We start from the raw sequence: 144179 nt of genomic DNA on the forward strand, positions 1-144179 counted from the left end.
AGCCACCTGGGAAGCTCCATGGTTTCATTACAATCTACATAAATCATGTATTTGACTCTTTATATTTTTGTCTTTTATTTTATCTTAGGCATTCCCTTCTTGGGGTGTGTGAGATGTGTGTGTGTGTGTCTGTGTGTGTTCTACCAGAGTAACACTCCCTCCCAAGCAGGAGTATGTTGTTTGACTCATGAGAGAATCCAAGTTGTGGGGAATGCACTGACTTCACCCTCCTTCCTGTGCAAGACAGTAAGCCCCAGCTCATGCACAGGACCCACCCCTGCCAGGCTGCATGACTCCAGGGACCGCTGGCATTGTATCCTGGATCTGGGCTCCACAGAGGAATCAGCACGGATGACACAGGCTTATCGGCCTGCTCTCTGCCAAATAGGTACCCAAGGGGAAGCCCAGAAGTTGTCCGGCTGTGCCAGAGGCAGGGTGGGCCAGTCTAATCAGGGATGACATAGTAGCAGGTTCATTACAGCCACACATGGAAGACGCTCTGTCCAAGCCTGACCTGTTCAAGTCCATCTGTCTGACTGTTCCATTTCTCAGTGAATATCCTGTGCATCTTTTTGTTGTCCTTGATTAAGATTACCTTGCTTCTAGGTATCCTTAGTTACCAAGCTTTGCATGCAGCGTGCTGAGTTGCTTCAGTCTGACTCTTTGCAACCCTGTGGACTGTAGACTGCCAGGCTCCTCTGTCCATGGGATTCTCCAGGCAAGAATACTGGAGTGGATTATCATGCCCTCCTCCAGGGGATCTTCCCAACCCAGAGATCCAACCCACACCTCTTATGTTTCATGCCCTGGCAGGCAGGTTCTTTACCACTAGCGCCATCTGGGAAAGTTACCAACCTACTAGTTATTAATATATTTTACACCCCACTTAAATCTTGAACATAGTGATGTCATAATTATGAAAGTAACCAGATTTGCGTCAAATGTTGTCTAATCTTAACAAAATAACAGCTGTGAAAACAGATGAAATAATTAGAGGAAGAAACTGTTTGGAAGTTTTGGGATATTTTAAAAGTAATTAGTACTAATAAGCAATAAAGTTCTGTTCTCGGAAATTACACTTAAACGGGAAACATGGTGACTGCAGCCATAAAATTAAAAGACGCTTGCTCCTTGGAAGAAAAGCTATGATCAACCTAGACAGCATATTAAAAAGCAGAGACATTACTTTGCCAACAAAGGTCCATCTAGTCAAAGCTATGGTTTTTCCAGTAGTCATGTATGGATGTGAGAGTTGGACCATAAAGAAGGCTGAGCACTGAAGAATCAATGCTTTTGAGCTGTGGTATTAGAGAAGACTCTTGAGAGTCTCTTGGATTGCAAGGAGATCAAACCAGTCAGTCCTAAAGGGAATCAATCCTGAATATTCATTGGAAAGACTGATGCTGAAATTGAAGCTCCAATACTTTTTGGCCATCCGATGCAAAGAGTGAACTCATTGGAAAAGATCTTGATGCTGGGAAAGATTGAAGGCAGGAGGAGAAGGGGATGACAGAGGATGAGATGGTAGGATGGCATCATCAACTCGATGGACATGAGTTTGAGCAAGTTCCATGAGTTGGTGATGGAAAGGGAAGCCTGGCTTGCTGCAGGCCATGGGGTCACACAGTTGGACACGACTGAACGACTGAACTGAGCTGAACTGATGGAATACATAGGAAAAAAAACCTGCCACTAGAGAATGAGCCACCAGTCTTCCTAAACATTAGTTTCATTTTTAACAAAATGTGAGCTTGTTGGGACTTCCCTGGTAATCTAATGGTTAAGACTTCACTTTCAAATACAGGGAGTGCCGGTTCGATCCCTGGTCCAGGAGTTAAGATCCCACATGCCATGAGGCCAAAACAACAACAAGAAAAAAAAACAACGGAAAAAGCATGTAGAGTCCAGCCATGACTTCAAGTGAGTCCAAATTTGGACAACAGAAAAGTAACAAGAAAGGTTCTCAGAGTCAGAGCTGGCACTGATGCTGCACAATTTCCTAGGATTGACTTTCCCAGAACTGGACTCTTGTCTTCCTGAGAAAAAGACCCCAAGTGCTGCTTCTTCCTTTGGCCATGTGATCACCTCTCAGAATAAGACACATCTGTTTGTAGGGGTGGTTTAGATTTGCTCAAAAGTGACATGAGGCTTCTTAACATAATAATAGTTTAGATTTTGCTTTGAGCTGATCTGTTTTCTAGCAGAGTTAAGAGGTTTTCAACTAATATTGAGAATTGCCAGATAGTTAAGACAGCTAAGGGCTTCTCAAGTGGTAAAGAACCTGCCTGCCAGTGCAGGAGACTTGGGTTCAATTGCTTGGTTAGGAAGATCCCTGATGTAAGAAATGGCAACCCACTCCAGTATTCTTGCCTGGAGAATCCCCATGGACAGAGGAGCCTGGCAGGCTACAGTCCATAGGGTCACGAAGAGTTGGACATGACTGAAGCGACCTAGCACACACACAAGACAGCTAAATGAGATGTGGACAGGACTTCTGGTGTGTCTTATAATTCCCTATCCCCGTGTCCAAGCAGAGCAGAGATAAACTCCAGACTGCAGGTTGCTCAGTCACAAGGGTCAACTTCTAAGGGCCCCAAAAGGCAGGTGAGTCAGTTTAGAACAGTCAGTGTGACCTGCTGAAAAGTACCGAGCATCACATTAATAAGTAGTGATCAATAAGTCCAATCAATAAGCATCAATAAGTGGAATCCCTCCAAACTTGGAAAAGGGACCCCAAGACAATCTTGAGATTTCAGTAGCCAGAGACCCAGACTACAGTAGCTGCTATGGTGACTCTCTAATTGTTTTTAGAAGAATCATTTGCTGAATTTTTAGCTCAGCTAATCAATTAGTATATTGTAGTGAAATGCTCACCTATTACACTCTTTATAGGCTAGATGTTATCATTTCATCTAGTTAAAATGTTTGCATATGTTTTTTAAAATGCCAAACAACTATGTAAATAATCTTCAGAATGTTTTTAAAATTAATTTTTATTGGAGTATAGTTGTTTTACAATGTTGTGTTAGTTTCTGCTGTACAGCAAAGAGAATCAGTTACATGTACACATATACCCACTCTTTTTCAGATTCTATTCCCATATAGGTCATCACAGAGTATGGAGTAGAGTTCCCTGTGCGATACAGTAGGTCCTTATTAGTTATCTCAAAACGTTTTATCTAAGCATTTTCTTACTCTTTTTCATATTGTTCCTTACATTTCCAACAAAGAAATTTGTTTGACCTATATACGAAGAGGTGTGTGTGTGTGTGTGCGCGCGTGCACATACACGTGTGCTCAGTCATGTCTGACTCTTTGAAACGTCAAGGACTGTAGCCTGCCAGGCTCCACTGTCCATGGAATTTTCCAGGCAAGAATACTGGAGTGGATAGCCATTTCCTCCTCCAGGGGACTTTCTCAACTCAAGAATGGAACCAGCGTCTCCTGCATTGGCAGGCGGATTCTTTACCACTGAACCACCTGGGAAGCCTGTGTAAGAAGATACATAGAAAAAATTTCAAATTAAAAAATATTTCTAAGGCTTTAACGAGTCTTATCAAACATATCTGTGTATGCTTGTTTTGGCAACACAGATACAAACACTGGAACAATACAGAGGCCCCAGTACAAGGATGACACGCAAATGTATGAAGAATTCCATATTAAAAAAAAAATTGTGTAAAATAAAGTAGCTCAAGGTCACTGTTCCTGATCGTGTAGACAGCCCGCCCTCTAGTGTTTATTTCGAGACCCTACCACATTCTAAACCATACCCTTAATCTCACAATGTTAGGTTAATAGGATTAAGAGCTGTGTCATCAAATTAATAGAACAAGATTAAATCCCTGACACAGACAAACATTAAATCAGAGGAAAGTGAAGGTCCTTACAGAAGCTGGTGGCAACCTCGTTGGTGAGAGCCTGCAGTTAGTGGTAAATATGTTAAAATTTTATTTGGTAAATAGGGTCTTGATCCCCGGGAGAAGGGAATGGCTCTTGACTCCAGTATTCCTGCCTGGAGAATCCCTTGGGCAGAGGAACCTGGCGGGCTACAGTCCACGGGGTCACAAACAGTCGTACACAAATGACCGACCAACACGGAACTGAAAGGGTCTTAACAGAAAGAGAATTAGCTCAAATGATAATTCTAGACGTAAAATGTGATAGCTTTGTAACTACCAGTATTTTAAAAAGACATTCCAAATGTAGATTAAATAATATAGGGTTGGGTTTTTATTCCAAAATAACAAATATATATATAAAAATATAAATATCCTTTTTGGGAGGAGTTAAGATAATCTAGAGATATAACTGTGAAAGCATATGTTTTTACTGGCAATGTTTACAACTAATTGTATAAAAGGAAATTTATTATCTGAGAAGAAAAAAATTTGTGTAGGATTCATTTATCTGATGGCGTTTATAAGATATATGAGAAAAATCTGAGGGGTTCTTGCTTTCATAAAAAAAAAAATAAGTAGTGAACCATCTAGGTTAAAAATTACTTATGGCCTGAGAATTTTGGAGAAAAAACAATCCCCTCTGACATAGCTAATTCTGTGTTTGGGGTTGTTTACTGTTGACAAGGAAATAAAATGAAGTTTGGATTCTGCAGGGCTGGGATCCATACTTTTGGTTGCCTTAAATTTCAAATGCTTCAGATGAAGACCTTATTTAACTGCCATGAAGAATGCAAACAAAAGAGGGACTTGGGTTGTCTTTTCAAAGAATTTATTTAGATTTCAAGTTTCCTTATGTCTCAACTATATCAACATGCATTGTCTAAAGTCATAAAGAAAAATCGACAGAAAAATGCTTTGACTCACCAGGTGTTTTCAACTGATGCCAACAGAAACTAAACGGAAGGCATCTGATACAGGTTTATCCTTCCTTCGCAGTCACGGCGGAAACATGAAGCCGCCACTCTTGGTGTTTATCGTGTATCTGCTGCGGCTGAGAGACTGTCAGTGTGCGCCTACTGGGAAGGACCGAACTTCCATCCTTGAAGACCCGAAGGGTAATGTCTGGTATCTTTATCTGCACCGTGTCCCGTCTGCCTGTTTCCATGTCCTGCTGGCACTTACTGTGATTTACAGTTGAGAGATAACCGCATTCAGAACGCCCTCTAGTTTCACAGGGAGACGTTCTCCAGGCTCTTAAGCCAAGTAGACAAGACGCCAAACATCTGGATTAAAAATAGAAAATTCCAATTGTGTCTCTGAGAACGGTTCACAGTTCCAGATGTTCGCCATCACAGAGATAAAACTTGCCAACGTCTTAGGCTGCACGGCTTGGGTTCATCCAGATGTTCGGTGTCCTCTGAGCACGGTTTTAACGAACAGTGAAATTCTTTGCTAGCATTTGAAACATTTAAACAATTAAAGTCATCCATGCAGTTATTCGTGAGACCGTGAAAGGATGGGTTAGAGCGACATCGAATCTGGTTGGTCTGTGCTCATTAAATTGGAGCCTTTGTTTGCCGAGATAGCTTTGGGTGCCTATCTTAGAAAGATAAATTAGTTTAAATGTTCCTTTTGGGGATCTGTAAATAAATTTGGAGGCCAGGTTAAGCTCCTTTGGCGGCCACGTTGGCTATTGTGAAAAGAGTATGACAAACGATGAATTTCATACTCACTAAAGGCTTTTTAAAGGGGTGTTAGAGACATCCAGGAGGTTATTAAAGAATCTTGCATTATACCAGATACTTTCTAGGTTTGATGCCTCCTGGGAAGGTAATTGAAGCTGAAAGAAAGGGAAATTGTTCTCTCTGTTTGAGGTTCCCAGTTGGGCATTTAATATAAATTGTCTGTGAAGAAAATTCAATGTTTTCTTCTAATATAAACACACTTGAGTTTTAAGGAAAAGAAAGAAAAAATTGGGTAAATGAAAACAGGCTCTGAGGAAAATGATAAGATGGGGTTAAATGAACTCTGACTTGGCTGGAAGCTCAGAAGTGAAGAACAGAAGGTATTTCCTTTGGGGTGGGGGTGGGGGGCGCGGGTAGCCCCCTCCATGTGGTAGCTGATAGCCCAAGCATAGTGATCTGCTTTTGGAGTCTGATGCAATAAAAAAACAATTAAGCCTCTGCTGGGGGTACACAAAAAACTGGTAAACTCATTGTATTCTTTGTATTATTATTATTACAAAACTTTCAACTTTTTATTTTGTATTGGGGTGTAACTGATTAACAATGCTGTGGTAGTTTCAGGTAAACAGCAAACAGACTCAACCATACATATACATGTATCCATTCTCCCCCAAATCCCCCCACCCATCCAGGCTGACACCTAACATTGAGCAGAGTTCCATGTGCTGTACAGTAGGTCCTTGTTGGTGATCCATTTTAAATATAGCAGTGTGTACCTGACCTTCCCAAACTCCCTAACTATCCCTTCTGCTGGCAACCATGAGTTCGTTTTCTAAGTCTGTGAGCCTCTTTCTGTTTTATAAGTTCACTTGTATCATTTCTCTTTGGATTCCACATGTAAGGGATGTCCATATGGTATTTTTCCTCTGTCTGACTTACTTCACTCAATGTGACACTCTCTAGGTCCATCCATGTAGCTGCAAATGGCATTATTTCATTCGTTTTAATGGCTGGAACTCATTGTATTCTGATACACTATAATCTGATCAGATCCTAAAGGAAAAAACTACAACATAATCTTTTAGGTTTTTCCAAGGCTGGGGAGATAGACGTAGATGAAGAGGTGAAGAAGGCTTTGATTGGCATGAAGCAGATGAAAATCCTGATGGAAAGAAGAGAGGAGGAACATAGCAAACTAATGAGAACACTGAAGAAATGCAGAGAAGAAAAGCAGGTACAGTCACTGAAAATCATACCTGTCCTGGGACGTCCGGTGGTAAAGATGCCTCACTCCCAATGCTGGGGCCATGGGTTTGATCCCTGGTCAGGGAACTAAGATCCCGCATGCTGAACGGTGCAGCCTAAACAACAACAACGACGACAACTCTATAACTGTTCAGAAATATGTCTGGACCATAAATAGTGCACATCTGAATGCAGTGGAGAAATAATTTATTTACCCTAAACATAGTTTTTCTGGAAATCCACCCTATTGGAGGAAGACTTTGAAGAAAATTTCAAATTTCTTCAAAGAACATATTTCTTGTAGATTATGCCTTCGAAAGACTCCATACTCAGGTGTTTGGAGGATTCAATGCTAGTTGGGAAATGCTACTTTCTTAAAACTGCTTCATGGTGCCTTTTGAGTTGGAATGTCAAGTCAAAAATGTTTGGAAGTTTTGGACCAGATCAGTGGTCTACAAAATTTTTTTTCTTTCCCATCCTTATGACTGTAATTATTGTTACCATCCACTCCTGAATATATGCATTTTCATTTATTTATAAATTAGATACATGAATTGCTACCAAGTCCATATTTCAAATAATCTTCTACATATTTTGAAAAAATTTTAGCTTATTGCCAAATCTGTTTAGATCATCATTTTTACTGACACAAGGCCAACAAAGAGCTCATAATGAAAAAGTGTTAGCCCTGCCATTATTTCTTATCTACCTGAGCAGGAGTTATTCATATTTTTTAATCTGCTGGTTATTTTTTTTTTCCAAGAATCTTTTAAAGTCTCCTGCCCTTTTAGTGAGGGCTAGTTTAAAGTAGTTAAAAACCGTCATTTACCTGTGCTCAGTCATTCGGTCACATCGCCAGGCTCTTCTGTCCACGGAATTTTCCAGGCAAGAATACTGGAGTGGGTTGCCATTTCCTACTCCAGGGGATCTTCCAGACCCAGGGATCGAACCCACATCTCTTGCAGCATCTCCTGTATTGGCAGGCAGATTCTTTACCTTTAGTGCCGCCTGGGAAGCCCTCACTTACCTGAGTCCTCTTAAATGGCAATTCACTGCAACTGGCTCCAAGTGAACAGAGGCAACCAGTGTCGATGCTTCTGGAATGTACAGAGTTCCTCTTCCCCAGGGTCCTCACGCACAGCTGGCCACAGGCAATGGCCTGGCACGAGCACCAGTGCCTGTGAAATAGTATATCAGCCTCATCAATTTAATTCATGTACCTTTACTTAATAGTTTCTGTCTAAACTATATACCTTATCAATGGAGAATATACATTATATTCAGACATCCATGGGCCATATTAAAAACTGTTCATATGTTACAGTATAAAGTCAATACATTTCTAAATTATAGACATTGCATGGCTCATAGTTTAATGGCAATAACGATTAACATCACACTCAGAATAGTTAAATTTTAAAAAATTTATTTTCAACATGCCCTTAAATCAAAGAGGGTGTCAAAACTATAACAAAAATAATTTGCAAAGTATTTTAAATTTTAAAATTGGGAGTGCGTACTGTGCTTAGACGCTCAGTCGTATCTGACTCTTTGCGACCCCATGGACTGCAGCCTGCCAGGCTCCTCTGTCCATGGGGATTCTCCAGGCAAGATTACTGGAATCAGTTGCCATGCCCTCCTCCAGGAGGGATCCCTCCCAACCCAGGGATTGAACCCAGATCTTCCACATTTTTAAACTTTATTTTCATGAAAAAATGTTTAATTGTGGTAAAATATATATCATAAAATTTGCTGTCTTAACCACTTTTATGAATACAGCTCAATAGTATTAAATACATTTACATTGTTGGGCAACCAAGCTCCAGAATTCTTCCTATTTTGCAAAACCAAAACTCTTTTGTTTGTTAGTCATGAAGTTATGTCGACTCTTTTTGAGACCCCCCTGGACTCTAGCCCGCCAGGCTCCTCTGTTCATGGGATTTCCCAAGCCAGAATATTGGAGTAGGTTGCTGTTTCCTTCTCCAGGGCATATTCCAAACCCAGGGATTGAACCCATGTCTCCTGCAAAACCAAAACTCTGTACCCATTAAACAATTCCCCATAGTTGATTTTTAAATTAAAAAATAAATAGAAGTTCTAATATCTCCTCTCTAGACCTAGATCTATAAAGGTGGGAATCACCAAGCTCCAGGACTTCCCTGGTGGCTCAGATGGTAAAGAATCGACCTTCAATGCAGGAGACCCTGGTTCAATCCCTGGATCGTGAAGATCCCATGGAGAAGGGAATGGCTACCCACTCCAGTATTTTTTGCCTGGAGAGAATTCCATGGACAGAGGAGCCTGGTGGGCTATAGTCCACGGGGTCACAAAGAGTTGGACATGACTGAGCGACTAACACTTTCACACCAGCTCCAGGGAGTTCCTGGCACTCACTGTGACCATTGGGTGTCCCCTGAGCCATTGGAGCAGGGCTATGTCACAGGCTGTGACCTCAGAGCTGGAGTCAGCCTGTCACCAGCTGGTTGATTGTGCAGCCACACAGGGTCCCTGGTGAGGAGACGGCTTGAGCAGCAGCTGCAAGCCCTCCTTCCTTTCAGCAGCCAGCAAAAGACCTTGAAGAAATCAAAACCTGCTCCTTATGAAGAAATGGGGAAGCTCCTCTAAGCCAGATTCATCCCTGGTGGGCTCGTGAGTCTGACCACCAGGAATAACCACACTAGATATCATTTACAGGCCCTTATAAAACACATTATCACATCCTTCCAGCGTCTGGGTAAACCATCATTTTCATTTTACAGCTAAGGAAACTGAGTTTTGAAATGTTAATTAATGTGTTAACCCAACCCTGTCATTACTGACCCAGGAGAAAGTGAGCTGGCGCTGTGCCTTCGGGACCTAGGACTTTCTGTTTTACTCCTTTTCCCTGGCCTCCTGGTGAGCCAAGGAGGCAGCACAAACTATGAAAAGAAAGCTCAGTGTGAGGTCAGCAAGCGTTAGTTCCATTTCAGATGCTGTAGAATCTCAGGAGCTAGTGGAATTTTTATTAAGACTTATTTATTCTATTTTTTAAATCCTTGAATTATAGTCTTAAAGTATGGGCACTCATAAAAATTCATTTTATTTTGTTTTTTCAAATTTATCTCATTATTTGGCCATGCCACACGGCACGTGGGATCTTAGTTCCCCCACCAGGGACGGAACCCACACCCTCTGCACTGGATGCGTGGAATCTTAACCACTGAACTGCCAGGGAAGTCCCAAAATGTCATTTTAAAAAGGAAAAATCTGTTTAACCCGAAGTCTCCCTTCCTAAAATGATTTTAAACCTAAAGTAAAGGATACTTTACATAAATTATGAATTTGCAGATATGGGGTGGACATCCCAGTCTCCCAGAAAAAAAAAAACTCCATCCATCCTCGGGTAACCTGGCATGATCTCAGCCCCCCTCCTCAGCTTCTCCCTGTTTGTGTTTAATACGTGTGTGCTTCAGTTGTGTCTGATTCTGTGTGACCCTATGGACTGTAGCCCACCAGACTCTTCTGACCATGGGATTCTCCAGGCAAAAACACTGGAGTGGGCTGCCATTTCTTTCTTCAGGGGATCTTCCAGATCCAGAGATTGAACCCATGCCTCTTGCATGGGCAGGCGGGTTCTTTATCACTAGTGCCACCTGGGAAGCCCATTTTATATTAGTGGGAGCATCTAAAGCTTTCTGTTATTAAAGTGGGAAACCCTAAAGCAGCCCTTCAAGTGATTCCACACCACGCACCCCTGTCCAGGTTTGGGTGGGACTTTGGTAAACTGACTGCAGAAAGACAACTCTAAATATGAAATCTATCGCTGGGTGGGACATTTGGATGAAGCAGAGAGCTTGGACAGGACATTCCTAAACCAAAGATCTACTTCCTCTGGGGCAACAGTTCACTATCAAATCTTGGGCCATGTGATTTGGCCGTTGGTTTTCATTATGCTCTTGGAGGTAAGCGAAAGCAAATCAGATGATTACAGGCTAGGTGCCTTGCTTGCTTGTCTCAATATGAAAACTTAAGAAGTAGATCCTACGAGTATTCCTGTTCGCTACAAAGGAAATGGGCTCAGAGATGATTAAAAATTTGCCCAAGGGTCCACAGTGAGGGTAGTTTGTAATTGGAAATACTGGGATTTTGGTTTACTGTGACAATGAGCATAATATTTAAAAAAGACTGAGGAAATTTGGGTGGTGTTGTTTCCTCCCCTGGTGGAACAAGCTTTCTTAAGAAGTTGCAGGATTCCATAATTGTTCTGCAAAGCCCCAAAAGATAGGTTAAGCCTGTCTAGATCACGAGGTTTGTTTGGTAGGCTGGGGGCCGGCCCAGTTTCCTATATGGCATGCTGCTAAGGACAGCTGGCTTAACCCCAGGATTCTGCCACTAGAAGAGATGAAAATTCCAAGCTTAGCAGAGATGTGGGAGATAGTCATTGCCCAGTTGTTTCTTGGGGCTAAATATGCCAGGAAGGGGTGCTTATCTTTTTCTTTTCCAGTAGGTAAAATTACGCACTAAATTGGTTTTAGAAACTGTGCTCACTCGTGTTTTTCCACTTAAGGGAGTTGCCATCAGCTCTAAGGCTCTCCTCTTATGGACGCGTCTTTTAGCTTCCCTAACTCCCCTGAGCTACTTCTCAGGCCTTGAGGGAGCCGGTTTGCAGAAGTCCCCTCTTGCAGGCAGGCCTGGGGGGTCTGTGGGATGCTGGCCTGGCAGGGAGCTCTGGGGGCGGGGTTGACATTCTCCGGACCGGTGTCACCTCTGCTGGGTGGGACCTGGTCGAGTACAGCAGGCACCGCCAGGCGGCGTGCTCGGAATATGGACGACAAACACAAAGCTGCTGAGAACACAGCATCTCTGCCATTCGAATGCAACTCACTGCGAAGGCTTGATGTAATGTACCAGAGTTGTGCTTTCTGGCAGTGTTTAAGAGCATATAAAAATTAAAGGCAGCATAAATGAAGGAGATAAATGTGTCAACTTTGTCAGCCTTAAAATTCCATCTTCACATCCTCCAACGATTAGAAGTGAAGACAGATAAGTAAGCAGATCAATTAGGCATTCTGCAGAGCAAGGGCTGTGTCTTTGTGGCTGGTTTACTCATCCCATAGCAAGCTATGGGAATGCCCATCCCATAGCAAGCTCTCAATAAACAGCTGTTGAATGTATAAATAAACAGGTGGATAAGAAGTGTCCAGTTTTCAGTAGGGATCAAGAGGTGCCCTTCTCTTAACTGAAAGATTCCGGGTAAATCTATCAGCTGCTCATTTGTAGCAGAAATGAGGTTTAGTTTAGAATACGCACATTTTGTAAAGTGAGAAATCAATTAAGATATAGCACACAAAGTCATGAAATGGAAAATAGGGTGTGTTTCTACTTTTTAATTAGGAGGCCCTGAAGCTTATGAATGAAGTTCAAGAACATCTAGAAGAGGAAGAAAGGCTATGCCAGGTGTCTCTGATGGATTCCTGGGACGAATGCAAATCTTGCCTGGAAAGTGACTGCATGAGATTTTATACAACCTGCCAAAGCAGTTGGTCCTCTATGAAATCCACGGTAAGGGAAAAGCAGAACTCAAGATTGCTAAGTTCTTAAGGTACCTGCTTCAGCTTACTTTTTAAAAGTAATTTATGTTAATATTTAGAATAGAGATGGCTGATCTGATAGTGACCTTTTGCAACCTGGAATCTAGCCTTCATATTCCTGTATGAATCACCGGTGGGTATGTAATTTATGAGTTAGAACAGCCACCCAGTGTCTGTCCCCCTTCTCATGACACTGTTTGTATCTCTTAGAAATACCCTCTTTCTGCCTTTTATTTGTTATTTGTGAACCTATTCATGCTAGATTGTAAGCTCTATGAGGGCAGGAACCGTATCTTATCTGCCTTCATTTAAGCATTGTAGGTGTTCAATAAATATTTGCCGAATTACATTCTGAGCAATAGTATTGTAGTTTCTGATTTCAACCTGCTTTGATTTTGTTTTCTCTGGAGGCCAAACCTTTGAAGGCATTCTCTGCCTCCTGAATCTTTTCTTCAATGGGCTTGCCTTCTTGTGGCAGCACACACATGCATGTGCACACACACACACACGTGCCCACATTCATGGCCCCTTTATCTCAATCTATGTCCTATAGGACTGGCATGTTTTCTTTTCTTGTTCCCTTGGGCTCTCTTCTGGGCAGAGAGAATCACAGAGGGCGGTGACCTGAATAGGATGAGCTCTGACCCATAAAAGGCTCCTCTGCTTTTGGCCCTCCCCCTCGAAGAAGTGGGCTGAGTATGAAACACAGTGAAATCCTCCTCCCTGTCAGAGCATGCACTAATTAGAGTCTGTTCTTGGCTTGGCAGTGCCATCCCCAATTACAGAGGGAGAAACCCCTAGGATAATTCATATGCCAAGTTCATTTGCCTCCACTGTTAATTGCATCTGCTCTATTTTTGTAGCCAGTCTCAGATACAGCAGAGTATGTTGGATGAGCACTGGGTGGAAGTCAGGAGCTTTGAGGACCATTCCTGTCTGTGATAGTTGTGTAACCTTAGGACAATTACTTGGACTTTTAAATTTTTGTTTCTGTGTCTGGATTGAGGTAAACAGAAGCTGACAAAGAGAGAGGCAGATGATCCACCCAGTTTACTTTTTGAGAAAGGGATGAGTCCTCTAAGGATTCCTGGAGAACTCTTTGAACAGAACTGGGGTAGCGGGGTGGATGGTGGTGTTCCAGCAGTGATGGTCGATGGTTGTTATGTTCCAAAACACACAACATGGTCACATCACTTTCATACAAGGGCAACTCTGGCATGATCTTAAATGTCACAAAGTTGAAGGAGAACATGGTGTGATTCCTGGAAGATCTCCCTCAAAGAGTAAGAAATTCTATAATTAGAGCTTCATTCCTTTGACTGCAGCCAAGGAGGGCTTTGATCACTGGTAATATGTAATATCCTTAAGTAACCTATTTAGATGTATTAAGCGCCAATTGCAAAGAGTCAGACACAGCTTAGCAACTGAACAACCACCACAACAAAAAGGATCCATGCTAAGCTAAGTCGCTTCAGTCGTGTCCGACTCTGTGCGACCCCATAGACGACAGCCCACCAGGCTCCCCCGTCCCTGGGATTCTCCACGCAAGAACACTGGAGTGGGTTGTCATTTCCTTCTCCAATGCATGAAAGTGAAAAGTGAAAGTGAAGTCGCTCAGTCATGTCCGACTCTGTGCGACCCCATGGACTGCCGCCTACCAGGCTCTTCTGTCCATGGGATTTTCCAGGCAAGAGTACTGGAGTGGGGTGCCATTGCCTTCTCCGAAAGGATCCATAGCTCAGTGCAAATGTACTGATCTTCTCTCCATGGACTAATTTAAAAACATGAGCCCAAGGAGAGTAGGAGGACACTAATAACATCCCACTTAGGTGGGGAAGAAACCTGAGACACTAAGGCAGAAATGAAAGACGGGAGCCTTCACAGTTTTCAGGCAATCAACATGGTCTAAAACCATGCATGCCAACCACCACCAGTACATAAGGGCTGTGGCTTGTCAACAGTATTGAAAACTTGGCCTTCTTAGGTCTTTCGGTAGGCAAAGAGAAACCAGGAGGAATTTCAGACCCTATTCCATAATCAAAGTCAAAGCCAGGTGCATACATGTATGCTAATTTTGTGACCCCATGGACTGTAGCCCCCCAGTCTCCCCTGTCCACGGGATTCTTCAGGCAAGAATACTGGAGTGGGTTGTCATGCCCTCCTCCAGGAGATCTTCCTGACCCAGTGATCAAACCCGCATCTCCTGTGGCTCCTGGATTGAGACGGATTCTTTACCACTGAGCCACTGGGGCAGCCCCAAAGCCAGGTACATGAGTAGTGATCTTGAAGTGGATCACCTCTTCCTAGTTTGCCCAGGATTGTTCTTGATTTGGAATGACTTCTGTAAGTTGACTTAAAAGTTTACAATAAAAAATAGTCCTGGAAGAAAATACATTTATTTCATTTCTGTTCCCCACCCCTCCCCATAGATTGAACGGGTGTTCCGGAAGATATATCAGTTTCTCTTTCCTTTCCATGAAGACGATGAAAAAGAGCTCCCTGTTGGTGAGAAGTTTGCTGAGGAAGATGTACAGCTGATGCAGATAGAGAATGTGTTCAGCCAGCTGACCGTGGATGTGGGATTTCTCTATAACATGAGCTTTCACGTCTTCAAACAGATGCAATAAGAATTTGACCTGGCTTTTCAATCATACTTTATGTCAGACACAGACTCCATGGAGCCTTACTTTTTTCCAGCTTTTTCCAAAGAGCCAGCAAAAAGAGCACATCCTATGCAGAGTTGGGACATTCCCAGCTTCTTCCAGCTGTTTTGTAATTTCAGCGTCTCTGTTTATCAAAGTGTCAGCGCAACAGTTACAGAGATGCTGAAGGCCATTGAGGACTTATCCAAACAAGACAAAGGCAAGTATTAAAAGATTATTTTTACTTAGATATCTACACTAAAGTTAAGTTTATTTAGCTTTGGAAATGGTAACTGTTTCTAAGTCGTCATACAATGTTTCCAAGAGAGGTGGTTAATGGATAATCAGTCTCATAGCCCCTTAGAAGAGACTCTGAGGTCTCCCAAACACCAGCCCTCTCCTGTCTTTGTCAAGAGCTTTGTGGGGCTGTTTTTTCTTTCTAAAGCAAATGTTCAAAGCTGACAAAGAAACTCCTGGTAAGGTGAGAACTTTAAAAAGATGGTAGCCTTCTTTATTAAAACTCGGGCAGACAGTCAGCTCTATTCTGCTTGAACATCATGAGGTTTCTTTAAAATCAGTCCAGGCTCCTCAGCTCCCAGTTAAGGAAGATGCTTTACTACTACTACTACTACTACTACTACTAAGTCGCTTCAGTTGTGTCCGACTCTGTGCGACCCCATAGACGGCAGCCCCCCAGGCTTGGCCATCCCTGGGATTCTCCAGGCAAGAACACTGGAGTGGGTTGCCATTTCCTTCTCCAAAGCATGAAGTGAAAAGTGAAAGTGAAGTCGCTCAGTCATGTCCGACTCTTCGAGACCCCATGGACTGCAGCCCACCAGGCTCCTCCATCCATGGGATTTTCCAGGCAAGAGTACTGGAGTGGGGTGCCATTGCCTTCTCCGAAGGAAGATAAAACCAGGTCACATTTAGGGCCCTCCACGGCCTCCTCCGCATCGCTACTGTAGTTCCTTAAATCACAGCATTTGTGCACAAAAGCAGATTCGGTGCTCACAGACAAACCCCAAACTACAGAAATAGCAACTTCTGTAACTTATAAGAATTGCCTTCTACCAGTACCACTCATGCCCCCTGATATTCTATGTTGGAAAAACAATCCTGCTTTATATTTTTTAAATTAATTTGGCAGCACTGGGTCTTAGTTGCAGCATGTGGGATCTAACTTTGACCAGGGATTGAACCCAGGCCCCCTGCATTGGGAGTGCAGAGTCTTAGCCTCTGGACCACCAAGGAAGCCCTTGCTTTATGTTGTAACACAGGAGAAGGTTCCTTCTTTGGGCTTCTGTGGAGTGGGTGGGACCCAGCATCTCAGAAATGAGAGATGTCATGTGGGCCACAAGGAGAATCTGTGTTTCCTTGAACTTATCTTTGTGGACCATTAGGCCAAGGACAGGTATGTTCTTTGATGAAAAATGAAAAAAGCTCCTTCCAGAAATCCTGCTGTTTGTCCATAGGATTTCCCAGGCAAGAATACTGGAATGGGTTGCCATTTCCTTCTCCAGGGGATCTTTCCAACCCAGGGATGGAACCTCGGCCTCCTGCACTGCAGGTGGATTCTTTACCATCTGAGCCACCAGGGAAGTCCCTTTCCAAAGATACTCACATCCTAATCCCCAGCTGCTGCTGCTGCTGTCTAAGTCACTTCAGTCGTGTCCAACTCTGTGCAGCCCCATAGAAGGCAGCCCACCAGGCTCCCCTGTCCCTGGGATTCTCCAGGCAAGAACCCTGGAGTGGGTTGCCATTTCCTTCTTCAATGCATGAAAGTGAAAAGCGAAAGTGAAGTCACTCAGTCGTGTCCGACTCCTCGAGACCCCATGGACTGCAGCCTACCAGGCTCCTCCATCCATAGGATTTTCCAGGCAAGAGTACTGGAGTGGGTTGCCATTGCCTTCTCCACTAATCCCCAGAACCTGTGAAAATGTTAAGTTACATGGCTGAGGGAAAGTAAGGCTGCTGATGGAATTGTGGCTACCAATCAGTCGACCTTAAAATAGGGAGAGTGCAACTTCCCTGGTGCTCCAGTGGCTAAAACTTCTCACTCCCAGTGTAGAGGGCCTGAGTCTGGTCTCTGATCAGGGAACTGGATCCTTCATGCCGGCATGAAGATCCTGCACTCAGCAACGAAGATCCTGTGTACTGCAACTCAGACCTGGTGAAGCCAAATAAATAAATAAAAATTAAACTTAAAAAACAAACAAACAAACACCAGAGAGAGTATTTGGAGTTGTCACTTTCATGCATTGGAGAAGGAAATGGCAACCCACTCCAGTGTTCTTGCTTGGAGAATGGGCTGCCGTCTATGGGGTCGCACAGAGTCAGACACGACTGAAGCGACTTAGCAGCAGCAGCAGCAGCAGCAGGTGGCTCCAGTGAGATCACAAGAGTTCTTAATAGTAGAAGGAGGAGGCAGAAAAGCATTGATAGGGATGGCAGAGTGAGAGGGACTTGGCCCTACTTTGCTGGATATGAAAATAGAGGAAGGGAACTAGGAGCCAAGGAAGGTGGTGACTTCTAGAAACTAGACAGACATGGAGATGGATTCTCCCCCAGAGCCTCCAGAAAAGATCAGCCCTCCCAACACTCTCATTTAGCCCACTGAGTCCCATTTCAGACTTCTGACCTACAGAACTGTAAAATAATCTATGTTGTTTCAAGGCACTAAATGTGTGGAATCGGTTACAACAGCAATAGCAAACTATTACATGTCTCTCATCAATAATATACTCTCTGAGTGAGCTTCCCTAGTGGCTCAGTGGTAAAGAATCTTCCAGACAAGCAGGAGATGTGGGTTTGATCCCTGAGTCCAGAAGATCCCCTGGAGGAGGAAATAGCAACCCACTCCGGTATTCTTGCCTGGAGAATCCCATGGACAGAGGAGCCTTGCAGGCTGCAGTCCATGGGGTCACAGAAGAGTCAGACACGACTAAAAGACTACACAACAAGATTCGATAAAATGGTGTAGTGTAGCAGGTTCACACAGCGCTGGGTGCCAGGTGATCTGGGTTATAATCCTGCCCTGGAGAATGTTACTGTCTTTAATTTTCCCCTAGAGGAAACAGGCAAGCTGGGAGAACAGATGATTACTAGAAGTGCTCGAAGGGAAGTAAATGAATCCACGATGCTTGTAAAAGTGAGATTCTGACCTCTGATCAGAAGGCAATCAAAATCCTGAGAAAATAATAATCACTTACCTGCCCATAGGTAATCCTGACATTTCTGGCATGTTGCATGAAATTGGAAACATTTGGACGAGTTCTGGCCAAGTTCTCCACACAGCCAGAGAGTTCCAGAGATATTAGAAATGTCTGTTTCTTAAACTAGATGTAGGTATTTACTTTATGACTGTTCTTTTTTTGAATTTCACATATATAATGTTATGAACAGTAGTTCAACGATTTAGGAAAACATCTAAAGCAGATCTAAACATCTAAAGAGAACCTTTTTCTGTTCTAGAAGAATTAATCACCCATATAAAAATGATGAAGGGGTTGCCTAGAAGGGGTCCTGAGGCTCTGTGTTGGCATGGCTGAAGGGAGGTGATGGGTCACTGCCATGGGAATAGAATGGGGAATGGCTGTCATAAAGACCTAGAATTTGCCACCCCTGAATATAGCAGGTATTAATCTAGATGCTGCAAAAAAGACAAGGGTAGCTTATGATGCAGATGACACAGCTCCCAACTTTTAGGAGTTCAGTTTAAAGAAAGGAGGGCTTCCCTGCTGACTCAGACGATAAAGACTCCACCTACAATGCGGGAGACCTGGGTTCAATCCCTGGGTTGGGAAGATGCCCTGGAGGAGGGCCTGGCAACCCATTCCAGTATTCTTACCTGGAGAATCCCCATGTACAGAGGAGCATAGTGGGCTTACAGTCCATGGGGTCACAAAAGAACCAGACACGACTGAGCACTAAGCATCAAAGAAAGGAAAACAGATCAGTGGACAGTTACACAACCTTGTTGTAACTGAGATGACAGAAGAAGGTATAGAAGAATGACAAGATTGTGATGATAGGACCGAATCCCTCCTCTCGAGGGACTCAGAAACTAACAGAGAAGACAAAAATGAACCAGCACATTAGGCAGAGATGTTCTACTGTAGAACTCATGGGGGTTCTGTGGGGCCAGAGGAGATGCCACTAAATCTATGGGGAGTGGGGAAGAATGACTGGTATTCTACAAGGGGAGTGCTGCTTTACCCGCCAGAAGATCTAGCAAATGCCTGGTAGGCTTTTAAACAATAAACTTCACAACTTATCTCAAAATGGAATGTTTCATTGTTTAACATCAAGGATTTAATGTAACAGAATATCATCAGGTTACCAATTAATAATAAGTTTTTCCTAGTGTGAAACAGTTGGGAATTATCAATTTTCTGTTGCATGCACTCCTTTTTTATCTTCATTTTTATATGGACGATTAATTCTTCTAGAACAAAAAAAAGGTTCTTTTAGATGTTTAGATCTGCTTTAGATGTTTTCCTAAATCTTTGAACTACTGTTCATAACATTATATATGTGAAATGCAAAAAAAAAAAAAAAAAAGTCATAAATACCTACATCTAGTTTAAGAAACAGACATTTCTAATATCTCTGGAACTCCAGTACACATTTGAATTATAGCTCGAAAAAGTTAAAATTTGTTGTTGTTCAGTTGCTAAGTCATGTCTGACTCTTTGCACCCCATGGATTGCAGCACAACAGGCTTCCCTGTCCTCCACTATCTTCCGGAGTTTGCTCAAGTTCCTATCCATTGAGTCAGTGATGCCATACAACCATCTTATCCTCTGCCAAGGATAATTACTAGAAAAAATTTTAACAGAAGCCCAAAAAGAAAAGTGGCTTATAATTCCCTATTTAGTTAACACCAGTGACATCAGAAATAATAATGATAAAACTAAGACACACTAAATTTAAAAGAATTCAAATATTCAAAGGAACAAAATAAATGAAAGCTGCCTTCTCACACCCCTTTAAGTCTCTCTTCCAAAAGATAGTGACTATTCATAATTCCTCAAGATTCCTGCCTGAAAATAAAATTATTTGCATGAACCTCTGTGTGGGAGGTTGGAATTGGGGCAAGTCGTAATAATAGTAATGATGAGTAATAATATTAATATTATATTTTAATAGTAATGTGATTACTGGATTAAAGGATATGGGCACTTTTAATAGATGTCAAATTGTCTTAGCAACTGGTTACACCAGTATGCCCTCCTGCAATTGAATACAGAACAAAGATTTTGAAAGTGCTGGTTAGAAAGAGAAATGTCATCGCACTCATGCCTTTAAAGTTCAGACTCTGATGACACTGGTGTGAAACTGCTGTGTTCCTTGCAGATTCTGCCCACAGTGGACCGAGTTCCACGACGTGGCCTGTGCGGGGCAGAGGGCTGTGTGGAGAACCTGGCCAGAACTCGTCCGAATGTCTCCAATTTCATGCAAGATGCCAGAAATGTCAGGATTACCTATGGGCAGGTAAGTGATTATTATTTTCTCAGGATTTCAATTGCCTTCTGATCAGAGGTCAGAATCTCACTTTTACAAGCATTGTGGATTCATTTACTTCCCTTCAAGCACTTTTTCTCAAGCTCAGCGACACCTGGGGGTGCTCAGGGTAGGTTTGTAGACTCTTATTATTCAAAAGTAGGTCAACTCACTTTTTTCTCTTTTTGAAACTCCCTTGTTGTTCCCGTGAAAAACATGTATGGCTAAGGACCAAACACTCAAGGGAGCAAAAGAGATCTCTGGGCAAATTAAGGCAATTATTTTCTTTTTAATGCAAAGAGAAAAAAACATCCAGGAAAAACTTTTCACATTGTGTAAGCAACTTTTTGGCCAAGTGAGTTTTTTTTAAATGACATTAACTTCTTCCAGTTGGTGGGTTAATTACTAACTGTATTTAGTGATTCAGTATTGGATTGGCCAAAAATTTCATACATAAGTAACATCTTATGGAAAGACCCAAATGAAATTTTTGGCCAACTTAATTTTTAAATATGGGTAGCTGGCTTAAAACTCAACATCCAAAAAACTAAGATCATGGCATCTGGTCCCATCACTTCATTGCAAATAGATGCGGAAACAATGGAAACAGTGACAGACTTTATTTTCTTGGGCTGCAAAACCACTGCAGATGGTGACTGTAGCCATGAAATTAAAAGATGCTTGTTACTTGGAAGAAAAGCTAGGGCAAACCTAGACAGCATATTAAAAAGACATTACTTTGCCAACAAAGGTCTGTCTATTCAAAGCTATGGTTTTTCCAGTAGTCATGTATGAATGTGAGAGTTGGACCATAAAGAAAGCTGAGCACCAAAGAATTGATGCCTTTGAACTGTGGTGTTAGAGAAGACTCCTGAGAGTCCCTTGGACTGCAAGGAGATCAATCCTAAAGGAAATCAGTCCCAAATATTCATTAGAAGGACTGATGCTGAAGCTGAAGCTCCAATACTTTGGCTCCCTGATGCAAAGAACTGACTCATTAGAAAAGATCATGATGCTGAGAAAGATTGAAGGTGGGAGGAGAAGGGGATGACAGAGGATGAGATGGTTGGATGGCATCACCAATTCCATGGACATGAATTTGAGCAAGCTCCAGGAGTTGGTGATGGACAGGGAAGCCTGGTGTGCTGCAGTCCATGGGGTCACCACAGAGTCCAACACGACTGAGTGACTGAACTGAACCGAGTGGCTTCTCACAAGCCCCAAGCAGCCTGTCACATCCTAGACCTGACTAATAGCCACCTTTCATTCTTTCCTCAGGAGAAAAATGATCTCCACTGGCCCTTCTCACTTTCCTCTGACCCTCAAGTCCCTTCCCCAACTGAAGTCACTTCCCATCTACTAGGGCCTCAACACAAATATCTTACTAAAGCCAAGAAGAACTTTTGATTCCTCTACTGCTGCTTCTTTAAGGGAAGGAAATTCTAAAAAGTGTGGCTAAGAATTGGAGCAAGAGATCAAATATAACTCAAGCTTTTTATTAGAGCAGATGGGGGTCTAATTTCTTCAGAATTGCTCACTGGGTGACTCTCCACACCTCTGTTTCATCATTGGGAAAATGAAATTAATATAGCTACTACACACAGGTATTTCAAGAATTAAGTAAGATGTCTGAAGTATTTATGATTCTCATTATTCAAGTGTTTGTGCTTCAAGCCAGAATTACAAGGTTGCTCACAGACACAGAAATTTTTATAACAGAAAAGTATACACTAATGTGGAAGTGTTAGTTGGTCAGTCGTGTCCGATTCTTTTCGACCCCATGGACTGTAGCCCACCAGGCTCCTCTGTCCATGGAGTTCTTCAGGCAAGAATGCTGGAGTGGGGTGCCCTTCCCTTCTACTGACCTCTTATAAGAATAGTCCAATTCAAACGTCCCGCTGATGTATCACTAACTTCCTTATGTCTAGTGAAACACTTGAAGAATAATCTCTCCCTGATTGTCACAAGATAATAGAGAAGATGGAAGGAGGGTGTTGGGGAGGTGATTAGAGCAAGGTGGTCAAAAGGTACAAAGTTCCAGTTACAAGATAAGTAAGTACTGGGACGTAATGTGCAACATGACGACTGTAGCTAACACTGCTGTGTGATATACAGGAAAATTAAAAGAGTAAATCCTAAGAATTCACATCACAGGAGAATTTTATTTTCTTTTCATTTTACCTATTAACATATGAGATGATGGATTTTAACTAAACCTACAGCAGTCATCAGGTGACAGTATGTGTAAGTACAACCTTCCTGATTTATTACTTTTAATAGTTCCTGTGTGACCCTGAATATTCATTGGAAGGGCTGAAGCTGAAGCTCCAATACTTTGGCAACCTGATGTGAAGAGCTGACTCATTGGAAAAGACCCTGATGCTGGGAAAGACTGAGGGCAAAAGGAGAAGAGGGCAGCAGAGGATGAGATGTTTAGATAGCATCACCAACTCAATGGACTCAATTGGAGCAAACTCCAGGAGATAGTGGAGGGAAGCCTCGTGTGCTGCAGTTCTTGGGGTCACAGAGTTGGACATGACTTAGCAACTGAACAACAACGAAATACATTCCTTAAGATTTTTCTGTTTACAAAATTATGTCATCTGTGAATAGAGATAGTTCTACTTTTTCCTTTATCACATGATTGTGTTTTACAGCAAGTTTCACCTTTATTTTAGGGAAATCTTTTCCCACTCTCTGAAAGAGTCAATAAGAATCCCTTGTAGAATTCTCCTTGCCTAAAATCATGAGGGAAGTCACCACCTTCTTCCCACATAATTTAAAGAAAATTTACGTCACTATTTTAAAAGTTAACAACTCTAAACTTGCAAATGAAGACATTTTAAAAGAATATCTGGATCTCCTTTCAAATGTATACTATATCTTGTTAACTGTGACTCCCTTTGTTTTCAAAATATTTTCTTGAATTACTTATCAAATGCATGTGCATGCGTGCGTGCTAAGTTGTTTCAGTCGAGTCTGATGCTTTGCGACCCCATGGACTGCAGCACGCCAAGCTCCTCGTCCTCCACTATCTCCTGGGGTTTGCTCAGATTCAGATTCATGCCCATTGAATTGGTGATACCATTTATGATTCATCAATTACAGCTTGTGTGAGCTCTGTGTCAGGATGGAGCCTCCACCATACGGAGCAAAACCAGTTCCACTGTCAGGGGAGAGAGCATGATAAACCCTAAACCGTTCTTAAAGGCTTCCTCGGACAGCGAGACACATGACTTTGAAGATGGCACACTCAACGTCCAGGTGGCAGGGGAGTGCACACTCCCATGAGTCCTGACCTGAGTATCAGGGAGCAGTCCTAATGACCTGCAGAGACGCTAAGGAAAGGAAGACAAGGAAAAGGCACATTTGCTAAATCCTCAGTGTGTGTTGGCCCTGTGATCAGGCACTTTGCAGTGTTATTTCATTCATGCCCTTTGAACCTGGTTGAAAACTCACTCATGGTCAAAAAGGCTGAAAACAGAAAGCTTAAGGGCTGGGACTTAAATCCACAATCTTTTTTTTCCTTTTTGCTGCTGAGCATTCATGCATGTGTGCTCAGCCACTTTAGTATGTAGGTCTCTTTGGGATCCCATGGGCTGTAGCCCACTAGGCTTCTCTGTCCATGGGACTCTCCAGGCAAGAATACTGGAGTGGGTTACCACGCCCTCCTCCAGGGGATCTTCCCAAGACAGGGATCAACCCTGTGTCTCCTGTGTCTCCCGCATTGCAGGCGGGTTCTTTAGCGCTGAGCCACCAGTTCACTTCAGTTCAGTCGCTCAGACCTGTCCGACTCTTTGCGACCCCATGAATTACAGCACGCCAGGCCTCCTTGGGAAGGCCCTAAATTTACACTACCCAACTCCAAAGCCCATGGACCTTTTCCTTTACCCTGTTACTTCCTTCTTTGCTAGACTGCCCTGCTGTTCCTGAACTATACACAAAGGCGGATGAGGCCCTTGAGTTGGTCAACATATCCAATCAGCAGTATGCCCAGGTACTCCAGATGACCCAGCATCACTTGGAGGACACCACGTATCTGATGGAGAAGATGAGAGAGCAGTTTGGTTGGGTAACAGAGCTGGCCAGCCAGACCCCAGGAAGCGAGAACATCTTCAGTTTCATAAAGGTAATGGAGAGCCAAGAACAGATATGGAGATTACATGTGCATACTTGATTTTTCTGTTTCTTATTAATTGGCTATGCAGGGGCTTTTGCTGTGTGGGGTTTTCTCTAGCTGTAGTGTACAGGCTTTTCATGGCAGTGGCTTCTCTTCTTCAGGAGCACAGGCTCTAGGGCATGTGGCCTCAGTCACTGTGGCGCATGCACTGAGTTGCCCCGCGGCACATGGGATCTTCTCAAATCAGGGATCGAAACTGTGTCTCCTGCATTGGCAGGCAGATTCTTTACCCCGGAGCCACCAGGGAAGCCCCCAGTGATGGCTAATTCTAATAAGAGCTATATATAGTGTGAATTATAGCTATAATTCACAGAGAGCTATAGTGTGATATAACTGAAACAGGTAACCTTGAAGAAACCTGGCCAATATTGTTTCTAAGAGAGAAGATTTTCAGGTAAAGAAACTTGAGTTCAAAAGCTGGCTCTGAAACTTATCAGCTGAGTGAGTTTGGGAAAATTCCACCTGGAAAATGGGAACAAAAATAGCTACTTTAATATGGGTTCCTGTAAAGTGATGAGTATAGATTCCTTATCTGAAACAAGAGCTCTGTAAATTATAGCTCTCACCAGCTTTTGACACAATAAGCTGCTGACTTACTTTGAGAATTAAACACATTTTTATATTAATATTCACAAATAATCAGATTGCCATCTTAAGTTGCACTTGTACCATATCTCTCCCACTTCTCATCAATAACTCCTGTTGCATAACATAAAACAGTGGTTGAATTTCTTTCCTAATGCTCCCCGACTCCACACACACACATATGACGTTAATACACGATGCACAGGCTAGTGGTTCCCGATGAGGCTGGTGTTGGTGGGCTCCTAAAAAGACCTGGCTACAGGAATCACTGGGCAGAGCTATCGGAGGTGCAGTATTTTGTGCAGCATGTAATGTTAGTGCCCTCCCCAGACCGATGCTAACTGCTCACCCCTGCAACCTTCTCCAAAGGGTTGTCCTTGGAGCCACTTATTTCTCAGGATCAGGCTGAGGCTGGAGCTCACCTGAAGCCACTTCCTGGATTAGCTTCTCCCTCTTCTCTGTCTTGCTTGCCTCATCCCCTTAAAAGCTCTACCTGAAAGCACTCTTCGTAAATCACTGTGTCAGACGCCGAGGCTCTGCTTCTTGGCAATCTGACCTGACATCTTGTATCCTAGTGAGTCACTGTCTTTCAAACTTCGAGGTCAATGGTTGAGAAATAAGTTTAGAGTCACAACCAGCACATTAAAACAAAACAAACAAACAGAAAACGGAATAGGACAGACTAGAAGAAAAAAACATTATAGTGCATTGTATTTAATAAGTCAGACGCGTATGTCATGAAACTTTCATTTCCATATGTCTGTTTATATGTGTGGATACATCATACAGGGCTTCCCAGGGGGCGCTAGTGGTAAAGAACCTGCCTGCCAAGGCAGGAGACACAAGAGACGTGGGTTCGATCCCTGGGTCAGGAAGATTCCCTGGAAGAGGGCATGGCAACCCACTCCAGTATTCTTTTTTTTTTTTTTCCTGGAGAATCCCATGGACAGAGGAGCCTGGTGGGCTACAGTCCATAGGGTCACAAAGAGTCAGACAGGACTGAAGTGACTTAACACACACACACGTACACACACATTATACATAAGACTTTTTTTCTTTTTTCTTTTTATTGGAGTGTAGTTGATTTACAATGTTGCATTAGTTTCAGATGTACAGCAAAGTTATTGTTTTATAAATATATTCTTTTCAGATTGTTTTTCATTATAGGTTATTACAAGGTATTGAACGTAGTTCCCTGTGCTCTAGGAGGTCCTTGTTGTTTATCTATTTTATATATAGATAAATTCCTAATTTATCCCTCCCCCTTTTCCCCTTTGTTATCATAAGTTTGTTTTCTAGACATGTGTTTTTGAGTCATGGTAACAAACTTGTTTGTAACCACAGACCATAGTCAAAAGGTTTTGAAAGCCACTGTCAATTCCTGCTGACTCTCTAATCCTGTTACTTCATTAGCTAGATCATTCCTTAGGGTATAAAATAATTTGACATATTTTGACATATGTGTCACAAATATAGACTTTTAGTTTAAGGATAAAAATTATTGTAAGGAATGGGGAAAAATGAAATTTTAAGAAAAATTTTAGTGGTGTATTCAATCTTTAGAAGAGTAGAGGCAGTATTTAATTCTTTTTATCATCATCAAGATTTCCATTCTATGCTTCAATTTGCTTCCATTCTAGTGTCTCTGAGTAACATTAACTGATTTAACTAAAATTTTTGATATTTTTAAATGTATTTATTTTTTAATTGAAGGTAATTTCTTTGCAGAATTTTGTTGATATTCATAACAAAGGCATTTCCATACAAAAAGCTCCATATAAAGTAAAATCACATCATTTTTGGTGATACATTTTTCTAATAATAATTACCACTAAAAAGCACTTACTATTTGTCAGGCAATATTCTAAGAACTTTCCCCATGTATTATATAATTGAATACCCTCAGTGTTCCTATAAGGTAAGTATAATTGTTTTACAAAATTTTCAGATAAGGTACAGAGAAGCTACACAACGTGTCTGAGATCACACAGTTAGTAAATGGTAGAACTGGGGTTCAAGGTCAAACAATTTTTCTTCAGGATCCTTGGGCTGAACTGCCTGTAAAAGTTATTTTTCTTAAGACAACTCTTAGTTCATCATGTAATCGAAAGTACAAATCTATAAAACAGCAGATACTGAAGAGGAATCTTCTGTAAAAAATACACAAATTTCAGCAGGTGAAAAAAGCTCTGTGCTTTAGGTTGCAGTTACATGGGTATTAGCATTATAATTATTTATTGAGATAGACACAGATGCTTTATGTCTAATTCAATGTGTTTTATTTAATTACCAAAAGGCAAAAAAGGAAAGCTATGGTAGCTTTGTAAACTAGAGTCAAGAAATCACCAATTTTTATTTGACTTCTTAATATTTTGTTTTTTTTTCTTATAAGGAGGTATATTTGAAAATATTTTCAATATAATTCTCTTTAGATTACAAGTTGCATGTCATTACAGTTTCATTTAATTAAGTCAAAGTATATACACTTGAGAACTCATTAAGAGAGTAAATGATGTGCATTTCGGATGACTGTTTCTTACAAAAATTACACATAAAACCATAAAGTGTAAATTTGCTACAGAAACTCAGTATAAAACTTGGTGTATCACATTACCATTTGTGGCACAGCCAGTGTGTGTGCTAAGTCACTTCTGTTGTGTCCAACTCTTTGTGATCCTATGTGCTATAGCCTCCTCTGTCCATGGGATTCTCCAGGCAAGAATATTGGAGTTGGTTGCCATGCCTTCCTCCAGGGAATCTTCATGACCCAGGGATTAGACCCACGTCTCTTGCATCTCCTGCATTGGCAGGCAGATTCCTTACCGCTAGCACCTCCTGGGAAGGAGCACTCACCAAATACTCCATCCACTCACTCAGACTGTTTAGCTTCTCTTGCAGTTAAGTGATACCATTTGTTAAGATCTGGCCAATGAGACGGACAAAAATGAAGAGTTGTTTGTAGACTGAGATAGAGAGGAGCCTGCGTGTGGTTATGCATTCTCTTTCCCTACTGAGGGTACAAAGAAAGCCATATGTTGTTACACGTGCTACCACAGACTGACAGGATCTTCCTCTCTTAACCAGGGTCTTGAGCATCTTGGTGGTTCACAGTCCTTGTGCTGGGACATGTAACATAAGCGAGAGATAAATTATGTTGTATGAAGCCACTGGAATGCTGGACTAATTTGTTACCTCAGGCACAACCTAGCCTATCCTGACTAACATGGTATTAAATTAATCCTGAATGTGTGCTAAAAGTTAATAACCTTTTATTGTATGATCCTGCTTCTTAGGTAGTTCCAGGTGTTCACGAAGGAAATTTCTCCAAACAAGATGAAAAGATGATAGACATAAGCATTCTGCCTTCCTCTAATTTCACACTCACCATCCCTCTTGAAGAAAGTGCTGAGAGTTCCGACTTCATTAGCTACATGCTGGCCAAAGCTGTACAGCATTTTAAGGAACATTTTAAATCTTGGTAAGCAGAGTATTTGATTAGGGACGTTTGCTGATAGGAATAGATGGTTCTTAAAAGGGAAAAATGACAAAACTAGCTTTTGAATACCTTGAAAACGTATTCAACCTCATTAATAATCAAAGGCATGAAAACTAAGACAAGTTAGCAGTTTTTACCTATTGAATTTTCAAAATAAAAAAAAAATCCGGATAGAATGCAATGAAATGAGAATTCTTATATGTGATTGCCAGAAACAAACTGGTTTTGTCTTTTTGAAAAGTTATTCAATTATACATATCAAGAGTCATCAAATTTCTTTTTAATATAATAATTCCACTTCTGGAATCAATCCAAAGGAGTAAATCTAAAATTGAATTGAAGTTCCCACCCCAAGATCAATATTTGCAAATTATTTAAAATAGTAAACTGTTAAAAACTGAATGTCATCTGAATGTCTAAAAACCAGAAATGGTTAAAAGCTGTGGCTAAATATGCTCCAAATATCTTATAAAACCATTAAAAATATTTATAAAATTTAAATCATGACATGACATCTGCTGGAACAAGAGTTTATTCTAAGCCTATCTATAAGGCAAATATTATTATTACTATCTTCCAGAAAAGAAACTTGAGACTCAGGGTCCAAGTGTTAGTTGCTCAGTCATGTCTGACTCTTTGAGACCCCTTGGACTGTAGCCCACCAGGCTCCTCTGTCCATGGGATTCTTCAGACAAGAATACTGGAGCAGGTTGCTATTTCCTTCTCCAGGAAATCTTCCCTATCCAGGGATGGAACCCAGGTCTCCTGCATTGCAGGTAGATGCTTTACTATCTGAGCAACCAAATGAATTACTCAAGTCAGTAGGGGGTAGAGGCAAATTTTAACTTAGTTTTCTCTGAATCATAATTGCCACATTAAACTGGTTCCTGTTGGGACATTTGGTTGAAAAAAATAAAGTGAAAAATGAGTATAAAACTCTATAAATGTAATGATCAAAACGAAAAAAAATCTACAATCTGCATTAAAAATAAAAAGGGTTGGCAGGAATTACGGTTGGAAATGGATGATTTTTTTTAACCTTTTCATCTTTTGATATTTTTACAATTTTCTATAAGGAATAAATAATTTTGAGATTTCAAATTAGAAGATATGTTGCTAAAATAGCTAGGTAAATGTAGATTGAACACTGTATCAATGTGTTCTCATCTTTAAACTTTAGTATAAGTACTTCTATTCCATGGTAATCCTACAGTAAGACGAAATGTAAATCTGTTCGGTCTACAGGAAAAACAACTAAATGACATTTCAGACGTACATTACCATCTCTGTTAGGATAATCTTCTGAATTAATGGCACAATTAGAACTGTACATAGTATTCTCCTTTGGTAAAATGGTCAATCTTAAAGAAGCATTAAATGTTAATTCTAAGTTATTACTCATAAGGGACCTTGTTAGTAGGTCCCTATCAATGTATAATTAAGCTGGGTATTTCTAGATTCGCTGCCTCTCCCTTTATCTCTGAATGTTGGAGAGGTTGTTGTTACATCAATCAGCCAATATCTTTTTAGCATCTTCTAAGTGAAGGCACGGGACTTCCCTAGTGGCTCAGACGGTAAAGAATCTGCCAGCAATGCAAGAGACCCAGTTTCGATCCCTGGGTCAGGAAGATCCCCTGGAGAAGGGAATGGCTACCCACTCCAGTATTCTTGCCTGGAGATTCCCATGGACAGAGGAGCCTGGTGGGCTACAGTCCATAGGGTCACAAGGAATCAGACACAACTGAGCAGCTAACACTTTCACTTTCACTTTAAGTGAAGGCACAAGACCCAGGTACTGTGGAGAAGAAAACAATGAGTTTAGGAGAGAAAAGATGCACAAAATAGTAATTCGAGGTGGCATTTAGTGAGTGCCCTAAGGGGCCCTCTGGGAGTGGAAAGTGTCTTTACTTTCCATGGGGGAGAAACTTCTCAGGTGACGTATTTCCTTGTTTTCTCTTCTTTTCCTGTCTGTCGTCTATCTCCCTCATCCTTTCCTCTTCTTTCCTCTTTCTCTCTCTCCCTCCCCTCCCCCAAATATATGATATATATCATATATATGTTTGATCATATATGTATGATCATGTGATCATAATATAAAGATGAAAGACGTCCTGGTGGTCCAATGGTTGAGACACCACTCTTCCAATGCAAGAGGTGCGAGTTTGATCCCTGGTTGGCTGCGGTGTGGTGCAGCCAAAAAATGAAATAAATAAAAAAAAATTATACAGAAAGGTGAAAATATTCCCCTAGAGATTCCTTAATTAGGGAAAAATGTGAGCAAATGGAGACAGAAAGACTAAAGTGCCTAGATACTGGGGACCCTGAGAAGTCCTATTAAACTGGTGGTCTTCCACGAGGGCTCTTTGCCACCTCCCTCTGTCCAGAAACCTCCCCCTTATGAGTCTGAGTTCTTTCTTCACTTGTAAGCAATCAAGACCAGCTCAATTAAAAGACCGCAAGGATACCAGTGTCTCACAAAATGAGTGGAGAGGCTGGGCAGCCGTGCCTGGAGCTTCAACTCCGTAGGGCACAGGGACACTGCAGGATTTTGAGGAACGAAACAATGGGTTTGTGCTCGAATGGGATTGGCAACTTATTTCTGACTGAATAATAAAAATATTTCCAATAAAATTATTTCCCAGATTTTGGAATGAAGAGGCTACAATGATAATTGGAAATACGTTGAAAAATCGAGATAGTGGACAAATTATTTATTAATAAGGCTCACGGAGTGATCTTTTGCAAAGGCAGTATTATTTTTTTAATAGTTTTTTAACTCTAAAAGTAACAATCACAAATTCCAAATGTTTAGAAGACAAAATATATCCACAATCCCCAGTCTTCATAAAACTGCTTGCTTATTTTTAATTCACATTTACTACTTATCTTCTTAGATAGATTCCAGGAAACAGAATTATTTGCTTAAAGGTTCACATTTGATTGAGACATATTGCCAAATTTGATAGCAGCCATGTCTAAAGTCCTATTAATACTTTCTCATATCCTAACTAGTGTTTTGATGTAAAAACTTCACTAATAAATGAAATTTTTTACTATTACAAATTTATGTTTTTGATTATTTGTGAGAACAGACATCTTTCAAAATTTGCTTACTAGTTGAATTTCTTTTGTGCATCCTAGTCAAGGCAGTGGGTAGGTTTTTGTCAGTGTTCTGATTAGATCAACACATCAAGGTCTCAAACCTGCCATCAGTTGAAAGAGCAACATACTAAGGAAAGTAACCGTAAAGATGGAGGAAAAGAAACACCCTTGTCATTTCCTTTCAAATCTATGAATACTTGTGAGGTCCTTAGTCCAAGAATGTAGCTCATTAAAACATGAATACTGATTTTATAGGTTAGAACATATATTAAAAACCCTCTCCTGGAATTCTCATCTACTCATCTAGTATCCTAAGTGCCTCACTTTATTGATTGGTTTGCGATGTGTTTGCCGTGGCCAGGATCCACAGTAACAGGCTTTAACAGAATGCCTTGCGTGCCCCAAGTATCTAGTAAGCGTTTGGGAACTGGTTCTTACAGTAATTATCAGAATGAAAGGCACTCATAGGAAATGCATTGAATAAAGTAGTGTGCCATAAGCAGTAGAAGTTTACTGAGTAAATACTATGTGCATGCAGAATGCACTCCAGAAGGAGTGCTTTATCTTCCCATCAGAGACAAGGGCCTTTGTAGAGGTTTCATGAGTCAGGGCAACTGAGAAGATCCCTGAGTAGTATTATCAAAAACATCCATACAGATGAGTTTTCTGTTATTTTGCTATGTGTTAACTTTTTCAAAAGCCAAGAGTAAAAAAAAAAAAAAAAGCCAAGAGTATTTATTCTGTGACTCATACTAGACTTTATTTCAAAGGAAAAAAATGCCCTCTGTAAGTAATTTATTAATATTTTGATTATTGATGCTTTTTGTAAAGGTAAAAACTGATACATCCTATACACAGCAAACAGAATTACCTCTTCAGCTGAGACCTGAAAATCTCGAAATACATAAGATAATGAAGTAAACGTAGTTGCAGGAAAATATGTCACTTATGCAGATTCTTTACCATCTGAGCCACCAGGGAAGCCCATACATATTGTACAGTCCTATTAATTTTCTTATATTGAATGGCAGCTTAATAGCTATTCAAACTGAATTAAAAGTGAACATTCCTTTTTTAGAAAATGAAATGTAAATATCACTGTATTTTATGATATATTCACAGTTTGTATATTAAATATTAAATCACCAGGGTGTCTGTGTTCTATCACTTCTACTACAAATATGTCACTTTCTAATTAACAGAGAATTTTTCTTTCAATTTGCTTTTAAGTTTACAATATATAATATTTGACTTATTGAAAAAAAATCTGTAATTTATTCCTTTGTTTAGTAAAGATCTATAGCTTCTCTATAGTTTTTTATGGTAAAATATGCATAACAAAATTTACTATTTGAATCATTTTTAAGTGCACAGTTCAATGGCATTAAGGAAATTCATATTGTTGTGCAGCCATCACCATCATCCATTTCCTGGACTTTTTTCATCTTCCCAAACTGAAATTCTGTCCCCATTAAACACTAACTCCCATTTCCCAGACCCTGACAACCACCATTCTGTCTCTATGAATCTGACTACTTTAGGTATGATTCCATGAAGTAGAATATTTGTCCCTTTGCAACTAGCTGATTTCACTTAGCGTTAATGTCTCCAGGGTTCAACCTATGTGGTAGCATGCGCTGGAATTTCTTTCCTCTTTAAGGCTGAATACTACTCTGTTGTACACATGTATCACATTTTGTTTATCCATTCATCCGGAGATGGACTCTCGGGTGGCTTCCATCTCTTGGCCATTGTGAAGAGTGCTGCCATGCATATGGGCGTACTGTTTAGATTCTTTTAAAAATTAACAGAACAGTGCTGACTTTTAACAAGGCCATACATACTGTATGTAAAACACAAGATATTTTTGGCTGACACTTACTTAACCTCAGAATCTGGACCTTGGTGCAATATGAGAAGAGATTCATTTGTCAGTATGTGTCACCAAGGATTACACTGGGGATATATAAAGTCAGTCACTCTGTACATAGACTCTGTATAGTCAGTCTTTCAAATTATAGACAGCAATATATTTAAAGAGAGGACTCAAAACCTTTGAAACATTTTTTTTCACCCAGTCTTGAGCTATTTGGTAGGAAGGCTAGTCAGGTAGACTTAAAGTTCAAAGGCAGTCCATTTAACATAGTCAATTTCAAATGAAGGTACAGCTCTTATATCTGAAGGCTATAGAAAAAAAGTATACTATTGATAGAATTCTGGATAACTTAATGTACAGTAAATCTCAAATAGTCTATTCCACCATATATTTGACATATTTGTCAAAAAAGTTGCCAAAAAAGCAAGTTACAAAAGGAATCTATTTTATAGCCAATGTTTATCAACAATTTGTAGAGTGAAGAAAGGAAAGGGAAATACTGGACTCACTGCAGCTGTCAGAGAAAGCCTTTGCATGCAGGCTGACCTGGATTTTAATCCTGGCTGCCAGATTTTCTAGGGGTTTGATTAGGCAAGACCCTTAATCTCTCTAAACCTCAGTGGTTTTATCTATAAAATGATAACCGTAAAGTTTTTGCTTTTTGGGTAGTCCTGAGACACAAAAATCTAGGTATCATATATTCATTCTGGATTGGGTTATATGTACATATAATTTATCATGTACATAATTGATCAAAATAAACATTACACATTTCTACAACTATTAAACACAGTGAAAATTTTAACAGAAATAGATCTCTTAATGAGAAGAAAGAGCTTTTTTTCCTCCCAATAAGTTAATGGATCTATTAATAATGATTATTTCTTCCAATTCATGGGGTCGAAGAGTTGGACACGACTGAGCAACTGAACTGATAACTGATTTCTTCCAAGAATGAGATAGGATTCAGCATCCCTATCATCTTTGCTTTGTGTTTCTATAGATGCAAGCGCTGAGTAAAGCTGAGGGTATAATGCATTCAAAGTTGGACTCTTCTCTCCCCAGATCTTCCCCTGCTGGTTTCATTTCACTTTTCAGGTCTCAGCTCAAATGTGACCCTCCTCAAGGAGACCTCTCCTAATGGTGGGATCAAAAGTAATCCTTCTGAACCCGGTTATACAATCATCATCGCACCTGTCACTCTCTGCAGGTGTCTTGTTCAGGGACTTCCACTGCTCCTCTGGGCTAGAGTGTCAGTTCTTGTGCCAGGAACCTTGTCTGTCTTGGTGATGCCTGGGAGGCACTGTGCTATAAATGCTGTTGGATGAATGAATGATGCACTTATATGAAAGGATCACTCATTTATGGAGCAGCCACCAGTAAAGAAACCAGGCTCTCTATCCTCAAACCAAGATCCTCCAAGCAACACAATGGAAGAGGAGCCTCGTTGTGGGTCCGGGAGTCTAAGCTTGTATCCTGAGATTCACCCTGTGGTATAAATGATATTCCAGTCTAGCAACTAAAGTGTTAGTCCCTCAGTCGTGTTTAACTCTTTGCGACCCCATACCAGGCTCCTCTGTCCATGGATTCTTCAGGCAAGAATACTGGAGTGGGTTGCCATTCCCTTCTCCAGGGAGCAACTAAGCAGCTCAGTATAACAAAAGAGAAGTAAACACATAAGAGTAACTGCAACCAGACAATCTGGGAGATTTCCTGTCTGGGATCCTACACATGGTTGGAAATGTGTGGAGACATTTTGGGTCAGTGTCGGGTGGAGAGAATGCCTATATTTAGTTGGCCCCTGGCCAGTATCAACAGTCCTGTAGTAACTGACTGGAAAACTGCTTGCTGCATCCCTTGCTGGAAAACTGCGCCTTTGTACCTCATCTTAGCTTCTAACACCCAGGGGTGCTTTCAAGCTAAGGCAGACAACGTGAGTCCCCATCCCTGTCTGAAGCCTGTTTTCTAAGATCAAGTTTTCAACAGAGCCTTCTCTTCCCAAATGACCATCAGAAAGAAAGCCCACTGCATCTGGAGACAGCACAACCACATCCACCCCATCCAAACAGCACAGCCCAGGACCATCAGCCCCAAAGCAGTTACAGGTGACTTTAATACTATGGTTACTATGACTTTAATACTATGGTATGGGTGTGGCAGGGTGGGATGAGGAAGGTGCTGGGGGGAGGGGAAGAGTGACTCTGGTTGATGGAGGAAAAGCCAGCCTAGCAGGTGATGGATTAAATAGAGTTAATAGATTAAATTATTTAAAACAGCTGCTCCCTGTGCATTACAGTTTACCCTTTTTAAGCAAACATACAACCAAACAAGAACATTCCAACTCTGAGGCTCCCGCAATGTTCCCTGAAACACTCCCTTAGTCTAGTCTTAGTGCTTGTTTTTCCCTCTGATTAACCCAAATGGTCAGCTATTTTGTAAACTGTCTTCAGGATTAGATTTATTTTATAAAGGTTTTGTGCCCTGTAAAGACACAAATGCTGGAAGTTCCCTAGTGGCCTAGTGGTTAGGATTCCAGGCTTTTACTGCTATGGCAGCTTCCTACCCTGGTTGAGGAACTGAGATCTCAAGCCAGAGGCACAGATCAAAGGAAAAAAAAAAAAAAAAAAAGTGCACCATTGTTTTTGCTGAGCAGATTAGGCAGACCTGAGGGTGAAAATATACAGCGTATTGTCACCCTGCTTATTTAACTTATATGCAGAGTACATCATGAGAAATGCTGGAATGGAAGAAACACAAGCTGGAATCAAGATTGCCAGGAGAAATATCAATAACCTCAGTAATGCAGATGATACCACCCTTATGGCAGAAAGTGAAGAGGAACTCAAAAGCCTCTTGATGAAAGTGAAAGAGGAGAGTGAAAAAGTTGGCTTAAAACTCAACATTCAGAAAATGAAGATCATGGCATCTGGTCCCATCACTTCATGGGAAATAGATGGGGAAACAGTAGAAACAGTGTCAGACTTTATTTTTTTGGGCTCCAAAATCACTGCAGACGGTGACTGCAGCCATGAAATTAAAAGACGCTTACTCCTTGGAAGGAAAGTTATGACCAACCTAGACAGCGTATTCAAAAGCAGAGACATTACTTTGCCAACAAAGGTCCGTCTAGTCAAGGCTATGGTTTTTCCAGTGGTCATGTATGGATGTGAGAGTTGGACTGTGAAGAAGGCTGAGCGCCGAAGAATTGATGCTTTTGAACTGTGGTGTTGGAGAAGACTCTTGAGAGTCCCTTGGACTGCAAGGAGATCAGCCCTGGAAATTTCTTTGGAAGGACTGATGCTGAAGCTGAAACTCCAGTACTTTGGCCACCTCATGCGAAGAGTTGACTCATTGAAAAAGACTCTGATGCTGGGAGGGATTAGGGGCAGGAGGAGAAGGGGACAGAGGATGAGATGGCTGGATGGCATCACTGACTCGATGGACGTGAGTCTGAGTGAAAGCCAGGAGTTGGTGATGGACAGGGAGGTCTGGCGTGCTGCGATTCATGGGGTTGCAAAGAGTCGGACACGACTGAGCGACTGAACTGAACTGAATTGAACCGAGGGTGAAAAATAATAGTCTTCCCAGAATGTTTTCCTGTTACAATTTAACCTTGAGTTTGAGAAGTGCCCTTTAGCAGAAAGATTCAATAATCCTGCTTGTCTATCTTTACTGTCTATTAATAAAATTGAGATGAGAGGAGAAAGAAAAAAGAAAAACCATCGACTTTACTGAACGGAAAGAAATAGTGTTTAGTATGTTTCATACAGAGCCCACATGTCATTCTTCCTAACCCCAGATGCAGCAAGAAATTTATTGAGCATCTACTATACCCTCAAGACACAGTTGACTCAAGACTGCTGTTGCATGTACATGTATTAGTACCTTTTAAACGCATTATCAAATATTTTACACCCAGTGTTTATATTATAAACATTTCACTAATATTGAAAAATTTGGTATGCAAAACTGAAAAGGGCTGGTTGTCATTAACTTAAAAAGCTGCCTTAATTCATTTACTCCAGCTGCTGGCCTTGAGTGAGGATGCGGGAAAATAGAAATGCAAATCACTTGCGGGAGTCCCCCTCAGTTGTAGGAAACATCTAAAATAGGGTTTTGTTTTTCGATTTCACGAACACGTGGAAATTGTTTCAGGCTTCCTTTTATCACGGAAAGGCGCGGTCGACCCCAAGTCTTTCCAACAAGAGTGGCTTTTCTCAGGCAACACACCAAGATATAGCTTTAGAATTTCTTTCTAGGCCAAGGGTTCTTCACTTTTAAAATGGAATACAAGCCATCGAGAAAGGCGAGAGCGTCCACAGCCCAAGGCCCCGCGACCTCTCGGGACGCGACAGGCCGTTTCTCGCGGGATCGGGTGGGGCCTACGTCACTGAAGCGTCACAGGAAGGGGCGGAGTCTCGCGCTGTGGCGGGAAAAGAGACTCCTGGGAAGCGCTGGGAGGCCGTTCCCGCCTCCGTACGGCCCTCGCCGCCGCGCCCGCAACCAGCACTATGCCAGCGGCCGGCTCCGAGTCGTCGCGCCCGCCGTCGCCGCCCGGCGTGCAGGAGCAGAGCGCCGAGCCGCGGCCGCCGCCGCCGCCGCACGGGGAGCTGCAGTACCTGGGGCAGATAGAACACATCCTCCGCTGCGGCTTCCGGAGGGATGACCGCACCGGCACTGGCACCCTGTCGGTGTTCGGGATGCAGGCGCGGTACAACTTGAGAGGTGAGGCGGCCGCGTCATGGGGGCGGGCGGGCCCGGTGCGCGCGGAGCTGCGGTGGGGAGAGCGCTGCGGACAGGCCGGGCCCAGCGACGGGCGTTTAGCCCTAACCTCTGCTGCGTGAGTAAGGGGAATGGCTTTGGCCCCACTTTACAGACGCCGAAACTGGCTCGGACTCGAGACGTGAACTTGCATAAGGTCACACGGACTGGACGGACGGAGCAGGGAGGTAAAAGCAGGCCCTCTGGCTCTTAATCACCCTGCTGTGCTTTCTCTGTCCTAAGCGGGCTTGGCTCTGCAGCGCTAGCCCCAGACTTGAGTGCGGGAGAGGATCTGCCCAGGCTTGACCGAGGCCTTGATTGCAGGCCCCTTTTTCGCCACTCGTCTTCTCTCCGCGTTGACTGTTGCGCTTTGTTTTTAAAAATTGGAGCTCAGGTGGCGTGGGCGGGGCCTCGGCGTGAGGAGACCGTTGGCAAGCAGGGGCGGAAACTTGGGGCTCGTGACAGTTATCCCATCTGGTCCAGCGAGCCAGCTTTCCTCCCTAATCTTGAAACAGAAACGCGAGAATCGGAGAAGTTCTTATTAATTTTTTTTTGGGGGGGTGAGGGGGGGACCGTGCCACAAGGCTTGCGAGTTCTTAGAACCTGGGCCACAGCAGCGAAAGTGGGGAGTCCTAACCAGTGGACCTCCAGGGAATTCCCTTTTTTGCTTCGCTGGTGGCTCAGCTGGTGAAGAATCCGCCTGCAATGCGGGAGCCCTGGGTTCGATCCCTGGGTTGGAAAGATCCCCTGGAGAAAGGAACGGTTACCCAGTCCTGTTTTCTGGCCTGGAGAATTCCATGGACCGTATATATAGTCCGTGGGGTCGCAAAGAGTCGGACACGAATGAGCGACTTTCACTTTCCTGGGGAGAAATGTGTCTTGGAAGTTGTTAGTGCCAGGCTCTCAGGGGACAAACAGGTGGGATGGGGGTCGGCCTCAGACAAACGTCCGTGAAATAGGTGTGGAGGGTGATTGTGAGTGGGGAGACCAGCTGTTGAAGGAGGTGCACCTAGGTCAGGGCAGAAACCCTCTGCCACACACCCATTGCAGAGACTGGAAAATCCGGAGCTGCTGTGACCTGATTGGCTTGGACAGCTTGGGGAGTTTTGTCTTGAGTAGAGGGATTCACCTTCCTGCAGCTCCTGCATGGTAGCCTCCCGTGAGCCACAGGCGTCATTTTAACTCCAGCGTCTCTGCTTAGACTTGGGCGCTGTTGGTTATCTTCGCCTATCTTCAGCTTCCTCATGTGCTCAAACTGGAGGAAATGATCCCCAAATGGAGGGAGTGTAGGTGCTTGAAGACTCTGCCCTTGTTACATGAGTATCACCTGTACAGTCGGCTGAATAGGTACTGAATTTAGAGATAAGCTTTTACATTTTTCGCAGCTGTTTGATGCAGACTTACCACCTCCTGGTGCCTGTAAAATGGAGATCATAATGGAGCCTCAAGTAGGATTGTATTGAGGATCAGATAGGATTGTGCATATCAGGTGTTTAAACATATAACTATTTTTAGTTCAGTTAAAAATTAAAGGTTGAGGGCTTCCCTGGGCCTCCCTGGTTAAGACACCATACAGTACAGGGGGCATGGGGTTCAAGCTGTTATAGGGGGAACTAGGATCCCACATACAAAATGGATAACCAACAAGGATCTGTTAACACAGAACTATAACACATGGAACTGTGCTCAATGTTAGGGAGCAGCCTGGATGGGAGGGGAGGTGGGGGAGAATGGATACCTTTATGCCTGAATCTCTTTGCTGTTTGTCTGAAACTATCATAACATTGTTCATCGGCTATACCCCAGTACGAAATAAAAAGTTCAAAAAGAAAAAAGGAAACAAATATTTAAAAAATATATAAATAAAGGTTAATTTTCTTTGCAAATATTTAAGAACTAAGAGAGTCCCTTGGACTGCAAGGAGATCCAACCAGTCCATCCTGAAGGAGATCAGTTCTGGGTGTTCATTGGAAGGACTGATGTTGAAGCTGCAACTCCAATACTTTGGCCACCTGTTGTGAAGAGCTGACTCATTTGAAAAGACCCTGATGCTGGGAAAGATTGAGGGCAGGAGGAGAAGGGGACGACAGAGGATGAGATGGCTGGATGGCATCACCAACTCCATGGACATACATGGGTTTGGGTGGACTCCAGGAGTTGGTGATGGACGGGGAGGCCTGGCATGCTGCGGTTCATGGGGTCGCAAAGAGTCGGACATGACTGAGCGACTGAACTGAACTGACTCACTTTTAGCCAGGGCAATATCTGCTGTTACCTGGTGGTGAGCCCGTTCTTCCTGGCAGGGTAATCGTGCAGTAGGAGCCTTCAGGCTGTGTCCTAGGGCACATTCTGTGTGTTCTCTTCAAACCTCTGGGAAGGGTTTGCACTAACTGGGTAGTGGCTGCTGGCTCTTTCCCTGTCTACATGGGCCTCCCCGCCCCATCTCTCTGTGTGAAATTCCTGTGTCTGGTGGTCAAGGGGTGCAGGAGGGTGATCTCACCTGAAGTGTGTCGCTGACTTGGGGCTGCAGCCTTGGGAACCCCACTCTGATCAGGGGGTGCCCACGTGGCAGAAGTCACGGGTTTCCAGCTCCTCTGCAGTCAGTTCCCAGGCCTTCTCTCCTGGGGCGTGTCCTCTCTTTTTACAGAAAAAGTTGGATGGCATGTTCTGTCTTCTCATCTTGAAATTACATGGCAAACTGTTTTCCAGATGAATTTCCTCTGCTGACAACCAAACGTGTTTTCTGGAAAGGTGTTTTGGAGGAGTTGCTGTGGTTTATCAAGGTAAAGAAGTTGCTGCTATTGGAAGTCAACAATCTGTTGTCAGTACAGCACCAGCAAAATCCTTTTAAAAGTGCATCATGTCACTCCTTGGCCTAAAGTCTTTAGTGGCTCCTGTTTTATTCAAGGTCCTTACAGTCCTGTCTCTGCTCTGGCCTCAGCCAGAGTCATGCTCGCTTTGCTCCTCTCACCCTGGCCTCCTTGCTGATCTTTGAGCACACCAGGATGTCCCCATTTGGGGCTGGTACTCACTGCTCCTGCTCCTTGGAATCCCTACCCCTATGTAGCACCCTCACCTTCAACTCTCTATTCAGTTTTCCCTGCCTCCGATCTAAAACCATGATTACCCCCACTCCTCCTTTGTTTTTTCTCTAGAGAAGCCTCATCTTATATATATATATATATATATATATATATATAATGTCTTCTCCCTTTACCCTCTTCAAGGGAGAAGGCAGACAAATGAATAAAATACTATCATTTAAAAAATTTTTATTTAAAAATTTTTTGACGTTTAGAAAAGTACTATAAGCTCCACGAGGGCAGAGAATTTCTCTTGTCTGCTGTTGCGTCCCCTGGAACACAGCCTGCCGCACAGTAGGCACTCACAGGGATTGCTGACTGAATATAGATCCCAGCCGTGCTCTCCTGGGGGGTAAGTTAGAAGAGGCTCTTGAGTATTAAGCTGAGCACGGTGATGGTGGGCAGCGGCCACACCTGTCTCCCCCCTGCATCTCTTCATCTCCCCTTCATCTCCCCTTCATCTCCCCTTCATCTCACTGGTCTGAGACTCTGGCCAACACTGCTCACAGGGTGCCTAAAGAGATGGGCTCTCTTCTGGGCTGGGCTCAAGCTTGGGCTTTCTTCTGTGGCTTGTATCGTCTTGGGCCAAAGCAGGCCCAAGACCGCAATGCATTTTAGCAAAGGTTGAGGTTTGGATACAGATCTCAGAAGAGGATGTTTGCAGACAAGCTAGAGCCCAGGCTGAATGGATGGGGAGGGAGACTTTTGAAGCAACATGAGTGAACAAGAAATGAGTCACTGAAAGTGAAAATAATTAGTACAAACTCAATGACAGAAAGGGAAGAACTGAGATGCTCAGAAATAGAGATCATGCACTTGTTTGATCATAAAGCTGGAGTGCAGGATTCCAGTGAGTCCTCACCAGGAAGACAGCAGACCCGCCTCTGATAGTCACTCCATGGGTGACTCAAGATAGAGGAGTTGGCGTACCTACACTTCAGCTGGTGTCTTTGGGCAAGATGGGGAGATGCAGTCTGTGCCTTGGTTCGTATCTGTTGAGGGCCAAGCATTTGCTTGTATTATCTACTCATCCCAGTAATGTGGGTGGTGATTGCTACTTCTGTGCTCTTTCTTGGGTGCAGATACTGAGGCTAGAGGGGTCAGGGAGCTGGTCAGAGGAGAAGTGAGGAGACAGCAGGCCCAGCACCCAGGTGTGTGGCCTCACTGTCTGCTTGTAACCATTACAGCACATCCTACCCAGAGGCCAAATGGGGTCTTGACCTGGATGCACCATCAGGATACATGGACCACCTCTAATGAGATGAAATACATAAGAGGAACATAAAGCTTATACTTGGCACCAAAAAAACAAAACAAAAAAACCCACAAAAACCCGCCAACCTGTACTGTGCAAGTACAGGTTGATGAACATAACTTGACAGTGGATCTTGTAAAGGTATGTGGCTGACATATTTGACAAAAGCTAATACTGATCAGGCCTGTCCGTGGAAACATCCTATATACCAGGTCTAAGACGCACCAAACACATTGCGAGTGTGGAGTAGATTCCTTCTGGGGTGTTACACTTAGTCACAAGACACATTTAGTTAAGAAACAGAACTGTTAGATGGGAGCACTGAAAGGACTTGGAGATGTTTAGAAGTCCTGGTTGAGAATAGGAAAAAGGATTTGAGAGAGTAGTTGCAAAGAAGGATCAGACTGTCTCGGGGGTCTTTGGAAAGTCTGGGCTGGGACCAGCCTGCCTAGTGATGGGGCTCGTCAGGTACTGCCCCTATCTGTCAGCACAGGCCCACTTGTGGGCTTGGAATTCACTGGATGCCGCATCTTTTACAGGGATCCACCAACGCTAAGGAACTCTCTTCCAAGGGAGTGAAAATTTGGGATGCCAATGGGTCCCGAGACTTCTTGGATGGCCTGGGCTTCTCCGACAGAGCTGAAGGGGATTTAGGCCCAGTTTATGGCTTCCAGTGGAGGCATTTTGGGGCTGAATACAAAGATATGGATTCAGGTGAGGAGCTGGAGGGGGGCCTTGGATTTCCTGAGTGCCTTTCACAGCCTGGGTTTGTCTTGTGGCTGCAAGTGAAGCCTGGGGGATAGGAAGCTGATGATGGGGAAATGGATATATAACTTGGACCTTGTGAGAGGCTGCTTCGCATCCAGGGGGAGGGTCGGGTCACATACCAGGTGGTCAGCACTTGTGGGTCTGGGCACCTTCCATACCTTGTTCATCAGCAGACAGTGACCTGGTGGGTCGGTCGGTCGCTGTGTTGGAGGCAGGTTGGAAGTTCATCTGGGGATGAGTCCCAGGGACTGACTGCCCTGTGGTCACCTTGATCTTCCTTTTGAAGACTGAACCACCCAGCACGCTGCCGGTGGCGCTGATGTGACAGCACCCGTCTTGATCGCCCTCTCCTCCCCACCCTGGTGGGGTGGAGATGAAACATCTCACTCCTGGACGCCCACCCTCCTCTGTCACTTGGTGGCACCACCTCTCACACAAATTAGCGTTGGTAAAACCCACAGCACTTAACAGATTTCTCCAGCTTTGCAAATTTGTGTGCAGTTTCAGCCCATGGAGATTTATGTAGCCATCAGCACAATCAAGACACAAAACTGTTCCATTACAGGTCATCTTTTTAAAAATCTTTTTCTGGAACTGTGATAGTGACAGGGCTTTCTTTCCCCAAATTAAGAACTCCTGGACTCAAGCATAGTCTGACTCCAGCAAATAGACATTTAACCATAGAGATGGAAGGCTTTGCACATCTCAGCTTCCAGTTCAGAGGCGGCAAGTTCAGAGACCAGACATGAGAGAAAAGTACAGGGTGGTATATAATAGACAGGTTTCCTGATGTTTACAGGTCAGTAGCAGTTTAGCTGTTACATTGTAATTTTTGGTAGGAATGTTGGAAGGCTAGTATCTAGATGACAAAAAGGAATCCTCATCGTGGGTTGTTGGACCATGTAGGGTAGGAAACATTCTACTGCAGATGCAGCCCTGCCTGGCAGTGACGTGGGACAGGAATCGCCGATGGTACGGACACGATGTCCCCTGGGGACCGCTAGAAGAAACTGATTGTTGAGGATGAAGGAGGTTTAGCGATAGGAGAAGGGGAAGGAGGGACACCTTGGCCAAGTATTTAAAAGTCTCTTAAGTAGTGGGAAAATAGACTTACGGCTCCAGAGGACAGACCTAGGAGCCCAGACTCAACATAACCCAGCAAAGTATGAGACATCAGTACTGTTCACTGGATATTGTGTGACTGGGCCGGCGGGGCCTCGGGGGGAGGACAGCGTGCTCGGTGACCTGGGGCCCTCTCCTGGGGTGCCGTGGTTCACATGTGCGGTGGTCTCTTGTTTTTGCCAATTCTGCAGAGTATTCAGGTCAAGGAGTAGATCAACTGCAAAAAGTGATCGACACAATCAAAACCAACCCTAACGACAGAAGAATCATCCTGTGTGCTTGGAATCCAAAAGGTTGATGGTGCCCCAGTCATCCTCCCGTGTCCTAACTGAGCCTTGAGCAGAGGCACCGGGTCGGAGGTGGTCCTAGGAACTGTCCCCAGCTGCACAGCTGCTCGTGTGACCCTGGCCATCTCCCAAGTGGCCCCGTTTTTACCTTCAGAGAGCGACCTTGGGCCCAGATGGAATTAATTTGTGTTTATGGGCTTTAATTATAAAAATACCCATGAAAATTTAACATTTTAAATTGGGACAGTTGGAATTTCAGATCGCCTCCATCTCACTATTATGAGCCTTTTTAAACAGTTGTAAAATTAAGTTCTCCTGAGGTGTAGTAAATAGCCTGAGTGGAATTTTTGCATTAAGGATAGCAATTTGAATACAGGAGGGTGAGCCTGAGTCAGCAGTCTCTCATGGTCCCTGCAAATGAATTAATTCCCCCTGTACTTGTGGCTTGGTGCCACGGAGGTGGCCCAAGTAATTTATTTCAGCTCGGATGAGAGCGGGTGGCCTCAGCAGTCCTTGTACATCCACAGAGGTCTCACAGTGATGGGCAGGTCTCTGTCGGCGTTATGCCAATCTGGGGTGGGAATGGTTCGTGGGGGTCACTGGCCCAGTGGCTCTTCTCACCATCTCCACTGTAAGAGCTGGCTTCTGCTGCTTTTTGCTTTGCTTAGAGTTATGTTCCTTAAAAACCACCTCCTCTCCTGACTTGGACGTGTTGGCCCCTCAGATCTGCCTCTCATGGCCCTCCCCCCATGCCACGCCCTCTGCCAGTTCTACGTGGTGAATGGGGAGTTGTCCTGCCAGTTGTACCAGCGGTCGGGGGACATGGGCCTGGGTGTGCCCTTCAACATTGCCAGCTACGCCCTGCTCACCTACATGATCGCACACATCACGGACCTGAAGGTGGGCTGCTCTGGGTGAGGTGGAGTGGGGGACTAGCCTAGAACACTGGGCTGTGAGGTCCTGTCACGTGGGAGAACTGATGGCTGAGAATTCCAGCTCTTTGTAGTCTTTAGATGCGCTCTGTGTAAATGAATGAACTGCTTGCTCACTGACTTGCCTGGAGCAGTTAATATGACTTTGGATCAACTTTTCTCAAAAGCAATACTGGTTAAATTTTCTTGTGAAGAGCTTTGGAATGTCTGCATGCCCACGTGTTTTTACATGCTGTGTTATAAAGGAACTCAAACTAAAGCCTTGACAGTTTCGCTTTCTTCTGTGGGGTTTAGCCAGGTGACTTCGTGCACACTCTGGGAGATGCACACATTTACCTGAATCACATCGAGCCACTGAAAACTCAGGTAAGAAATGTACCTGTCACACTTTGGGGTCTGGTACCTTCTCTTGAGACCTTGTCCATATGGGAGGTGTCCCTCTTGTAATAGATGTTCTCCTCCAGGCTCTGATGGAGCTAAGAGGACAGTCTTCCAGGTCTGTGGATGGTGATGGACAGGCAGGGACCAGGCAGATGGGCCCCAGTGGCCACAGACACTGAACGTGACAGGTGCTGTGAGGTACTGCACGAGTATATATTCTTTCCCATTATGGTTTGTCCTAGGACATTGAATGTAGTTCCTGTGCTATACAGTAGGTTCTGTTTACCCATTTTATGTATATCAGTTTGTACTTGCTAATCGTAGCCCTCCACTCCCTTCCCCCTTGGAAACCACCAGGCTCTTCTCTGTCCATGATACTGTTTCTGCTTCAGGGATAGGTTCATTTGTATCATGTTAGATCCCACACTTCAGTGATGTCATGTGGTATTTGTCCTTCTGACTTTGCTTAGTATGATTTCCGGGTCCATCCATGTAGCTGCTAATGGCATTTCATTCTTTTTATGGCTGAGTAGTATTCCATTCTGTGTGTACATGTGTGTGTATGTATCTGTATATATACATGTGTGCAGATATATACATATGCACAAACCTGATGGTTGTGTCCTTCTCTTGGCTATTGTGAATAATGCTGCTATGAATACAGGGGTGCATGTATCCTTGAATTATAGTTTTATCTAGATATATGTCCAGGAGTGGAATTGCTGGGTCATCTGGTAATTGTATTTTTGGTTTCCTGAGGAACTTTTCATACTGTTTTCACCAGTGGCTGCATCTGTTTACATTCCCACCACTAGTATAGAAAGATTCCCTTTCTCCACACCCTCTCCAGCATTTTATACTTTTTAATGATGGCCATTTTGACTGGTGTGAGGTGGAACCTAATTCTGGCTTTGATTTGCATTTCTCTAATTAGTGATGTTGAATATTGTTCCATGTATCTTCTTTGGAGAACTGTCTCTTTAGGTCATCTGCCCATTTTGAAATTGGGTTTTTCTTGTTGAGTGTATTACAGAGCTGTTTGTGTATTTTGGAAATTAAGCCGTTGTCAGTTGCATTGTTTACAAATATTTTCTGTAGATTTTTTAGTTTTATGGTTTCCTTTTGCACATCTTACAAGCTGTGCAAAAGCTTGTAAGTTAGATTAGGTCCCCTTTGTTTATTTTTATTTCTATTGCTTTGGGAGACTGACCTAAGAAAACATTGATATGATTTATATCAGGATATTTTACCCATGTTCTCTTCTAGGAGTTTTATGGTGTTGTCTTATTAAGCCTTTAAGCCAGTTTATTTTCAACAAAGGATGATTTAAGTGGCAATTTAAAAAAAGGAGTGTCTTAATGAACTCTGAAGGAAAGGAAAAAAACTTGAACCAGAAACCTTTAGCCCCTTCTGGTTAGATCTGGGAGAGGGTGACCCCAGGGTTCATCTGGATACTCTGGTCATGCTGACAGAGGAGGAGGGCATGCCCTGTGTCCTCGTCCTCCTTGCTGCTGGTCCAGCCCAGGAGTCCTGGCTTCATCCCTGTGAGTTGTCAACATGTGTCCTCTTTCCTTGTCCTTTCTGCCAGGGACAGTTGGGCTAGGCATCATGGGACTCAAGTAAACATCCTGTAACTACTTCTTAAAGTAAAAAACCGTGCCTTGTTTTTAACAAATTTAAGAACTTAAAGCCAGTGAACCACCAAGGCTCCTGACACCATGTGATCCACTGATCACCCTTCACTCTCCACGGGGTGAGAGAATGGGTCAGCAGCATTTAGTAACGAGGAGCGAGGTATCTTCAGTATTCCACCCCTACAAAATAATACTTGCCTGGCAAAATACTGTGATTTGTTTCATGAAGGGACATGGGGAGCAAAAATTAAAGCAGGGCGTATGGATCTGGGAAGATAATGGTCTTATGTTGTTTTTAGCTGCAGCGAGAACCAAGGCCTTTCCCCAAGCTCAAAATCCTTCGAAAAGTTGAGACAATCGATGACTTCCAGGCCGAAGACTTTCAGATTGAAGGCTACAATCCTCATCCGACTATTAAAATGGAAATGGCTGTCTAGAGTGCTTTTAAAGGCATTGTTTGAAGGATATTTACACCCAGGTAAAAGTTCACTGGGCTCTAAAGGCGAAGGATCTAGGTCAAAACGTGTTAGTGATCTATTGGTTGTTATCCATTAACTTTTAAGAATGTTGCCACTGGCAAATAAGAGCTGTGCTGTTCTCTTAGTAATAAAAGGCCTTGGGTTTGGGTGACTCACTGAGGGTGTCTGTACATACAGTGATTTTGAATAAAGACAGGAAAGAGAATTTATATATATTAATTCAAATTTCATAGTGTTTTTAGGAAAATGGTCAGTGCATTTCAAGAATTATATACACTATTTCCCTAAATCTGAGCAAGCTGGGTAACACCCATCCGTCATGTTAATGCCTAGTGTGGTTATGAACGTTTAAAGTTTTATATCTTGCTACAATAAATGTTCTGCGTTCATGTTTATTATTTATTTGTGTAGTTCCTGCCTAAAGTAGATTAACTGAACCCTCCTAAATAAACACACATGTGCTGTGTTCTGGTTTGGATGTGGCTTAGAGAGGGAATATTTTAGAAATGCTGAGTAAGCTAGTTCACCCTGTTTTTCTGTGTTTCATCTAATTCTGGCTTTCTTTATCATTAAAAAACAATGATTATCTAGAATAAAGGCTTTAAGGGTTATAAAAATAGTTGATACCATTTTACCCTCATTAGCTTCAGCACAGTGTGAATTCTCTAATAGGCTTACACTGAGCAAGAGAGAGAGGCTGAGCCACCTCAGGGCCGTCAGTGATTTTTTAAACTTTTGTTGCAGAGCAGATACTGCACAGTGCTGCAGCACTGTCTGTATTACACTGACTTATGACAAGTGTCTTTTTTAAAAAGATTAAGGAAGTATTTCAGCATGCTGCTTGTTTTCAAAGTACAGTTCAACGTCTAGGTATCAGCATGTGATGAAAAATTTAGGAACATCTTTCTGTACTTTGAATTAATTGGAGCTATTTTTGTTTAAATACTACACAGGAGAATTTTTTCTGCTAAAAGAATCAAGTAATAATGATGACTAAGCTGATCCCTGAGGTTAGTACGACTTTTAGCTGAACTTGTCTTGATTGGTAGGATGATTTTTTTTTTTTTTTTCCTTCTATTTTTGTAAAACCAGACCCAAGAAATCTTAAGCCTTTTCACTTAAAGCAAAAGGTGTCAGAGCTGAGTGCTTAATTCCCTTGAGCACTTAGAAGCTTCTTCCAGACTTCACCATCTGGATAGCGGTGTCTCTTTACCGAGTCCTCCTTCATTTCTGTTGAATAACCAGCATCCTATCAAAGACAAAAAATGGAGTTGTTAATAACCTCCCAGAACAAAAGCCATTTATTTTACTTCTGCTGCTCCAAGAAATGCTTTTAAGTCTCAGCCAGAGGCAACTGCATTAACATTTTTAAAAGTTCAGTTTGTTTGAAATGGTGGAGAGATGCCCTGCTGCTTCACAGGGTTAGGTAACTAATCACACTTCCTTAGTTCCACCTCTGCTGGTGAAAATGAGCCCCGATCTCTTGAACAGGGGGGTCAATGAAACAGATTAAAAAAAAAAAAAGGTGCAGTCCAAACCTTTTGCTAACTTGCTAGATGGTGCCTGGTTTTTAGTTCTGTTGCACGGGGTGGGGGGCAAGGAGTGCGTGTTTTCAGGTCCAGCTAGTGGGGAAAGGCTGCTGGGAGAGAAGCCTTGTCGGGCTGTTTCACCCCAAACCCTGACCTTTGTGCCTGGGGACTTAAGACTAAAGAACCATTTGTTTCTAGATAATGAAAACAGACTCAGAGGAGACCAAGCTTTGTGCCCGGGGGTCTAGCTCTCCAGAACAGTAGGGCGGGGCCGGCAGACCTTCTGAGGAAGCCTGGGGGGTGGGGGCACTGCATGCTCACCTTTGGAGGCAAGTAGGCAGCCTCCCTGATCAGCACAGGGTACTTGAAATGCTCATGCAGGTGGTCGACATATTCACACATCCTGGGAGGAAGGAGTCAGGTTGGAGTAACAATGCCTTCAGTTAGATGGGCTGCTGGGCAGAGGGCCGAACACCACTGAGAGAGATGGACTCGGTCTAGGGGTGGCTGATACCCCATGGTTCTAGGCAAACCCTTCAGCCTTTTTCTCATCCCTGAAAACCTGCAGGACCTTTCAAGGTTGGTCGAAACCCACCCCCCTCCTTGGTTCTGTTTTGCAGAACTGAAATGGGGGAGGCAGAAAACCCTAGGAGTGGTGGTTTTTAGTTTAAAATCTCTCAGGTGTTTTAAAACTCAGCTGAAGAACCAAATATTGCTTTATAGAAGTCCCCGTAAGACCCTCCCAGGTCCCCGTAGACAGACTCCTCAGTCCTGAACTTGATGTTCACCTTTCCCAGGCATGTCTTCATGCTCTCACTACATACTCCTAGTGATGTCTGAAGTACGGTATTTAATTCTGGGAAGAAAGAAAAGCATAGTAAAACCGTATGTGTGCAGGTGACTAGAAGGAGACTGTCCTAATTTAAAACTCATCTGGGGCATGTTGAGAAATGAGATGGAACTAAAAGATGCAGCCAGATGATGAAGACTCCAGCGTTGGGAAGAGACTGGACAGAGGCAGACAGTATGTGATGAAAGCGAGGCTTTAGAAAGTCAAAAATAGCAACTGGGTTTTGGGTTTGCATTTGGTTTCAACTCTCCCCCTTCCCCACACCCCCGCCCCCAACTTATGTACCTAGAAAACAGCTACCAGGAAACCACCCTTTAAAAGAAAGAAGACTATATTTAGAGGTGGGTCTCTAAACTGAGTTCTAGGATGTGCCAAGTGGCCAGGGTTCTTTGTGGACTGAGAGGCAGTACTGACGGTAACGCCACATCACTGACCTGTCTTGGAGGCTTGCAGAGACAGATATGAAGTCAAATATGATCAGATGCTGCACCAGTTCACAGAGGCCAACTCCCCCGGCGTGCGGGCACACAGGAACTAGAAGTGTAGACAGGTTGCCACTGAGTGCCAAGGAGGGCAGAGGGGGAGGTATGAAGGGGGAATCTGTGGCTTTTCTTAGTGTCTGCAGGTGATTATATCATTAATATTTAGGACTGAAAATCAAAGATTGCCTGATTAAGCTTGAGTTAGAAAAATGTCAGCATGGCAACTCCAGAGGGAAGCAGGGTATGTGATGTGTGGGGAGATGGCGCCTGGTCCGCGGCCCCATGGCACCCTTACTTTCAAACTTCTTGGCCATCAGCAACACTGAGAGGTTCTCGTTGACACTTCCCAGCCTGCAGCTGTCGATCTGCAGAAACTTCAGGGCTTTCGCCTGCAGGAGTTGCTTAAATATCACTCTATTGTGGCACTGGAAAGAGAATTAAAACACACCAACAGGAGAGTCAGCCCTCGCCTTCAGGGTCTATGAACCTGGCACCGTGCCCACTCCAAGTCACTCGACAGTGGCCTCCTGGGAGCCTGGACTGTATGCATTCTTCATCCTCTGGGCGTGAGGCGAGCCCTGACAGGCAGGAGGGGACCGCCTGCTCACCTCATTACAAGTCTGCTGGCAGAAGTGTGTGTGTGTGTGTGTCTCATGTAAAAGACCGTAAGACTGTGTGTCAGTCTTTTGTGTGTCGCATAAAAGACCATCTATCAGGGCGTGGCCGCCACCAGCACTGGTAAGTGGGAGAAGCAGCATGGGGATGAGATACAGGGACCGCGGTGAGCAGGTGACCCGGGCGACAAACAGACACAGGGCAGAAGAGCGCGGCTCCCTTGGCCAGGAGAGCCAAGAACCCGCCCCTCACACAGCGCCGCTCGTGGGCAGTCTGTCGCGGGTTTTCGCAGGCGCTTGTGCTCGTTGACAAGCAAAGAGAGGGAACACTGTGTGTTTAAGTACTTTTGAGGCTGACTTTCTTAAAGGGGGCCTACTAGACCCCTGCAGCTTTACATTGCTGCCTTGTAAATTCTGATGAGATACTTTGAAAAAGATCAGTGACCTGAGTCACAGGAATTGTAGAAGAATCTACAAACTCTTGACCATGTCTTGCTGTAAAGTAACCCCATTTCTTAGATGAAGAAAACCTCCCATCGCAGAACACAGGTGGTGTAGCCTCGTGGGCAGTGTCCCCAGGCAGTACCAGTGTGTGCCACCCCAAGGAGATGTCTCCTACCTGTTCTCCTGTGGCCACGCCGATGCCCAGGGGGGCCAGTGCCTGTGAATACAAGGCAACCTGATGTCACTTTCCTGTTTTTGAACTGACACTCCTAATGTTTGAAAATATTTTTGGGCTGTTCAGCTATTTAGAGCCGAAGGAAAGAGCCCTGCTTTGGAGCTGTGTGAAGTTTCAGGTGCCGCAGAAGCGGGGCACTGGACCTCCTGGGTCTGATGGCATCACGAGTTCACATCCCACAGCTTGTTCCTCCCCCTGACTCCTCCTTTATAAGTGACCCCCTCTGGCTTCATAGTCAGTGCTGTGAACCTAGCTAATGGGAGACTCCCTGAGACATAGGATGTTTCTCACATTCTTATGCACGGAGTTCTTCTGACACCTGAAGGGGAGAGAAGCCAAGAGGGCCCTCAGTTTGGGTGGATCTGCCCTGGTTCAAGGGCTCTAGGGGAAACAGGGGCAGCCTTCTATGGGTCCGCCTGACCTTGACCTTAGCAAACCTCCACTTTGTTTCAGTCTGGGTGAGTAAAAGATCTGAATATCAGTTAGATTTCTGTATTTACAAAGTACAGGAATCAGGTCTGGTGACCTCTGGGTTGCTGGTAGCCTTTCAACTTCTAGTGATTACTCTCTGTAGGATAAATAGCAGTGCGAGAGGGAACAAGCCCAGGAATCCTAGGGTCTGAGACCACTGCTCTAGCAGCAGCAGTTTCTCTACCTTGGAAATGGCAGCGTGTCCCAGAATGTCGTCAGGGGAGGTGGGCTCCTCAATCCACAGTGGCTTGAACTCGGCCAGCTTTGTCATCCACTCCACGGCCTCGGGCACGTCCCAGCGCTGGTTGGCGTCCATCATCTGAAAGGGGAGAGAGACCCTTCAAGGGGAGGCTTACCCACTGCTGACCCTGCTGCAGGGCTGTGCCTCCAGGGAGGAAGTGCTGTCTGTTACTCGTGGTCACTCAGCGCCACGACTGTGGGGCCCAGCATGTAACTGAACAAAGGGGCTGCTGAGATGAGCCTGACATGCCGTCTCGGAGATGGCATCACTCGGAGCTGCTGTGAGATCCAGAAGTGCCCTGGGCTGGGCCCAGAAGTGCTGGCTGGCTCTGAAGCTCCAGCCTGATCTGCATTTGTGCATGTATGCTCAGTCGTGTCTGACTCTGTGACCCCATGTAGCCAACCAGGCTCCTCTGTCCATGGGATTTCCCAGGCAAGAATACAGGAGTGCATTGCCATTTCCTCCAGGGGATCTTCCTGAGCCAAGGACTGAACTCATGTCTCCTGCATTGGCAGGCAGATTCTTTACCACTTAACCTGGGAAGCCCAGCCTGCATTTAGAAACCACCAAAATACATTTGTCTTGCAAGGTTCGTAGTTTGTAGGAACTGTTTCATCACATTCTGAATCACTCACAGTTAATGCTGAGTTTGTTCTCAGTGGTCTCTTACTGGCTATTGTCTACTCTGGTTGGCACGATAATAAATAACCCCAACTGTATCATTAATTAAGCACCTACTGCACAGGCATTTTATGGATCCTGTCACATTTAATGTCATAATAACTCTTTATGAGGCAGTTCATATTAACCCATGCTACAGACAGGAAAGCTGACATGCAAAGGAGTAACTTGCAATAAGTCAAGTAAATGATGATTTCAAGTCTAGGCCTCTGGAAGCCAGGTGCTGAGTGTGCAGAGGTAAGAAAGGGCTTCTCTGTCTCTGACATCATCATGCTTGGCCAAGTCAGACCCAGAGACGGATTTCTCTGGTAGAATGTGCTGAGTGGTACACCCAGAATCGATCTGTGTCATAAATTATTTAGATGAGGATGACCTCAGAAGACAAAAGTAGTGTTAATTCATATACAAATAATGGAGCTTTTGATCCTAGGTCAAGGACTCAAACTTCTATTTTAATATATGAAACATGCTTCCAGAACAATTTAAGACTATCTTACTGTGACTTTAAGGAAAATATTTTACATGTAATAAACATAAAAATACACAGGAGTGGCTGATCCTTACATTTATCTCACCAAAAGTTACAGATTCTTGAGCAGTGGCTCCCAGAAACCCACCTACTCAAAGGCAGCCGGGTGGATTTGTTAAGAAGGGAATTAAATGATTGACACACTGGGGCACCAATGGGAGACCTGTTTGTTCAGGCACAGCCACACTAGCACAGAGGAACAATCTCTAAATCCATCTTACTGAATGGTTCTGCAGAATAAAATAGTTAAAAACTACCCACCCCCTCACTTACGTTTGTTGGTTTTCAGCTGTTTTTAAGATTTGCCTACTCCAAGGCCTCAAAGCTGTACCTCTGACATACAGTGTTAAAAATTCCCAATGTTCTTTAATCCTCGCTTGAAGCAGCTTGTTTTGGCCCTAGCCGGAGGCTTCCCAGGTAGCACTAGTAAAGAAACTGCCTGCCAATGCAGGAGACATAAGAGGTGGGTTTGATCCCTGGGTCAGGAAGATCTCCTGGAGAAGGAAATGGCAACCCACTCCCGTAATCTTGCCTAGAGAACCCCTTGGACGGAGGAGCCTGGTGGGCTACAATCCATGGGGTTGCAAAAAGCTGGACATGACAGAAGCGACACAGCAGAGGCCTCGTAAGAGGCTGCTTGCTTCTCAGCGGCCAGGGAGGGTACTTACCAGTGTCTTCTCAGGCCCAATCATGTTTCTGACGAGTCGGCATCTACGGATGTCATCCTGGAGATCGGCACCAACTTTTACCTTAAACCTGTAACATAAATTTCATCTCATAATTTAGATCTGTTCACTGACTCAGTGGACATTTGGGTTTTCTTTAGAAGTGACTGTTTCAGTAATTTACAGGTCCTGTCTTCCAGTAAACTCTTGCCCTTTCCCAATCAGTGTTCAGACAAGCCACTCAAAAATAACCCTGTAAGCATCTCTAAACAGAGATGCTCAGTATCAGGGCAGTAACTCTAAATGACCTGCTGACCTCAAGTCCAGGAGTGGACAGAGCACTAGAACTTTAATAAGATGATGGGTTTTGCTGTGCCATGGAAGGGAATTAAGAAGTGTGGTCAGACCTGGTAGGTGAGCCATATTCCTCTGCCCTCGCTCACTAGCTTCTGTCCTGCATGCGGGCATCAGCCTGCTGCTCTGGAGCCTGGATGGTCTGAGGTTCCCTACATTCCACTATGCCCACCCTGTGTGCTGACAAAAAGCCCCTCTTACATCCTCTGCGCTCAGCACCAAACACTGAAGACGACCTTTCCATCCTGGGTGGAAGCCTCAGGAGGACTCTCTGAGCTCAGGGGCCTAGGAGACCTCTCCTGGGCCTTCTCTGACCCCCGGTGGTCACGTGTCAGCCTCTCCCGGCTACTCAGAAGGAGGAAAGGTGCCAGCACTCACGAGCACCTGCTGCCAACCCCAACCATGCTGGTCCTTTTCAGAAACGGCAACTTTGAGGAGAACCATGAAATCTATAATTCCCAGTTTAGAGAGAAAACAAGGTTCAGAGAGGTTGAGCAATATCCCCATGATCACACAGCAGGTACTCACAGGGAGTGGGGAAAAGGCACAATGTTGATTCCAAATCCATCACATCCCAAGTGTCCTTCCAGTGCCCCACGCTGCCTCCATCAAGTTCTCACTTCCCTAGCCCTTAGCTGAGGAGTCAACAGGAATTCCATGCCTCTCAATGTTTCGTGGGCATGCAAATCACCCAGGGATCTTGTTAAAATGCAGATTTTTGGTACATGCATACAATGGAGTATTACCCAGCCACTAAAAAGAATGAAAGATTACCATTTGAAGCCACATGGATGCACCTAGAGATTGTTATACTGAGTGAAGTCAGACAAAAAATACATCACTTATAAGTGGAATCTAAAAAAGTTACAAATGAACTTATTTATACAACAGATGTAGAGTCATGGATGTAGAAAACAAACATGGTTACCAGGGTTATGGTAAGGTAAGGTAAGTCGCTTCAGTCGTGTCCGACTCTGTGCGACCCCATAGACGGCAGCCCAACAGGCTCCCCCGTCCCTGGGATTCTCCAGGCAAGAACACTGGAGTGGGTTGCCATTTCCTTCTCCAATGCATGAAAGTAAAAAGTGAAAGTGAAGTTGCTCAGTCGTGTCCGACTCTTAGTGACCCCATGGACTGCAGCCTACCTGGCTCCTCCGTCCATGGTATTTTCCAGGCAAGAGTACTGGAGTGGGGTGCCATCGCCTTCTCCGTACCAGGGGGTGGGGGAGGGATAAACTGGGAGACAGGGATTGACAGATACACACTACTATTTATAAAACACATAACTAGTAAGGGCCTTCTGTATAGCACAGGGAGCTCTACTCAATATTCTGTAATGGCCTATATAGGAAAAGAACCCCCCAAAAGTGGATATATGTGTATGTGTAACTGATTTACTTTGCTATACACCTGAAACTAACAACTTTGTAAACCAACTATACTCCAATGAAATTTTTTTTTTAAAGTCACACAAAAAATACAGATTTTGATGTAGCAGGTCTGGGTTAAGGCTCAAGATTCTGCATTTTAAGTTAATTGGAGACTTTTTTTTAGTCCTTATCATTTATCAAGCAACCTACACAAATAATTTTCTTAATCTACCACAGCTGCAGCGGGGCTGGCTGGCACTCCTGCTCCACAGACCACTCTCAGACCAGCAGGAGGCAGGTGGCCAGATTCCTACAGAAATCCAAGTGACAGGCACACCGTCCACCGTGAGCCACACGTATGGACTCGCAGTAGTCACAGACAACCACAGCTAACCCAGAGGAAACCCCAGGTTGCCCAGGGGTCCGTAACCACACAGCAGGATGGACAAGAAGTGCAGGGGGATAGGCTGGAGAGGAGGTGGCCTGCGGAAGAGGAGGAGCTTGGCTCTTGGGAGAATTCCCAGGAGAATCATTGGGACCAATGGCTGGAAGGTATAGGGGAGTCCAGGGTTCATTACATCAAAGCTCTTCTAACACTCAGAACCCTTCCACTACACACAGACGCCCTACCAAGCTCAGTGCGTCTGAAAGTTTTCACACAGAAGCTGAATCAACGCTTGGTACTGCAGTAAAGAGTGGCTTTCTATTCTGGGTCGATGCTTGAAATCAATGATCTCATTTCACTCTGATGTGCCAGGATTCTAACTAGACTCGTCCTTGGATAAAGCTGGAAATCAGTGATCTCTTTTGACTCTGATGTTCCAGAATTCTAACTAGGCTCATATCTTATCTTTGGACAAAGGGCCTCAGATGAAACTTCTGAGTCCCAACATGCCAGGCTGCTCCTGGCAAATCCTGACCTCTCTGGTGCCCTTGGCTTCTGGCTCCTCTCCACAACCGGCCTCACTTGCCAACTGCAGAGTCAAGTTCACGATCACCCAAATGAGTTACCTGGTCCAGCCGTCCTTGAGCGCCTCGCTGCAGAGCTGTGGGGAAAGGAGCAGAGCCATCAATACACACCCTCCCTGGTCTCAGCAGCACCTCAGTCATCTCGGACTCGGCTTCACAAATGCTGCGGCCGCACCGTGAACCAGAAGAACAACCACATGTTGTTGAAATTCAGAGCACAAACAGCTTAGCCAACAGAGCAAGGCTGTTTGGTGACTTTCCTTCCTCATCTCTATGGGAACCACTTCATTCATTGTCACAACACCCCTGGTGGGAGGAATGGAGCATCTCTGTCCCTCTTTTTAAAGCTGGGATAGTCTGCAGCGTCCAGAGACCGAGCCGGTGAATGAGTAACAGCCAGAAGCTGGTCCCCCTTCTCTGTCAGCTGCAGGTGAGCACAGGGCGATGAGAAAGGGGAGTGATGCAGCCATGGGCCACCTCTGGTCCTTGAGCATCACACAGGGCAGCGTTCATCGGGATCCTCAAAACCACTGGGACAGCTATCATTTCCCACCTCGCAGTGAGGAAGCCAACGCAGAGCATGGTCAGGGGTCATGTTATACAAGGTCACACCATTGCTTCTGCCTGGAGGTGGCCTGCCCGTCCAGAACCGAGGCGGGCTTGCCAGGCTATAGAGCCCTGCGTCCACAAGGGAAACACCTCTCCTTTTATGTGGAATGTGTCCATGTATCCAGGATGAAGCCTGGAACCCACAATGATTCAGGAAGGAAATGTCAGAGGAAAATGTCACATCTCCTGCTGTCTACAGAAGCCGGTTCCGCAGCCTACCTGCTTCAGCGTGGCGTCAGGGTAGCCCAGCCAGGCGCACGATGTGGTGTAGGCGGGGTAGCCATGTGCCAGCATTTGCTCCTCTGTGGAAACAAAACCACCTTCAACAGTTTGCGCCTGCGGGACCTCCAGCTGTAGAATCATCTGTGGCTGAAGTGCTGCCCATGGAGAATCCAGCTATTCTGCCTGCCCTGTTCATCCTCATCCCCCAGCCCCAAGGACGTCACACTGGGGCCAGGTTACCCTCCGGAAGGCCCCGCTGGCCAAGCCTTCCCCTGTCGTGCGGTGTGACCCTAAAGCCAGCCCTGCTCCTGGCAGTGGCCGAGGTGAACCCTGACCTAAGACGTAACCCCTGGAGGCTGCTGCATCCATACCCAACCATCTGTGGGGGATGGAGTGGGGGACGTGATGTGAGCCCCCAACGACAGGGACCTGCAGAGGTGCACAACGAGAGAAAAATAATGAGAGAATTTCCTCACAACCCACCTCGCTCTTTTTTCCCGACCTGACTTTGCCGCAGAATTTCTGGAAAAAATAAAAAGCGTCATACTCTTTTAGACAACGAGGCTCTGGGCCTGGTGGCTGCCAGGTCAAAATAGACCCGGAAGCTCCCGGTGTGTGGGGACAACTCACCGCAGGCTTCCTCCTCCGTCAGGACGTCAGTGATGTACCTGAAATCGATGCAGGACACCAGTGTCCGGGGGTCCTGGCGGCGAGACGGCAGGATGGAAAGGCCCGCGTCAGTCCACAAGTGGGTCTCGGTTCTAAGAATCTGCTTACGCTGGGCCTGGGCTCATTCTGTCCTGGAAAGGCCCTTTGGGCCCCCTCCTCCTCCCACCCTGCCCTCGGGGCTCTGGCCTCCCTGGAGAGGCCCACACTCTCAGCTGGGCCTCTGGCTGAGACCTCCCCCCACCAGTCTCAGTCAGTCTGTTGGGAAGCAGGTTGTACCGTGACCAGCAGTACCTACGCCACGGTGACCCTTCACTGTCATCAAAGCCCTTTGAACGTGGAGATTCTGCTTCTTTTAAGACCACTGGCTTTGAAAGAGGGAATAGGATCCAAAAGAATGAAAACTCCACAGCGGGGCAATCTCAGCTACCTCCTAGTGGTCATCAGATCATTCAATTCTGGGGGCCACGTCTGGCACCTCCCTGGAGAGGCCAGTCTAGAGCCTGCAGGTGGCCCAAGAGGTCCATGCCTATCCTTCAGGTGATGCCCCATGCCACCTGCAACCATGTCAGAAATCATGCGACAGCCTTTCGTTTCCACTTTCCTCCAACAATCTTCAAGGGCACGGTTCTTTGTTTCTCCTTAATTATCAGGCCAAATAATAACCAGGGCCTTTGTTAACCACCAGATTTTCAGTGACCATCCAAGACATTGCCCCGAGGTGGCTGAAGCTCAGAGAGGTTAAGAGGCATGCTGAAGGTCACACAGCCAGCAAGTGATGGAGCCCGGATTGAAAGCCAGGTCTGCCTGGGTCTGATGTTCACTCCCTTTAACCTGCCCAGTTTCCTCCTCCTTGGCAGTGAGATGCTTGTCGCTGGTATCAACGTGTCAAGGAGAAAGGAAAGGGCAGAGGCCTATCCTTAGAATTCACCCTGGGCTCCTTCCTCAAGGGTCTGATTTGCCATTTGCTTTTGATGTCAAAGCGACCAGATAATATCTTAGTAATAACACTTTGGTCTTCAGAGTTTGAAGCACTTTTCTCAACTAGTTTTTGAACCAATTCTGTGGCGTTTCTAGAGAAGTTAGGATTATTCCCTTTTCATAGTCAAGAAACAGAAGCTTGAGAATTTGTATCACACGTGGAAGGAAGCACCGGAGTGGGGTAGGTGGGACCAATCAGACACCCCTGCCCGTGTGAGCACAGCTCTCTGCCACCTCAAACACCAGAGAAGGAATACTGGACCTGACTGCATGCTGCCTGATCAGCAGCACAGTGACTGATCCAGAGACAATGTTGAATGTATCCACTGATAATCGAAGGGCATGGAATCCATGAGATCCATTTTATTTACAGAAAACGGAGTATTAAAGAATTTACTTACCATGTCAACAAGTAACTTCCACAGAGGCTTGAAGAAAAGAAAAGATTTGTAAAACATGTGTGAGGCACCCACGTGCTTTCCAACAATAAATGTGCTAGTGGAAAATTCCCCCTATCAGCCCAATGCCTGCCGGTGCCCCAACCCACTGGCTCCAGCTGGCTCTCACCTCTGTGACCTGCTTTTCTCAGCCCTTTCTAACCTACTCCGATGATGTCCCAAATGCTGCCAATATCCCTCTGGGCAGACAAGCAATCGAACAATTCTTCTTATGTCCCCTGGGAGCCTACTGTACATGTCTTTGCTCGAAGGGGGAGTTGTGTTCCTCTGTCGTGTGCTGTATGTTCCATGGGGTCAGAGCTGCTGCTGGAGGATTACCTTCCCCTCCTGCTTGGCCCACAGGTCCCACACGGCGTTGAGCACGGCCGCCGTGGCCAGATGCACCACACCCTTCTCAGGACCGATCTGGTTAGGAAACAAAACACACCAGCACTTCTTAGAAAAGAAAAGGATCTTTAGGTCTCCTAGTCAGGGACATGCTGCATGAATTACAAGGCAGCAATGGAAGCTCTGCCCTGATGCTGGGTGAGATCGGGGGCAGGAGGAGAAGGGGACGGCAGAGGATGACATGGCTGGATGGCATCACCGACTCGATGGACATGAGTTTGAGTGAACTCCGGGAGTTGGTGATGGACAGGGAGGCCTGGCGTGCTGCGTTCACGGGGTCGCAAAGCGTCAGACATGACTGAGCAACTGAACTGAGCTGAACGGAAACTCACTTGGAGGTTAAGCTCTTCTCCAGTAGTTTGCAACCTATAGAATATCTGGAAGAACATTACAAAAAACTCCTGTATATTTCCTCTCTCTTTGTATTTACATATGTATATACATGCACAAACACACATATATACACACAGGTAAATAAAATACATAAGGAACATTTATTTTACTGAGTCACTTGAGAGTAAGTTGTAGATCCCATGCCCCCTTAATCCTAAATACTTCAGAGTATAGTTCCTAAAAACAAGGACATTCTCTCACACAGCCATAGTGCAAAGATCAGGGAATATAATATTGATAGAACACTATTATCTATGAAGACAGTCCATAATCAAATTGCACCAACTGTCTCAATAATGTACTTTCTGTAATTCACAAATGGCATTTAGCTGACATGTCACTTTAGTCTCTTTTCATCTGGAGCAAATTTTCTTTTCTAAAAAAATAATTATTAGTATTTTCAAGGACAGAGTTCCTCCAGCTGGGTTATCTGCAGCCCCATCGTGATTAGACTGCGATGCTGCCACTGCATTCTTGTTGCTGTTATCAGGGCTGTTATTGTTTAGGGCTTCTCTAGTGGCCCAGATGATAAACAATCCACCCGTCAATGCAGGAGATGCAGGTTCCATCCCTGGGTCAGGAAGACGCCCTGGAGGAGGAAATGGCAACCCACTCCAGTATCCTTGACTGGGAAATCCCATGGATAGGGGAGCCTGGCGGGCTACAGTCCACGGGGACTCAAAGAGTCAGATAGGACTGAGCACGCACATATTATCTTTTAGTGCTAGGGTAAGTTAGTATCCTTTAGGCTTCTTCACTGTGTGGTTACCATTTCCCTTCCAAAGTAAGGAGATTAACGTTGCCCCTAAGTTTTAGCATCCACTGATTGTTCCTGCCTCAGTCACTTACAGCCATGGTGCTTGCAATACGGTGGTTTTCTAACGTTACCATTCCCGTTATATTAGTTTGTATTCTGTGGTAATGACAAGCTTTCCTTTGTTGGTTGTTTGCTATCTGAATGGACTTAGGGACTCTTAGGTTAGTCAATGATTTATCAACCATGACTACTGCATTGTTTTTTTCTTAAAGCAAAGGATATAGTAAGAGTCTTTATTCCAAGTACCAAAATTCAGAAATAAGGAAAACAAGTAAAATGCCAACAGTTAAATATTTATGACGTAGTTAAATACCACCTTTATTGAATCGCCCCAGATTCGACCAATGGGAACTCCTTCCAGGGGATGCTTTTAAAGCAAGTTTCACTCAGTTTGCAGAAGTTAAGAATGAAATCCGAGGCAATGTGAACAATGTGCCTTTCTCTGTGCTCAGGAGACTGAACAGTTGGAAGAAGACAGAGCTGATGTCAGGAGACATGGGCAAGGTGTCAGCTACTGGACTGACCTTGAAAAAGTGAAAGTGTTAGTCGCTCAGTCTTGTCTGATTCTTTGCGACCCCATGGACTTAGCCTGCCAGGCTCCTCTGTCCATGGGATTCTCCAGACAAGAATATAGGAATGGGTTGTCATTCCTTTCTCCAAGGGATATTCCTGAGCTGGGATTGAACCCAGGTCTCTTGCATTGCAGGCAGATTCTTTACTACTGAGCCAGCAGGAAAACCCTGATCTAACTGTGATAAAATTCCATCTCTAGAATCTCACTTTTTTCATGCTTTGAACTTAAGGTTCAAATACAGTCCTACACACATAAAGGCGCTCTGGTCTCTCTCTCCTTAACTTTTGCTCTTCTCTTACGTTTCTGTCCTTAATAACCTCCTCCCACAACTTCAATTCTTCTCCTATTATTTCTCTCTAAAAGGTTCCCATTTGGCACTTTATCTTCTAGGGAGTCTAGACCACTTCTTTCCATTCAGGGAGCAGAGATGAGGTCTGGAAGGGCAGTGATAGCTCTTGGGATCCAAGTATGTCCAGAGTCAAGTCTCACAGAAAGGACTAGATTACCTTAAAATACTGACTGTCCACCTGGTTCAAGCCCTAATTCATCTGACTGAGATGTTTACCTTAATATCTTAAACCTGTGTCTATTTTCACAGTTGTTACAATCCAAGGACATGAGACTTCAGGAATGCTATTTACAGAATAGTTTCACAAAGCAAGACACCTTACCCATCTGAGCTGCCCATCACTCGTGAGCTGCCTGTAGAAACCTCTGAAATCCCCAACAATGTCGCCAAGGTCCTTGTTCAGCACGTGGGGGGCCAGAGCATTCACAGCACAGACAACTGTGAAAGAGGATACAATTCTTGTTTAGTGTTGGTGTGAATAAATTAAGACATGCAAGTACCGCAAACGAAAGTGGGCATTTTATGAAGATAATTTTAAATATAAAAGGTACATGCCCTTAAAAATTGCCTCAAATATGTCATCTGTGGTTGTTACAACTAATAAACAGAATAGTTGTTCACCTATATTCAGAGCTTAATTCCTGAACAGAGCAAATCCATTTTGATTGGCTGCCACATGAAAAGAACATAGACCTGAAAGTTTAAAGCATGTTCCCAAATCATTCTCCTGTTCACTTTGTAAAGTGTCCATATGTCAGCTGCAAAACAAAATCTTGCTATTAAATTGTTCCCAAGTAATAATAAGACTGATTTATAGAATTTTTAGAAATGTCTTTTCATCATTGTCAAGTATAGAATATATCTTGAATTCACAATGTAACTATATTAAAGATGAAATGAATTTGCAATTAGCTTAATATTTACATGTAAAATGTTAAAGTACATGAAAAAACTTCATGAACATTAAACTAATTTGAAGGTTAACCTTCATTTGGGTCAGCATTACCATCAATTACTTATTTTTGGTATTCTACTTAAATAAGAATTTGTAGTGTTATTTCAGATGAAGAATCAGTTAAAAAAAAAAAAACTGTCTGCAAAGACCCTTTTATTGTTTGCTCAATCTATAAAACTATGTTTAAATGGCCAGAATAATCAACTTAGCCTCAAAGCAATGAATTTATTATAAAAAATGTTGATTGACTTTCTGTTTGGCATAGCCGTTGCTTCAATATTAAAATTCTCACATCACTTCATAGGGTAGTCTCAGAGACACAGTTTTACTTTAGACAGACCTTAGGAGAAAGACATTTTGAAAGTATTTGAACATGTTCACAGGATACGCTTGGCTTCTGCGTGACAGCCCTCAGGTGATGCTCATACTGAGTATTTAGGGCTGATCCCCATACCTTCCGTGTTCTCTAGGGCTCTTCTTACTAGGATGTGGAATGATTCCAGTTCAGACATTTACCCCCTCGAGTTCTGGGAAGACAGAGCTCCCCTCACCCCTTGGTGATTGGTGCTCTTAGATTAGAGACGTGAAGAGTAAGCTGGCGGCTCAGAGAGACCTGTATCAATACCTGCATCAAACCTCCGTCTCACTAAGGAGAGGGTTACACAACAGACTGGTTTGTGTCACAGAGCAAATGCATTTAACGAACTTTGAGGATGAGCGCATCTTTTTTGGCTCCAACAGAAGCACAAACAACACTAGTACATTCATCGAGAGGATATGGATTCTTCTCCCTCAGACTGAGTCCACTGAAAGAAGTTTACTAAAATTTGGCAGCTTCCATAGAAACTGGGTTGTGGTGACCTAACTCCAGGCTTCCCTGGTGGCTCAGATGGTATAGAAACCACCTGCAATGCAGAAGACACAGGTTCAATCCCTGGGTCCAGAATATCCCCTGGAGGAAGAAATGGCAACCCAATCCAGTATTCTTGCCTGGAAAACCCCACAGACAGAGGAGTCTGGTGGGCTACAGTCCATGGGGTCGCAGAGTCAGCCTGATTCCGGTGTCTGAAAAGATGAGTGGGAAATCTGTCTGGAGAAACTTGGGCCTTGAAGGCAGCTTACTGTTGACTGAAGCCAGGGCTCTCTCCTGTGACTACAACTGCCTAAAACTTTCTGGGATCCTCCTGCCCGGGAAGGACAAGTCAGAAAGGCTACAGAGAACGCGGGTCTGAGCTCTCATGCTGCCAGGAACCCTTGTGGCTGGCTATTTAGTCTCTTTAAAAATTCCACTTTTTTCATCTCTCTTTCTTTTCCTTTACAAAAACTATATTGGTCTCATCTATACTTAAAAAAACAAATCAAGCATAACCTCTCCCTCTCTCACACATTAAGGCCCTCTCTTCACGGTAATGAAAACACTGTTTTCTTAGATTATAAAAGAATGATTAGTTAAGTAAGCTGATAAAGGCTGCAGAAGAACCATGATGAGCTAATGGAGTTTTTTTCAACTTTAATTCGAACACCATGTAATGGTTCAGTGAGATGGCAGTGAGTCACCTGAAAAACGCAGCAAGGTCACAATTAAAATGGTTCTGTCATGCTGTGGTCTGAAACAGGCGGAAGCCAACTCCATCACCACAAAAGAGCCATTTGTTCCAGGCACAGAGAGATGGGGATTGATTTCTCCTGCCGGAGGTGTCCATAGGGACAGTGCGGGTGGGGAGGAGTACGGGAGGCCCCCACCCCATGAACTCAGCAGCACACCTGTACCAGGAAACAGGCCCTTCACGGTGGGCCCGAGTGAGCACAGTTCCAAGTCCTGGCTGTTAACAGTGGTTCCGAAGGCTTGTTCCAGAACGCGCCTTATAAGCTTGCTGAGTTTGGCACAAACTTTGGGGGCCACCCTGTATGGTTAGAGCTTCATAAAGGTCTCAACCTATACCAGAGAATTAAAATTGCAGGAGAAGCTGAAACATACCTCTCCAGCCTGCGGGGTCAGTGGTCACTGCCCGGAGAAACATCGACAGTAAATGGTTGACTTAGGGGATGGGAGTCTGGGAATCAGTGCCCAGGTGCCTCCATCTGCTTGGCCAATTCCTGGTTACCCTTCAAGGCTCATCACAGAGCCTCACTGTTGCTCTGAAGCTGTACTGACCCTCCTGGACAGTTACCGTGTAGTTCGTACTCACTTTAAAACAAATGATCCTTCTCATACTGCTCTATCATTTCTTGTACGCCTGTCTCCCTGAGAAGTTCATGCATTCCTGTTGCTTGTACATGGGACTCTGTCCCCTTTCTCTCTCTCTTTGTAAAGTCATTCCTGCGGTGCCTGGCAGAACATGTAACACATAGGGGTACACAGGAGGGATTCATGGAAGGCCTGGTTGATGGATGACTGGACAGCAACCCTGGGAGGGGTGGGGACAGCCTAATGGCACCCACAGAACGTTCAAGAAAGGTTCCCTTGTCCCACACACACACACATCTCTTTTATCTGCTTGATGATATTAAAATCATTCAATCAGTCAAGACTGTTCTACAACTAGGAGAGGGCTGACAGTGCAAATATCCATGAGAGAGGGGTCGAGTCACCATCAAAGTTAGAGCATCTATTTCCTTGTTTCAGCCCCTAAGGACTCAGTGAAATTGATCTGGCAGAGAGGTCTTCTTTTGGTATGTATTGAATTTTGTTCTTTGTGCGTGCATAAACCAAATTATGCTTTAAAAAAAAAAAGCAAATAATTTGTACTTAAATGTTCTGCAGACTAGCTGAACAGCTGTCTGGGTCTGTTTCCTTGTCTCCAAAAATGTGGAGGCTCAAGACCATGGCTGAGCCCTCATCCAGCTCTGAGAAAAGAAAGACCGACTTGTGGTTCAACAAGCTGCCTTCACTGTCTGCTTTTCCCAAGTGAGAGCTCTGAAACCGGGCAGGACCTACAGCCTTTGCTGCAAAGAAGGGCAATGAACTTGAAACCGACTCCATGTGGAGGATTCACAAAAGCAAGTAGACTCTCTGTGTGCACAACAATAAGCCTTGTCCCATGAACACATGTCTCCCCTCTCAAGCCCCTCAGCTGCTCACCCACTTCAGGTTCAGGCAGAGAGAGAAAGGGGCTGAACTTCAAAGATGTGCCTGCAGTGCTATGGATAACCACAAGGAGAGAAGCCAAATTCTGCTATTTAAAAAATTTCTCTGGAGAAGGCAACGGCAACCCACTCCAGTATTCTTGCCCAGGGAATCCCATGGACAGAGGAGCCTGGTGGGCTACAGTCCATGAGGCCTCAAGTCGCTAAGACACAACTTAGCGACTACACCACCACCCAGGAGGGTTAGCTGAGAACTAAAGCCAGCTGGAAGTTAAGTGGGAGGTTGGACGCAGGCGCAGAGTTCTGTCTGGGGGAGAAAGTAGCCTTGGACTAACTGGGGCAGGGAGCTGTGAGAGACACTGCTCAAGAAGTTGTTCCCCACAGAAGGATCAGGTTCAGATGTAGGCTTAGAAAGATAGGTAACTTGACCAAAGGCAGCAGATCAAGCCAGCCCAACTGGTTCATGAATATAGTTCAATTACATGAATCCAGATGGGAACAGAAATAGATTTAGAGTGACTGGAAGAGTGGGAAGGCTCAGCAGGGCCTGGCTGACCTCACCCAAAGCCTCGGTGAGGACTCTGGGACCAGGCAGAGAAGGGCTGTAAAGGCAATTGGGAAGTAGTTTGGGGAGCTTTGGGAAGGCAATCTGACTTCTCTTCGGAGGAAGTTTCGAGCTGATTGGGTTAGCAGCCAAGGGAGATGGGATTGAAAATGGAACTGGGGCCTCCGTACCCTTGGTGTCGGCTCAGCAAATATTTCTTAGTTGCCACTGGCCTGAAGAAGCTATGTTGTAAACTCTTTGATTCCTTTGATTGTGTACTTTATATCCCCCTCCCCCGTTTCTTAATAAATTCCTTTGAAAAATGTGAAAAAAAAAAATTTCTCCCAGTGAAATAAGCAAACCATCAAACATTGTTTTTTCTCACGGCAAGCAACATATGGAGGCAAATGAGGTCAGAACTGGAATGTTAGTGAAATGAAGGCATCCTAGGGCCGCAAGAGAGGCCCAACTCACCAACTTCAGTGCCTCTTCCCAGAGTGAAGGTAATTCCATAGCCCTTGAGTCCGTCTTCCGCATCCGTCTCCAAGACAACATAGGCTGCTGAGTAGTCAGGGTCTGTGTGCTGCAGAGGAAATGCCCCCCCAAACCCACAAACGTGAGAAATCCCCAAATAAACCCAGTAATGATGTCACATAAGAGCAGATGCAGTAAGAGCGCCCATCGGAGGAAACCGTTCATGTTCCCCAAAGCAAACACAGGAGCTCTGAATGGACAAAAGGAATGTCTTCCTGGAGGATGGCAGAGGGACCTGGGGTGAGAGGGAAGACCCAGAAATGAGATCTCTGTATAGCAGAAGGAATTATATTTAGTATTATGTAATAAACTACAATGGAAAAGAAAAAAGGTATCGGGAGGTGGTAGGCTCGGCTGGATCTGGGCTCTCTGAAACCTTGGTGAGGGCCTGGAACATCAAAGGCCTGAGTGGTCCACATTTTTTAAAAGGCTGGTAAGAAACAATTCAAGGACAGAGGAGCCTGTGGGCTAAGTCCATGGGGTTGCAAAGAGTTGGACACAAGTGAGTGCCTAATACACACACACACACAAAATCATTGGAACCCTTTGCTAGAACAAGTATGGGGAACAGTTTCAGGGCTCCTTCGTGAAATTATCCTACTTGTGACCAGGAAGGCTTGCTGTGCTGGCATGTGGGAGCTGAACTGCTGAATCCAGCGTGTGGTGAGGGCTGGGTGGCGGGGCTGGGTGGGATGGGGGCAATCCTGAAAGTCATGGCCATACTGCTGAGAACTGCCACGCAGACTTTCTAGTAAGAAGGCACTTGGGGGGACTTCCCTGGTGGTCCAGTGGTTAAGACTCTGCACTTCCACTGCGGGGGGCATGAGTTTGAATCCTGGTTGGGGAACTAAGATTGCTATGCCATGGGGTGGCCCCCAAAATAAATAAAATGAAAATGGAGGCAGTTGGGAATGAGCACACAACACACACCACATCTCTAGGAGCTAATAAGTATTTATGAGCTTGCAAGGCAGGTGTCAGATATAATCTCTCATGACCCAGATGTCCTAAACCACTCAGGCCAGAGACAAATTCCATTTCTTATTCTACAGTGAGCCAGCAACCTTAACACTTCACAAATTCAAAGAGGAAAGTCAAGGTTTCAGTTCATCGGCAAGCAGTAATTACAGCCACACCTACTGACAGCCTTCTCTGTGTCAGACTCTACACACATCTCATTTACATGGATAAAGCAGATCCTGCTATACTAATTTTACAGGTTAGAAAAACTAGGCCTGGAGAAATTGTGTGGTTTCCCCACAGCTGCTATCCCACAGAGGGGCAGAAGCAGTTGCCCTAAATCAGGTATTTTAATTTGACAAGTCAGCATAACTTCAAACGGATGTTTGGAGATTCACAAAGGACAGCCCAATGGGTGGTTTTTGTCATTTACCATAAAATGATATGGGCTTCCCTGGTAGCTCAACTGGTAGAGAATTCGCCTGCAATGCAGGAGACCCTGGTTCAATTCCTGGGTTAGGAAGATCTGCTGGAGAAAGGATAGGCTACCCACTCCAGTATTCTTGGACTTCCCTGGTGGCTCGGCTGGTAAAGAATCCGCCTGCGGGAGACCTAGGTTCAATCCCTGGGTTGGGAAGATGCCCTGGAGGAGAGAAAGGGATAGGCTACCCATTCCAGTATTCTGGTCTGGAGAATTCCATGGATAGTAGTACAGCCCATGGGGTCGCAGAGTCAGACACGACTGAGCGACTTTCACTTCATAACATCATACGAGAAAGGACACAAGGGTTTTGAAAATCAGGAATAACCTAATCTCAGAACAAAGGATATTCTTTTAAATCACTTGAGCACTTTTGAACAAGAGGCCGTCTCAGTAGCACACAGAGAACGCGGAGTGTAATGAACATGCGCAGTGTGGCCTCCACGCTCAAGGGGCAAACGTTAGTTACAGTGTGAATCGGAGTCCTCGGGTGCCAGCCCCTCAGCTCCCCACCAGTAACAGGTAACCACGACCCTAACAAGGAGGCTTCCCACATTCACTACATGCAGGGCAACTTTGTTTTTCCCGTGTGGCCAATGGTGAGTGGGCGTGGGGTGCAGGGAGGAGCAATGAGCATCTAAGGCAGGCAGGCCTCATATTTGGGAGCCACTGCAGGAGACGTGGGTGTGGAGCGCCCTGCTAACACTCTCAGGGAACAAAAACACCTTTCAGGGCTCACTTGCCTGCGTTTCCAAAGGCGGACATCTACCTAACTCTTCACGGTGACACATCCTCTGTACTCATGTTTTCTGGGAACTTCATGGCATCATGGACTCAATGGACATGACTTTGAGCAAACTTCAGGAGATCTTGAAGGACAGGGATGTCTGGAATGCTGCAGTCCATAGAGTCGCAGAGTCCGACACGACTGAGCGACTGAACAATGAACAACATGAGAGCCCCTTTCACATGACCCAACTGCTGTGAGTTTGTCCATATGGTTTCCAGCCAGCCAGTGACTCCTTCCTTTCACAGATGGGCCCAAAAGGTCCAGAGAGTCAGGGCCTTCTCCTGGCCACACAGCAAGGTGTAGGGGGAGGCAGGGATCACCACCTGAAACACCGTGTGCGGGTTTCCTGGGCTCCATCACGGTGGAGGAGCTCCTGCTGTTTTAGTGCTTCTCTGGGGGTGCCCCAACAACATCGTTTTGCAAATACGATTCGCATTTCCAACAGAATGTGAATCATAAATATAAAAACAGGAAATACTAAATGCCAGCAAAGAAAGGAACAATAAGAAAAAGAAAAAAACCTAGGAGGCTGGGGAGTCTCTAGATACCTTCACTCCACTTACAAAAGCAACGGTTCCAAAGGTGGGAAACCTTCCAAAGGGCCCCCTCCGGGTGCCCCGTGCCTAAGGGGCCCTAGCGTCGGTGGGGCGGGAGGGCACCGGGACGGACAGCGCTTACCATGGCGTCCGAGCCGTGGCCCCCGAGTGACGTGGGGAAGCGCACGTCGTGGACCGAGAGCCGGGAGACCCTGCCGTGCACCATGCCCACGCGCGCTGGGGCACCACCAACTTTGCTGGGCCGGACGCGGGCGCGCGGAGAGGGAGGGGCAAGGAGCCGGCGCGGATTGGCCGTGTGGCCAGGGGGCGTGGCCGCACTCGAGAACTCAGGGAATTGTCAAACTTAGAGGGGCCGGCCCGGTTAAGGGTCCCCTGACTCACACGTTTTCCGCGCCAAGTTTCCGCCCCGCAACTGGCGCACTGTTCCCCAAGGCGGATTCGCTCGGCGTCTCCACCGACCCCGCGCCCACTCCCCTCTCCCGTCCCTCCTCCCCCCAGGATCCTGCTCCGCCCAGACTAGAAATTGTCATGTGACCTTACCCGGAGCGACGCCCCGAGAGGAAGAAACCCGGTCGGGTTCAGAGTGCGATCGCCTCGCAGCAGATTTGGACCAGCTCCAAATCTGAAGTCACTCAAGGTTGGCTCAACCAGGATAGCCTTGGGCCAGAAAATCTTGAAATGACCTCAGCCTGTTTGCCGTTTGATAAACTAAGAGGCGGGCCACCATTTATTACATCCTTGCTGATGCAGAAAGCTTTAAATACAGGACCGCTTATCTACCCAGCCCTGCAAGGTAGGCTGGTATTGTCCATTTTAATGAAGAAATGAGATTCAGAGAGATTAAGTAATTTAAGAGACTTGCCCGAGGCCACACAGCTAGATAAGTGGCTAAGAGTACTAGCTGCAAACCCAAGGCTCTGTCCTCTGGGTGGCAGGAATTGTGGGGTTCAGAGCTATAGGATCCCTCTGACAACATGGTGAGGGCTACGGACAGCCCCCCACGCCCAAAACCGCAGCACTGTGCACAGATGTTAAGTTTTTATACCATTTTAGGGATGGTCCACGTAACCTGTCTTGCCTAGCACGCCACCTTTCAGTTCCTACTTCTAGGGACTGTTTTGACGACTGTTTGGGAAGCAGTGCTATACAGATATATTTTTCCATTAATAAATGTTCCTGTGGGTATGGCAGGGATGTTTTCAGGGATCTCCAGGTCACCTCTGCTGCTCAAGGATGCATACACATAGAACCCTGGCAGATGAATTCCTCTGGCTAAAGACTGAGATGCTTAACTCAGAAGCTACATGGATGTTAACTCAATGCTACAGAGGCTGGGTGGGCACCAGGAAGCAAAGAGGGGTGAGATAAGCAGCAGTGACTGCAGCTAAAGGGACAGCCAGGCAGCGCCAGTTGATTGTAGCCCTGTAGGAATTAAGAGCGCAGACTGCCGCATCTTCCTAGTTTCCAAGAGAAGTCTGAAATTTGAATGTTAATAGGAAGTAGCCTTTCTTTCCCCCTGGCCTCTCCTACCCACTCTACAGCTTAGACAGTTAACTTTTTTTTTTTGCTGTCTTGATTTTTAGGGTGGGGGTGTCTGGCTGGAATATATGCTCAAGTTTTCTTTCAGAATGGTTCTTGGGGCTGAGTGATATATTCTGAGTACTTCATGTTCTGAACATGTCTTTTTCTTTCAAGATTTGAAGGATTTTACTGTATAGAATTATTCAAATTAATACTTTTTAAGGTAATGTTAAGTTTCATTAAGAATTTTTTATTCCCCATTCTCTGGAAAATGTTTGGATTTTCTCTTTATGGTTTTAAAATAACTACTAATATATATTTAAGATTCACTTAGATACTAATTTTACTCCACAGCTGATGGATTCTTTCAAACCAGAAGCAGCATGCTGCTTTGGAAATTGTCTCTACTTGGTTCTTCCTCTTTTTTCCATCTGGAATTTATGTTGGTTTGATACTAAACTTACTCTGAATCTATCACCCATGCTTTAATTAAAAAAAAAATTCCTTTTTGATTCTTTGAGTTCTGGGCATATCCTTTGGTTAACTATTCCAGCTCACTGACTGGGGCAGTTTATTATACAGGTTCAGTTCTGCCTACATCGCTATTCCAAATGCTGACACCCCCTTCCCACACCCCTGTAATAGTCCCATTACATTTTAGGAAAAATAAAGTAAAATGGACAGGATTTATATTCTTATCGCAGCAACAAAGACCCAGCACAGCCATAAATAAATTAATAAAATTATATATATACTGTGTGGGATGAAAAGCAGAAAACACACTGCAAAATAAGAGACTAGTGAATATGAAGACAGAGCAAAAGTATCCAAAATGAAGCAAATTACTGACCTGTGAGGCAATATTAAATGGTCCAATATATATATATATAATTAAGAGTCCCAGAGTGAACAGGGAAAAACTGAAAAATAATCTCCCAGATTTTCTGACTTTGATAAGAACTATAATCCACTGAATCAAGCCTCTCAAACTCTAAACAGAATAACCTTTAAGAAAGTCATGTGAAGCCACATCATAAATAAATTGCTGAAAACCAGGAATAAAAGACTTCTTTTCAGAACGTTTTAAAAATACTTTTATGGACTTCCCTGGTGGCCCAGTAGTTGAGAGTCCGTCTGTCAATGCAGGGGACATGGGCTCAATGCCAGGTCCAGGAAGACCCACAGACCGAGGAGCAACAAAGCCCGGCGCCACAACTACCGAGCCTGAGCTCGGGAGCCTGTGCTCTGCAACAAGAGAAGCCACCACCACGAGAAGCCCAAGGACTGCAAGGAAGAGTAACCCCCCTCACCTGTACTAGAGAAAGCCCTTGGGCAGCAGTGAAGACCCAGCACATCCATAAACAAACATTTTTCTGTATTAATATCTTTCTAATTTTCTAGCAGTGATATGGATTACAAAAACACAAGTTAGAAACCCAGATCTCTGATCCTTTCAGAGGGTTTGGGATCAAGAGATGTAAACCAGGCATAGTTTGCTAATTCCATGGTATATTCTCTCAGTGTTTTAGGAGACCAAGGCATTCCCAGAAAATAGCAATTATGTGAGTGAGTGAAAGGACTCTGATAGCCTTTAAGGAACATATCACTTCACATAATTCAGTTTTTCTATTAGGATCACTGTCACTCCTTTGGGCCAATTGTTAAAAGTTTTTATTTCTCTGATCTCTATTACCACTTAGACTGCAGGCATTTTTTTACTTTAGACTCTCAGTCTTCCAGCTTACTCATGCTAATCTGACCTTTAAGATGTGACTGAAGCTGGACTGAACTGCTTCCCTGTGTATGTGGGAAACCTAAGTGCCTGTGCCTCCCAGCGTCTCTGAAGCACTTAGAGGACTTTCTCCTCACTACATTTAAACTCCTTTGTGTGAAACCCACCTCTCCCCTTTGTCATCAACCTTTTTGGACATTGTCCTAATTCCTTTACTACCTTCAATGCTACCCACCCAGGTCGTAAAGCAGAGTTGAAGGAAAGTTTGTGGTAACAGGAGAACTTATCAAGCATCTTAGACATCTTGTTTCTTAAAGGTCTGTGGGCCTTTCCTGAGGTTCTCACACTATTTAACTTGGCTTTCATTGTTTTACTCATTTTCTGGGTGCTTCCTTTTTCTTCCATTTCCTTTTTCTTAGCTCAGCCCTCCTACTCCCTCATTCCTATTCATCATTCATTCTACTCATGAATGATTCACTCCTTCTTGGAGCGTTATACCCAACTGGTTGGTTCAGTGGCGTTTTACCACATTTGGTTTGCCAATTTTTTGAAAAATAGTTAATTGAAAAATCCTTAAGGTTCAGTTTAGAAATCAGAGTTCTGAATATGCTCAACATTTCATATGTTCTCTCCATTTATGGTAACCAGGGCTTCCCTAGTGGCTCAAATGGTAAAGAATCTGCCTGCAATGCAGGAGACCCGGGTTTGACCCCTGGGTCGCAAGATCTCCTGGAGAAGGGAAAGGCAACCCACTCCAGTATTCTTGCCTGGAGAATTCCATGGACAGAGGAGCCTGGTGGGCTACAGTCCATGTGGTCACAGAGTCAGACACAACTAAGCAACTAATACTTGCACTTATGGTTACATTTAACAGAATGACATATATTGCTACTGTACCAAAAATGTTACTTTTGTATGAAGTCTCACTTTGATGTAATAAAGTAAGATACAGCTAGTGGTAGCATGCTGAGTATCAGTAAGGGTCCCACATGGAAACGGATGTCATACTCCAGATTAATTCTAGGATATTTACAAAGAGGTGGGCAGGAAAAGGGAACCACAAGAATCAACGCAGCAACCGGTGAGTAGAAGCAGCCCTAAGACAGAAAAGACAGGGGACAGCAGCTGCTAACAGTCCCCCAAACGAGAGAGGTCATACTGAAAGGAACCTGCAAGTGGAGAGGACACAGCCAGCCCAACTCCCAAGGAGGGAGGCAGGAGAATAAATACCTTGACCTCTCAGGTTTCCTCCAGTCTTCTGCCTGAGCTCCTCGCTGGCTTAGCTCAAGAGGAATCCAGAGCGAGGGAACCCACAGCTGAGGACAGGCAAGCCTTCCGGAGGAGTGTGGCTGTGAAAGGACAAATGGATGATACCAGGCACACACGGCTGGTTTTACTTATAACTATTCCTGTGTCTCAACAGCTTGAATGTGAATTAATCAGGACTCTTGATTGTTATGAAGGAAACTCAACTTGATGTCAAAAAAAGAAAAGGAAGGGAGGAAGGAAGGAAATGGAAGGCAGGGGAGGAGCTGATTTTACGGAAATAAATGCTGCTGGGGCCCATGCTCTCTCCCTCCCCTCTGCATGGCGGTTTGTTTTGGATCTAAGTGGGGACCTGGCCTCCAGCAACATCCGGATAGCATCTATAGAGCAGTATAATCAGACAAGAGATGAGACTCATCTTCCAGTTCAATGGAGAAAAGTCTTAGAGACTTTACTAAGAGATGTAAATCAAGATTTTGCATAAATGGGATCGGAAGACTGACTAGAAAAGATGGTAAGAGATTATTTCTTACCAAACTAATTTATATAAACGTAATATAATCCTAACTAAAATCTCCCCTGAATTTTTCTGGAGTATGAAAAATAAAGTCTACAAAGTTTATCAAGAATTTTCCAGAACATCAACATTGGAAAAAAAAAAAAGGCTACTTGCTTAATTATTAAACTGCATTACCAAGTGATTAGTCATTGAAGTATTATACTCGTGTCAGAATGTCAAGTTAATTGGATAAAACCAATGGGGTGGGAGATGCATTAACCAGTAATTGCTGCTGGGAAAATTAATGGTATGGGGGGGTGGGAAATCAAGCTAGATCCTTAAGTCACATTTTATGCCCTCAAAACTTCCAGGTGAATTAAAGAGTGATGTAAAACACAAAAGCATCAAATAGAACAGATGAGATGAATATTTAATCTTGGGATGCAAAGGATGTTTTAGGAATAAAAAAGATTTGACAACATACAAATGTACAACTTAAACGTCAAAAAAAATACATGCAAAATTAAAAGGCAAACGGCAAACTAGGAAAACATTCTTAAGTTGAGAACTTATTTCTCTACTGTATAAAAATATTTAATAAATGTTTATTAAATGATGTGTTTGTTCATTAAATGTTACTTTTCTGGAATCATTAGGGAAAAACAAAGCTAATAATTTTAGATAAAATAACACTAGAAAGCAATTAATACTATTACCTTATTGGAAATAACAAATGCTTTTGATTGGCCATTCATAATTTAGCATAATCTTATTTTCATTATACCTATAATACAAGTGTAAAACACATAGAAATAAGGCTTGCATATTTTTCATTTTTAGAAAATTAAATCCCTTATGATCAAAAGTGGTTATTTTATTTTATATTCTTCACATAGAATCTTCTTCTAAGAATAACTTCACTTAAATCTCTTAGGTTTGTCAGTACATTAAAACTGTACTTGCTGATATTAAAAAAAAACAAACAAAAAAAACCTTGTAAAAACAATGTCACTCACCTGACATGGAAAATTAATCACACAGAATAAGTTTAATAATGTTCTGAATTTAAAAAGAATTGATTTAACTCTGCTCAAGAGTCATAACTCAATACTTTTTTTCCCCCCAATGGAAGAAGAAACTCAGAATATACTTTGCTTTAAATGCCATTTTTTAAAAAACTGATAGAACATATGAATAGTGGCTAAAAAGATAAATGGGTACATTCAATGAGAATTTTTATTTCAATTATCCACAAAACAATATAATAATACTTTATAAAAATATTAAGTTTTAGGCTACCATTATTCATTAAAAAAAAAAGTTTGTGCTAGAAGGCTGTTTTTACCAACTTCCTTTCTTGGTAAGGAAAACAAATTAAGAGGCTGAAGAAAAGCTGTTGGAAAAAATCTTCAAATGTACAAACTTGTTTATTTTTCTCAGCAATTTAAAAATACATAAACCATTTAAACTGAATACACATTAAGTTAGTGTTTTATTTCCTAACTATACAATTGATATTATAAGGAACTGCTCCATTCAATTAAAATCTAATGAATGCCATCAACTTTTTCTGGCTTATTTTTCGGAAGGGAATTATTAGTACATAAACATAATTTTATCCTTTTTAAAATGCTTAGAAAAATTGAAATATCATAGTTCACACAAAGCCCTTTAAAAATCTGAAGTCACAGGTTGAGGATGTAAAAGGTAAATGATGACAGCAGTCTTCTTGGGAAAATCCTTGTGGAAGGATTCAATAGTATGCAAGTTACGTAAACATAAGAAGCCACTGCAAGTTTTAGTACCAGAACTACTGCCAACCTGCATGGAGTTCATCTGTCACATTTTAAAATGGTCTGGATCTCAACACAGATACCACAGCACAGAACTGTTTATTTAATGACCAAATCAGGTAAGTGACGATAGTTAGTAATGATATTCCTAAAATGCTGGGACCGGATGTGTTGCTATGTTTAAAATATAACTACAAAAGAGAGTGTTTTAAAACGTAAATACCAGACTTTTGTCAGACTCAGTTCCTTTGCTAGACACTTACACCCATGACGCTGCCATTCAAATTCATATTTTGGGATTTTAATTTTCTTTTTGAGTTGGTCATAAAAATCAGTATTATTCTGTACGTTTCACTGGCGTACTTTAAATATGCAACAACTATCCCCCTCTTTTCACCAAGTATACTGAGTACTTTCTCCTCAAATCAACTAAATTCTAAAAGGGGAAAAATGATCATCATTAAGTATACTTAAAAAGGGAATGCAGATTTCAACATGGACTTGAAAACTGGAGTTCTAAAAACGTTCTGCATAGAAGCTGTATCACTGGAATTAGTGGGAAGCCTTAACTTAGCTATTTGAGGCTACAGCACTCATTTAGTGTTTGTGTTAAGAAAGATTAGTTTTATAGTCCTACCTATAGCTCTTAAAATCTCAGAAAACAGATTAAGTGAGGAGCTTTGAGTGCCAGCAAAGCCATTTTGTCACTCCATAACATCAACGTTAAACACAACATCCCATCTCTCTATCTGTAAAACTTTCACATTTTCTTTTCTCATATTTCTTTTAAATACATTTTCCTCTCTGTTAGTCTATATTCAGTATGAGCAAAAGTGCATTCAAGTCCCTGATCTAGTGATACTTTCCATTTGTGGCACCCACCGTTAACTACATATTAGCAATCTCACAGTACCAGTCTACTTTTCAAAGATGACTGTTAAAAAACGCTGAGTTTATTTTTTTCATGCTATCTAAAGATTAAAATATTTCCCCTTGGATTGTATGATTTCAATTATATATTGCCTTTAAAAAAAATCAATGCAACCTTACAAAACATTAGCTCACTTTCTAATTACCTTCATTATTTCAAACTGAGCTATTAAGAAATGATTAAAATGAAAAATGTCTTCTACTTTCCAGTTTCATGAGTATATTGAGTATTAACACAGTGCATTATACTTTCAAATTCCACTGCTGTCATCTAACATTTAATCAAGTTTTAGATGCCGTTTCCTTTCTGCTTCTAAAAACCTGGCCCACTTCCATGCAAACAGAGGCATATATAAAGGTTGCATATTAACTGTTCAACTTAGAAAAAACTTCTAAGAAGAATAAATGCAAGATATATTAAAAAACTGGAATGGAATTGTTTGGTCCCGTGAAAATTCCATAATTCTAGATTTTATTATGGTATAACTGATTTTAATCTCCCAAGTTTTGCCTATACTGATTGATAGATTTCTCTTAAATTATAAGTTTGGGGAATAAAAGAAAGGGAGTGATTCATAAGCAGTACCTTGCTGCTCTTCACTGTCATGCCATCATTCACACGGTCATCCACATCTTAACTATACTTTCTTTGGACCCTGAAATCAGCTGGAAAAATTCATCATTGGTACTTTAGAGTTTAACACTTGGAAAAAAAAAAGTGGTTTTGTGCAACCATGTCTGGAATTCCAGTTTACCATCAAAAACATGCAGGGTGAAGAAGATTTTCTTCTTTTGATTCCTGTACGTAAGTGAGGAAGTCTACACAAGTTCTTTACAATTTTGGCAGATCGGTGCATATAAAATAGGCTTCGTGGATTATAAATTTTCTCCTGGCTGGTACTGTGGCTCTGTAGCAGTGAAATAGTCTTCCAGGAAGGACTGGATATACTCAAATGTTGGTCTCTCATCAGGGTCCTTCTTCCAACACAGATTCATCAATTCGTGGAGGGACTCCGGGCAGCCCTGCGGGCATGGCATCCTGTACCCTCGCTCCACCTGCTCCAGCACCTCGCGGTTCACCATACCTGACACACGGGCGCCAAACAGCGAGAAACAGTGAGAAACGGTGCCCCTACACACCGCGAGCCAAACAGAACTGACCCCCACCGCTAATTCGACATATATTCAAGTGAGTCTCTTTACTGAAACGATCCTGACAGAGAAATAAATGTTAAATGTCAAAGGACATCAGCAAAAGCTTAGAAAAATGCTAATCTGTTTCAACATATCTTTCTTCATTCCACCTAAAATCTGGTTTTTAGTACTCATGCTTTTCAAAGCCAACCCCAAACTTGGGCTAATGAGGAACAGAGGCAAGACAGTGTCTGAAAGGAATTCAGAAGAATGAGTTCTAGTTCTGGTTTTGCCAAATATACTGATTATGTTACTTTATATCAAGTTACTTCCTTGAAACAGTTTCTTTATCTAATGTCACCTGTTTGACTTTGCTTAAATTTATTACACACCTCCTTTCTTGTATTCCTATGTAATCCCCAACTATTTCATCAGCAGCTCACCCTGTGTTATCACAGGCTAAGCATACCCTCAGTTACTTGTGGGAGGAAGGGAAGGAGATGACGGAGATATATTTATGCTCATCATCTGAGAAAACAGTAGAGCAAAAAGACCCTTTTAGAAAAGGGAGAAAGCTATGCATACAGAGCCCCATCTCAAGGACTGTGGCTCTCACAGACTGCTCACCATCTAATGCCAAAAAGAGAGAGGGAGGGAGGGAAGGAAGAAAGAAAACAGATAAACAAAGAGGAAAAAAAAGGCCTCTCCCCCATAAACTCCAGGTACATGAATGCAAGCTCACCTGGATATGGCACTCTGCCCTTTGTTACCAGTTCTGTCTGTAGAATTCCAAATGACCATACATCAGACTTGATTGTAAATCGACCATACAGTGCAGCCTCAGGAGCTGTCCACTTGATTGGAAATTTTGCACCTAAAACAGTATTGACCAGCTTGCTTCAGTAACTGGTTTCTTTCTGTGCACATATGGCAACAGCAGGGCTCGTTTTTTGTTAGTATCCCTACTGTACCTGTGATCAGTGTCAAATTCTTCAAAAGTACAAGATCTGCTTTAATACTATTTAAAATTCCCGTTAGTAGAAAACACACTTCTTCCCGATAAGATATTCAATGACATAAAAAAGTGCATGGCTGGTGGGGACAGAAAACCATCCAAGAAGGAACAGAGGTAAAAATGCTAGTAAGCAGCAACCAAAAACATGCATTATAGGATCTATAACTTTTTCAGTCAGTCCAGCTGCCTGCGTGCTGTAGTCTGTGGGGTCGCAGAGAGTCGGACACGACTGAGCAACTGAACTGAACTGAGTTCCTAGTAGTTACCACTGCTGGCTGCCAAGAGCATATTCCGTTGGTTCTAATGTCTACTGGTTTTTGACCATAATCTCCTTTCTATATATGATCTCTCTCTAGAAAATTTTACTGTACTATCATTTTGAAAAGCCTGTACTAATTTACTCAAATATTTGGTGTCTTAGCACTTTTTTATGCACATTATGCTAATTGTTAGCAGAGGCACAAAAACACAGCCTTTGTGATGTTTATATACTTATAGTGAAAATAAGATTATAGGTGTCTTAAATACTTAAAGTTACTTATGTAGATATATAATGTTGTAAAATATAGTTCTTTAGATGTTCTGACAAACAGAAGATCAATTTTCATTAGCACAATCATAAAAGGTTTCATTCAAAAAGTGGTAGCGAAGTTTAGCCTTAAAGAGTGGTTAGAATTTCCACAGGTAAAGGCTGAAGAAGAACAGGAAGATACTCTAGCTGGAGGGGACAGCACACAGGTATGGAAATGGAAAAGAAAGCGCTGAGCTTCTAGTGCTTCATGCAGTAAAACCTGGATGGTTCTGAGGTTTGTTAGAAACGTTATTTTAAAATGTTTCTTATTTGTTGGCATGCCAAGGGAAGTGTGAAGAGGAGAATACTGCTCGCCATATTCATAATGCAAACAACACCCACAGTCAGGTGCTTCTCTAGGGGAAAGAGCTATCAGAAAGCCACAGTATTATGCATTATTTATAATTTTATGATCAAAAATCAATGTTTCTCTGACTCTTTTGAGCAGGCCTAGAGCTGTTTGCTTAATTCTGTACAACCCTGTATGTTCAAAAGAACGGTAAGAAAATCCATTCATTGAAAATGAGGTTACCAGTTTATTTATTAAACAGTCATTTTACCTTGTCTTGCCGTATATTCATTGTCTTCAATTAACCTTGCTAAGCCAAAATCTGCTATTTTGCACACAAGGTTTTCGCCTACGAGAATATTAGCAGCCCGAAGATCTCGATGAATATAGTTCATTCTTTCAATATAGGCCATACCATCAGCAATCTTGGGAAGAAAAACAAACATATATGGTATGAAGGGAAGGATGGAGAGGGCAATTCTGGTTAATGTTAAACCACATCACTGAAGACATGCCTCTGGAAAAGAGATGATGGTAATGGGGCAGAGTCTAGTAGATGGTAGGAAAAACAGAAAACCTTTTAATGGAGCAGGGAGAGAAGGATGAGGAGGAAGAGAGGGGTCGAGAGGAGGAGAGAAGAGAAGTGGGGAAGGGGGAGAAAAAAGATGGCATGTGGCCCACAAAGCCTGAAGCATTCAGCTGGCCCTTCACAGATGAACAGTCTGCCCGCCTCCACCATAAAGGGGCTCAGAGCCTGGAGCTCAGGCGTATGGACGAGGCTTGACATATGCTAAGGTCGCACAGGCACAGTTTTCTTGGTATAAAGTTTCTCTGAATTGCCAGATCCTGTGGACATCTGGACACTCATTATAATGAGAGGAGCCTTAGATTCAATGTGTCAACCAAAGCAATAACAGGCCCCTTGAATACCTACCACACATCTGAATAAAACTTAATAGTTCTCAATTACATTTAAAAACAAAAACTCAGAAGAGTAAAACTACCACATCTTAAACTGTATACCTGCCATCTAAATTCTCGTTTGGGACTATATTAAAAAAAGAAACTCAGCATATACTTTATTTTTCTTTATTTAAAGACCAATATGATTAATTACTTATGGTATATTGGGCCTTCCCTGGTGGCTCAGAAGGTAATGAATCTGCCTGCAATGTTCTAGAAGACCTGAGTTTGATCCCTGGGTTGGGAAGATCCCTTGGAGAAGGGAATGGCTACCCATTCCAGTATTCTTGCCTGGAAAATTCCATGGACAGAGGAGCCTGGACGGCTACATTCCACGGGGTCCCAAAGAGTCGGACATGACTGAGCGACTAACCCTTTCACTTAGGTATATTACCTTTCCACCTTCTACCCTAGTAGGATCAGTGTGACCCTGTGTTGCTTAGTATCTGCTGATCTACCACAGCCCACTCCCAGCTTTGTTCAGGTCTTCTGCAGCATATACTTCAGATTTCTAATATTTTCTTTGGAACAGCAATCATTCACTGTCTTAACATGTGTCTGCTGAAGTATAAATACGTACAGAGTTTGTATTTGTGGATGCAAATGTTTCTGAAAGGCCACACGATACAGGGCAGCATGGTACTGGGATCACTGACTCTAATACTTCTAAGTTGTTCAAATCTTAGACACCTGGCTCCTCAGATACTACAGTATCTGTAATATTCAGAGATTAGACTGGATTATCCGTAATGTTCCTCCCAGCTCTAAAACTCCATGATTTCACCATATAAACAATAGTATTCTGAGGAGCCTGCCGGGCTGCAGTCCATAGGCTCACAAAGAGTTGGATAAGACTGAAGAGACTTAGCACGTGCACGCGCGCACACACACACGATTAGTTTACATTTTTAATGTGCACTTGCAGTTCAAATGGACACACAGATGAACACACAAGTACCTGAGCAGCCATGTCAACCAGCTGTGGGAGCTTCAGATACTTTCCATCTCCCTCCTTCAGGAAATCCAATAAGCTCCCTGTAACAGACAGAAAGACATTCATGAACAATAAACAAATTTAACAAGAGTAAAATGAACTAATTAGGATATAAAGATGTAATACTGTCTGTTCTCAAAAAAAAAAAAAAAAAAATAATCTTGACTGTGAAGGGAAGCAAGAGCCAGAGAGAAGTTGGCGAAAAGCGGATGCTGGGACCACAGGAGGGTTTTCTGTTTAAATGAAAAGATGAAGAACGTAGTATAAGAACTGTCCTTAAATAGAGGAAGTGACACTTCTTTTTAGCCTGCAAGACAGACTGATGTTACATAAGTACTCTGCACGACAGTGGAGAAATACAGACAGAAGCAAAAGCTGCAGTTCTTTGTTTCTGGGCTCAGAATCTAGATAAAGTGTCACAATCAATCCACTAAACAGAACATCATTCAGTATAATGATAATTGCTAAAACAGTACAAAAGCTGCAGAGCCCAGAAACAGCAGGAATCGGGGATTGGAATGTGTCATTTAGACCACTGTTTTTCTTTGCTCTTTAACCAGTTACAACAAATCCCCCCTCCCTTAAGTGTTCCTTATATCCATTCATCGGAGCGTTCTAGATGTACCAGTGGGCCTTTAACTTTTTTTTGGTCATGGGTTATTTTGAAAATCTGATGAAAACTACTGACTCTTTGTCTAGAAAAATACACATGAGTATGAAAAAACTGATGGAGAATGTCACAGGAAGTTTTCTGGACCCTCTGAAGCTCATTCATGGCAGAGAGCAGGTACTTGATAAGTAACTGTGAGACCAATTCAGAGCAGTCCTTCAGTTTGCCCCATGCATGTCTCTAGCCTTATTTCCAACCAGCTACCTTCTGCACTTTCCACTACCCATGGTTTCGTTTCCCATTTCCTTACAGCTCTGCAGAAATACCAGTAACCCTTGTGTTTACCCATCCACATCCCTCATCATCTTAAAGGACGGTACAAGACTTGTCTTTTCTACTGATTTTTCTTATTTTTATTCCAACCTAGGTAATCTCTTCCTCAATTTCTATGTTATTCACTGAATGTGTCAAACACCTAGAAATTCATTATGCTTTTGCTTGAACTTATTTGTTCATAGCAAGCTGTTATTTAGTTTTATACTGAAAAATTAAGTCATTGGGTTAGGTCTTCTTTCCAAATTCAATGTAAGTTAGTTAGATGGCTTTATTTCTTTGATGCCTTATAATACTAGCAGACTTTTTATATTAGAAGCATTCAATATATTTCAATTATTAATAATTTCTAGAGTATCCTGCTTCCCTGGTGGCTCAGATGGTAAAGCATCTGCCTGCGATGCAGGAGACCCGGGTTCAATCCCTGGATCTGGAAGATCCCCTGGAGAAGGAAATGGCAAACCACTCCCGTACTCTTGTCTGGGAAATCCCATGGCTGGAGAAGCCTGGTAGGCTACAGTCCGTGGGGTAGCAAAGAGTTGGATATGACCGAGCGACTTCAGTCCCAGTTTCCGAGTATCCCGACAATCGAGAGAACACAAGCAGCAATGAGTTCAGTTGGGTTACAGAGGCCCGATTCTAAGAGCGTGAAGAGCAAAATGGGGGACTACCGAGTTTAGAAATGGAAGGGGCATTTGTGATCCTGCATTCTAAATATCCCATCTAGATATAATCCTAATCTGTCAATCTGACAACACAGACCTCTACCACATTTTCCAATTAAATACTTCTTGATATCAATACACAAGCTAAATGGCCCATTAGCTTTATCTCCACAACACTCTTATACTCTCAATATCCTGATTTAAACTTCCTCCTGGTCCCTTTCCTGCTTTTTAGTTTACCCTAATATACTCTGACGTAGGATACCTGGCAGTTTTTCTGGGCAGAGATTCCTTGTTAAAAATGCCACGTGCTCTGATTCATGTTGACGTTTAATAGAAAAAACAAAATTCTGTAAAGCAATTATCCTTCAATTTAAAAATAAATAAAACATTTAAAAATGCAAAAAAAAAAAAAAGTCATGTGCTTTGGGAGCTTTAGGTAATGTTTTAGCCACGAGTTAGTTCAGTTGCTGTCATGTCTGACTCTTTGCAACCCTGTGGACTGCAGCATGCCAGGCTTCCCTGTCCATCACCAACTCCCAGAGTTTATTCAAACTTATGTCCATCGAGTCGGTGACGCCATTCAACCATCTCATTCTGTCGCCCCCTTCTCCTCTTGCCTTCAATCTTTCCCAGCATCAGGGTCTTTTCAAATGAGCCAGTTCTTTACATCAGGGGGCCAAAGTATTGGAGTTTCGGCTTCAGCATCAGCCCTGCCAATGAATATTCAGGACTCATTTCCTTTAGGATGGACTGATTGGATTTCCTTGCTGTCCAAGGAACTCTCAATAGTCTTCTCCAACACCACAGTTCAAAAGCATCAGTTCTTCAGTGCTCAGCTTTCTTTATAGTCCAACTCTCACATCTGTACATGAATATTGGAAAAACCAAAGCTTTGACTAGATGGACCTTTGTTGGCAAAGTAATGTCTCTGCTTTTGAATATGCTATCTAGGTTGGTCATAGTTTTTCTTCCAAGGAACAAGCATCTTTTAATTTCATGGCTGGAGTCACCATGTGCAGTGATTTTGGAGCCCCCCAAAAAAGTCTTCTCACTGTTTCCACTGGTTCCCCATCTATTTCCCATGAAGTGATGGGACCGGATGCCATGATCTTCGTTTTCTGAATGTTGAGCTTTAAGCCAACTTTTTCATTCTCCTCTTTCACTTTCATCAAGAGGCTCTTTAGTTCTTCACTTTCTGCCATAAGGGTGATGTCATCTGCATATCTGACGTTATTGGTATTTCTTCCAGCAATCTTGATTCCAGCTTGTGCTTCATCCAGCCTGGCATTTCGCATGATGTGCTCTGCATATAAGTTAAACAAGCAGGGTGACAGTATATATAAGTTAAACAAGCAGGGTGACAGTATACAGCGTTGACGTACTCCTTTTCCTATTTGGAACCAGTCTGTTGTTCCATGTCCAGTTCTAACTGCTGCTTCTTGACCTGCATACAGATTTCTAGGGAGGCAGGTCAGGTGGTCTGGTATTCCCATCTCTTGAAGAATTTTCCACAGTTTGTTATGATCCACACAGTCAAAGGCTTTGGGGTAGTCAATAAAGCAGAAGTAGATGTTTTTCTGGAACTCTCATTTTTTCCGATGATCCAACAGATGTTGTCCATTTGATCTCCGGTTCCTGTGCCTTTATAAAACCAGCTTGAACATTTGGAAGTTCACAGTTCACATACTGTTGGAGCCTCGCTTGGAGAATTTTGAGCATTACTTTGCTAGCATGTGAGATGAGTACAATTGTATGGTAGTCTGAACATTCTTTGGCATTGCCTTTCTTTGGGACTGGAATGAAAACTGACCTTTTCCAGTCCTGAGGCTACTGCTGAATTTTCCAAATTTACTGGCATATTGAGTGCAGCACTTTCACAGCATCATCTTTTAGGACATGAAATAGCTCAACTGGAATTCCATAACCTCTACTAGCTTTGTTCGTAGTGATGCTTCCTAAAGTTCACTTGACTTTGCATTACAGGATGTCTGGCTCTAGGTGAGTGATCACACCATTGTGTTTATCTGGGTCATGAACACCTTTTTTGTACAGTTCTTCTGTGTTTCTTGCCACCTCTTCTTAATATCTTCTGCTTCTGTTATGTCCATACCATGTCTGTTGTTTACTGTGCCCATCTTTGCATGAAATGTTACCTTGGTATCTCTAATATTCTCGAAGAGATCTCTAGTCTTTCCCATTCTGTTGTTTTCCTCTATTTCTTTGCATTGATCGCTGAGGAAGGCGCTCTTATCTCTCCGCGCTATTCTTTGGAACTCTCTTAAGAATGTCAGTTCTTAACTTCTAGTTTTTCTGTTGCTTTTGGGGGGAAGTATTTTCCCGTCAATGGGCAGCTTGTAGTTGCTGCTGTCACCACTAGGTGGAGGCACCTCACTGACCAAGATGGACATCTGGAGAGCGATGACGCCATCAGAGGCTTTCACTGTGATTAGTGACTCATTAATACTGAAAAGAGGAGATAAAATTCAAGAGGGTAAAAAGCAGGCCTGTCAGCAAGCATTCTTGGTGACTTACTGGTCCCTCTTCCAATGCATCATCAGCAAAGGGGAAAGAGGGAAGAGAAACAACCTTTCCTTCTCCTTTCCCTGCCCTAATCCACCCTGTTACTGAAGATCCCACACCTTGGGGTCTGGGGTTTGGAGAAAGACACCCTTCAGCTGACAGCATTGGAAAAAAGAAGTTTCTAGGAGTCCTCAGAGTATATTAAAACTCGATAAAACTAATTTTCTTAACTTTACCTGATTTCTTCATTTAGCACTGAAGACACAAATACCGTTCTGACTGCGTTGTTTTAAATCAACTAGTGCAAATACTTTTTTTTCCTATTCTACTGCCTCTGGTCAAACGGAATGAAGGACTTTACTTTCAAAATAAATTCAGTGCCTTATTTTCTTTTTCAACTCTGTACTATCCTTCAGAATAACTGGGACTAATTACTAAGTATTCTGTTAACATATCAGATTTTCTCTTTTCATATGTCTACATAAAAATCTCCAATTAGAAAACACAATAAAAATCTGTATGCATAAAGATAGAAATGACAAAATTTATTAACACGAATATCCCAGAGATACTCACGTACACATACCTTTTGACATAAACTCAGTGACAATGTAAATCGGCTCTTCAGAAACAACAGCATATAGTGGAACAAGTTTATCATGTCTTAGTTTTTTCATTATCTGAGCCTCTTGAAGAAAAGCTTCTGGCATCATTGTACCTGGCTTCAGTGTTTTGATCGCTACTTTTGTGGTTCCATTCCACGTTCCTACAGAAACAACCCACATTTCACTATTTTAACCTATATTTTAAGAGATTTACAACAAACTTCAATGAGCAGCAGTAAGCTTACATATTTCAACATATCATAAATGATGGCCTTTTAATCTATGGCCAAACAATGAAAGAAAACAAAAGTTCAGGCTCCTTACCCATCCAAACTTCACCAAAACATCCTTGTCCTAGTTTAACCTCTAGTCGCAAAGATTCTCGCGGGATTTCCCAAGCATCTTTTGCTAGACCTTGAGTCTGGGGTTTCACAGTTGGACACACAGTTGTTAACTTATGGCATAAACCATCGGCATGTTCTAGATAAATGAATAAACTATACTGTAAATGAATAATTTACAAAAACTGAGGTATACATACTTGTACCAGTGTTTTTAAAAGTTTAAATCACAGGAAATAAAAACATGATGTTCTATCAGTTTTATTACAAAGGCACAAACACAAAAATGAAATTGCATAAAAGAAAACATACAAGAAGTGAAACATTTCATTAAATACATTTTAAGTTATTATTTATTGAATACTTATGTCCCAACTATTGTGCCAATTCAGCACTTCACAAATTCATATAAAGGAATCTTAGAAAACTTAAGCAACTTTCTCAAGGCCACCCAGTAAATATGTGATGGAGATGGGTTTTAAACCCTAGATCAGACTGCCTCCAAAGTTCTGCTTGTGATCACTGTACTTTATTTCTTCCCCAAAGAGAATGTTACCATTAACAGCTATTTCTAGAATCCACAAGTGTTAAGAAGCACAATAAAATCAAGGAAAAACTTCTTTAAAGGACTGATTTTCAAATAAAGGGAGACACAAAAACAGGAAACTCCAAATTTACAATGGTTTGACTTGCGAATCCTGTTTACACACATTCTGTTCCACTCTTAACAAGTAACCACACACATCCACATTCTAACAAGTGCAATTACAACTGATGCTACTGCTTGGTAATGTGCTGAGTCAATGTCAAGACTGATGATTGACTTGATAGACTCAATTTGCAGCTAGCTGTCACTGAAGAAGAAACTGTCACGGAAACCCGTCACCATTGCCTTCTCCATCCCCTCCCCTAGTATTAATCATTTAAAGACTTGCGGATGCATTTATGTATCAAATTGGAGATTAAACATTTTGAGACGGAAGACTCTAATACTGACTACTGTTCAAAGATCGGTGAAGGACTGATAAATGTCTATACTTGCTACAGCTTAATTTTCCATGAAAACAAAATGCACCTTCAGATCACATTTCATTAGAGTCACACTTCACCAAGTCTTATGTAGTCCAGCTTATGCTGAGGAAGGCAACCCAACAGGACACATGATAACAGCTTTTTACTAATATGTTTAGTTTTACCTACTTAGTAAATATCCCAAAATAAAATTTTGCTTTTTCATTGTCACATCTATTTGGCACATCATACCGGAGCCCAACTCAGGTGGTAAGTATTTCTGTTCTTCATTTTAAAACTAAAATACACTGGGCACATTCTGTGTGAGAAGCAGCACACTAAACCTTCAGAGGCATGAAGACATGGATCTGTCCTCATGAAATTAAACACAAGGAAGTAACTTTCACCTGTGAAATGCACATACCTGTGTAGTGTTTTACCAGTTTCTGCAGAGTGTCAAACTGTGCTCTGGTTGTGATGTAGTATCCACCATTGTCAAGTTTCCTAATTTTGTAGTGCTTCACATTGTCACCCCTCACCTCATCCCAGTCCCGAATAGAGAGGGAGTAAGCACCTAGAGGGGAAATGGACACTCTTACTGTGTCTTCCTTAAAATACTGCCTGAGGAAAATTTTATACTTGGATTAACAATATTCATACCTTTAGTAGTTTCACTCTCTCTTACTAAGAAAATACCTCGCTGATTCCCAGGATTCAGAAGTAATCTTTCCGCATCTTTTCTCCCCATTTTGCCAAAATACCATCTGGGGGAAAGAAAGAATAGTGTTCTGAGTGAGAAGAGTGTAAGCATCAGAAAAATTAAGCACAGATATTAGTAAGAATGGAGTGGGGTAGGGAGGATGACAAAGAATAAAACACAGCTTTAAAATATAGCAGAACAAAATGGAAGGTCTTTCTTTAATAAGAATATTACAAGTATTACTGTCTGAATATATTCTGTCATAGTTTTTTCATATACTAACTATTCAACAGGTTTCTTAAACTCCACGTGGCAGTCAGAGGAACAGTAAATACAGCAGGAAAGGCAAGAGTGAGACTGCCTTTTAGACAATGACAGATGGAAACATTCACATTACAACAGGAAGAGGGAAAGGGCTTTCCTGGTGTCTTAGATGGGAGAGACTCTGACTGCTAATGCAGGAGACCTAGATTTGATCCCTGGAGATTTGATATGATCCCCCAGATTCAATCCCCAGGTTGGAAAAACCCCGTGAAGAAGGGAATGGCAACCCACTCCAGTATTCTTTCCTCCAGAATCCCATGAACAGAGAAGCCTGGTGGGCTAGGTGTTGCAAAAAGTCGGACACGACTGAACAACTAGCACACATACAGAAAGAGTAAAAGTGGTTCTCTGGCAGGAGTGATCATTTGCATTCTGTTTTGTTGTTCAATCGCTCAGTCGTGTCCAGCTCTTTACGACCCCATGGACTGCAGCACGCCAGGCTGCCCTGTCCTTCACTACCTCCCAGAGCTTGCTCAAATTCATGTCCATTGAGTCTGTGATGCCATCCAACCACCTCACCCTCTGTCGTCTCCTCCTCCTGACTTCAATCTTTCCCAGTATCAGGGCCTTGTCTAATGAGTTGGCTCTTCACATCAGGTGGCCAAAGTATTGGAGCTTCAACATCAGTCCTTCCAATGAATATTCAGGGTTGATATCCTCTAGGATGGACTGGTTGGATCTCCTTGCTGTCCAACGGACTCTCAGGAGTCTTCTTCAACATCACAGTTCAAAAGCATCAATCCTTTGGCACTCAGCCTTCTTTACGATCCTACTCTCACATCCATACATGACTACTGAAAAAACCATAGCTTTGACTAAATGAACCTTTGTCGGCAAAGTAATGTCTCTGCTTTTTAATATGCTGTCTAGGTTGGTCATAGCTTTTCTTAAAGGGGGAAAGCATCTTTTAATTTCATGGCTGCAATCACCATCTACAGTGATTTTGCTGCCCAAGAAAATAAAGTCTGCCACTGTTTCCCCATCTATTTGCTGTGAAGTGATGGGACCGGATGCCACAATCTTAGTTTTCCGAATGTTGAGCTTTAAGCCAACTTTTTCACTCTCCTCTTCTGCTTTCATCAAGAGGCTCTTTAGTTCTTCACTTTCTGCCGTAAGGGTGATGTCATCTGCATATATGAGGTTATTGATATTTCCCCTGGCAATCTTGATTCCAGCTTGTACTCAGTAAGATGCAAGTGAATCATACCTAAATTATTAGGGATCCTAGTGTGGGTTTGATTTTGTGAACAAAAATGCAATTTTGCTGTAGAGGAGCCACAGAATAGTGGAGAAGATAAAAGGACAAAATAGAATAGTGGAGAAGTCAAAAGGACAAAATCGAAAGTAACAAGTGCCAAAGCATAACAGAGAGTTATGGACACATTATACATCACAAATATAAGCAAACAAACATCGATCGAGCACCTACTATGTGCAGGGTGCTGTGTTAACTGCTGTGATATGAAGTATTTATGGATCCCAGGCAAACCTGCTTTGACATAAAGGTACAGGCATGTCTCAACTGCGTTTTGCTCTACTGCACTTTGCAGATGCTGTCTTTTTAAAAACTGAAAGTTTGTGGCAACCCTGCTTTGAGCAGATCTATCAAAGTCATTTTTCCAAAAGCATGTGCTAACTTTGTGTCACTGTGTCACATTTTGCTGTCTTGCAATATTCCAAACATTTTTTTCCACTTAAGACAGCGAATTTAATTGACAAATGTTGTGTGTGATCTGACTGCTCTATCAACTCTCCATCTCCTCTCTGCATGCCCCCGACTCTCTGAGACACGCAAGACTGAAATCAGGCTTACAATGATCTCGAAGTGTTCCTTTCTCTGAGTGAAGGAACAGTCGATCAATGCAGCAAATTTCACTGTTCTTTTAAGAAACTGCCACAGCCACCCCAACCTTCCGCAACTACCACCCAGACCGTCAGAGCCATCGACATGGAAGCAGGACCCTCCATGAGCAAAGGGATTATGGTTTGCTGAAAGCTTAGATGATGGTGAGCATATTTCAGCAGTAAGTATTTTTAAAGAAGGTATGTACTGTTTTCTTTAGACACAAGCTATTGCACACTTAACAGACTACAGTATAGTGTAACTATAACTTTTATATGCACTGGGAAACCAACTCACTTTACTGTAATATTTACTTTATTGTGGTTGTCTAGAACCAAATCCACAATATTTCCAAATATGCTTGTAATGTCACTGAAGGTGAACTTTAACGTTTTAAAAGTTGTAAGAATGGTTGTAGAACTCCCACTGACCCTCCACCGAGGTTTCCTGTTAACACTGCTTTGTCATATTCTCTTTCCCTGTGACGTGTGTGTGTGTGTGGCTGTGTGTGTTTTCTTCTGAACTGAATGACAGTCGCAAACATGCTGAACCACTGCCCCTGAACACCCCAGTGTGCACCTCCTAAGAGACAAAGACTCTCCCACACCACCGTGGAGGAAGCGCCTAAGTCCAGGAGTGAACACTATGACACAGTAACACCAACTGAGGACAAGTTTCTGAAGTGAAAGAGTCTGTGGAATATACAAAGGGCTAATGCGATGTTTTTAAAGTGGGGAAAAAAAAAAAAAAGAATAGGGACTAGGCATAATGCAGTATTATAAATGCAGCTTCATTTATGATCCTACTGTAAGCAAACACTATGGCATTAATTATTAATTCTCAAGTAACATCTATTAATACGAAACATTAGCTGTATTAAGACTGGCATGTAATTGTGTGTGTGTAAAATTGTGGCTAAGCAAAATGTACATTAGACATTTTAAAAATCAAAATAATTAATAAAATATGAAGTGGAGCCGTACTCTTCAGCCTGAATGGAATCCGCCGGGGCTACGTAATTGCTTGGGATGTAGCCGTTCTTTCCTGTAGCGATTGATCTCGCCTCCCACCAGTCTCCTTCCCTGCAACACACAGAACAACAGTGACCACAAAGCGGACCGCAGCCCAGGACACAGTCTGCCGCAGCGCCGTCTTATATCTGAAATGGACAAGAGAGGTACTTCCAGTTTTAATTTATGCATTCGTTTGATCAAGAATTAAACTCAAAGAATAGTATTTAAAAAATAGGTTACATGAATTAAGGAAATAAGGCTAAGCAAAATCACAAATGCGTATTTTTGCTCTGAATCAAAAAACAAAACAAAAACCCTGAAAAACAAACCCCCTTAAAAAACCAAAACCCACCTTAATTTTACTTACAAAATCTCTTTTTTTACATAACTCTTTCAACCTAAGACAATAAACTATACTGAATAAAACAATGTGGCAAGTAAATCTTTCAGATTACTCAGTTTCGAGTAAATGTTTTCTCCTTTAAAAGCTTTACTGAGATATAATTTGTATACCATAAGATTCCCCTAAGATTTTTTGAGTTTTGCAACCATCACCACTATCAATTTCAGAACATTTTCACTGCCCACCAAAAGAAACTGTGTACCCATTAAGAGCCACACCCCATCCCGACCCTTCCCCATCATTTCCAACCACTAATGTGCTTTCTGTTTCTATGGACATGCCCATTGTGGGGACATTTCATGTAAATGGAACCACATAATATGTGGGTCTTTTTGACTGGCTTCGTTTACTAAGCATAATTTTTTCAGCATTTATGAGGTTTTTTTTTTAATTGCTAAATGATCTTCTTTTTAACAGTACAAAAAAGTAATGTTCCTTTTTAGTCGTATTAGGGGGGGAAAGTTCAGATGCCCTAGAACTCTTATAGCCAAAATATTTAGCAATGAGCGATAATAAAAAATTTAACTCCTGGAACAGTACATATTTATAAGAATGTTATCCATGAATATCCAAATAAGACTAAAATTAATTCAGAACATGAGATGTACATGTAATTTTTAACATGTAAGCCTTGAACTTTCCCCGAATTAAAAGAAAGGAGTTATATTATCAATCTACAATGAGGAAGACACATGGATTCTGCTGCTAAAGATTAAATGCATGTTTGGCTTCACCAGAGGAAAGGTACTGAGAACACTGTCTACACTGCAATTTTATAAATGCCTGAAGTGAATTTGCTCTCCAAAAAATGAAATGGAAAATCCTTTGGATTTTCAAATGTTTACAAACTCAAGCATTTGCCTTGTAGCTTCCTGGTATATATTAAGTACATTCAGACACACAAACTGAAAACTCTGACCCTGATAACCGTTCAACGATTCATTCAGACTTTCACTATCTTTGTGACAGACCTTACAATAGGGTGTACCAGAAACAGGGGAAAAGTCCTTAACTTCAGGTAACTCTGTGGAGGGCAGGATCTGTCAACCTCAGCATGACTGACACTCTGGGCTGGCTAACTCTTTGCTGTGTGGGACTGGCCTGTGCACTGTCTGATGTTGACTAACAGCCCTGGCCTCTGTCTACCAGACGACAATTGCAGCACCCTGGCTGTAACAACCAAAAATGCTTCCAGACATTACCAAATGGGCCCTGGGTGATTCGGCCTCTGGCTGAGAACCACTGATGTAAAAGAATGACAGTGAAGTGAAGTCACTCAGTCATGTCTGACTCTTTGCAACCCCATGGACTATAGCCTATCAGGCTTCTCCGTCCATGGGATTTTCCAGGCAAGAGTACTGGAGTGGGGTGCCATTGCCTTCTCCAGGGGATCTTCCCGACCCAGGGATCGAACCCGGGTCTCCCGCATTGTAGGCAGAGGCTTTTACCGTATGAGCCACCAGGGAAGAGCCAAAAGAATGATAGGCAAGTGATAAACTACAATTCAAAACTGTGGTGGCAGCTGTAACTGAGCTTGGCACAGGCTACTACGTGAACATTTAAGAGAGACACCCAATCCAGCAGGAGGTGGGGACTGGGCCAGGCAGGGAAGGTAGAAAGAAAATCAAGGAAGGTATCCTTGAGAAAGGACACAGGAAAATACACTTTGAACGACAGATAGGGTTGGCTAGATAAAGGAAGAAAAATGGAGACAAGAAGTCACATTTCAGAAAGAAGAAATCACATGCGTAAAGGCACAGAGAAGGGGAGAACCCTGGTGTATCCAGAGCCACAAGTAACTGAGTCTGGGAGGGCAGTGGAGTGGGGAAGGGGGAGAGGCTTGATGAACGATGCCCGCTCTTATTGCTGTTTCATCTTCACAGCAGTGAGCAGTTACTGAAGGACTTTAAAGAAGAAAGACAGGATTGTATTTCATGCTCTCGAACAATAACTGGTAGCAAGTGGGAATAAGGAGGGAAGAAAACATGCCTGGATGCAGAGAGACCATAAATATCTATTTTGAGAAGTTGCAAAGTGGCTGCTGTGCCTGCTAATGAAATTATGGGATCTGTTTTTCATAACAAGCATTGAATTTTCTAAGGTGGATCACTAAATGACCAAAAGTCTGAGAGTCACATAAGGAAGAGACAGTTTGGGACTGCAGGGGCTCCTCAGCCTTTTTCTTGTTTTTTTGAGAAAGAGATAAGATCTTTACACCACCTGGTACTTAGAGAAAAGGGATCATAGAAATCTCTTTATAAAGGGTTTTTTTTTTTTTAAGTAATGTACTTACTTTCATATATTCCCTCAATCCTCATTCTTAAAACTGTTTATAGCAGAACCACAGCAATACAATTTGTAGAAGTTGTAACTTTTGGCTTGAGCAGTAGTCTTCTGCCACGTGTCTAAAAGAACCAATGTATCATCCAACCCAGTGGGCAGAGACCCATGCCCCACCACTCTCGTCTCTGAATCAACTAGGTCAGTGGTTTTGGTGTAAAGTAGGCTGCCACTGGTATTTCTCCCTTGTAAAAAACTTGTAACACTTACGTGTTGTTAATTATTTGAAATCTTTCACCTTTCTTAAATGAAAGGTCTTCTGTAGTTCTAGCTTCATAATCATATAAGGCCACAAATATAGTAACACCACCTATTGGGGGAAAGAAAGACCAAGGTAAATTATACAGACAAATTAACAACATAGAAATTTATCAGTAAAAACATTGCCAATGATGATAAAGAAAGCTTAAGCATAGTTCTCTGCCTAGTGTCCAGAATCAATTTTTAAAAGTTAGAGATTTGGGCCACTGAAGTTTTCAAGTTAATAAGATGATGTCTTAAGGTCTTCCATGAGACTACTATACTGTACAGATTCTAAAATTCTACAGAGCCAGAGAAACCTTTTTAATCATGATTCATATTTGCAACATCTCTAGCTTGAGAAGTGATGTGGTGATCGATGATTCAGTCACTAAGTTGACTCTTGCAACCCCACAGACTGTAGCTGCCCACCAGGTTCCTCTGTCCAGGGGTTTCCCAGGGAAGAATACTGGAGTGGGTTGCCATTTCCTTCTCAAGGGGATCTTCCCTACCCAGGGATTGAACTTGAGGTTCCTGCATTGCAGGCAGATATTTACTGCTGAGCCATCAGGGAAGCCCAAGTTCAAATCAGTTTTTTTTGGCAGAAAAAGCATTAACAAGTATTATAAACTACTGGCATGGATCACCTCAAATTCTTAAAAACAACAGGTGAACATTTCCATCCTTAATACTTACTGTGTAGCACAAGGAACTCTACTATGTGGGAATAGAAAGTAAAAAGAGTATATATAACTGATTCACTTTGCTGTACAGCAGAAACTAACACAACCTTGTAAATCAACTATACTCCAATAAAAATTAATTAAAAAAGACTAATGATTAACAGTAATAACTAGGTTTTTAATTAATATTATTTATTATATTTAACAGAGATTAAAAAACAGCATGTTTTTCTTAGAAAGTAAATGGTATGCCTGATAAGGATTATAAATTAAAAAAATAATCATGTCATATAAATCACTGTAGGTGGATGCTTAAGAGATTAGCAATTTAAATAATCAAATTATTATCTGCAAGGGGAAGAACAGAATCTCATTTATCTGGCTTTGCTCCTGAGGCCCAGCCATGCATTAACTACCCATTTGGCATTTCAATGTCTATCAAGCATTTACAATTTATTAGGTACAAAATAAAGGTGTTGATTTTTCTCCTCCAACCTGTATTGCTGAAGTCTTCACTATTTCAGCAAACACTACCAGCCAATCAGGTACTCAAAGCCAATCCCATTAACAGCATTGCCAGTTCTACCCCTTAAGTACCTTATCCACTTCCTTGTCCATTTCAGTGCTTCCATCCTAATTCAAGGATGTTATTTCTGTTATTTCTCACTGGGAGTGTAGCAGCCCAACTCACTCTCTATCTGCTTTCCCTATATCCATTCTCCACACAGCTAGCCAGAGGGAGTATGGGGAATTCAGAGTTATGTGGAATTCAATTGTGCAAATCCTGTACTGATCTCTTCAATAGCTTCCTTCTGACTTTGAATAGGACCCAAACTTCATACTATGGTTTGTGTGTGTGTTTGAGTCACTCAGTCGTGTCCAACTCCTTGGGCTCCCATGGACTGTAGCCCATCCGGCTCCTCTGTCCATGGAATTCTCCAGGCAAGAACACTGGAGTGGGCTGCCATTCCCTTCTCCAAAGGATCTTCCTGACCAAAGGATTGAACCTGGGTCTCCCACATTGCAGGTAGATTCATTACCATCTGAGCCACCAGGGAAGCCCAATTAATGGTATAAACCAGTACATAATCACCATCAGATTACTGCCAAATTTCTGAGAATAATATCCAAGTAGAGTTTACTTTGTATGTTGGAGATTTTTAACTTTCACATAAACTTAAACACCCCATCCCTAGCCCCTCGTAACTCATTTCTCTTACAGAAGACCAACTTGATGTATCTATTGCCCAGGGTCACATTCTCAAATAGACTGTCCATCTAAAGCTCACCTGTTAAACCAGCAGGATATGAACTTGGCACCACTGAAAACGAGGAAGATGCTCCTCCAAAAGGTGTCACCGCCGAGGACCCTCCGAATGGCGTCATGGAGAGGCTGCTGAAATTGGCAGATGTGCTCTTCGTGGAGGATGTTGGTGCCACCACAGCGTGTTCTCCTCCATAATGGCCTACTCCTGTGCTGACTGGCTCTGGCGTGTTTTCTGGTCTATATTTAATGGATGGACTTTTGTTCTCTTTACTTTTAATGCAGCCCATTATCAAGCCTACAAAGGTATTAAGGCAAAGTGTGAGAAGCAGTTAACATAAAGGATACTTCAAAAGAGGTGTACTTTAACAGTTGCCTTTAAACCAGGCATTTCTCTCCTGCAAAAAAGTAACAATAACAAATAAACCAAAAAATCCTAGGCAGCTAAAAATAGTCTCTCCTCATTTATTTTTATTGTAGTTCTGCTAACATATCATTCTAATCATGTCATTCTCCAGCTCAATCACCGTTAATGGCTCAACGACAACATGCCACAGTGTCCTGGGAAAACCGTGGGCTCTGAAGTCAGAAGCCGAAGGTTGAATCCTGGCTTCCTACTTTCTAGTGGAGTCATTTCAGGTACGTTGCTTAACTTCGCTGCAACCTCAGTTCCTTGAAAAAGGAGAACAATATCACCTACTTCATAAGGTTTTCCATGAGAAGTAAGTTTATTTACCACAACTTCTAGACTATCTCTGAGACACAGCAGGTACTAGCGAATTCTGGCAGTTTTCCTTCTATCTATACTAGTGCTGTGTAACAGAAACAGAATCTGAGCTGTATCTATAACTTTATTTATTTTTTCGTATCTATAATTTTAGATTTTCCAGTAAACACATTTAAAAAATAAAAACAGGTCAAATTAATTTTAGTAATATGTATTTCAATATGTCATCAGTATGAAAAATGTTAATGAGATTTTTATACTCTTTTGTACTAAATCGTAGAAATCTGATGTGTATTTTAAACTCACAGTACACCTCAATTTGGACCAAGCACATCTCAAGTGCTCAACAGCTGTATGTGGCTAGTGGCTACTCCACTGGACAATGCAGTGCTATATCTTCTCCCTAGTGATGGACACACCCTCAAAGCTTGCCAAATCTGATTCCAGTCTATCTTTCCCACTTTATCTATCATTTCCTCACTTATCTTATGCATAAAAGAGAAACAGTCTCAGATCTCAGAGTTGGAATGTCTTTAGATCACTATCTTAAAACCGGTATATTCAGAAGACGTGACAGTAAAGCACAGTATAGGAACATGACTGGGACTGGAAGCTTAAGTATCTACTGAAAACACTATGAGAGAATGACAAGCTAAATGTATGAAAAGCAGTTGCTTCTGAAAGTGTTAGAAGGAATATAAGGTAGGTTGGTTCATAACACGGTAGTTGGAAAAGAAAAGCCTTTGAAGCATGTGAAAGATTCTAGAAACCCTGAAGGAAAAGACGAAGAGATATATGATTAACTTGGGGGTGGGGGGCCGGTATGGGCATAGAAACTTTTAAGTGAAACTAAAGACATGAGAAGTAGGGAAAATGTCTCTGTACTTGCTCATGCTCTTACTTGCTCTCTCAACACAGGAATGTACCATATAAAAATTAGTTGAGGTTCTTAATATAGACAAGGGCTTCCCATGTGGCTCAGCTGGTAAAGAATCCGCCTGCAATGTGGGAGACCTGGGTTTGATCCCTGGGTTGGGAAAATCTCCTGGAGAAGGAAACGGCTACCCACTCCAGTATTCTGGCCTGAAGAATTCCATGGACTACATATATAGTCAGTCCAGGGGTTGCAAAGAATCGGACATGACTGAGCGACTTTCACACATTCACACAATACAGACAACTCTTACACATGAGAAAATATACATAGCCCCTCAGAAAAATCTGAATGCCTATCAGGAAGCAATTCACAAATGAAACATGAAAGGCCAATTAGCGTATGAAGACATGTCCAATCACCCCAGTCTTCAAATAAATGCAAATCTCTAAAGGTATCCTTTTTGCTTATCAGATTGGCAAATTTTGACTCAATACTCAAGGCTAAGGCATGAATTTTAATCATCAATATGTTAGGTAGGTAGAATAGGGAAAAGGAGTCCAAAATGGTGGTGGCTAAAAGACAAGGAAGGTCTGAGGACCAGAGTGAAGACTTCAGGCAGAACAAACAGCACTCCTGGCTAAGCCCAATTTGCATAGGGCAGGCCCAGGTGGAGGAAAAAACATAAAAGGAGGAGCCAAAGCGCTTTCTCTTGAACTGTCTCTCCTGCGTGCGTGCGCTCTTTTCTCCCTCTCTCTCTCTCACTCACTCACTCTCCTGCTATCTTCTAAATAAAATAGAGCTGTAACACTGATTTGCCTAAGAGCTTGTAGCACGGTTTGTCCAAGACCCAAGAGCTGTGACACACCGAGGGCTTTCATGTCCGTCACTCCCGATCTTTGTTGTGACGAGACAAAGAACCGAAGAACATACACTCACGTGACAAATATATACCCACAAAATACATTAAGTTGCAAAAAATATTTTAAAATCTGTACAGAGGATTTTCAATATTACCAATATCTGAAGTCTAAATATTAAGAAAATATTTTAATAATGACACAGACTTTGAAAAAACAGTTGTATGATGGAAAAAAAATTATGGGTGCTAACTTACTTTAAATTGGATAACAAACCAATTGAAATATATCATTTCATAAAAGTTACTGTACCCCTCACCCACCCTCATTTCCATTTCCAGCTTTCTTAGTTCCTCATTTTCACCTTTTTCTTCACTCAGGATTCCTGTTAAGGTCTTTTCTTCCCATAAGACATCACACCTAACTTAACTCTTCCTCCGTAAGTTCTATCTTTTTCCCCCTCACCCTTCCAGTTTTCCATTACTTCTCTTAACCTGTCCTCCAGTTTCTTTTTCTTAATCCAGAATCTTTGATCCAACTAGTCACAAATACACAGGAGCCATCACTGCTGCCTACCTCTTTTGGAAACATAATTATAAATGTGGAATGTGACTTCTATTTTTAAGTAATCTTCAGGTGTAAAATGTATTTAAGATTTTAATGGATTCTCTTAGAAACATAACATGATTTAAAATACTTATAAGTGAAAGCCTCTTTCAGGTTCCAAGCTACTAGCTTACAGATATATTATTTATTAATAACATATATTTATTAGACACTCTAAAGGGAGCCAAAGATGGCAAGAAATGGTTCTTTTTCTTTAAAAAGGTCGCAAGTAAGTGTAAGAAAAATCATAGTATTGTACAATGTGAAAACCCTGGAGGAAGGCATGGCAATCCACTCCAGTATTCTTGCCTGGAGAAGCCCATGGACAGAGGAGCCTGGCAGGCTATAGTCCATAGGGTTGCAAAGAGTTGGACACGACTGAAGCGAATTAGCACACATGTATGTATGCACAATGTGAAAACTGCAAGAGTGAAAACAAAAAATGCCAGAGCAGAGGTATATACGAACATGTCGGGAATACCACTGAAGTTATCAGCTCTGCTTTGAGAGCTTGGGAAAGAAAATTCTGCAGATGGTGGCACCGAGCTAGGTTTTGAAGGGCTGGAGATTTAGGAAAGAATATTCTAGAAGGAATGAAGAGTGAAGAATGGCTCCAATGTTTGGAAAAGCAAGGTGTATCAGGGAACAGAAAACTGTGGCAGAAATATAAGGGGGTGTTTTTGAGAATGGTGGGACAGGCAGCTAGTTAGAGGAGAATTTACATACACAGAGGGTTATTTGCTAATAAGTAACTTTTAGATTTATCCAGGGAGCACTGGAAAGTTGAGATCCTTAAAAAGCTGAAGAGCAGAAAATATGTGTTTGAGAATAACTATGGTGGAAGTACGAGTTATAGCCTGGAAAGAAATAATGATGGCAGTTAGTCAAGTCATAAAACTGCAAAGATCCATGTGACGAAGTACAAAAGCAGGAATACTGTGGGGCCAAAGGTGAGGGGGAGATGAGAGGTAAACACTAAATACAATAATCAAGTTTAGATGAGTGGCTGGTTATGGGTGGATGTGAAGAAAAAGGAGTCATTTAATGGCACCCCACTCCAGTACTCTTGCCTGGAAAAATCCCATGGGTGGAGGAGCCTGGTAGGCTGCAGTCCATGGGGTCATGAAGAGTCGGACACGACTGAGCGACTTCACTTTCACACATTGGAGAAGGAAATGGCAAACCACTCCAGTGTTCCTGCCTGGAGAACCCCAGGGACAGGGAAGCCTAATGGGCTGCCGTATGGAGCTGCACAGAGTTGGACACGATTGAAGCGACTTAGCAGCAGCAGCAGCAGCATGCACTCCCTACAATTTATCAGACACTTTAAAAGTAGTGACTAACTGTGTGCTAAAGGGCTGGATGACTCCAAAGTTTCTAGTTTGAACTGAACGGAAAGCAACACCATAACGGAGGTAGAGAAAAGAGAAACAGGTTTTTCTGGACCAACACGTTCAGTTTTAGAAGTTAGTTTTAGGGGCCTGCCGGGAATGATGTTGCAAAATCGAGTGGGGGACTGATAATAAAATCTAAAACTCACAATGAGGCAGAAACCAGAGAAAAAGTAAATGAAAATATTTTCACAGTGTTATCACACCGTTTGGAGATAATAAAACTCACCCAAGGTACAGATTTGGAGGGGTGTGAAAAATTAATACAGTGCTGCAGGACACCTACAGATAAGGGATAGGCGGGCAAGGAAATTAGGAGCAATTAAGAGTCGGGAGTGCTTTCACAAGTTTCAAAACACAACCGGAAAGGATTATCATTGATTTCAAGATGGGGCAGAGGGAAATGGCAACCCACTCCAGTGTTCTTGCCTGGAGAATCCCAGGGACGGGGGAGCCTGGTGGGCTGCCATCTCTGGGGTCGGACAGGACTGAAGCGACTTAGCAGCAGCGGCAGAGTTTCAACTGTCTCTGTAGCACTTTTCTTTTCTCCTTAAAAGAAATACGGTAATGAGCTAAGTGTGGGTGACATATAATTCTTTTTGTTAGTCTGAAGTATTTAACACATTTTTAACAAGTAGAATAGTAAAGTGGGAACAGCGAGATAAGACTTTCAAGAAGAAAATGGCTAATAATGGTAAAGACCAACATGAAATCAAGTGGCATTTAAACTGATTTTAAAAGGCCAGCTGATTAATAATCAGGAGCTCACTGATGACTTTCACAAGAGCATTTCTTAGCATCATGAAGAGAACAGATTGCAGTAAATAATAAATTTAATAACTAGCCCATGAAAATATGGTAAATTCTGGAATGCAACATCTTCGTAAGTTGGGAATGTACACTTTAAAAATTTTTTGATTGATGATTGCTTTACAATATTGATTTCTGTCATACATCAACATAAATTAACTATAGGTATACATATGTCCCCTTCCTCTTGAATTTCCCTCCTAACTCCCACCCCGCTCTAGATTATTACAGAGCCCCAGTCTGAGTTCCTGGAGTCATACAGCAAATTTCCACTGGCTATCTATTTGCATGTTACGTATATGCTTCCATGCTACTCTCTCCATCCATCTCACCCTCTCCTGCCTCCCCCCAACCCGTGTCCATAGTCTGTTCTCTATGTCTGCATCTCCACTGCTGCTCTGCGAATAGCTTCATCAGTACCATCTTTCTAGATTCCACAGATATGCGTTAATATACGACATTTGTTTTTCTCTTTCTGACTTCATTCTGTAAGAGGCTCTAGGTTCATCCACTTCATTAGAACTGACTCAAATCAGAGAACGTACACTTTTTACCAAAATGTTTTCTATGATTCCTTTGTCTAGTCCACAGATCCTCTCCTTCAGAGTCTCAGTGTAATCTACTTCAACAGACACTCAGTTCTCAACAGCCATTCTCCTGCTTTGATAAAAGAACCCTGATTTTGTTCACTTTCCTCCCACTTGACAAGTCCTTCATTTGTCCAGCCTCAGGAAGTAAATAATGACTGATTTAAGCCACTCATATAGTCGTATCACTTTGCCAATTAACCATGTAAGCCTCGAAACATGGGCTTCCAGGAAGTTTTTCTCACTTGTAAAAAGGAATACAAGACGGACATATTCCATTTCCATTCCCTAGATGTCTTTACTGTTCTTGCCTAAATCAGACTACAACACAGCCGTGTGAGAGGAGGACACAAACATACTGAGAGAGGGAGGACAGGAAGAGAAAAGGAACTTGGGTCCTTGACGCTGCTGCTCAGGTATTGAACTGTGTAACCCTATAACTCAATGAAATAACCCAAAGAAATGCTCCAAAAATCTTATTATGAGAGATAAAGTAGCTATTGTAAAAGTCAGTTTTCTTGTTTGGTTTTCAGTTACAGTTGAAAGGATCTTAAATAATAAACTACTCAAATCACATGACAATGGTTAATGCATTAAATACCTTTTCAACATATCCAGGTACAACAGCTTTGAAAAAAACTGATCTTTTCTCAAAGTATTTACATAAAGTCTGAGCTATCCTCAAAGTATTTACATAAATCTGTAAAATTTATAGTCTATAAAGGTAAACTTATATTTTGGGAGGACTTCTCTGGTGGCCAGGGGCTAAGATCTCAGGTTCACAATGCAAGGGGGTTGGGTTTGATCCCTGGTCAGAGAACTGGATCCCACATGTTGCAACTAAGAGTCTGAACGCCACAACTAAAGATCCAGCCAGCTGCAACTAAGACCTGGTGCAGCAGCCAAAGACATAAAATACAATTAAAGAAACTTTTTTTTTTCTTTAGCCATGGACTTTATTGTTTGAATATCTGCAATTATTATTCTATACACAAATGTTAATTTCTTACAAAACTCTGTATTCCATATTGCTAGGTCACTTCACTCTTCATTTTATGTCACATTTCCATCAAGAACTATTTCCCCAAATCACCATCTGCCTGATTGTGTGTTGTTGTTGTTCAGTTGCTAAGTTGTGTACAACTCTGCGATGCCAGACACTAGTCCACCAGGCTCATCTGTCCATGAGATTTTCCAGGCAAGAATACTGGAGTGGGTTGCCATTTCCTTCTCCATAAAGAAACTTTTTTAAGCAAACCATTTCATACTGGTATTTGCTTGAGCATAAGGTGCACAAATATTTGCTGAAAAAGAAGGCTTTACCTCAATCTGAATGTTACTTTAAGATTTTCTGATAAATATGAATTTAAAATTTAGATTATGGAAATTTCTTCACTTAGACCCTATCAGATAGTCTTTCTTAAAAAAAATTTTTTTAAATCAACTTTGAGGTATAATTTACATACAATAAAATGCACCCATTTAAAGTGTATAGTTCAGTAGAGTTTTGGCAAATGTCTATTATAACTGTATGGTCAATACTATAATTACAATATAGAATATTCCAATCATCCCCAAAAATACTGTTGTACCCTTTTCCCAATTAACCTAACCCCCAACCCCAGCCCGAGGCAACCACTGATTTGTTTTCTCTAACTATAGATTATCTTCTCTAGAGTTCCATATAAATAGAATAATTCTATATATAGTCGTCTTTGTGTCTGGCATGTTAACTAGCCACTGTGGAGGCACCTATGCTCGCCACTGTACCACCAACGCTTTACTAGGCACTGTGTAGCTGAGATATTTCCATATTGTTGCCTATACAGGTAGTTCATTAATTTTTACTGCTAAGTAGAATCCCACCATATACCATAACTGTTTATCCATTCACTTGCTGATGGCTATTTGGGTTGTTCTGGTTTGGGGCTGTTATAAATAAAGTGGCTGTGAACAGTCCCGCACAAGTCTTTGGGAGGGTAGATATGTGTCCTTCTCCCCGACCTTCCCCTTCCTCGTCTCCATCAATTCCTAGGATTGGACCTGCCTGATCATATAAAGTTAAGCATGACGATAAGAAGATACTAAACCGGTTTCCATAGTGACTGTACCATTGTGCATCCCCACCAGCAATAAAGGTGAATTATCTACAACAATGTGGAATTCCTGCAACTGCCAAGATGGTTGCCCTGTTCCTGCCGTTGCACCCCCGTATCAGACCTAGCCTTTTCCTTCTTTCTTTCTAAGTATTTTATTAACTTACTTTCGGCTGCACTAGGTCTTTCTGCTGCACATGGGTTTTCTCAAGCTGTGACTAACGGGCTCAGTAGCTGTGGTACACGGGCTTAGTTGCCCTGAGGCATGTGGAATCTTCCTGGACCACGGATCAAACCTGGTTCCCCTGAACTGGCAGGCAGACTCTCACTCACTGGACTACCAAGGAAGCCCAAGCTAGCCTTTTCAATTACCAATCATTTCACATCACTCTATGCCACAATCCGTCCAAGACCTTGCATTGACTCAGAATAAAAGCTACAGTTCTCACGATGGCTTTCGAGCTCCCACCATGGAGCTCCCAACACTTCTCCTACCTCATCTCCCACAACTCTGCCCTTACTTGCCCCACGGCCTTGCTGTCCTTCAGATGGGCCAAGCAACCCCCATCTTGAGCCACTGCACCTTCTTCTTTCTGCCTGGAAAGCTCTTCAGCTGCGTAACTGCCTGGCTCGCCCCTCAGCCTCGTCAGGTCTCTGTACTGCAATCATCTTCTCTGACCACCCTACATAAAGCAGCAATGCAACACTCCCCAGAGCACTGCCTACTCCCCTTTTAACCTGCTTTATTTTTTGATAGCACTGACACTATACAAAACATAAGGGCTGAGAGCACAGACTGTTCCATTATTTGTTTACTGGATGTACAGCACAGCGCTTAGGAACACAGACTTTAGAAACAGAATGTTTGAGTTCAAAGTCCGAGTCCACTGCTCACAGCTGTGGGAGTTTTGGCAAGATACTTAACATTTCTATGCCTCAGTTTCCTCATCTATAAAATGTGAATAATAAAAGCAAGACTCAAGGGTTACTGTGAGGATTAAATGAGTTAATATATGTAATGTGCCTACAACAGTGCTGGCATATAATAACCACTAATGTTTGCTATGATGGTAATGTCTCTAAGGATAAAGTTGGCTTTCCCCTCCAGAATATAAGATTGGATTTTTTTTTTTTTTTTAATTTTACTGAGGTATAACACATTTGCAGAAAAGTAAATATAACCAACGTACAGCTCAATGAATGAGCACAAACCAAACACCAATGTACTTCTCACCCAGATCAAGAAACATGACTTAAACTACCACCAACCATCCTACTGGAAATATACCTGAGTGTAGACTGCTGGGTCAGAGTGTTTCCAGAGTGCTGTAGCAATTTATAATCCCATCAGCAGAATAGGAGAGTTGTCAGCGCTTCCTGTTTTCACCAAAACTTGGTATTTTCCATCTTTTAAGATATATCTGTTCTGGTGAGTATGTAGTGAGTGGTTTCTCACTGTGTTTTAAAATTTCATGTTCATAATTATTAATGAAGTGAGCACCTTTTCATATGTTTATTGGCCACTTCTCTTTTGTGAAATGTCTATTCAAAACACTTATTCACTTCTGTACAGGACTGTCTCTTTTTCTTATTGATCTGTAAGGCATTCTCTGTAGTATTCCCAGAACCGAGAAAAGAGTCAAAGTGTTAGTCAGTCAGTCCTGTCTGACTCTTTGTGACCCCATGGACTGTAGCCCACCAGGCTCTTCTGTCCATGGGATTTCTAAGGCAAGAATACTGGAATGTGTTGCTGTTCCCTTCTCTAGGGGGTCTTCTTCACCCAGGGACTGAACCTGAGTCTCCTGCATTGCAGGCGGACTACCGCCTGAGCCATTAAGGAAGCCCATTAATAGCTGAAATACAGGAGACTGGGGTTCAACCCCTGGGTTGGGAAGATCCCCTGGAGAAGTGAATGGCTACCTACTGCAGTATTCTCGCCTGGGAAACCCCATGGACAGAGGAGCCTGGTGGACTACAGTCCATGGGGCCACAAAGGGTCCCATATCCAACCCAAGGAGGTTCTAACGTGAATAATTTTTATAAAAGAAACCTCTGTCTAGAACCTTGTCGAGGACAACTCTTTCAATGAAAATAAGAACCAACTACAGAATAAGAACCAACTCTTTAACGTCCCCAATTTACTTTCCCAACCACCTGCTAACCTTCCAAATTTAGATCTGGGATTGGGGGACGCAAAAAAGCCAATGAGACTTTACTATTCGAATCAGAGAGCAGAGACTGTCCTTTAGGCAGGGTAACAGGATGTGCAAAAGGTCAGAGACAGGGGAGAACAAAATGGGCTTTTGAAATCCTAGTTTGGTGCTAAAAAGTATAACCAGAAAAAGTACGAAGGGGAAAGATGAGGCCAGAAGAGACAGCAACATGGAAGAGAGCCTATACTACAAGGATCTTCTACTTCCTTCTCCTTAACACAAACTGCTTTAGATGCATGAGTATTCATTTAACTTTTGTTGAAAGAATAAATCACTGAATCGTAACTTGATTCTGACATATTCTTTTCAACAACTTGCCTAACATTTGTTTCTCTCCAAAGGGCCAAGCATAGCAAGCATTCTAGAAATACTTGTAGGTTTTTCCATTTCCTTATCAATTCTGTAAGTCAGAAGTTTTTCAAATTTGTATCAGGCACGTATATAGCAGAGTTACCTATAGGGTATCAGAACACGCTTTGTAACAGCATGTTTCGCAGAGCTGGAGCAGATTTGAGATGGTCTGTAAAACACATCCAGCTCAGTCATTAGCAAGCAGCACTTCACTTTGTACTCTATGTTAGGGTATTTTGTTTTGATGATATTTTACACTTTGACAGTGTTTCATGTTTCAAGAATATTTTTTTATTATTCAATTTGATCCCATAATAATCCTAATGTTACGGAGGGGGGAAAGTAGGTATAATCTCCACATCTTTTATTTGAAGAACCTGACGGCTGGGTGGGGGAAGTCACCTGCCCAAGGAGATGAAGCTAGAAGTGAGCACAGCTAGGGAGCTGGGTCTAAATGCAAGGCTGTCCTCTTCCCCCACATCCATACAGCCTCTGGGGGTGCTTGGGCACAACATTTTCTTTTCTTTGACAAGTTATTAAATATCTGCCTGTCAGAAAATGCTACAAACATGATAACATTATTGGCAGTCAGCTTCACTGCTCCACCCACAACACAAATCTACTAACTCTGAAAACTGCAACCCACCCCTCTCCACCATAACAATGTTGCTTTATTACTAGTGATAGTGACTAAACATTCTCGATGACTTATATTTTTGAACTAAAAAAATTTTTTAAACATATATTATTTCTATAAACTAACTCTTGCAAGTTAACCAACTGTGATATTATATGCTATATCCAGCAAGGGGATAAAAAGCTCTCATTTGTCCCTGTGCTCTACAGATTAAAAACACATTCAGTGATCTTTTCTCGAAGTTTCATTTTTAAATCCCCTCCCTTCAGCATAAGTACAGAAGATAAGCAGGACACAAAAGAATAGAAAACAGACGGAGAAGAGGAAACATCACCCTGCTGAAGGGCGTGTACTCTGTCTAGTAAAAGCAAACAAAGAACTTAATTTTCCAAGAGTCAAAGGAGAATAGAAAGTGTGAGCAATGGAAAACTGAGCTTGCAGTCTCACCGAAAGCAGTCTTCTACCATCTTTTTTTTTTTTCCCCTTTTTTGTACTTTAAATACGCAAACAAGTGACCTTAAAGAAAAAGCCAACTCATTCTAAATTCTGGGTTACTCCCCATGGTTTCTTTAATGAAGTCTGGCATAGGATCAACCATAAGGACCTGATGTAAAGAACACTTAAAATGTATTGTTAGGAAATATAATAACAAATTACAAATTAATGGGAAACCCCAAGATATTTATTACCTGTATTTAGAAGCATCCTTCTCTCCACAAATTCAGTCAACTCTTAAAAAAATTTTTTTTTTAAATCTTCTCAGGTTTTCATGCCTTACCTACTGTTCTTTGTCAAGATTTTTGCCCGAGAAACTACAGTCAACAGTTGGATACTACTTTCAAGTCCTTATGGAATTTAAATGCCCCTCAGACATTGTATGGATTCTTTTTGCATTGTAGTTTTAAACCTTAAAAATACATCATGCAACTATTTCTACAATAATGTATATACCTTTTGTTTATCTTTTTAAGACTCAAGAAAAGAAATAAGATACACGCATTTTCAGAAACATCAGTTTATAAAACTGACCTAGAACTCTCTTGCTTTCTCCAAATTCCTGTAATAATTTTTTTCCACTATGCTTCTCCTGTGACAATATTTTGAGTTTCAATGCCTGTTTTAGTCAATAGATTTAAAACTGCAAAGTTTAATTGGTAAATAAAATACACAACTGTAAAGATGAAATGAACACAGATCTGAAGAGAGGGAGCTTTTGGCAACAGAAGTAACAGCAAGGAATAGTCAGGTGTGTTTCAAAAATTAAAATAAGTCACAAGGGGAGGAACGTGGGAAGAGTTCAGGGAAGCAAGGCGAGAAGTGAGTCAGTTTAACCTGTTTCCACCCTCGAGACACCTGGAACCTTTCTGATCTTTGACACCCTTTGGTGCATGTCTTGTACCCTGTAAAATCATAGTCCTTTATCAGCAATAAGCAGAAGCTGTGTCCTTGCCTCTCAAACTCAGGCTAGCATTTCTAGTAGTAAGAAAGGTTTTTAAAAAATACATTCTACTGGTATCCAAGAATTTAACTGTAGCATGTGTATATTACACAGGTTTAAAACAACTGCTTATTCTGAAATAATATTAGATGTATGGAATAATTATAACCTTCTTTTAAAACCCTGTCTTTTTTAGCTTATTTTGCTACCTAACATCCCTTCTCAAACAAGATGTTATATTACTCCATGAAGCAAACAGTTTACTTTGCTTTAAAATACTTGTTTCAAAATCTGAATTGTCAAATATGTTAAAAAGATATTTAAAAAAATTTTAACTTCCATGAAGAAAATTCTGTCCTGTCAGCAATAATTTTTTTAACTACAGTTTTGTCATATAATAGGTACTTAACAAATGTTTATTTTTTCTCTTTCTTGGCATTGATTATGAAGCAAACAAAAGCTAATACAAATCTCTAGACATCTACTAGGTAAAAGGATATGTTAAGTGCCAATTGTGCCTTTAAATAGGTCTGTTTTTTCTTCTAAAAATAGAAGTCTACAGAATAGTGGTAATTACACAGTAGAATGGCAAAGACAAGCAATGACTTTCTAGTGATTTGCTTGGAGTGAACATGACATTATTACTATTTTTTATATTAATGGAAATGTCTTTCAGATTCTCTAAAGTATCAAAATTCACTAGATACCTACAGGCATTCCCCTCCAGAAACAAGGGTGAAGATGAAAGGCTAGTTTTATAGTCTTTATATCCACTAGTCAAAATATCCACTCTCTGCAGGAGGCTTTGTTAACCGGGACAGCTGTCTTCCAGGGATCTCAAATTCATCAAGTTCAAAATGGAACCTGCCGTCTTTCCCACCAAAAGCCGCTCTTCCTTCTCTCTGTCACCAGGTCAGTGAATGGTGAGTACACTATTCTAGTACCCGCTGCCTCAGTCAGACATCCGAGAGTCATTCTTAACTCACACCCCTCCCAGGCCCCACATATCCAGTCAGTCACTACTAACTGACCATATACCCTGTAATCTCCAACATTCTTCCACCTTCCCCTCAACTAACTACTACTTCCCTTGGCTATTAATCATTTACTGTCTGGATTATTGCAAAAGCTTCCTTCGCTGACCTTCACTGCCTCCAGTGTTAAGAGTTTCTCCAGTCTTTCCTGGGTGTAATGTGAAGGATGTTTGTGTTTTCTGAAGAGAAAATCTATTAGGAGCCTTCAATGTCCCTGTCCAGTACTCTTTCCAACATAAAGTCTAACTTCCTTAATGTGAAATAGAAGCCCTTGCAGGATTTGCTTTATTTACCTCTCCTGGCTCATCTCTTTCCAACCGTGTCCTTGCTCTCTGCATATGAATTTTTTTTAAAGATCCTCAAATGCACCATTTTCTTTTCATAAATGCTTGCTACAACCTACTTCTCTCCTTATGGTCAGCTCAGTGACTACTCAGCCTTTGGCTCTTAAAGGTTCGAGGCATCTTCCCTGACCTCTCACGTGCTCTTATAATACATTTCATTCCTTCCCCAAAGCATGTACTAAATTGCCACTGCCTGCGGGTCTCTGCTGTAGCTTGGCCTAGTGTCTGGCCCACAAATGATGGCCAATAAATATCTTTAGTGAGTAAGAATTGACTTTGGGATTAGACATACATTTCAATTCTGGTTCTATTTCTTTGTAGCTACTGGGATCCTTGATCAAATTATTTCATCTCTCCTAAAGCCCGGTTCACTCACTTTTCTAGAGGAATGATACCTATCTTGCAAGGCTGTGACAATTAGCTGATACTGTATGTAGAGCAGCTACCAGGACCCTACCAAAAGCAAACGCTCGCTCGCTTTAGTTAAGATTATTCTGGCTACAAGGACAGAACTAACTAGAGACAGATTAAGCAAAATGGGGGTTTTAAATAAAGATTACAGCAGTGTCTCATGAAATCCAACCCAAGGTCATAAGAAAAAAAACTAGAACCAGGAGCCCAAGTCATCAACAGTTACTTTGTTCCTTTTCTCTCTTCCTCTTGGGTCCTCCTCTCTCTGCTCACTTCCTCCCAATATCCCACTTCTTTCCTCACCTCCCCCTCTCCTCCCTGCCTATTTATCCCCTCTCTGTTCCACCCCCTTCTGGTATTTGTTCTAGTTTCTCTCTTTCGCCTGATCTGTCTCATCCTTTTCTCCTGTGGCACGATGGCTTTTGGGCTCTTCACACGCTGAAACATGGATGTCAGCAGTTCCACTGCTACAATCTTCATTTTAGAGCCAGAGGGTTCTCAGTATCAATTTCAAATTTTTAAAGGACTCTAGCCACTATGGGTCAGCTACCTGCCTCTGGGTTGGTCTCTATAGCCAAGAGGTGGGATCACCACCTGAAATAGCAGTTCCCACTTAACCATGAAATGGTGGAGAAGGTCCTAGAAAATGAGAGTCTTAGCAATCAAAATGCTAAGCTTCCATCATGTGAAAGCTATTAACATTTAGACAGCATTATTTTACTCGAATTATCTCCAGTAAGAGTATATTAGTAATTAGTCAAATTTTAAGTTACACTTCTTTGATTTTAAATTTTATATGAATAAAAACTGTGATATCAGCATATATAAAAAGAATTAACTCTATTTCTAACTTCCTGAACTTCTGATCTCAATAACTAGCTAATGATACAAAACAGACTACAAAGGTTTATTTATTATTTCTTATTGCCATACTGGCAATAAAACATTTACTATAAAAATGTCATCATTAATAAATCCTCATTTTCATGGATTCCACATCTGCAAAATAATCTGCTTGTTAAGATTTATTGCCAACTCCCAAACCAACGATAACTTTTGGTGCTTTGGTAGATTTTTGCAGATATGAGCAGAGCTGTGAAAAATGAGTTGACAGATCCATACCTCCCCAACTCAGGGCAAACAAGGTTCTCATACTGTAAACAAGTATCCTTTCCATAGCTTATCTAGTGCCACTTTTCTTTTTTGGTTTTTTTTTTTTTTTTTTTTGCATTTTTGTGTTTTTTTGTTGGTGATGTCACTTTCTATTTTTAAGGCCATACTGTCCAGCATGGGGTATGGTAGTTCCCTAGCTAGGGACTGAACCTGCCCCCCTGCACTGAAAGCCTGGAGTCTCAACCACTGGAACACCAGGGAAGTCCCATCACTGTTTAAAACAGGATCCCAGGCGCTACTGCTGAAGTGCTGTCTACTGTTTCTAAGCACAAGCAGGGTGTGGTGTGCCTTTGGAGAAAATGTGCTGGATAAGCTTCATTTAGAACCAACTTATAGAGCTATTTGTAAGTTCAAGGTTACTGAATCAATAATATACATTAAATAAGGTGTGTCTTTAAACAGAAGCATACATAAAACAGATTATACGTTGATCAGTTGACAAAACGTTATAACCAGGGGCTTACAGGAACCTAACCTTGTATTCGGAGAAGGCAATGGCACCCCACTCCAGTACTCTTGCCTGGAAAATCCCATGGACGGAGGAGCCTGGTAGGCTGCAGTTCATGGGGTCGCGAAGAATGGGACACGACTGAACAACTTCACTTTCACTTTTCACTTTCATGCTTTGGAGAAGGAAATGGCAACCCATTCCAGTGTTCTTGCCTGGTGAATCCCAGGGATGGGGGAGCCTGCCGTTTATGGGGTCGCACAGTCAGACACGACTGAAGCGACTTAGCAGCAGCAGCAGCAACCTTGTATTTATTTCCTCTAGGAGCAGTGGCTCAGTATTCACTAAACAAGTGTTCAAGGTGACTTTCTAGAATACAACTACTGCAAATAATGAGAAATGACTGTACATAATTATTTTGAGAGAAGATTTTCATAAGTGAGTCAAAAGTTAAACTTTTTGAAAACTGATTCAGTTCAGTTCAGTCGCTCAGTCGTGTCCGACTCTTTGCGACTCCATGAATCGCAGCACCCCAGGCCTCCCTGTCCATCACCATCTCCCAGAGTTCACTCAAACTCACATCCATTGAGTTGGTGATGCCATCCAGCCATCTCATCCTCTGTCGTCCCCTCTTCCTCCTGCCCCCAATCCCTCCCAGCATCAGAGTCTTTTCCAATGAGTCAACTCTTTGCACTAGGTGGCCAAAGTACTGGAGTTTCAGCTTTAGCATCAGTCCTTCCAAAGAACACCCAGGGCTGGTCTCCTTCAGAATGGACTGGTTGGATCTCCTTGCAGTCCAAGGGACTCTCAAGAGTCTTCTCCAACACCACAGTTCAAAAGCATCAATTCTTCGGCGCTCAGCTTTCATCACAGTCCAACTCTCACATCCATACATGACTACTGGAAAAACCATAGCCTTGACTAGACGGACCTTTGTTGGCAAAGTAATGTCTCTGCTTTTCAATATGCTATCTAGGTTGGTCATAATTTTTCTTCCAAGGAGTAAGCGTCTTTTAATTTCATGGCTGCAATCACCATCTGCAGTGATTTGGGAGCTCAAAAAACTAAAGTCTGACACTGTTTCCCCATCTATTTCCCATGAAGTGATGGGACCAGATGCCATGATCTTCATTTTCTGAATGTTGAGCTTTAAGCCAACTTTTTCACTCTCCACTTTCACTTTCATCAAGAGGCTTTTTAGTTCCTCTTCACTTTCTGCCATAAGGGTGGTGTCATCTGCATATCTGAGGTTATTGATATTTCTCCCGGCAGTCCTGATTCCAGCTTGTGCTTCCTCCAGCCCAGCGTTTCTCATGATGTACTCTGCATATAAGTTAAATAAGCAGGGTGATAATATACAGCCTTGACGAACTCCTTTTCCTATTTGGAACCAGTCTGTTGTTACATACTGCTAAATTTCCCTCTAAGAATATACTTTTAAATAATATAATCTAAAATGTTTAAAGTATTAAAGCATTTTAGATTGTATTAAACACATTAAAAATGTATAGCTTATTTTTCTATTTTAAAATTATATCTTTAAACGTATTAAAACCCTCCAACAATTTCTATACCACTTTTGCATTTTCGAGTGAATTAAAACTCATATGAGATGTTACATTGTATTGTTTTGCCCCAAATAGAAAAGTATTGAATTTGGTAGCTATGTATTTAATTATCAATTACTAAAACAAAAATCAATAATGTAGCAGATGAAGAATAGGTAGTTAAGACATTCAAATTTTTTGTGTATCTAATACTATACACATTTACTACATTTCATATTTTTTAATAAATGAGTAAAATAAGTAATATACATAAGGTAATGCACTGAAACAGCTACCTGATTAAGTATATAGGTAAAATAATAAATGAATTTAATCATAATCAAGTAAAAATGTTTCTCCTGATTTGATGACAATGATAATTTCAAAAAGAGCTAAAATTCACTGAACAGTATGTTATAGCTACTGTGCTTATACTTAAAAATGGATTATCTCATCTAATTTTCAAAACACTCTTAAAAAAACAATTACTGTTACTTTCCTTTACAGATGCAAAACCTGATACACAGAGGGTTAAGTGACTTGTCCAAGATCACACAGCAAGTAAGGCAGTTAAGACTCCAGAGCTCCACGGTTTACCACGGTCAAACTGAACATCTTTAAAGTTTCAAGTTGTATAAATGTGTCTCTATTTTCTACTTTTCCATACTACCTGCAAGATATGGTCTGAGGTATTTATTACAAATGCAATTCCTTGCTCTGAATCCAGGTTTACTGAATTAGAATTTCTGGAAGCAGAACTTAGGAGCCTACATTTTATCAGACAGTCCCAAGTGATGAGCAGGCACTTATTTTTAACTAATGATGAGAGCCACCATTGTTAAGTATATGACTAACCCCTTATTTCTATGCCTGGATATTTAACATTCCATGAAACAAGTTACATTGCATTAATGAATTTCTGACTGGACACAATTTTCTCCTGTTGTCATTTTTAAGTACTGACAACAGAATCCTATACACTATAAAACATAAAGAAATGGTACACAGAAAGTATTTTTTCAACTTTTCCTAAATAAGATGAACACATAAAGTTTTTCATGATCTAATACCACTTCAAGGAAGAAACAAAAACTGAAATTATAAAATAAAAATAACAACTTCCTACCAAATTAGTGAGCTACAGCCAAGGCTGTATTCAGAGCAAAATTCATAGCCGTACACACCTATTACTAAAAAGGAATTACTACAAATAAACTACTTAAAACTTAGGGAAAAACAAAACCAAGTGAAAGTGAAAGCCACTTAGTCGTGTCTGAGTCCGATTCTTTGTGACCCCATGGACTCTAGCCTTCCAGGCTCCTCTGTCCATGGAATTCTCCAGGCAAGAATACTAGAGTGGGTTGCCATTTCCTTCTCCAGGGGAACTTTCTGACCCAGGGATCAAAGCCAGGTCTCCCACATTGCAGGCAGATTCTTTACCATCTGAGCCACCAAGGAAGCTCAAGTAGCCACTAGAAACCCCAAGAAAGGATTTTTATTTGTAAATTATACTGAGATTTCTTTTCCTGCTATTTCTAATTAATTTTTCTTTTAACTTTATTTCATTATTATAATGGAAAAACTTACAATACGATTTACAAATAAAAATCAATGAAATAGATACACCACGAGATTTCATCTTAATCCAAACATGGAAAGGGAGAGTACACAGTTTTAGGTGTGAGAATACTAGAGCAACAGAGGATCTGAAAAAACTATAAACAGGAACTTTGTACAGCTCTCTTCTAATAAAGTTTTAACAACTAGATGAAAGAGGTGACTATCTAGGCAAATGGAAATCAATAAAACCAATTCAGCTAAAAAGACAAAAAAAAAGAAAGAAAAAAGTTAGTAACTCAGTTAAAAGGAGACCTAAATAAATCAATAAGCATAAAAGCTGTCAAAAATTCTATTAAAAAATTATTAAAATATGTCATAGGTAAATTACTTGACACTTCTCAAGAAGAAATTAGTTCTATGCTCTTTTCGGTTTCCCTGGTGGCTTAGATGGTAAAGAATCTGCCTGCAATGCGGGAGACCTTGGTTCAACCCCTGGGTTGGGAAGATCCCCTGCAGGAGGAAGTGGCAACCCAGTCCAGTATTCTTGCCTGGAGAATCCCATGGACAGAGGAGCCTGGCAGGCTACAGTCCATGGAGTCACGAAGAGTCAGACACGAGTGACTGACTATGCTCTTTAATCTCTGGATGCTTTGAGAAGTTCCCTTTTTACTGGCGTTCAGTACCTGACACTGGTTTGGGGTTGCTATGGAACAAGCTAGGGAAACAGGGAAGTATCTAGTGAAGAGTTTCTGAGTCAGGCCAATCTTCCCACTCTCAAGAATCTTCTCTTGGGAGGGCTGCTAACAAATATCAGTCCCTAGCAAATTAAGAGTTTTTCTGAGGAAGCACCTGCACTGAAAAGCCCTTAAAGCCATCAACAACCAGTAGCAGCACTTTCCTTGGCATCACCAGATGTGACCACTTACTGTAGGTTTTTTTTTTTCAGACTTAGAATTTTTATTGAGAGTCTAGACCAGCCTAGCAAATGCAATGCAAACAATAAAAATGTATATTTTCTACTTCTTAATCTCAAAATATATCTGTCTTTTGATTTTTCTAATATTTTTGGTATAGAGATTTTCTAAGAGTGAGGCCATTTGTCTTTTTAGGGATGCAATTTTCTTAGTTCTAAATGTCTTTTCAACAAACACTGGGTAATCAAGAGACCTCCTTCCAGATCATCACCTAGGTTACTCAGAAATTCTCCATATTCATTCATGAATTCAAAAAACACTTTGAGAGCCTAAAAGTGGAGTTACAGCAGAGAACGAAACAAAGCGCCAGTGCTCAGGCAGCTTGCACTCTTACTGGGAACAGTGACAGACAGCACTGGGCATTGACTGGATGCCAGGCACGAAGTACTCTGGCACACGATAACCCACTTCATCTTTAAAACCACCCCGTGAGTTAAACGTTACTTTCTCTTTTCCTTTAAGGATGAGAAAACTGAGGCATAGGGATAATGTAACTTGCCTCAAATCAAAGATAGCCCCAGGCAGCCTGGCTCCAGAACAATGATGTGAGTCACATACGTAACTTTAAATCTTCTAGCAGCCACATTTAAAAAGGCGAAAAAAAATAGGGGAATTCCCTGGTGGTCTAGTGGTCGTGACTCTGAGCTTTCATGGCTGAAAGCCTGGGGTTCGATCCCTGATTTAGGGAAAGGGCAGCGAAAAACAAGCAGGTGAGATTATTTGTAATAACTTCTTACTTCAGTTCAGTTCCCTGGTGGCTCGGAGGGTAAAGCGTCTGCCTGCAATGCGGAAACCTGGGTTCGATCCCTGGGTCAGGAAGATCCCCTGGAGAAGGAAATGGCAACCCACTCCAGTACTCTTGCCTGGAAAATCCCACGGACAGAGAAGCCTGGTAGACTAGTCCATGGGATCGCAAAGAGTTGGACACAACTGAGCGCCTTCACTTCCACTTTCAGTTCAGTTCAGTCACTCAGTCGTGTCCGACTCTTTGTGACCCCATGAATCGCAGCACGCCAGGCCTCCCTGTCCATCACCAACTTCTGGAGTTCACTCAAACTCACATCCATCGAGTAGGTGATGCCATCCAGCCATCTCATCCTCTGGCGTCCCCTTCTCCTCCTGCCCCCAATCCTTCCCAGCATCAGAGTCTTTTCCAGTGAGTCAACTCTTTGCATCAGGTGGTCAAAGTACTGGAGTTTCAGCTTTAGCATCAGTCCTTCCAATGAACACCCAGGGCTGGTCTCCTTTAGAATGGACTAGTTGGATCTCCTTGCAGTCCAAGGGACTCTCAAGAGTCTTCTCCAACACACAGTTCAAAAGCATCAATTCTTCGGCGCTCAGCTTTCTTCACAGTCCAACTCTCACATCCACACATGACTACTGGAAAAACCACAGCCTTGACTAGACGGACCTTTGTTGGCAAAGTAATGTCTCTGCTTTTGAATATGCTATCTAGGTTGGTCATAACTTTCCTTCCAAGGAGTAAGCGTCTTTTAATTTCATGGCTGCAATCACCATCTGCAGTGATTTTGGAGCCCAGAAAAAGAAAGTCTGATACTGTCTCCACTGTTTCTCCATCTATTTCCCATGAAGTGATGGGACCAGATGCCATGATCTTCGTTTTCTGAATGTTGAGCTTTAAGCCAACTTTTTCACTCTCCTCTTCCACTTTCATCAAGAGGCTCTTTAGTTCCTCTTCACTTTCTGCCATAAGGGTGGTGTCATCTGCATATCTGAGGTTATTGACATTTCTTCCGGCAGTCTTGATTCCAGCTTGTGCTTCTTCCAGTCAAGCGTTTCTCATGATGTACTCTGCATATAAGTTAAATAAGCAGGGTGACAATATACAGCCTTGACACTCCTTTTCCTATTTGGAACCAGTCTGTTGTTCCATGTCCAGTTCTAACTGTTGCTTCCTGACCTGCATACAGATTTCTCAAGAGGCAGGTCTGGTATTCCCATCTCTTTCAGAATTTTCCACAGTTTACTGTGATCCACATGGTCAAAAGTGAGTCAAGTCGCTCAGTCACGTCCGACTCTTTGCAATCCCATGGACTGTAGCCTACAACGCTCCTCCGTCTGTGGGATTTTCCACACAAGAGTACTAGAGTGGGTTGCCATATCCTTCTCCAGGGGATCTTCCCAACCCAGGGATTGAACCCGGTCTCCCACATTGTAGGCAGACACTTCACCATCTGAGCCACCAGGGAAGTCTTCCGCACACAGTCAAAGGCTTTGGCATAGTCAATAAAGCAGAAATAGATGTTTTTCTGGAACTCTCTTGCTTTTTCGATGATCCAGCAGATGTTGCTTAACATACCCAAAATATTACCATTTCAACATGCATCAACAAAAACAGCTGAATTATTTACATTCTTTCTATCATATCAAGTCTTCACAATCTGGGTATATTTCACATCTCAATGTGGACCAGCCACATTTCAGCTGTTCAACTTCCCATGTGGCCAGGAGCTACCTGACACATGATAATTAACACTAAGAAACATGTATTTGCTTTTCCTTCCTATTCCTAGGGCTTCTCTTGTAGCTCAGCTGGTAAAGAATCTGCCTGCAATGCGGGAGACCTGGGTTCGATTCCTGGGTTGGGAAGATTCCCTGGAGAAGAGAAAGGCTACCCACTCCAGTATTCTGGCCTGGAGAATTCCGTGGATAGTAATATAGCCCATGGGGTCACAAACAGTCGGACACGAAAGAGCGACTTTCACTTCACTTCCCTATTCCTAGCCCAGAGCTCCTAAAACCCTAGGAATCTCCTGATAAGAGCAATAAAAAGTGAAGGAACACCTTCTGTTACTTACCACAAGGCCCTGAGTTTCTCTCAGTGGTAACCCCTAGAAAGCCCTTAATGGTGGGGCGAGGCTGGATGCCAGAGGAACCAACCAGGTCAGTGAAGTGGTGGAACTCTCAGACCCACCAAACACTCCCACCTCGGGGGAAGGAACAGAAGCTGGAGGTTGAACTAGCCACCAAAGGTCAATGATTTCATCACTGAGTGAGTCCTTCAGTTGTGTCCGACTCTTTGCAACCCCATGGACTGTAGTTTGCCAGGCTCCTCTGTTGATGGGATTCTCCAGGCAAGAATATTGGAGTGGGTTGCCATTCCCTTCTTCAGGGGATCTTCTCAACCCAGGGATCAAACATGGGTCTCCTGCATTGCAAGAAGTGAGGCCTCTGTAAAGAAGCCTCCAGAAAAATCCTAACTGAAGGGGTTCAGAGACCTTCCAGGTGCTGAATCGACCTGGGGGTTCTGGGAGGGTAGCTCACCTGGAAGCCCCAAGCCCTTTCCCACGCCCCTTGCCCCTCTTCTATCGCCCGTTTCCAAGCTATATCCTTTTATAATAAACCAGGAGCCAAGTAAATGAACTTTTCCTGGGTTGTTAGCCATCCCAGCAAATAATCAAACCCCAAGAGGTAGACTTGATAATATTAATGGAAGGTAATGAAATAGAGATAAATGAGGTGAGAATTTTTAGGTGAACTCTTCAGGTATAATTATGCTTTGCTACCATGTAGTTCCCAGGTAGACGGTAAAGAATCTGCCTGCAATATACGAGACCCTGGTTCAATCCCTGGGTCAGGAAGTTCCCCTGCAGAAGGGCTTGGCAACCCACTCCAGTATTCTTGCCTGGGGAATCCCCACGAACAGAGGAGCCCGGTGGGCTACTGTCCATGGGGTCTCAGAGTCGGACATGACTGAGCGACTAAGCACAGTGCATGTCTATTTAAAAATAGTTTCTCCAGATTTTTGGTACTTGAAAGTTTATAGAGTTCTGCTAAATTAGGTTAGGGGCTTCCCAGGTAGCTCAGTGGTAAAGAAGCCACCTGCCAATGCAGGAGATGTGGGTTTGATCCCTGGTTCAGGAAGATCCACTGAAGAAGGAAATGGCAACCCACTCCAGTATTCTTGCCTGGAGAAACCTATGGATGGAGGAACCTGGCAGGCTACAGTCCATGGGGTCGCAAAGAGTTGGATACCACTGAGTGAGCACATGCACATGCGCATGTGCACACACACACAAATTAGGTTAAATGATGGGAATTCACTGAATACCCAGATCATTTCAAATAAGATAAAATACTGAAACATTAACTGCTAAACAAGTCTAAGTTTCCCTACTTTTAGAGAGAAAAACTAAAGATTCTTGGATTCATTAGAAATATCCAACTAACATAATACTGTAAATCAACACTTCAAGTAAAAAAAAAAAAGAAGGACTTCCCTAACGGTCCAGTAGTTAAGACTGTGCTCTCAATGCCGCAGGGCCAGATTCAATCCCTGTCTGGGGAACTAAGATTCCGCATGCCACGCAGTGCATCATGTGGCCAAAAAGAACAGCAAATTATGCTGTAAGGAAATGAACGTTTCTGGAGGTTATGGAATACATCTGTCAGTTTGCCAATGAGAAAATGGTGGTATGATAGAGAGTCCACAATTGATTACTTCTTAGTTTTCATCAGAAATTCAGGTTTTTAAGAGTTGAGAATTTTAATTAATATATGTAATTAAAACTAAAAATTAATAAGGAAAACATCTTTGTATGCAAGTAAAAAAAGTATAAGGAATGGAAATGCATTTTGTTAAGGGAACGAAAGTAGGGGACAACTTAATATGGATACAGAAAGTTGTAGAAGATTTGCAAGAGAAAACTAAAAAATCTTTAGAAAGGAATTCTGTGTGTGGTCAGGACTAAGATTAGAATGAATTTCACTCAGTTAATGAATTTTAATATTAAAGGCAATATGGTACAAAACTTGAGTATGTTTTCTTTGTTAAGAGAACAACATTTTTGGGGGAGGAAATACTGAGCTGCTAAGTTTCCTTACCTTTTAAGTAATTTGTTAGAACCTTCTGTATTTCCTGTTGAAATCTTTTATTGTCATTTTATTAAATGAAAAGTACAAGCATTATTTCTCAGCGACCTGTGATCCTATTTGAAGCTTGGCATGCAACATTTCCATCCCCCAAATTGAGGCAGAACTACACCCTGTTTCGGCAAGAAGTAGCCAGAGCAGCTGTCACTCCAACCCCTCAAGGATCTGGGGAAAGTTAAAACAGTAGCGGGGACTCAAACTAAGTCCTCCCCAAACCAAGTTCCATTATCAAGTTTAGGATTAATCTCTTTATCCAAAACTTTATCCTTTTTTTGTCCCCTCTGACTGCAATCCTGTGCTAACTGAACACTAATCTACCAGAATCAGATCCCTACAAATAGCTATTGTAGATATCATCAGTAACATACAAGATTGGGTCATTTCTTTAGGGCAAGACAGCTAACTGACTCCTGAGCCATGGACCACCTGGGCAGAGAATCATAAACCAGAAACATCCTGACTCCCAAAACTATGATCCAGAAATGTCACAAGACCATGGTTAATCCCAGCCTCTTTGTTCTTCCCCTTTAAGAATATCCCCAACTCTGAGACCCACTCCGGTATTCTTGCCTGGGAATCCTATGGACAGAGAAGCCTGGTGGGCTACAGACCACTGGTGTCACAAAGAGTGGGACACGAAAGACCAAGTTGCAGTGGACCCGAGGCTTGTCTCCCACTGCCTTGCGCAGGGCCCTTCATCAAATCCTGTTTTTGCTAACAACTCCCGCTGTCAAGAGTTTGCCTTTCTGCACTGCAGACACACCAGCTCTCTGCTTGGTTTCAGAGCCTGGGACATCTTATACCAAAAAATAAATAAGTAGTAATCAAAACAAGATGTGGATATATCGTAGTGTACAGGAAGCATCCTGAAGAGGCTCTTGCTTGCCAAATGTAGGATGAAATTGAGCAACAAAAGGAATAGCGACAGTAATGGATTATAACCTGTTGGCTAAAGAGAAAATCCAAAAATCACTCTGATAACACAGGAGAGTGAAAGGAAGATTTTCTTAGAGAACCCCAACTAATAAATGTAGAAGGAATTACAGGATTAAGAAAAGCATTATTCTGCAGTCATTTCAATAACCAATTCAGGAAAGACTCACGTTCATGGAAACTAAAACTATTTTTCCATGTATCAACTATTAATGAAGAAGAAAAAAATGCTAACTTTACAGTGGAGAAGCCCAACAGATATCACATTACCAAAGCAGAGTTAATACTGCCAATAACAGGACAGACTAACAAGCGGTGCCTTGTTCCTGACGGGCCCTACACGGCAGGGCACAACACCCAGACGCAGTATTCCTCCCGTAATCTGCATCCAATCACGAGGAAGCACAGAGAAATCTCAACGAGGTACACTGAACAAAACAAGCATTCTGACTTTTCAAAAATATCAACATCACGAAAGATAAAGGCTGAAGAACTATCCAGATTGAAGGAGACTAGAGAGACATAACTAAATGCAGTGCATTGGATTCTGGATTTTTGCTATAAAGGACATTATTAGGATAATCAGAAAAATGTGGATTATGGACTGCTGCATTAGCATCTTAGGGCTGCTAGAAAAGAAGGAAGGAATAAAAGAAAAAGGCTTAAAACAACAGAAAGTATTCTCTCACAGTAAGGGAGACTAGCAGTTCAAAATCAAGGTGTTGGCAGGACCATGCTCCCTCCAAAACGCTGGAGAGAACCTCTCCCGCCCCTAACTTCTGGTTGTGGGTGGCAGCCCGTGGGGCTTGGTTTGAAGCTGTATCACTCCACCTCTGTCCCTCTGGTCACATGACACTTTCCTCTTAACAGGACACCGGTCATAATGCACTGCTGCTACTGCTGCTAAGTCGCTTCAGTCATGTCCGACTCTGTGCGACCCCATAGATGGCAGCCCACCAGGCTCCCCCGTCCCTGGGATTCTCCAGGCAAGAACACTGGAGTGGGTTGCCATTTCCTTCTCCAATGCGTGAAAGTGAAGTCGCTCAGTTGTGTCCAACTCTTAGCAAGGCCATGGACTGCAGCCTACCAGGCTCCTCCATCCGTGGGATTTTCCAGGCAAAAGTACCGGAGTGGGGTCACCCTAATTCAGTATGACTACATCTCAACTAGATCACATCTGCAGACACCCTGCTTCCAAATCAGGCTGCATTCACAGGTGGTGGGGCCTAGAACTTCTAGCAGAACGCAATTCAACCTACGACAATGGTCTATTAGATGACTGCATTATGGGGATGTTAAAACCCCCGAATTCGATTTGACGGTAGTGTGGGTGTATAAGAAAGTGTCCTTGCTTTAAGGAATACACACTGTAGTACTTAAGGGTAACAAGAATGACACTTGCAAGTAACTTTCAAGATGGGGGTGGGGGTGGGGAGGATACCCACCTCCAGGGGAATCTTCCTGACCCAGGGATTGAACCCCAGTCTCCTGCATTGCAGGCGGATTCTTTACTGACTGAGGCAAAATGTTAGCAACTGGTACATCTGGGTGAGGGAGCTCGAGGAATTCTTTGCACTATTTTTGTAACTCTTCCGTAACTTTGAAATTATTTCCAAATAACAAGTTTTTCTAAAACCACACATGAAATAATACCTATGAATAAGCTTAACAAAAAAATGTTCAGAGTCTATATTAAAAAAATAAAACACTGTAGGATATAAAGAACCTTAATAAATGGAACCATGCCACTTATTTTTAGATAGTAAGATCCATTATTATGATGTCCATTCTTCCCTAAATAAATCTAAATAATTAACAGTATCTACATCAAAATCACGATGTTCACATGAAGAAGTAGATGCATAAGAACAGCTGAGAAATTTCTGAAAAGAGAAAAAAATGAGGAAATGTGTCCCACTAGTAACCACAACCTCATGGTTCAAAGAATAGACTGGAGTTGGAAAGCTGGTGGCAGTCTTAGATTGTAATTTGAATAAACCTAACTTCTCAAAGCCTACTTCTTCACTTGCAAAAATAAAGACATTGAGAATACTTAACTCAGTTGCTTTCTCTGGCAGCACACACGCTAAGACGTGAACCAGACAGAAAAGACGGACACAGCCCCCACGCAAGGACAGGCAGGCTTGTGAGGGGCTTAGGGCTTCAGAGATTTCAAGGGAAGAAAAAAGTAAGAAAATCCTTTCATTAAACAAAACGGCTACACGTCAGAACATTTAAGCCAGATTTTCAAAAGAAAAAAGAATACCCAACTCAGAGTTTTGTAAGAAACAATCAGGTAAAATACGTTAAAAGTATTTGTTGTTGTGATGGACACACATGTAAATAATGATTAGCTGCTGCTCCTGCTGCTGTTATCAAGGTCACAATTACCTTCACCTAGCTATGTGGTACTGGCCAAAGACTAAACACGTAAATATCAGAAAATAAAGAGTGCCCTCAAACAAGCCTGAGAGTAAGAATCTGTAAATGCTAAAGGTGGCATTCTGAATCAGCGGGAAAAAGGTAGAGATTTAATAAACAGCTGGTGTGCTCCATCATCTGACGAAGAAAAGAACTGGAGTCTTATCTCACAACATAGATAAATTTCAGAGTAAAAAGCTAGATTATTTGCAATATAAACCAAAACAAAAACCCATAAATAGAATTTTTAAAATGATTGTCAGTTGTGGAAAGTATTCTTAGAATACAAAATCCAGACGTTACAAAAGGAAAATTATTTGCAATAACTTTTTAAGATTAAAGAAAAATATTAGAAAAAATAAAGACAAGCAGAGATATGAGGGAAATGCTTGTAACATTAAAGATTAGTATCCATAGTATACGAACAGTCTGTAAACATCTATCAGAAAAAGACATCTCAAGAGTAAAACTGGCAAAGGTTACGAGCAGCCAGTTTACCACCTGGAAAAATGCACAGTAGCCTTCAACTGAAAAAGCAAATAAAAATTGTTCACATATATAACAAAAATAAAACAATGTTCACAGACATTATGGGACAAACACCCATGCTCATATACTCCAATTTATTTTTTCTTTAAAAAACAAAACCCAGAAATACATAAAAAGAGCTCTAAGCGTGTTAATATCCCTGACTCTGAATATCAAAAAGAAAGAGCAAAGTTTATAGGGACATTAGAAGATTTAATAATTGCAGAAAGGGGAAAATACAACAGAAAAAGAAAAAAAAACATGGAAAAGGAATCACTGGCCCTTGCCTTTAGAAGGAAATGAAGCTTTATCAGGTCGGACCACTCACCAACACAGGAAAAGTACCATTGACAGATGACCCAGAGTGAGTATTCCTGCAAACTCCAAAATGTGGGTAAAGGATTCCATAAAGCCTGCTGGACAACTGTTAAAGGTTACTTTTTTGTATCAATAACATTCCAATTGTTTATAAATGGTAACTGTTTAATAAACTGACAGAATTCTGTCCAGATTCAAAGGCAACTTTCAGTGTCTGCATTTATTAAAATTCACCTTTTAAGATGTCATTTAATTCTTTCTTTTTTTGAGATGTCTGTCTCCATGATTTCTATTACTGGTGGGGTCCTGCGAGTATCAGAAATGTCTTTCAGAACCTTCCAATGGATTCGTTGAGACCTAAAAGCCTGACATCAGTTAAAGCTATGCCCTCTTATTATCTCCTAACTAGTTTCTTATACTTTTTTACTAGCTTTTCCACGAAAGAATATCCTCTTGTTACAGAAGTCAGGAGATTAAAAAGAAGACATGTCAGCTCTTTTTTACTACCTATTATTTCAACTTTCTGCTACTGCAGATCTGTGGTTTCTTTCTTCTAGCTGTGGATTGATCTCTAAGAGTTGTCTATGCTGTCAGATTTTCCATCTTGTAAGCATCAATCATCCTAAAACTCCTACTCATCCTCTGATGATATCCTAAGAGGTTCTTGACGCTCTCTTCCACTTGACCTTTATTACAAGCTCCTCCTTCTGACTTAAGTTCGATACATTAAAAAAAAATTCAAAATCAAAAATTAAGCCCCAGGAGAAGTGGCTTAAGGGAGCAGGGTGGGGGTGAGGGGTGGGAAGGAAAGTGCGCCTTGAGATTGGGGAAAAGGGAGGTTTTAGCTCCACTGTAATTTCCACCTACCACTACCCCCACCAAATTCTTTGATACAGCTACTGTCTTTTCTCAATCACTAACAATGCTATAGAAATGCAGATAAAAGTCCCGTTCTATTCTGACCCCCTCCCCTCCCAGAGTGTTTCCTAAACTTTTCATATAAAAAAGTCTAGGGCATTTTTAGAGTTTTCATTACTTTAGGTGGTAAACTGCCCACTACAGTCTTAAACCATCATTATTAGTTTGCTTCTGTACTCAAATAAAGTGCTGCACTCAATATGCCAGCAAATATGGAAAACTCAGCAGTGGCCACAGGACTGGAAAAGGTCAGTTTTCATTTCAATTCCAAAGAAAAGCAATGCCAAAGAATGCTCAAGCTACCACACAATTGCACTCATCTCACACACTAGTAAAGTAACGCTCAAAATTCTCCAAGCCAGGCTTCAGCAATACGTGAACCGTGAACTTCCAGATGTTCAAGCTAGTTTTAGAAAAGGCAGAGGAACCAGAAATCAAATTGCCAACATCCGCTGGATCATCGAAAAAGCAAGAGAGTTCCAGAAAAACATCTATTTCTGCTTTATTGACTATGCCAAAGCCTTTGACTGGGTGGATCACAAGAAACTGTGGAAAATCCTGAAAGAGACGGGAATACCAGACCACCTGATCTGCCTCTTGAGAAACCTGGATGCAGGTCAGGAAGCAACAGTTAGAACTGGACATGGAACAACAGACTGCTTCCAAATAGGAAAAGGAGTACGTCAAGCCTGTATATTGTCACCCTGCTTATTTAACTTATATGCAGAGTACATCATGAGAAACGCTGGGCTGGAAGAAGCACAAGCTGGAATCAAGATTGCCGGGAAAAAATTTAATAACCTCAGATATACAGATGACACCACCCTTATGGCAGAAAGTGAAGAGGAACTAAAGAGCCTCTTGATGAAAGTGGAAGAGGAGAGTGAAAAAGTTGGCTTAAAGCTCAACATTCAGAAAACGAAGATCATGGCATCTGGTCCCATCACTTCATGGGAAATAGATGGGGAAACGGTGGAGACAGTATCAGACTTTCTTTTTCTGGGCTCCAAAATCACTGCAGATGGTGACTGCAGCCATGAAATTAAAAGACGCTTACTCCTTGGAAGGAAAATTATGACCAACCTAGACAGTATATTGAAAAGCAGAGACATTACTTTGCCAACAAAGGTGCGTCTAGTCAAGGCTATGGTTTTTCCAGTGGTCATGTATGGATGTGAGAGTTGGACTATAAAGAAAGCTGAGCGCCGAAGAATTGATGCTTTTGAACTGTGAGTGTTGGAGAAGACTCTTGCGAGTCCCTTGGACTGCAAGGAGATCCAACCAGTCCATCCTAAAGGAGATCAGTCCTGGGTGTTCATTGGAAGGACTGATGTTAAAGCTGAAACTGACAATACTTCGGCCACCTAATGCGAAGAGCTGACTCACTGGAAGACCCTGATGCTGGGAAAGATTGAGGGCAGGAGGAGAAGGGGAAAACAGAGGATGAGATGGTTGGACGGCATCATTGACTCGATGGACATGGGTTTGAGTGGACTCTGGGAACTGGTGATGGACAGGGAGGCCTGGTATGCTGCGGTTCATGGGGTCACAAAGAGTCGGACACGACTGAGCGACTGAACTGAACTCAAATATTGTTGCCTGAATTAAGAAGATACCATCTATGTCTACATCTTTCAAATAAATATTCTAACCATGTTTACCCAACTAAATTGTACAGCTTCAGGCAACTACTAGGTTACTTCCTGTCCCCTACCAAGGCAGGGCCTGCAACTTTTCCACTAAAAAGCCCATCCCCCCTTCTACGGTGCAACGTTGTTACTGGAAGGTAACTGCCCTGCCAAGGACTATTTGTCTCAGTTCTACTTTCAACCAAACGCCCCCATATGATACCATCAATGAAGGGAAACTGACAAATGCCAGAGTTCTTAAGAGCATGGCTGCCAGAGACATAGCTAGGGACTTCCCTGGGGGCTCAGATGGTAAAGAATCTGCCTGCAGGAGACCCAGGTTCAATCCCTGGGTCGGGAAGATCCCCTGGAGAAGGGAATGGCTACCCACTCCAGTATTCTTGCCTGGAGAATCCCATGTACAGAGGGGCCTGGCGGGCTAAGCGGGCTACAGACCATGGACTCTCAAAGAGTCAGACACAACTGAAGAAAAAAAAAAACCACGAAAAATAAAAGCTAGGGACTATGACATAAAGAAAAACCCACTTACTAAAAGTACTTTTCTCACCTCTCCTTACATGTACATGTCACTGCTAAATCAAATCTCAGTTTCTCCATCAGACTCGAGTAGTGTTTATTTGAATTCATCCTGAGCATCAGTGCCATTGTTTAGCGCTGGGCCTGTCACTGCAAGGAGTCCTGAGGTTACCACGTGAGTTTTCAGTGAGGAGCTGGCTGCTGACATTGCTTTCTTCCATGCCCAGGCTAGACAAACACTGTCAGCAAACTGCTGCACTCTCCCACATTAAAAAAAATATATATATTTAACATGTGTCTACTATGTGTTATTGTTCTAGATACATGGGATAACTTCAGTAAACAAAAGCAAGATCCCTGCCCTTGTGGAGCTTACATCCTGGTGGCAGCCATTCCAAGCATTTAGAGTTGGCACAGTTTTTTGCTGTTTGGCTACGCTGCCTGGCATGCAGGGAGGCCAGCTCCCAACCAGGGACAGAACCTGTGCCCCCTGCAGTGGGAGCACAGACATGTAACCACTGCATCATCAGGGATGTCCCTGGCACAACATGGTAAAACCTATCTGCCAACCCTCGTGGAGACTCAATACGCACAGGCAGTAATGGACAAGTGCTGGTGGTGATGTACTGTAGATGTTCTATGTGGGATAATAATGCTACAACATCAAGCTGTATTCCCACAGGAAACAGTGCTCCAGCTTATTAGTGAAGATAAAGGGTACATTCTTAGATGAGAAAATGAAAGAAATAAAAGGAAGCCAAGGTGGTAAAGGAAATCACTGCCAATGTAACGGACACAGTGGCCACAGAGTAGCAAACAAAATTTCCATTCAGAGCTTGAGATGAGACTTTTCATCCAGAGAGCAAGGAATTCAAAGAACAAACAATAAGATCTAAAGGAACAAGCCAGTATAGAAGAATCCTACTGGATTTCCTCTAGAAGGAAGTGCAGCTTTGAAGGCTGGTGGGTCTGCACCAAGTTCAGGAAACCACCATCCTCCCCATGGAGCAAACCAGAAAGTTTATCTCCTTCTGCAGCATGAGCCCAAAACGTGATGAGGACAATGTAGATAAGACAGAGCTTTCAGCTATTTCTACCAACTCATCTAGGAATAAATCATGTACTCAGCAGAAAAGAAGGCAATACTGTACAGCTTGATCCAGCTTTGAAATTGGAAAACTGATACGAGCATAAACTACAGACATATATATGGGGGAGGGTTGCTGACTTTATACATACAGACCATATATACACTTTATAAACCCAAGCTTACAAAAGAACAGCATTTACTACAGTTGAGTTAGAGTAGTAACTCATTTCTGCATACTTCTTTGTTCTTTTTATTGATAAATTCGAAAAAAAATTATTTAATTGAAAAAAATTTTAATGTCATTATTTTCTTTATCCACACTGTATGGCTTGTGAGAAGCTTATGAGATCTTAGTTCCCTAACCAGGGATTGACTCCGGGCTCTCCGTTCTAACCACTGGACCGCCAGGGAATTCCTTGATGAATTAAATTTAGATAGGAAAAAAAACTTGATTGGAAAAGCATGTGAACACTGTCTCTTTGCAATCGGGCTGTACATCCTGTTTCATAAAAAAGATAAATAATGCTTTGGAATTAGTACATTAATTTTCCATTACAAACCCAAACTTGTAAAAGGAAAGCACTTGCTACAGTCTACTGTAATAACCCATCTTTTTCAGCACATATAGTATCTGACTTTGACACCTATTATGAAATATGCACCACAAAGCTACTTCCATTAAAAAGAAAAGTCTAGGTGTTGAAAATTCTCAGCCCCAATGCAAATGCACACTTTAAAGAAGAAGGAAAAAGATAAGAAATCCCCCTTTCCATCGCTGCTCCTTAACCCTAAGGAAGGCATCTCATAAGAAACACGCTCACTGTCAGTCATTCAGGCACATCAACTAGTCACGTGACCTCGGCAAATTACATATCCTTGTTGCTCCTCAATTTTCCTTTGTGTGTAATGAAAGCCTATCTTACACATAATTCTTCTGTGTTTTTGGAAAGGCATTTCAAAGATTTAAGTTAAACATGATAATGTATAGCAAAGCATATGTCATAAAACAGGTTTTATCCCTTCCTTACCCAACGCCTAAGAGGAGGAGTGAAAGGGTGTGAGACAGATAAAAGGACGTGAAAAAGAAAATCACAGACTCCGCATTACGGCCACTGCCCAGTTTTCCCTTCTGCCTTCCTTGTTTTCGTTTCTCATTCCCAGTCTTTTGACCTGCTTCCATTTTTCACACTGTCCTACACGGTCGGAGCAGGAGGCAAGCTTCAGTACAAGCGGGCGGGAGGAACTAGGGAATCTCCTGTCCTTATACCAAGCTTAGAGTCCTCACATCCTAATATGGAGCTCAGAGCAGTAATTTTTAAATAGTGAAAAGCAGGGAAGGTGGGGAGAGAGGGTGGCTGGCAGAAATACAGGTTCACCCACTGTATAATCAGAGCATTTGGTAGGCCAGGTATTTCCTGTGTTCACGGAGCCTGGTGAATTAAAAAAACCAAACCAAACCTGAAACCAATCAGAACATATTTACCATTGAAACACTGTTATATCTGTATATTAGGCTTTTACAGGTAAACTCTAATGGGCTGCCCAGAATCTAACCAAAAAGACAAACCCTACAGAAGAGAACTTTTTCCGGAAAAAGTATTTTTACTTTCAACCTTAAAATTGTAGCTTCTTTTCTTTCCCGTCCTTCTCTTTCTTTCTATTCAATACTCTGGAAATCTTAAAAAGCTAACCATTTTCAAATGCCCATGGCTTGTTCTAAATATTAATTACACATATTAAAGAAAAATATCCAAAACTACTAGTCTGCCCTTTTGTCAATTAAAAAAGTAAATTCGTTTTAACACTAAGGGCTCTTTTCCTGACACAATGGGGCACAGCTGCCATCCAGTCATGACTGTTAACTGACATCACAACTATGAGCTTCAATGAATCAGTAAGTCCTCACTTTTCTAATTTTACTGCAAAATAAATCTGAAAAAAATTTTAAAAGCCTTGCTTTCAAATGTGTTTTCTTCTAGTAAAACTTCTAGGTAGGTGTTGGGGAGCCTGTGCATGTGAGTCACTAATACCTGTAAAGAACTAACATCTAGAAAAACATCAACTCAAGCCTAAATTCAATCAGTTTACTAGAATCTAAATCTATGCAGTGCAAAGAAAAGTTTCAGATGTATCACACCCTAATACCACCAAAAATCAGAGAAGTACTCTAACGGATTATCACACTAAGATCAATCTAAAAAATTCATAACAGCCTTCTAATTATAGCCAGCTCCACCCAACTGTGAATTCCTAGAAGGCAGTAGTCATGCTGCCATCATTTTCATAACATCAAAACTGGCACTGTATTTGCTGCATCATAGGTTTAATAAGTGCCCACTTATTGAATGGAATACACTGCATTTGCTTGAGGAAGTCCAGTGTTAAGTCTATTGGTCAATTTTTTACCCTAACTTTTACCCTAACTAGATATATGATATCTAATCAGGTCTCAAATTTTAGACTCCAAAGCATTTCCTTAATATTTTTATCAACATAAAAACCTTCAACTGTAGTAGAGTCACATAAGGCGTTAGAGAACATGTGGCCGAACTATATCCCCATTTCAAATGGTGAGACTGAGGCCTATGGAGTTCACTGAATTGACCAAGACCACATAGCTTAGTGGCTAAGAATCCACTTGCCAAAGCAGGAGACGCGGGTTCGATCCCTAGGTTGGAAAGATCCCCTGGACAAGGAAATGACAACCCACTCCAGTGTTCTTGCCTGGAGAATCCCATGAACTGAGGAGGCTGGCAGGCTGCAGCCCATGGGGTTGCAAGAGAGTCAGACACGACTGAGTGACTAAATACCAACACACACAGCTCTTTCCTGTCAGAAGTGGAGTTAAAATCCAGGTGGCCTTTGACCTTTTAGTCCTGTCCTTATTACATTATGTTACCTTCTCTGCTCTTTTTCAAATGCTTGACTGCTATTATTTAAAAAGTATCCGAAAAAAATAAAAAGTATCCGTAAGGTGGAAAATATCAATACTAATAGCATTAGAGTAAATCTAAGAAATCCACTGGAGAAGGGAATGGCAACCCACTTCAGTATTCTTGCCTGGAGAATTCCATGGACAGAGAAACCTGGCAGGCTACAGTCCGTGGGGGTCTCAAAGAGAAGGACACAACTGAGCAACTAACACACAAAAAATCAATAAACTTGCCATGGAACGGTTTTAAGTATTGACTTATGCAGCAAAAGCCACTGATTTTCTCCACCTCATCCAAATTTCTACTCAATGCTAAGAAACTGAAAGTTACATTAAAAAAATTCAAGAAGTGACTATCTCCTGTAATCAGTTTAGATCAACGCATTGTTAGGAAGAGGCTGAAACCAGACAGTCTTTAAATTTCAGTGGTCAGTCTTTTCCTCCCAGTACTTCCTGTCTCCACCCCCACCAATAATTCAGCAGACATATCCTATGACCTATGCATTCTTTCATATGTTAGTTACATCAAGAAGATGAAGATTTCTTCATCGTTTTGTCCTTGAATATATGAATATTATTAAGTCATAATTATAATACTGACTGTCACTGATAAGATACCACATGTATTTTCTTAGAATCTAAGATTTTGGGTTTTCAACATTCATAAACTTTACTAGAAACTAGTATAACTTCAACAACAAAGTTTCCAGTTTATGTTAGAAATATCAAAATGATCTTTAAGTTCACATTTACAGTTGAAACTTTTTAAAAAGTTTTATAAAAGTGATTTTCTAGGCCAAAACTTTGAAGGTTAAAAATCTAAACAACTTGTTTTAACATTAGCTTCTGAAAAAGCATTAAGCTACTTTTGCAAAATTTTAGTACAGGTATGTTCTTGCCTGGAGAATCCCAGGGATGGGGGAGCATGGTGGGCTGCTGTCTATGGGGTCGCACAGAGTGGGACACGACTGAAGTAACTTAGCAGCATCATACCTTAAAAACATGTGTGGATAAAGTCTGTGTATATAAACTCATATAAATATACACTGAACCACATCCCTGTATACAATTCAAGATTTATTAAGGATTTATTCTCCTAGGGACTGATCTCAAAGATTCATGTGAAACAATTGCTTACTACAGGTCAAGTATATCACGGTCATGAGACAAAATAATTAGAAAGGAAGGAGAACTATGCTTTGATACCAGGGTTCTATGGGAGCACACAGAGTGGGGGTCAACACACCAGTGTCTTGTAGAGTATGTGCCACAATAACAACGTCAAGTGTGCAGTCTTCGGCACATCTTCCCTCCTTTTGGCTATGTAAGTTTAAGAGCTACTTCTCCCAACACTCTCTATCCCCTACCCCAAACTGACCAAATCTTGAACCACTAAATTTGAAAACCTGAACTAGCAAGGGGAACTACCTAGATCTTCCAATGGTATGGTAAAGAGGGGCTTCCTTGGTGGCCAGAGACAAGGGTTTGATCCCTGGGTGGAGCAGATCTGGAAAAGGAAATGGCAACCCACTCTAGTATTTCTGCCTGGGAAATCCATGGACACAAGAGCCTGGCGGTCTACAGTCCATGGGGTCGCAAAGAGTCGGACACGACTGAACAACAACAACGGTAAAAGAGAGAACAGATGTCGCTGCTCTCTGCTTGGCGTAATCATAAACTGAGAAACATTTCAGAACCTGCAACAATTTGCCTGCAGCATCTTCCAGGCTGGGGCTTGCCATATACAGCTGATGCCATGTATGCATTTGCTGATGTCCATCTTCTCATACCCCAGGAACAAAGGAAGAACAACAGGAAAAATAATCTGGGGTTCCCACTTGAAAAACTCAAGCAGTCACAGGGGAGATGCCCTGTGCAGCTAGCTCTAGAAATAATCCCTCTTGAAGGTCTTTCCACTTCCTGGAAGAAAAGCTGAGAGTCCAAAGAACCTGTGTATCAGCTCTGCCACCCACCAAACAACAGTAACAGCAGCAGCACTTCCAAGAGACACAGTTTAAAGCAGCAGAGTATGTGGTTCATATAAGCTTCAGAGAATCTGAAATCCCATCTATACTCAAATAAGGGGCACTGCTATGGTGGGGGGGGGGGGGCGGGGCACGCAGGAAGCACGGCTCAGTCCATCAGTAACCTCATAGTACATTACCCTGTACTCTCAACTTACAGCATTCCCTCTCTGCCCTGGAGCGAAGTTCAAGATCTTAAAGAATAACACCAGGTAAACCCAAGCCAGGAGGTGTTGCTATCAAGTCTGCTAGTTCCAAGACAACAGTGGTGCTGCTGCAGCCAACGATTCCTTGGCACATAGACGTGTTAAAATGATACTGGCAGCGGCCCCGGCTCTTCTCTTTCACCCTCTGCTGTTACTACAGCTCCTTTGGCTAAATCTGCCTCTGAGTTTAGACAGGAGCTGGATGGTTCATAATCACCCAGCAGCTGCAGCTGAGCAATAGGCAGCCTAATTGTGGCGCTGGAGCAGCTGAGAGGAAGAAAAGAGAGACGACATACCCCACTGCAGCCACACACAAGACCAACCAGACACCAAGATACTTTAAGAGGAACAGATGACTTCCTTTAAAGAAAAGCAGTTGTACCTCGCTAGAGGAACTTGTATTTGTGTTATAGACCTGTTTAAACGTGAACTCAAGGTGACCTAAGCCATGCAGCGTTCTGAACAATGGAAGACCTCAACTAAAACTTCCTGTAAGTATTTCACACAACAAAGCCAGCGCCACAAACATCACCATTATAACATAACTGAAAGTTCCTGTGATGTAAGACGTGGCACAGACATGATCTCTTCAACTCTGCTTTACAGCAAGGCCAAGAAAGAACACGGCAACTACAGCAACCCATTCCATACAGCAAGTAAAGCACAAGGCCACGATTCACAGCATTTCAGAAACTCCAGTACCACAGTGTCCCCTGAAACAAAACACTATCTCTTCAGGTGCTGTTCGGCACATCTTCATGAAGTCTGAGTAAACTAAAACTTATTTTAAGCTGATAATTTTAAGATATCCTTAAGAATATCAGAACGGAGGCTGAAATGACTGATCTGAAGGATTACTGTTCCAGTAAACTGAAAATGGATGAAAAGATCTATTGCTTTGATACCACAGTTAAATTGAGTCTTAATTACCACAACTTGCTGAAAAATAGGGTATATTTTATATCTGATGACAGAACAGTGTCCACTAGTTTAAAAACATACTCTGATTACCTACTATTTGTTACGTACAACATGCAAAACTGAAGACGATTTAAAGTTAAATCTGGTGTCTTGTCTCAAAATATTAACGTAATTAACGTGTTATTTACATGCAGAAGTAGTTATATACACCTGCTGGTTATCTGCCAGTTACTATTTAATAGGTCTAACCTGTTTGCAAATGGGCAACCCAAGCAGTGTTCTAAAGTCATCAAATACTAAGTTCTTCCATGAAGTCTTTCATAAAGCACATTACACATAGGCTTCTTTAAAGAGGGGAAAAAAAAGTTTCACACAGACTAAAACACAGATTCAGAAAAGCAATCACAGCTTAATGAACCACACACTTGCAACGCCCTTGTAACCACTACCAGGAGCCAGGTCCCAATCACAATTTCCTCCCTCCTCTCTAATCTTGGTACTTCTCTAGAAATCACTTTCTTGCAGGTTTTTAAAAAAATACATAGTTTTATCACCTCAGTTTGCATTCTAAGTCACCAGACCTTGTACTGCTCTTTAAACATTTTTGATACTAGGCTGCTGCTTTTTTTTTTTTTAAGCTATAATGCTAATAGGAACTAACAAATAAGCCTTGTCTATGTTAGAGAGATTCACTAGATTAAGAGCTAAATGTGTATATAGAGAAAAATTACATTAATTATTTACTGCCTAAAGAGATGCAAAACTGACCTCTATTACATAAACAAGACTTAGAGCACGTGTCAGTAATGTTTCATTTACACTGGTTCACTGCTATTCTTTTAAAATATTTATTATTTTAACACAACATATCATGAAGATTTGCACATTGATTTTTCAGCTTGAGAACCTACTGATTTATAAAAAACAACTTGAGCCATGTATTAATATTACACTTCAGCCATAAGACAAATTCCACCTATCCCATAAGATAGGTCAAAGCTGTAATTTCACTTTCGGTTAAACAGAAAGGAGTCAATTTTGTGGTTTATGAAGTCAGCAAAAACATACTGCAAAATTAAAGCTATTATAACATTACGGTGGTTACAGCAGAGTATGTATTTTAAGAACCCTTTTATATTTCATCCTGGAAACGTGGATATGAACTGTCTTGTGTTTAGATTCAGAGCAGTCATTTTTTTTTTTTTTTTCAAATTTAGGACCCAATGAATTGTCATCTAACATTCAAAATCTCCACTGAAGTTTAGCTAATATCCAAAAATTAAAATACAATTAAATGTCCTTTTCTTAAAGGATCAACTATGGCAGGGGTCTAATATATTAGTACAACAGAATAAAATATAAATATTGAAATACAACTTTCTCACAGAATAGATGAAAAACCATACTTAATGCACACAAGATCCTCGGCTTGTAATACAGGACACTTCATTACCTGTCCATTCAAAGTGTTTCCTGTCCATTGTGTGCTAACCATTGTGCTAGTTAAGAATTAAATTTACCACTTTGCCTTAAATGCCTATAGTCACATGTATGTATTTGTAATATTTTCCTTAGCGTGTAGTTTTAACTACAGATAATTTAACAGGATGGCTTAAACACACTTAGAACTGTCAAGATAACTTTGTCACTGCATTCCTGGAGCTGCAATGCACGAACATACCACAATCACATATGTGTGTACGTGAGATCACCTACGTGCACGCACGTACCAGTGGGAACACACACACATAATAAATGGCATATACATAAAGTTTGATCCCAGTGGAGACTGAACTTTTCATTTCTCTAACAACTTACAAATCGTTAGACCATGTGTCAGGCCGTGCCTGTTTTAATTAATTAAGCAGTAATTCTACCCGATCCGAACCGCCTCGGGTCCCACCCACCACAAAACAAGATCAGTCCCTAGGTCGGACTTGATTTTCGAAGAGCTTCTTAAAACAACGCTGCCCCATGCCCAATAGAGCGAAAGCTGGAAGCAATTACCAAGAAGAAAAACACACATTAAAACAAGATTTTCTATAACACATGCGGACAGAGAACCGAACCAAGGCGGGAGGCGGAGCGGCAGAACGGCTGTAAAAGTGCACGCTGAAAACGGCATATTTCCCAACCCCCAACCCAAAACAAAGGAAAACTTTAACATGTTGCGGTTTTCAATCAAACCAAGTGCAGCCGGAGGCTCCCCCGCCCCACCCCCGCCCGCACTCCCGGCACAGATGCCGTGGGCACAGCCGACCCGTGGACCCGCGACCCCGGGCCGGGAAGGGCCGCTGCCTCCGCCTCCCATTTCGGCCCGAAGGGGCCCCGCCGCCCCCTCGCCGGGAGGCCCTCCAAGCTTACAGACGCGGGTGCGGGACTCCCGCCGCTCCGGGGACCTTAGATCGGACCTGGGCGGAACTGGGAAGGACTGGACGGGGCGGAGACCGAGCAGGGGGCGAGCAGGTAGCGCCTGGAAGGAGACACGCCCGCCGGGCCGGCCGGGCCGGGGGAGGGGAGAAGTTTCCCCCGAACTTCCCGACTCGGAGCGGCGGGGGCGGGAGCGGCGGCGCCTCCGGGCGCTGGGCCTAGCGCTGCGGGGCCAGGGTCGGCCGCCTCCACCCGCGGGGCCGCCGCAGGCTCCTTACCTGCGCTCCAGCCGCGCTCGCATGAGTCGCCGCAGCAGCAGGGAAGAGTGGCGGGGAGGGGGCGGCGGGCGGAGACCAGGCCCGCGGCGCCCGCTCCCGTCCTCCACCTCCTCGTCCCGGGCGCCGGGCGGCAGCGACGACGGCACAGCCGGCCTCCGGCTCTCCACTTGAGGAGGAGGGAATTCCCGGGCTCCCCACCCCGCGGCCTCACGCTCCACCTTCTCCCCGCGTGGGGCCCGCCCTCACTCCCGGCCCCGCCCCCCATGCCGGCCCGGGGGCGGGGGCTACCTGCGCGCGCGGTCACCCGCTCACCGGAACTCGTGCCGCGCCCGGCCCGGCTCCGACGACCCCGCCTTCCGGCGCCGCCGCCGCCGTCGCGCGCGCCCCCTCGGGGGGCGGGCCGCCCCTCCCGCGGTCGCCGTCTGCGGCGAGACCGAGTCGCTAATCCCGACCCAACATGGCGGCGGGGCCCGGGGCGGCTTCCCGAGGCGGCTCAGGCTGAGGGGGCGTGAGGAGGCGGCTTTTCTCCACGCGGAGAGCAGGCCCACAGCGCCCCCTCCCCGCTCGGGGACCCCGCGGCTGCCGCGCGAGATGGGGTGGGCTGCCCGCCCCCTCGCTTTCTCGCGTCCCTTCGCCCCGCTCTGTGTAGTGCCGAGGGCTTTGTTTTCGTGGGGGAGGACCGGGGAGTTTGGGGGGCTGGCTCTTGGCTCCTCGATACTAGGCTTCCGCACCCTTTATCGTGGGTAGTAAAATCTCAGTCGCGCCGCGTGAGCCAGGGGGGCGTTCCTAACAACCTCATCACCCGCCTGATCGCCGTCCAAAAACGCTCGCGTCTGGCCGCCTTCCGACCCGGGGATCCTGTCCCAGCCCCGGGAGCTTCCTGTTGACTGTAGGTCGAACCAGCCTTGCCGGGAGAGGGGACCGAAGCCGAGTTCTATTGGCGACTCTCCCGGTAATGGTGGTTTGGGCTTATCTTGGGACCGCGTATTCTTAGGCGATGCTGGCGATGTCCCAGCGGAGGAACTTCGAGGCCGGGGGTCGCCGGAGCGGGCGACAGGTATTACTGTCCCATTTGACAGCTGTGGAAACTGAGGCTGCCGCGCCAACGAAGGCAGAGCACCCAGCAACTAAGACTCCTATATTTTGCAGCCGGTCGCTAGACGGAAAGGGGAGAGTGTCTAGAAGGACCTGGAATTCTAAAATGTGGGTCAGTCAGTGTCAGAAAGGGCTGAACACGGAGTCTCTTCTGCTGAAATCACTGCCCTGTCAGACTCTTAGATTAACTTCCTCTTCGTATTTCCTCTTTGGTGAGGTTATTAGAACTACTAATGTTGGGACTGTTGGTTTCCTTTGTGGTTTTTAGCGAAATTCAGAATCATCCTTGATATACACAAAATGATACAATCATATGTGTCAGTATTCTGGTATTCTAGGAATTTAGGAAACTCTATATAAGGGTATGAAAAAAATGTTTTTTCAGCTCACTAGATGAACCAAAGATAGGCTTAGACATTTACATTAACTAAAAGGTGCTTTAATATTAGATTTAGCTACCAAACCCTCATTTGCTCTTGAGTGTCATGGGCATTAAAAATTTCATGTTGGTTCACCAACCATGGTGGTCCACTGGTTAAGACTGCACTTCCACTGCAGAAGGCAGGAGGTTCCATCCCTAATCCAGGATCTAAGAGCCTCCCTGCCTCTTTGGCCAAAATAAATAAATGAATAAATAAACATGTCATGAAACTTAACATTTAACTTTTTTTTAACTAGAAAATAAATTCCTTGAACTGTTACTTTTCTAAACTTCTATATAAAATAGAGATTATATCTTTGTCCTAAACTCATCTTCAAAACCAAAAAAACACCTCTCAGCTTCATAAAATCAATTCTAAAATACTAGTTAAAATATGCTAAAATCAATTCTAAAATACTAAAGTCAACTCTATAAGGGGTGAGGTGGCTTTGAAAATATTCTGTATGGAGTTTTAAAGGTGGGCAAGGGTGTCAAAATCTCTCCATGTTTTGTTACATTCACTCATCCTTGTTTTCATCCCTTAACCATCATTTTTATTTTATTTTTTTAAACCTCATTCCCTGTTTTTTTTTTCTGGAATATTCATCTTAACATCAAGCTTCAGTCTGTGAATATTCTTGCAGACTTTTCAACCTTAAACTCAGTGGCTCATTTATTTCTAGGCATATTTAAAACAAATGGGACAGGACTTTTTTGGTGGTCCAGGGGTTAAGAATCCAACTGCCAATGCAGGGGACCCAGCTTCAGTCCCTGCTCCAGGAAAACCCCCACATGCTGTGGAGCAGCTAAGCCTGAGCATCACAACTACTGAGCCCTCGGGCCCACAAGCTGCACTAGAAGAAGCCACTGCAGAGAGAAGACTGTACCTGTAAGGAAGAGGAGCTCCTGCTCCCTAAAAGTGAAAGTTGCTCAGTTCTGTGGACTCTCTGCGACCCCATGGACTATACAGTCCATGGAATTCTCCAGGCCAGAATACTGGAGTGGGTAGCCTTTCCCTTCTCCAGGGGATCTTCCTTGACTGAGGAATATCAGACCTAAGGATTGAACCTAGGTCTCCTGCATTGCCGGCGGAGTCTTTAACAGCTGAGCCACAAGGGAAGCTCCTACAACTAGAGAAATCTAGTTTCTGCTTCCTACAACTAGAGAAATCCTGCACATAGCAATGAAGACCCAGCGCAGCTAAAAATAAATACACACACACACACACAAAACAAAAAACAAGCAGGACAAAGAACCTCAAGTCTCACTGAGTTTGGTTTAATAGAAGTTGCTCTCAAGTGATTTCTGTTCGTTTGTGAAAAGGACAAATGAAGAAGCACAGCCTCCCACAGGGCAGGGAGATCTGCTATGCATTAACCTTATGGGTTAAGGGTTCAGGAGTCATAAGGAGCCCAAACCATGGGGTCCCTGGGTGAATCTGTCAGACAAAGGGGAAAGCTTGAAATAAATGAGTGAAATGTGTTAAGTCCTTTCAAAAGTGAAACACAAAATTTGTTTATTAATACTTACAATTACTTGACTGATATACAGTTTACAGTACATTTGGAGTTTAGCTAGGGCCACACCCTCTCACCCTGGAACATCTGATTCTGCCAGGAAATGGTTGTGTTTGGAATAAACCTCTCCTGCCTGCTGTCAATCCTCTGCTGCTGCTGCCTCCATCTCTCAGGCTGT

At 42.5% G+C, this 144179-nt stretch overlaps 4 protein-coding genes, 2 long non-coding RNA genes and 1 pseudogene across 23 annotated transcripts; 5 read left to right on the forward strand and 2 right to left on the reverse strand.

Annotated features, from left to right (window-relative positions):
• Nucleotides 1-3576: 3576 nt before the first annotated feature.
• On the forward strand, nucleotides 3577-3667 carry LOC147346067 (U6 spliceosomal RNA; annotated as a pseudogene).
• A 142-nt stretch (nucleotides 3668-3809) lies between these two features.
• On the forward strand, nucleotides 3810-28988 carry CLUL1 (clusterin like 1). The gene is given in 8 exon segments (XM_086373044.1): nucleotides 3810-3933; nucleotides 4899-5017; nucleotides 6673-6821; nucleotides 12206-12373; nucleotides 14832-15264; nucleotides 20400-20537; nucleotides 24461-24675; nucleotides 28605-28988. Coding segments are annotated over 7 exon segments (1398 nt in total). The 5' UTR covers nucleotides 3810-3933; nucleotides 4899-4911; the 3' UTR covers nucleotides 28794-28988.
• A 9197-nt stretch (nucleotides 28989-38185) lies between these two features.
• TYMS (thymidylate synthetase) lies at nucleotides 38186-48881 on the forward strand. 6 transcript variants are annotated; one of them, XM_086373057.1, is made up of 7 exons: nucleotides 38186-38510; nucleotides 41256-41329; nucleotides 43424-43598; nucleotides 44966-45067; nucleotides 45786-45961; nucleotides 46288-46359; nucleotides 48308-48881. In XM_086373057.1, the coding sequence occupies exons 1-7, from the start codon at nucleotides 38297-38299 to the stop codon at nucleotides 48443-48445; spliced, it is 951 nt and encodes a 316-aa protein (XP_086229183.1). In that variant the 5' UTR covers nucleotides 38186-38296; the 3' UTR covers nucleotides 48446-48881. The 6 variants fall into 6 exon arrangements, with proteins under 6 accessions (XP_086229183.1, XP_086229187.1, XP_086229184.1 ...); XM_086373059.1 differs by lacking the exon at nucleotides 38186-38510 and adding an exon at nucleotides 38998-39893; XM_086373061.1 differs by lacking the exon at nucleotides 41256-41329.
• ENOSF1 (enolase superfamily member 1) lies at nucleotides 48693-71830 on the reverse strand. 8 transcript variants are annotated; one of them, XR_015153896.1, is made up of 17 exons: nucleotides 71407-71503; nucleotides 68438-68546; nucleotides 63700-63815; nucleotides 61577-61621; nucleotides 61176-61262; nucleotides 60801-60827; nucleotides 59383-59455; nucleotides 59236-59274; nucleotides 58750-58832; nucleotides 57964-57998; nucleotides 55232-55319; nucleotides 53297-53431; nucleotides 52582-52623; nucleotides 51644-51773; nucleotides 51301-51400; nucleotides 50338-50468; nucleotides 48693-49736 (listed from the first exon to the last, which is right to left on the reverse strand). XR_015153896.1 is itself a non-coding variant. In XM_086373051.1 (17 exons), exons 1-17 carry the CDS (start codon nucleotides 71488-71490, stop codon nucleotides 49635-49637), a joined length of 1377 nt encoding a protein of 458 aa, XP_086229177.1. In that variant the 5' UTR covers nucleotides 71491-71503; the 3' UTR covers nucleotides 48693-49634. The 8 variants fall into 8 exon arrangements, 6 of the variants coding, with proteins under 6 accessions (XP_086229177.1, XP_086229181.1, XP_086229178.1 ...); XM_086373051.1 differs by having other exon boundaries at nucleotides 50338-50419; XR_015153897.1 differs by lacking the exon at nucleotides 61577-61621.
• Nucleotides 66397-68301, forward strand: LOC147346071 (uncharacterized). Its single transcript, XR_015153900.1, has 2 exons — nucleotides 66397-67005; nucleotides 67097-68301. It is a non-coding gene; the product is annotated as an uncharacterized LOC147346071 (long non-coding RNA).
• Nucleotides 71831-76712: 4882 nt separating the features above from the next.
• Nucleotides 76713-142123, reverse strand: YES1 (YES proto-oncogene 1, Src family tyrosine kinase). Of its 6 annotated transcripts, XM_086373049.1 has the most exons (13): nucleotides 140969-141157; nucleotides 103778-103897; nucleotides 98916-99188; nucleotides 96914-97013; nucleotides 93931-94029; nucleotides 90741-90844; nucleotides 90505-90654; nucleotides 89053-89208; nucleotides 88710-88889; nucleotides 83957-84033; nucleotides 82307-82460; nucleotides 80903-81034; nucleotides 76713-80111 (listed from the first exon to the last, which is right to left on the reverse strand). In XM_086373049.1, exons 3-13 carry the CDS (start codon nucleotides 99178-99180, stop codon nucleotides 79903-79905), a joined length of 1626 nt encoding a protein of 541 aa, XP_086229175.1. In that variant the 5' UTR covers nucleotides 99181-99188; nucleotides 103778-103897; nucleotides 140969-141157; the 3' UTR covers nucleotides 76713-79902. The 6 variants fall into 6 exon arrangements, with proteins under 6 accessions (XP_086229175.1, XP_086229174.1, XP_086229172.1 ...); XM_086373048.1 differs by lacking the exons at nucleotides 103778-103897; nucleotides 140969-141157 and adding an exon at nucleotides 141700-142123; XM_086373046.1 differs by lacking the exons at nucleotides 103778-103897; nucleotides 140969-141157 and adding an exon at nucleotides 141257-141737.
• LOC147346073 (uncharacterized) lies at nucleotides 99396-119032 on the forward strand. Its single transcript, XR_015153899.1, has 3 exons — nucleotides 99396-99529; nucleotides 112280-112403; nucleotides 116945-119032. It is a non-coding gene; the product is annotated as an uncharacterized LOC147346073 (long non-coding RNA).
• Nucleotides 142124-144179: the final 2056 nt, after the last annotated feature.

This window comes from Bos grunniens, chromosome 24 (assembly GCF_055505025.1).
Source record: "Bos grunniens cultivar Pamir isolate PY7600 chromosome 24, Bosgru_T2T1.0, whole genome shotgun sequence".
Taxonomy (NCBI): Eukaryota; Metazoa; Chordata; class Mammalia; order Artiodactyla; family Bovidae; genus Bos; species Bos grunniens.

Bases quoted from the DNA above. Each gene is read 5' to 3' on its own strand.
- TYMS (XM_086373057.1), top strand. From the start codon at position 38,297: ATGCCAGCGGCCGGCTCCGAGTCGTCGCGCCCGCCGTCGCCGCCCGGC. The intron at 43,599-44,965 runs GTGAGGAGCTGG...CCAATTCTGCAG, and splicing joins ATACAAAGATATGGATTCAG to AGTATTCAGGTCAAGGAGTA. The intron at 45,068-45,785 runs GTTGATGGTGCC...TTGGCCCCTCAG, and splicing joins GTGTGCTTGGAATCCAAAAG to ATCTGCCTCTCATGGCCCTC.
- ENOSF1 (XM_086373055.1), bottom strand. From the start codon at position 71,815: ATGACAATTTCTAGTCTGGGCGGAGCAGGATCCTGGGGGGAGGAGGGA. The intron at 58,833-59,235 runs GTGGGTTGTGAG...TTGTTTCCACAG, and splicing joins GGTCGGGAAAAAAGAGCGAG to AGGAGCAAATGCTGGCACAT. The intron at 57,999-58,749 runs GTAGGCTGCGGA...CTTTCCCCACAG, and splicing joins CTGACGCCACGCTGAAGCAG to CTCTGCAGCGAGGCGCTCAA.
- YES1 (XM_086373045.1), bottom strand. From the start codon at position 141,233: ATGGGGGGCGGGGCCGGGAGTGAGGGCGGGCCCCACGCGGGGAGAAGG. The intron at 94,030-96,913 runs GTAAGTGTTACA...TGTGTGTTGCAG, and splicing joins TTTCAAATAATTAACAACAC to GGAAGGAGACTGGTGGGAGG. The intron at 88,890-89,052 runs GTAAGGAGCCTG...TTGTTTCTGTAG, and splicing joins TTTTGGTGAAGTTTGGATGG to GAACGTGGAATGGAACCACA.